At 45.8% G+C, this 144,179-nt stretch overlaps 2 protein-coding genes across 3 annotated transcripts; both read left to right on the top strand.

Moving 5' to 3' along the window:
• Positions 1-23,382: 23,382 nt before the first annotated feature.
• Positions 23,383-84,616, top strand: Vps45 (vacuolar protein sorting 45 homolog). 2 transcript variants are annotated; one of them, XM_028856233.2, is made up of 15 exons: positions 23,383-23,708; positions 24,296-24,430; positions 28,259-28,319; positions 31,285-31,364; positions 32,338-32,406; positions 32,520-32,657; positions 33,338-33,448; positions 35,586-35,720; positions 36,090-36,203; positions 36,890-37,057; positions 45,261-45,419; positions 46,200-46,307; positions 48,386-48,507; positions 63,478-63,609; positions 84,268-84,616. In XM_028856233.2, the coding sequence occupies exons 1-15, from the start codon at positions 23,616-23,618 to the stop codon at positions 84,353-84,355; spliced, it is 1,713 nt and encodes a 570-aa protein (XP_028712066.1). In that variant the 5' UTR covers positions 23,383-23,615; the 3' UTR covers positions 84,356-84,616. The 2 variants fall into 2 exon arrangements, with proteins under 2 accessions (XP_028712066.1, XP_028712065.1); XM_028856232.2 differs by having other exon boundaries at positions 23,519-23,708; positions 45,240-45,419.
• A 3,856-nt stretch (positions 84,617-88,472) lies between these two features.
• On the top strand, positions 88,473-96,049 carry Plekho1 (pleckstrin homology domain containing O1). The gene is made up of 6 exons (XM_028856257.2): positions 88,473-88,581; positions 88,684-88,830; positions 91,919-92,059; positions 92,706-92,810; positions 93,181-93,282; positions 95,216-96,049. Exons 1-6 carry the CDS (start codon positions 88,555-88,557, stop codon positions 95,918-95,920), a joined length of 1,227 nt encoding a protein of 408 aa, XP_028712090.1. The 5' UTR covers positions 88,473-88,554; the 3' UTR covers positions 95,921-96,049.
• Positions 96,050-144,179: the final 48,130 nt, after the last annotated feature.

Raw genomic sequence — 144,179 nt, 5'->3', positions numbered from 1 at the left:
AATTTGTAAGTCCATTTAAGTACTTGCTCACTCAGCCCAATTAGTAACTGAGCGAGTTCTTAAGGCATAAACAAAATGGAATTTATCTTATCTTATGGGCTTTTCTCGCTGCTTTTATATGCTAGCTCAGCGTCTATCGACCTCACAGAGCTGAGTAGCTCGCTCCTAATCCTCCAGCCTTCCATATTAGTTACGACCAAATATGAGGATACTTATCAACTTCGCGTCTCCTCCCAACAACTTCCTCCTGACGTAAGAATAAAAGGCACTAATCGAGATCGTCTCGCGAGTGCACACCACCACTTGTTTCCCAATATCATAGCTTACTTCGTCCTTAACGCGCTATGAGCAGCGCCAGGGATCTTTTCTCATTTTATCTTCTAGAGTTTATAACCTATAATAGTTTGCACTTGCACTACTAAAATCCACTCGCGTGGAAGCGGGATTGAGAGCCCACTTCTTCTTGTCCCCTCACTTCATAAATCATCTTAATTTGCTTCACTCTCGCTCTTAATCGCCCTTACGTAACAAAAGAAGATAGACATAGTGGGATTATTTTGGCGGTGACCCTTGTATGCTCTGATAGTTGGGCACTCACCGTCGCTAGCGAAAATCCCAAAGTACCCCATTGGGGGGTGGTAAGATAAAGCAGGCAGAGTAGGTGTACTCGTTTCGACCAATGGAGTCAGAGCGGCTCTCAAGTCTCTATACGCGTGAGGAATTTACAGGCTACACAATTAGGATATTTGACATTTGGTGAGCCTCGCTCAGGACCTAGAGGCTTAATAATATAAGGCCAAATACTTGCCCTTACTATGAAGGTCTAATAGACCATTGTGGAGTGGTCTATATGCGTGGGTGAGAGCTGATAGCCTAACCCTATCAAAATAGTTTCACGCTTAGTAAGCGTGGACATGTTGCGCTTGTGCAAAGGATTGAACAACGAATGGTTCAGGGCTCACAGTTATCTGTAACTCCAGCTCCAGGGGACTCAACACCATCTTCTGAACTCTGTGAGCACATCATCTACACACACACACACACACACACACACACACACACACACACACAGAGAGAGAGAGAGAGAGGGAGGAAAATAAAACCTTTAGGAAAATCAGTGTGGCTTAAGAAAGCCCCCCACAGATTACCATTTGTCTGAAGCAGGAGACACTGACATTGAACCCCGTAGCCCGTGGTGTTAGGCACTCACTGCCTGTGAGCTTCACGCCCAGACCCGCCATCAATTTTAGATGCACAGCATGCTATTGTTATCCATATTCCTATGTTGTAACTTCTGTTTTAATAGTATTCCGTACTACCTTTTCAGCTGCTTCGATAATGATCGGATCGTCCGATTCCCTGCCACTTTTTCAGTTGGTCTGTAGTTCTCTGTAAATTCCTGTTCCCCCCAGATTTTAAGTGCATTGCTATACAGTAGTAAAGCACACAAAGACACACATGACACACGACGCAGACACACACACACACTTCCTGGGTTTGGGAAGTGGGAGCTTTGTTTGTTTTGTTGTTTTATTTTTTATTTTATTTTATTTTATTTTATTTTTTTGAGATTAGGTCTGGTTTGTAACCAAGGCTGGCCTCAAACTCAGGACCTTCCTCCCAGTCCCCCGAAGTCCTCAGGTTCTAAGGCCTTGCCCCCCTTTCTCAGGGATGTTGGTGGGTTTTTGTTTTTGTCTGTTGTTTTATTGATTTTTGTCTGTTTTATTGATTTTCAATCTTTCAAGTTTCTAAGTGCATTTCTCCAGTTGCTCAGCTTTTCTTTCACTCTTTTATTTTATCTATCTATCTATTTCTATCTATCTATTTTATCTATCTATCTATCTATCTCATCTACCATCCATCTACCATCTCATCATCATCTATCTATTTATTTTGGCTTTTCGTACAGGGTTTCTCTGTGTAGTTTTGGTGCCTGTCCTGGATCTCGCTCTGTAGCCCAGGCTGGCCTTGAACTCACAGAGATCCGCCTGCCTCTGCCTCCTGAGTGCTGGGATTGAAGGTGTGCGCCGCCGCCCGGCTCGTTTATTTTTTCTTACCTTTACTTATTGTGTGGTGAAGGGGTACAGCAGCGGCAGGAGAGGCGACTTTTAGGAGTGAGTGCCCTCTTCCTCTTCCTCCGGGTGGGTTCCCGGCATCAGCCCCAGGTGCTCAGGCTTGGTGGCACCTTTACCTGCAGTGCCAGCTAACTGGCCCTCGTTTTGGTTTTTTTTTTTTTTTTTAAAGTTTTTTATTTATTATGTATACAGCATGTGTCCCTGCAGGCCAGAAGAGGGCGCCAGATCTCATTACAGATGGTTGTGAGCCACCATGTGGGTGCTGGGAATTGAACTCAGGACCTCTGGAAGAGCAGTCAGTGCTCTTAACCTCTGAGCCATCTCTCCAGCCCCTCATTTTGGTTTTAAACACCACTTTCTATGTGCTAAAGGCTCTGCTTTGGCGTGTCTTCAGCTGTCTTGGATTTTCATTTTCACTCACCCTTTGACCTAAGGAGCTCCATCTACTCTCGTGGCTCTTGTCTGTGTCTCCCACACACCCCTCACACCCATTCTCAGGCAGACACTCTCAAGCCTGCCTCCATCCCCGGGCTGAGGGTCGTTTCCTCCCCAGTTGCTGATCCCTGGATACTCATTTCGCGCTGCTCTGCCTTGTAAAGGCCATGTTACACATTTGCCCTTCCTGCTCAGTGAACACCTTAAAAGACATTCAGAGGCCTGGTATCCTGGTATTTTGAAACAATAGTTCTCCAAGGGAGGTCCAGTGACCTTTGCATCGTCACCACCAGTGGTATGAATTAAAAATACTGTTTCCTGAGAGCCATCTAGAAATCTGTTATGCCAGAACATCTAGATGTAAGGGTCAGAGATATCTACTTTTAACAAGCACCCCCAAGATAAGTCTATCATAGCACCATGAAATGTCAACTCAGCTAAATGACACACTGATAAGCTTCAGTTAGGTTCAGAGCAAGTCAACCACACTGAAGGGCACAGCGCTCCTGTAACAGACCCTGGGTGGACTGGCCTGGCTGGAGCAGGCCTGGGACTTGTGCCTGCTGTCATTGTTTCCTTCTTAGTCATCCACCACCCCGGCTCTTAGATTAGTTTTGTTCACAATGATCCCTGAGCCTTGAGAGGACCCGGGGGTGGGACATACATGTCCCATTTAGGGCCAAGCATTCAGCTGTCTCTTAGGACCATGCACCCAATACGGGCAGCACAAATTGGACTAATGGTTTTCTTGAATGAACGAGTGAATGAATGAATGAAGAGAGAGGAGAAGAGGAAGAAGATGAAGAAGATGACGAAGACAACGAAGAAGAAGGAGGAGAAGGGAGGGGGAGGAACAAAAGAGAAGGGACACAAAGTTGGGTAAAAAGGAAGGGGTGGCCTTGGGAGGAGCTGGGGGAGGGATGATTATGACCAAAATACGTTTTATAAAATTCTCAAAGAAGTATTTTTTCTTTTTATTTTAAAGGAAAAGAATTCTGTATTGAGGGTAAAGGTGTAGCTCAATAATAAAACTTGTGGTTTTTTTAAGATTTATTTTTATTTGTGTGTATGAGTGTCTTGCCTGTATTTAATGTATACACATTGCCTGTGGAGGCCAGTAAAGGGCGTCATATCCTCTGGAACTGGAGTTATGGATGGCTATAAGCCTCCATGTCCGTGTTGGGAATCAAACCCAGGTCCTCTGTAAGAGCAGCCAGTGTTTTAACCACTGAGCCATCTGTCCAGTCCAGAGCTTTGCTTTTTATGCTTGAGTTCCTGGGTTCAGTTCCTAGTGAGCACATACACAAGCTGAGAAGCGGGACTTGGTGGGCAGAGCATTGAGTGAACTACTCTGTAAAACATTCTTCCAGTTTAGTCTATAAAGCTCTTAAAGGTTGTGGTCAAAAGATTAAAAAACTAGAGATTCACTTTGGCGCTGCAGTAAGAAATCAATTTCCAACAATTTTAGGTCTTCCAAGTCGGAACAAGCTTCCTGTTCATTACTGAAATTGGCACTATTATATAGACCTGGTCCCCCAGATCTTAGCCAGCTGTGCTGAGAAGGGATGTGTGCATGAGGCTACATAGACTTGGTACTGTCTCCCAACCCTCAGCGCTCTTAAAATGTTTTCATTTTAGATTCATGAGCTTAGTGACGGTTATGAATATTAATATATATGAATATTATATATATAATTCATGATTGAACAAAATGTATACAAAAATGGGTTGAGCAAATCACTCATAGTTTTTTTCTGAGCTTAAAGTTTATTTTAGCTAATGTCTCTGTACCTAAATGGCTTACTCTCTAAGAGCTGAAAATACAGAAGTCTTATCAAAATCAGGTATCAATGACAAAATAACATCATCCGTTGCTTATTTGAAGTTCAAGGACATGTGGACAAGGAGAATGACTTATGACAGAATATATGCCTTCTATACATAGTTCATATACTTCTTCCCATTTCACAAGGGGGAAAAATGAGTTTAAAATACAAAGCTGAGGTAAACTAGCCACTGAAGCAGGCCTGTAATCCCAGCACTGGGGAGGAACAGAGGCAGGAGGATTGCTAACATGTTCACAGCCTCAGCTGAAACTTACAGAACTGTGAGCCAACAGAACCCTTTTTTGTTTTTAAGTTGATCCTCTCAGGCTTTTAGTTACGTAAATGAAAAGCTGATTAATTCAAAATCAAGAATTATCAGGTTCAGATTTCAAACCCCATTTTTTAAAAAGATAACATTTATTTGTCCTTAAACTAAAATTTTAAGCTAGGCCTCATGAGCATATCTATAATCCTAACACTTGGGAGGTTGAGGAAAGAGGACTGAGAATTCAAGGCCTATCTGGGCTATATCGTGAAATTCTATCTCAAGCCCCCTCCAAAACTCTTTAAAAACCTAAAAATAATTTAAATGGTGGCACAAGCCTGTCATCCTAACACTTGGAAGACAAAAGCAGGAGGATCAGGAGTTCAAGGCCAGTCTGGGCCACTTAGGATTCTTCCCTCACAAACAATAAACTCCAAAGGCAGATGTCCAGGTCTGTTGGATTGCTCCGGTTTTCATATCCCCTCAGTGCCCCCACCCCACTGTAAACAATTGGTCTGAATAGATTAGGAAAGGAAGCAATTAAAATCCAGCCGCCTATTGGTGTCCCCTTGTTCAGGCCTTGTTTAGGCAGCCATGTTGGAGAGACTTCATGGCGGTAGCTTCCCTGACACACTCTCACATCCTACTCCCTGTTCCCCGGATCTTATAGTCTTGGGGGCACATCTTCTGCAGTTGGAGGTCTCTGAGCCTTAGGCGCAGGAGTTGTGTTCTCGAGACTAAGAACTGTGGGCAGCTAAGTCACGCTAGAGGCAGGAGAAACAGGCTTCCCCAGAGAAGAGATCCCAGATGTCCTATCCAATATCAAGTGGTCAGCCCTGAAAACATACACGCAAGGAACATACACACTGAGCATATTGTATTTATAAATTAGGACTCTATGTGTGTGTGTGTGTGTGTGTGTGTGTGTGTGTGTGTGTGTGTGTGTGAACCATGAAAGGAAGAGGTCATGAATTTGAGAGAAAGCCAGAGAGGGTACATGGGGGGAGTTGGAGGGAAGGAAGGGAAGAAAGAAATGATGTAATTATATTTTAATTTCAAAAGATAAAAATCATTGATTAGAAAACCAGCCTTTCCAAAGCTGCAGCCAGGTGGCATCTGGGTGATCTATTAATAGCTCACAGTAACACTGAAGGGGAAATGCGGTCTCCCCCAGGCGACTTGCCTTTCTGTCAACTGTCACAGTGGCCTCCAAACGCCCTGCCGACGCCTTCCATCTCCCCCAGACCTCTGTAGAGTCTGCTGCTTTCCCCACACGATCTGCTCAGCCCAGCCGCTGAGCTGACCTCACAGCTCCGAGTACCATTTTCTCTGAACATGAACAGGCTCACAACAAAGCCTCACACAGTCTGTGCGGCCTCTCTTCTGCTCTGGACAGCTCAGCTGCAGCTGGCCTGGCTGCTTTCCTGGCCTGCGAACAGCACACACCACCCACCTCAGGGATTTTTCACTGGATATTCCAACCACCCAGAAAGCCCTTTGCTTTGTAATTTTTATTTTTTACGTGTATTGCAATTTTGCCTGTATGTGTGTCTACGCACCACACGCATGCATTGCCTGCTGAGGTCGAAAGAGGGTGTGGGACCCCCTGAAACTGGCATTACAGGTGGTTGTGAGCCACTGTGTCGGTGCGGGGAACACCCTGGGTCATCTTCCAGAGCAGCAAGCGCTCCTGACCCCAGAGCCAACTCTTCAGCCACCGACCACAGCAAGCTTGCATCTGGAATCCATGTGGCTAGGTCTTGCATGTCCTTCAGGGTTTTGCCCATGTAGCTTTGAATGATTTTGTGAATATTTGCTTAATTCATTAAATTTTTTCAAGACAGGGCCCCCTTATGTTGCCACCAGCCAGTCTGGAATTCTTGGGCTCGGGCCATCTCCCTGCTTCAGGCTCCAGCCTGCAGCTCATAGCTCTGGGCAGCACTGAATACCCTGTTTATGCCTGAGAACTGTGTGTATCCAATACTCTCTCCACCTCCCTTCATTAGTCCGCTTTCCTCTGTAGAATTGATCACCATATAATTACTATGTATTTTATTTATAGTCTGCTTTTCCTCACAAGACTTAGTTGTGTGGGGTTAGGCATTTCTATATTTTGTTCGCAGTTGTATCTCCATGGCTACTCACACATACCCAGTATTCAACAATGCTTACAGAATAAACGAGCGTTCTCTACAAATCTAGTCCATGCCAACAGTAACACAAGGTGACACATCACGTGAAGAACCTAACAGAAAAAGAAAAAAATCCCACTCAGTTTACACATTTTCATTCAATTAAAAGTAGTGGCATTTAATTCAACATTCATGTAAGAATTAGTAAGTCACTAGGCGGTGGTGGCACACACCTTTAATCCCAGCACTCGGGAGGCAGAGCTAGGCGGATCTCTGTGAGTTCGAGGCCAGTCTGGTCTATGGAGTAAGATCCAGGACAGGCACCAAAACTACACAGAGAAACCCTGTCTTGAAAAACCAACAACAAAAACAAACAAACAAAAAATGAACAACAACAAAAATAATCAGTAAGTCAGTCTCTTTACTTCCTTACTCTCTGAAGTCTTGCTGCCCCAGCTTGAGTTCCAGAAGCAATCCCTGTATGCCTCCAGCAGAGATGCACTGTCCAACATTCATGCAGTCTACAAGTTCAGCCTGGGGCTAGGACTCAGCTGGGAGAATACTACTAGACTACCATGCACAAGGCCTCAGGTTCCATCCCCAGCACCACATAAAAACCTGGCATGGTGGCACATGCTTACAGCCCTAGATTTAGTAAGTAGAGGCAGAAGATCCTGAGTTCAAGATCCTCCTCAGCGCGTGTGTCTGAGGCCAATCTGGGTCACATGAAGCCTTAAGAAAAAGATGATGAATTCCACTAGGAACTAAAGAAAAGTAGGAGTTGGAGAGATGGCTCAGTGGTTAAGAGCACTGGCTGCCCTTCCAGAGAACCAGGGTTCGATTCCCAGCACCCACATAGTAGTTGCTCACAAGCATCTGTCACTCCTCTTCTGGCCTCTCTGGTCACCAGACACACACACTATACAGACATACACGCAGACAAAATATTTATACACATAAAAATTTTTTAAAATATTTTGTAAAGAGGCTGGAGAGATGGCTCAGTGGTTAAGAGTACCGACAGCTCTTCCAGAGGACCTGGGTTCAATTCCCAGCACCCACATGACAGCTCACAGCTGTCTGTAACTCCAGTTCCAGGGGATCTGACATTCTCATATAGACATACATGCAGGCAAAACACCAATGCACATAAAATAAAAATATTTTTTAAAAAGAGAAGGGAAATATTCCACCTAAAGAAATGCTTTAACCAAGGTGAAAGAAGGCAGGAACAAGGTGTCCACAGGACCCATGCAGACAGACAAAAGAGACATCCTGAGGGACGCCAGAGACAGCAGCCCCGCCCCATGCACCCTTCTGAGGCTCTCAGCAGAGCTAAAGCAGGTGCTTGGCACTGGTGAACTTTAGCAATGCTCTGCTCCAAGAACCGAAGAGCAGTGTACAGTCGGTGTCCATGACAGGAAAAGATTCCATACAGAACCCTAAAACTGGAAGAGCTTAGAAATCAGCAGTCTCTCTCTCTCTCTCTCTCCTCCCCACCCCCTTAGTTAAAAGGCAAAGGTTGGGCCTGGAGCGATGACTCAGTGGTTAAGAGCACTGGCTGCTCTTCCAGAGGGTTTGGTTCCCAGCACCCACCTTGGGCAGTTCAAAAAACCTTGTAACTCAAGCTCAAGAAAACCTAATGCCTTGTGGCTTCTTCTGACATCCACAGGCACACGTGCCCATGAGTGCACGAGCAAAGACACACACACACACACACACACACACACACACTTTAAAGCAAATAAATAAACAATGGCAAAGGCCTACTGAAATAAATTACTCAAAGTTGGTACAGATACTGGCCGTGGAATGCACCATCCACCAGATCACGTCTTCCCAGCTCAGCATTCTTTTGACTCTATCGTGATAAATGTGAGTGTTCTCCCAACCAGAGCCGGAGGCGGTCTACACCCAGCGCCCAGGCTCACATCGCCAGGGAATTATAAGTCTGATTTCCCAATAGCGTTTCTAAACTCAGGCATGGTGAGCTTGAATATTGCTTTGTACTTTCAACAATAACCGAAAGTTTAAAAGGAAAGAAACTCGCTGGGCGGTGGTGGCGCAGGTCTTTAATCCCAGCACTCGGGAGGCAGAGGTAGATGGATCAGAGCGAGTTCCAGGACAGGCTCCAAAGCTACACAGAGAAATCCTGTCTGGAAAAAGCAATTTTTAAAAAGGGAAGAAAGAAACTCAAATTCACTATTTGTACATTTTGTGCCAATGGACACAGGAAACTGCCATTTGAAGTAAAATTTCTCAGGCATTCCTAAGGATTCTGGTTTAAAATCCAGTTTCGCCAGGCATGGGGGCACATGCCTTTAATCCCAGCAATCGGTAGGCAGAAGTAGGCAGATCTCTGTGAGTTCAAGGCCAGCCTATCTACAGAATGAGTTCCAGGACAGCTAGAGCTGTTACACAGAGAAACCCAGTCTTGAAAAAAACCAAAAAGAATGAAATTCAGTTTCATCCTTTAGTAGAAGTAATCTTAACTGATCCAAACATCTATTCTCATTTTTAACATAAAATTATTAATTCTTTGAAATTTTCATACAATATATTTTTATTTTATTTCCTGCCATCCCCTATTTTTTCATTTTTAAAAAGGGAATACTATATATTTTCAAAACAACATGTTGTATGCAATAAAACACATATAATTTTGTCAATTAAAAAATAAGAGCTGGGCGGTGGTGGCACACGCCTTTAATCCCAGCACTCGGGAGGCAGAGCCAGCCGGATCTCTGTGAGTTCGAGGCCAGCCTGGCTACCAAGTGAGCTCCAGGAAAGGCGCAAAGCTACACAGAGAAACCCTGTCTCAAAAAAAAAAAGTTCCAGGCCAGCCAGGGCTACATAGAGAGGCCCTGTCTGAAAAACAAAAAGGGGAGGGGGGGAAAACGAAAGTACCACTCGTGTCACCGACACACCAGGTGCTTAGAAAGGCACCTGACGAAGGTCTCTGCTTGTTTGCATCCGATTCCTGTGATAAACACCCTGACCAAAGGGAAAAGGTTAATTTTATCTTACAGCTCACACAGTCCATCCTGAAGGAAAGTCAGAGCTGGAACTCGAGGCAGGAACTTGGAGGCAGGAGCTGACGCAGAGACCACGGAGGGAAGTTACTTACTGGCTTGCTCTGCTTTCCCGGAACCCGGGACCACCCGCTCAGGGACGGCCCCGCCCACAGTGGGCTGAGTCCCCCTACATCAACGTCAGACTGGCCTCTAAACCACTCTGTCGGAGACACTTTCTAAATCGAGAGTCCCCCTCTTCCCAGGGGACTCTAGTGTGTGTCGAGCTAACAAGGAAGTAAGCAGCACAGCTTCACGCTGAGGGATGATGCTCTGGCAGCGGCTGCAACCAGACACCAGAGCAGAAGCGATACCGCCAGCCTCCCCTGCCGCCTCTCAGATGGGACCTCACTGACCAAACACACCTTCCCAACCAGAACGCTTCTAGAAGAGATAGAATCTCATAGAGATTATTTTTATCTAATCTTTAGGAAACTAAAAGATATATATAGCCGTCAATGCATGTAAAAAAATAAATGAATAAAAATAAAAAGCAGTAGGATTCAACAGATGAGCTGGGCAGAGCGGTTCATGCCATAATCCCGTCTCCTCCGGAGACTGAGGCCAGAAGACACTGGAGGAGTTGAAGCTCAGGCTGGGCAATATAAGTAAACACGGAGAGCAAGAGCGAAACAAGAAACAGATTATACTACAAGCTTTATGTAATCTATTCTGGCCGAAACAATGCCTTTCCTTCATTCATGTGAGCCCGGATCACAGGACAGCACCCAGTTTTAGAGCTCATGTGTTAGTATCTGCATGGTGGTCCAAGGGCGCCCTCTCTCTGTACACACACACACAAATCCAAAGCTAACCAGAGCTGATGTTTACACACACACAAATCCAAAGCTCAAGAGAGCTGATGTTTACACACACACACAAATCCAAAGCTAAAGAGAGCTGATGTTTTCTCAAACACACACACACACAATCTCTTGGGGGTGTGGGTGTGAGTGTATTTGTTCCATTGTGCACACAGGAGGTCAGAGGAATTGGTTCGCTCCTAGCTGGTAGGACGGGGGATCGAACTCGGGCGGCCAGTCTTGGGAGCAAGCCCCTTAGCAGAGGAGCCATCTCACCAGCCCTTACGGAAAGTCTTACTCAGCGGCTTCTGGAATGAGCCCTGTCTGTAATCGCTGCCAGAGGACGGTCAGGAAAAAAAAAAATACAGTGCGACATACAAGACCCTAGGGACAAACAAATCAACATCCCTGCGGTTTACCTGGGGATTTGGAGAGAAGTTTCACATTTTCCTCAGAATTTATTCCATATTATCCAACAAAATCATTGGCATGAGCCGCTGAGACAGTTGTGCCGACCTCTTTGTTTGTCTGCCCGTGTAAAACTACACTTTATTTAACATGCCACTGTAGCAGTGTGTCCAGTAATGAGTTTCACCAGCATCAAATATTTATTGGCTGTCTTCTAAGGGCAAGACACAGTTCTAAGAGAAAAGCATGGATTAAAAACCTTCTCTATCCTCAAAGAAATGATAATGTAGTGTCTAAAAGAGAATGTGTAAAAGGAATACACATGCACACGCACACACAAAATAAAAACAGACACCAAACCACCCACTGAAGGAGCAGCTTCTGCCAGTTTGCTGCTTTCTTGCACTTCAGGGAAGGTAAGTCAACCCCTCCCAGCCTCAGAGGACCTGCATCCACCTCACCAAAAGGTTGCAAAGGGTGAGATCTTTGTAGATTCCAAGGTGGCTGTTGATGATGATTTCTATGAGGGGAATATCGGATGATAATATCCTACAGTAAAGATATTTCATTTGCTTAGAATATAAATAAAATACTTTGCATCTTATTTTTACAACATGAAACATTCTCCCTCGTAAAGAAAAACTGATCTTTATCAAATGATTGATGAAGTCACTAACGAGTCATTCCTAAAGAAGTGTTATCAACATAAAAATAATATAGTCTATACCCTTTATACCTAATGAGATTTACAGAGTTATAAGACTATGAATTTTCTGATATGTCATATGGCTTGTCTAATTTTTTTGTGACACATTGTCTAAGACCTTAAGAATAATTTAATCACATTTATGGTTATCTACATATCTAATACTATGAGCAGCTCAAGGACAAAATTATATTCATAAAAGAGATCTCAGCAGGAATCTAATTTGACAGGTTTTAAGAAATAAGAATTCAATGTATAAAATTCTTAAAATAAATAAAATATATTAAAAAAGAAAGAACTTGTTATTCAGGTCCTTAACACTGGAAGATATTTTGAAATTCATCTTACGAGGGACTGGAGAGCTGGCTCAGCTCTTCAAGGCACTGGCTTTTCTTCCCAGGTTCCCAGCACCCACATGGTGGCTCATAATCATAACCATTGCTGTAACTCCAGTCTCAGAGGATCTGATGACCCCTTCTGGCCTCCATGGACACTAGGCATGAAAGTGGTACAAGATATGCATGCAAGCAAAAACACCCATATGCATAAAGTAAAAATTAAGAATTCATCTTACAAATTTTATTAAATTCATCTTACAAATGTATTAATAATGTAACAAACATGTTTTACTTGTAAATAATAAAACTGATCATGGCATAAAATATTTGCTAAGAAAAATTAATTAAAGCTTGGCTGATGATTGTATTATTTAATTCTCCCACTAACCAAAGGTAGCTATTATTTTCTCCATTCACAAAGGAGAAACTTGAGGCACAGAGAGACACTGTGACTTGGCAAATCCACACAGCCAGTAGACAGAGGATTTCATCCAGGTCGGCTGATTCTAGAGTCTTCGTTTTTGCTAGTTAGTTTTGAGACAGCATCTCACTATGTTGTTCTGGCTGACCTGGAACTCACTAAGTAGACCAGGCTGGCCTGGAACTCACAGAGATGCTCCTGCCTATTCCTTCCAAGTGCAACACCATACCCAGCTGATTCCAGGGTTTTAACCTCTGTGTTATATTATAGCCCCATGTTTCTGAGTACCCATGAGGTTATACTGACATTAAATGAGCAAATAGATGTTGAAGAAAGAAAAACTCATTGTTATCGAAGAATTGCAACAAATAAATGAAGAAATGAGAAAAATAGCTGGGTGTGGGGTGCTCGACCATAATCCCAACACTAACTCTGGAGTGGAAGCCGGAGGAATGAGAGTTAAGGGGCCAGCCTGGTCTACACAGTGAGACCTTATCCAACAGGAAAAAAAAAAAAAGTTAGAATCATGTGTTACACGCAAGACTTGGAAATGGCTGATCAAACTACCTGGTGAAATTGTGATGAGAAACAGTATATTTTCATAATCTCAGTGAGTTTCTTCACTTGTGCAGAACCACAAGGAGAAAAATAACTGAGCAGACACTGAGTTATTGAAGTTTCTGAAGGCAATAAGCTATATGGACACTGTGTTCCCCTGTGTTGCACTCTGTGACAATCCTACCAGAATTGTAAGTCTGGATTTAACCATAATAAACTAGTAGCTTAACCTGTATTGAGAGATTTTTACAAAACAACTTACCAGTACTCTTCAAAAATGTCAGTCATCCAAGATTGAACTGTCATAGATTGGAAAATTAGGAAGACATGATGGCTGGGTGCAATGTAGAATTCAGAACTAGAAAAAGGTTATTAACTAAGAAGCTACTAGCTACCATTTGATTACAGTCTGCAGTTTGTTTAATGGTGTTTTATTGTTAATCGCTTGGCTTTGGTTTTGGTACTATACACTAGCATGTCTGTAAAATTATAAATTTGGGGAAGCTCGGTAAAAGGTGCACCCTAATAAACTTTGGCTGAAGATCAGAGAACAGAACAAGCCACTAGATTAAACGCAGAGGCCAGACAGTGGTGGCACACGCCTTTAATCCTAGCACTCGAGAGGCGAAAATCTGTCTGGATCTCTGTGAGTTGAAAGCCACCCTGAACTACATGAGATGGACTCAGTCTAGGAGAGAAACAGCCAGGCAGTGGTGGCACACACCTTTAATTCCAGTACTTGGGAATCACACACCTTTAATCCCAGCACTTGAGATCTTATGCCTTTGCCTAGGAAGCACACAGGCCATTAATCCCAACACTAAGAAGGAAGTGATGGATGGGCGGAGAAAGGTATATAAGGCATGAGGAGACAGGAACTAGGGCCTTTTCAGGCTGAGGAGTCCTAGAGGTAAGAAGTGGCTGTGACTTATTCCTTTGTCTCTCTGATCTTTCAGCATTTACTCCAGAAGCTGGCTCCAGGCTTTTATTATAAGACAATTTAGATTTTGAGCAACATGTAATAATTTCATAAAATTTATAATTCAAGTTTTACAAATTTCTCTCTTTTCAGAAAGTCCAAAGTGTGCGTTTCACAAGTTGATCAGTGTCACTGGCAGAGACAATGAGTGACCATCCAGGAGTCAAATGTCTTCTCCATCCACTCTGTGCTGCTGGGATGAGATTGGATGATGACATTATACAGAAATTTCATGTTTAGAGTAGTAAAAACAAATATTTCAGAATGAAAAGACCCAAAGGATCTTTTCTTTTATAATAGTATATGTCTTTAACTATGAAATACAGTTCTTCCTTATGATTTCAAAAACTCTGCATCTTTTAAAACTATTTTTACTGTGTGTGTATATGCATGCTTGTGTGTGCACATGTGTGCAAGTGTATGCCTGTGTGTGTGGTACATTTGTGCATGTATGAGTGTATGCTTGTGTGTGCGCCTGTGTTGTGTGCATGGTTCATGTGTAGATAAGAGGATAACTTGTGAGGAGTTGGTTCTCCCCTCCTACCTTTTGGGTCCCAGGGATGGAACTCAGTTGTCAGGCTTGGTGGCAAATGTCTTTACCCACTGGGCCATCTTGCCAACTTGGTGTCTTGATATTACAAGTTATTACCAGGGAGACAACACTTTTCATTATCATACTACTGCATACATTGAACTTACTAATCCTTGCTATAATAGTGCACAAACCATGCAAAGGTCATAAGTTTGGATAAGCAGGAGATTTGCAGCCAGATAGCAGTATAGCTAGCACTAACTCTCTTAACCCAGGCAGGGAGCTGAACAGAAGCCCTGCACACAGACCTGTGCAGCACCATCGGCCCATTCCACAGAATCTCTCACCCTGATGATCTTGGCTGTCTATTGCTACCCAAAATGTGGTTCATGGAACACAAGGACCAGAATCCCTGGGAGCCTGTAAAACACACAAGAGTCTGCAGAACCACTGAATCAGAGATTTGTATTTTAGTACAAACCCAGATGATTCCGGAGTACAGGAGTGTTTGAGGACCCTACTAAAACACACTGAGGTTTAATTACAGGGACTGCAGTACCTGGTACCACGTTCATCTCCAAACTGGTGACATTTAAATGACACATCAGTCATTTAAATATCAACTTGAGAGAGACACTCATTGTAAAGGGTATTTAAGGCAGATTTTTTTTTGGCTTTTTGATGGATGCAGGGGCTTGAACACAGAGCTTTCACATGCTAGGCAAACACCAGCTCTGAGCTACACCCTAGCTCTAAAATCCTTTACACTTATCTATTAATGAGTATGCAGGAAAAGCCTTTTATAAATAATATATTTTTTATTTTATTGTCTTCTTCTAAGAGGTACCAAATTTGTTGTTGTTGTTGTTTTAAGTAAATGTAAAAGGGTTTTGTTTGTTTTAACTAGACTTTTACTTTCAGTGCTGGGGCTCGAACCCACAGCCTCGGCATGCCAGGAGATGCTGAACCACACCCATGGCCACCACACATTCTTTAGGAATACTGACAATTGGGGGCAGATGTGATCAATATAACATGTATGAAACTGTCAAAGAATAAATAAAAGAAAAAAGAAACAATGACCCTAAGGAGGAAGAGACAGGTGGATCCCTGGGGGTCATGGGCCAGCTAGCTTAGCCTAACCAGTGGGCTTCAGGTCTCATGGAGAGAAACTGTCTCAAAAAACAAGGTGAGCAGCTCCTGAGGAAAGTCACTGAAGGCTGACCTCTAGTCTGCAGTCACATGTACACATATACACTAATAGACATGTGAAGCGCGCACGCACGCACACATGCACACAGCACAGAGCAGTCTTCTGCTTTCCAGTAATTTTAAATATTTTATGAAATACAAGATCATTTCAAAGAGGAGAAAAGTCAGCTGGGCATGGTGGTGCACACCTTTAATCTCAGCACTTGGGAGACAGAGCAAGTTCCAGCAGAGCCAGGGCTACAAAGAGAACCCTGTCTCAACAACAACAACAAACATCAAAGGATAGAAGTGTGCCCATGAGTTCTTATTTAAATTTGAGGTCTAGAAAATGAAACATTCTGTCCACCGTGTCTCAGGGACTTTTGGTGCCACCTCTAGCTGTTTTTACACCATTGGGTACCATCCAGGGCTAAAGGGGTTAATCAACAGTCAACATTTGGTATGGGGTAACTTATTTTCCTTCAAATTCATATGTTGAAGTCCTAATGCGATGTTCTAATGAAATCCCAATACTTAGAAGGTAGTCGTATTTGAAGTTGGGGTCTTTAAAAGAGACGCAGCCATCAGAGTAGCCCTCACCCAATGTGATTTGTGTTCAGTGAGAGCATGAAAACACAGAGTCACAGAGAACTCCTACACAACCACAAGGACAAGAGCCCAGAGGAAATCAGCCCTGGATACCTCAGCCTTGGACATCTGTGCTCCAGAACTAGGAGAAAAAGCATTCTGGTGTTTTAGCCGCCCTGTTGGCACTGTTATGATGACCCCAGCACACTGATGCAGCATCTGACATGGAATATGTGTGATAGGTATTTACGGAAGAGATGAATGTCACATTTTATCTAGCAGCTGAGTCCGCCCAAAGCTGAGGCTGACTTTCCACCAGTAAAATCAGACAAAAAAAAAATATTATGAAATAACACAAGCAAAAAGGATTCACTACAGAATAGCCATGGGCATTCTACTTACCTAATGCATTTTATCTTTTTTGTTCCTTTGTTTGTTTTGAGACAGGGTTTCTCTGCGTAGCTTTGGAACCTGTCCTGGAACTCATTCTGTAGACCAGACTGGCCTCGAACTCACAGAGATCCATCCACCTGCCTCTGCCTCCCAAGTGCTGGGATTAAAGGCATGTGCCACCACCGCCCAGCTAAATTTTTTCTCTTGCTTTGGCAATATATGAATTCTTGTCCTTCATTTTCACCAACACTTGGTATTGTCAGACATTTTAAGTTTTGTCAACTTGATAGAGAGAAATAATGTAACTACTGTGACTTTAGTTTGCCTTTTCAGGTTTCTATCAAATATCTTTCATGTTTATTGGGCATTTTTATGTTTATTGGTAATTTATTTCATATTCAGTGAATTTTCTCCTGTGATATTTTGGTGAAGGAAAATATTACTTACTCCAGACAACTGTTTTTTTTTTCTTTTCTGTGTCTGTTAGGAATCTTTTGTAAACAAAAGCACATTCTATACTCTGAATTAGAGCAAATTACAAACTACCATGGACCACAGTACATACTTTGAAAACTACTCATTTGTGCAATGGTCTAGAACTGGTTCAAAGATAGAGGAGAACAGGACCTGTATTCATAGCAAGCCCAGCTCAATTTAAAATAAAAATGTCACCCATTAGATCATTTCATCTTGGGAATACAAAGATCTCATTTAACTGAATTTCTGTTACCTGAGTCTCTTAGTAGGTAGCATGTGGTTTCTGTAAACAAGAATGGTTCTTGCTGAGGGTGGTTCCCATACAGAAACTCATCTTCTCTGGTAGCCTCAAAATTTTATAAATGATAAACTTATTTTTATTTTTTTTTATTTATTTTTTTTTTCTTTCGAGACAGGGTTTCTCTGTGTAGCTTTGCACCTTTCCTGGATCTCACTCTGTAGCCCAGGCTGGCCTCGAACTCACAGAGATCCACCTGGCTCTGCCTCCCGAGTGCTGGGATTAAAGGCGTGCACCACCACCGCCCGGCAAATGATAAACTTATTTGTAATCAATAGTTAGTGTGAGTTTGGGATAATTAAAAGATCTGAAATAGGGATTTGGGGAACCTATTCCTCCTACTGGGTTGCTTTACCAAGCCTTAATACGAGGGGAGGAGCTCAGTCCCGCCTCAACTTGATACGCATGCTTCGTTGACACCCATGGGAAGCCTGACTCTTTCTGAACAGAAACAGGAGGAGTGGGGGGGGGCAGAGGGGATTTTAGGGGAGGGGATGGGAGGAGAGGAGAGAGGGAAAACTGCGGTCGGGATGTACAATGGATAAATTTAATTAATTAAAAAGAAAAGAAAAGAAAAATAGAGAGAAAAGAGAAGAAACCCAGGTCAAAGGTACAGAAAATATTTTTCTGTAATAAAAGTCATAGAAGAAAATTTCCCAATCTAAAGAAAGAGATACCTATCAATGTACGACAATAAAAATTAATTAAAAATCAAGCGTATAAGTAAAATAAAGAATCTTGCATAGGATTTATGCTATAAGGCCAATTTCAATCTACTACTAACTACTACCACCAGGTGTATAAAAAACAACCTACCCTGAAAGTTGGAACCACAGAAACAATTGTGATGTATAGACAGAAGTCTTCATACAATTTTTTTTTCTTTGAGACCTGGTCTCACTAGGTAGCCCTGACTGGTCTGGAACGCACAGAGATCTGCCTGCCTCTGATTCCTGAGAGCTAGGATTAAAGACATGCATCACCAAGCCTGGGCATGAAAATAATTTTAAACTAATTATTTAAAGGTATTAAATCCTCTTAGTCAGGTGGTTATGGCATAGGCCTTTAATCCCAGCACTAGGGAGACAGAGGCAGGGGGATCTCTGTGAATTCAAGGTCAACCTGGTCTACAGAGTGAATTCCAGAACAGCCAGGGCTACCTCTCTCAAAAAAACAAAAACAAAAATAAAAACAAAGCTATTACATGCTTGTGGCCATGAAGTTCAATATTGAATCATGAACAGTGATAACTTTAACGATTGTTTGACTTGATCTAGTCTGTTTAATCAGATACCAAGGTTTTGAGATCATTTAAAGCAAAAATTTCCTAAATTGTGCCTTCATTTAAAAAAAAATATATGCTGGCAAGGTGTGATGGCTATTCTTGGCTGTCAATTTGACTACATCTGGAATTAACTAGAACCCAAAGCTTCCTTCTTCCATATTCTTACACAGAGTCCCAGCAAGTGTGGCCCAGAACAGAGGTGTGTCTCCCTACCTCAAAGGTCTGCATTAACGTTGTATGTGTCTTCCTACCTCAAAGGTCTGCATTAACGTTGTATGTGTTTTCCTACCTCAAAGGTCTGGATGAGAAGTGGATCTACCTACTTCAAATTAAGCAAAAATCACTCACAGGAGATTTATTCTGTAAGTTCTGTTGCTCTACAGAACCCTGACTAATACAGAGATCTAAGCAACTTCAGTTCCACTGAATTTCATCTTTATTTCCTTCTTATTCAGGTATTGAGGAAAATGTATTTAAGGGAAGCAGCAAGGATGGTCAATTCGAGAATAATTTAATGTAACTAAGAACTTTCAGGGGGGTGGGCGCGCTTTAATCCAGCACTGGAGCAGAGAGGCGGATCTGTGAGTTCGAGCAACCTGGCTACAAGTGATTCCAGAAAGTGCAAAGCTACACAGAGAAACCCTGTCTCGGAAAACCAAAAAAAAAAAAGAACTTTCATATTATTATTGTAATTATATTATATGAAACTTACCTATATATCTTTTGTGAGGATTTTTTTGTTTTTTGTTTGTTTGGTTTTTAGTTTTTCAAAGCAGGGTTCTCTGTATAGCCCTGGCTGTCCTAGAACTCTCTCTGTAGGCCAGACTACCTTCGAACAGAGACCCACCTGCCTCTGTCTCCAGAGTACTGGGATTAAAGGCATGTGCCACTACTGCCCGGCCTTTATTTTATAATGAAGGCTTGAGTTCTTGAAGAGGAAAAAAAAGTCATGATTTTAGCTAAACATAAAATAGGCTCTTAAACTTCCACATAGTACACATTTGGGGAGCAGCTAAAGTACATGAAATTATTTTGATAATTATCACTATTTATTTAACTTATGCACATATGCACAAGTCTAAATTAAATGTGCAGACATAAGTAGCACATTTTAACTTCCTGTTTTATATCCTTAAAGTAACAGTTTCTGGAACCCAGTGAAAATAAATACACCCCCCCCCAAAAAAAAAAAAACAAAAAAACAACAGTCCAGCTGTCCTGGAACTCACTTTGTAGACTAGACTGGCTTTGAACTCAGAACTGCCTGCTCTGCCTCCCAAGGGCTGGGGCTAAAAGCATACACCACTATGCCTGGCACAAAAATAAACTTCTCAAGTAACTATTTCTGAAATTTTTATAGTTCACTTAATCACTCATATGTGAAGAATGTCATGATTTAATTTTTAAATGTAATGTCTTTATTGTTAAGTTTACTTACACAATAAAAAAATAAGTAAGGCACTTCATATTGCCTTCCAAATATGCTTTCTCTTGCCTGTAACATATCAGTCTGGGATTATCCTGGATGAGTCACAGAGCATTTCAGTCTTATTTTTAGAAATACAGGGGTACAGAAGTCCTTACTATAGAGACATTTAAAATAACTCCATGGTTTTCTTCAGGAAAGAAGGACACTGTTAAATGTCAGTGCCATCCCAGCACCCATTATGGAGGTAACAATTTCTTCAAAATGCTTATGGCTACATTTGTTTTCATTCAATGTATAAAGTAACACTGCCTTTGGCCTCCATGAAATTTTGTTTTCTTTTTTGGCTTCCGCGGAATTTTATGGGGAATGGAATTAGTCAACTTTGTCAAGGTAGGTATTTTCCCCTCTCCTTCAAAAAGTCATAACTCTCTGATTAAAAACAACTAAAAGGATTCTGTCTACTCATCTCTTACAGATTAACTGTAATTTGAAAAAGCACTAATTTCATAGATAATCATTTTTCTACTCCTTGTTCTTTGTTAAAGGTAGAAAGTTGAAAACAATTATGACATACTATAGTGCGGTCCAGTAAGGAAAAACAACCCATTTGACATAGGAGACTGATTTTGCAGATAGCAGTGACTTGCTAGGTTTGTGGGTAAATTTTATTTCTTTGCTGTTTCAATGTTTTCTATAATATATAAACATTTTTACTGATAAGACAGAGTTATATATAACACTGTATTTCATTTGTGTGTAGTTAATATAACACTGTCTCATTTTAATATAAAGCTTTAAAGCTTCTTTCTAAACATATCTGAACACGTGTTGCACACCAATAACTCCAGCACAAGAGAGACTGAGGCAGGAGAATCGAAGTTCAAAGTCAGCCTATGTTACAAACAAAACCTTATCCAAACAAAAAGGAAGAAGAAAGCTGGGCGGTGGTGGTGCACACTTTTACCCCAGCACTCAGGAGGCAGAGGCAGGCAGATTTAAGAGATTGAAGCCAGCCTGGTCTACAGAGTGAGTTCCAGGACAGCCAGAGCTACACAGAGTAACTTTGTCTCGAAAAACCAAAATAAAATAAAATAAAAAGGAAGAAAAAAGTCTCAAAAATAGTAAAATATTCAATCAGAAGCTTTATTTATTGGCTGGAAATCTAAAGGAACACATTTTCACAATTTTAGAGGTGACTTCTGGTCCTTCAAAGGATTTGGAAATTTCATATAACGTGCATAACCCGATTAAGTTTCTTTTGTTCTATCTAACCGCGTATTTCTTACAATATGTTAAAAGAATTAATATTTAGTGATGCCGAGCGTGTTGATTTTTTTAATTAATTTTTAAGTTAGCATAAATGATGAGTTTCATAATGGCACTTTCATAACTATTACAGCTATACCTCGGGGGTTTTGTTTGTTTGTTTGGTTGGTTTTTTTGTTTGTTTGTTTTTGTGGGTGTTTTTTGTTTTTTGTTTTTTCAGACAAGATTTCTCTATGTAGCCTTGACTGTCCTAGAACTCATTCCGTAGACCAGGCTGGTCTTGAACTCAGAGATATACATACTGTTATACCTAGTTCTATTTCGGTGCCCTCCTTCTTGCCTCCAGCCCCGCCATCCCTCACCCCACCCTAACCAAAGCGCCCTGGTTCCCTTCCTCGATTAAACAGCCCCTCCTTCTGTTTTGTTGTTGTTTTGTTTTGTTTTGTTTTGTTTTCTCGAGACAGGGTTTCTCTGTGTAGCTTTATTCCTGTCCTGGATCTCGCTCTGTAGACCAGGCTGGCCTGTTTTGTGCTGCTTGTATTCGATTACTGGGTCTCCCTCTCTTAAAAACTTTCTCCCCTTTGATGATCTCCTTTCTGGTTTCTTCTTCTTCTTCTTCTTCTTCTTCTTCTTCTTCTTCTTCTTCTTCTTCTCTCTTGCTCTCTCTCGCTCTCTCTCTCACACACACACACACACATATACATACTCATGCGCGCATCAGTATTTTGGTGGAAATGTTTATTTTTTATTTTTATTTGTTTGTTTATTGGTTTTTCACAGAGAAACCCTGTCTTGAAAAACCAAAAAAAATGTTTAAAGCACTAAGAGTCACTGATTTGTTGCGGTTGTCTTCCTGGTTTTACAATTCTCCAACCTAAAAGGGGGAGCAACAAAAACCACCCTTTTGAGAAGTATGGTGATAGACCTGTGTGATCTGCAGCCGCTCTTTGGAAGCTGACTCTTTAAGATCCATTTTATTGTGCTGCAGAGAGAGATGGCTCAGAGGTTAGGAGCACTGGCTTCAATTCCCAGCAACTACAGGGCGGCTCACAACCATCCGTAATGAGACCTGGTGCCCTCTTCTGGCCTGCAGGCATACATGCAGGGCAGAACACTGTATACATAATAAATAAACAAACAATAATAAATAATAAATAAACAAACAAATAAATGAATGAATAAATAAATAAATTTAGATGAATGAATGAATAAATAATAAATAATTAATAAATAAATAAATAGGATCATTTTGTTGCTAATCTTTCACTGTTTCTTAGATAAAAAATGTTTCCCTTTAAATATTCTCAGGTTAGTTCTCACGTTCAATGAGTAACTGCCCCCAGACCATCTCAGGGTCCCTGGAAACTCGACGCCCCTGTAAGCCAGCGATGTCCGGTGCCACGGGCACCGTGGGCTCGCGATCCCGGCGGTCCTGAGTGGGGGTCGGAAGCTCCCCGCCCTCATGGGGTCTCTGAGGCCTCTACAGACCTCCAGCAGCACCCCTAAAGGGTGTTCCCTTTGTTCATTCATCAACGACCACGTGATCAATTTCAGCCGCCCTTCTCTTCGGAAAACCTGCTCCAGTCTCACTCTCCGCTCTAACACGGGGCACTGTCACTGCCTCAATAATGACACTGGGAGTCGAGCAGACGAATCTTGTCCACGGCCTGGTAAACACAAAATGCCCTCCCCTGGTGCAGCTTCCAGTCTGTTTGGATACTTTTAAAACCCAGCCCGCCCGGGCTATCCGGAAACTTGCTGCCGTCCGGACTGGTCCCGAACCTGCGACCCCGCCGCCTCAGCCTGCCCAGTGCTGCGATGGCATGCACGCCGGTCTCCAGAAAGGATGCTCGGCAGACCGCCTAGCCACGTTCCCCGGTTCCCGTGGCCGAGACAGCTGTCAGGCTGCCTTCCTCTCCACGCGCGACGCGCGCCGGGAACGGCGCCGGCATTTAGCAGCCGAGCCTGGTTCCGGGACTCCGCGGAGGAACTACAATTCCCAGGACCGGAGCGACCCGGACTCCCGGAAGCCAATACTTGGCCGACCGGAAGCAGCTGAGACCCAGCCAGCAGGCCTGAGGTTAATTCAGCCAGGAAAGGGGGCGGGAAGGGCTGTGGGGCACCTGTCAGTTCGCCACGATGAACGTGGTTTTTGCAGTGAAGCAGTACATCTCCAAAATGATAGAGGACAGCGGGCCCGGCATGAAGGTGCTTCTCATGGATAAAGAAACGGTGAGTCCGCCTTTGCTCGGGGTTGGTGACGGCAGCCCTCCCTCGGAGTGGCGGGTCCCGTGCCACGGCGGGGCTTAGCATTTCATTCCCGGCGATGGTCAGCTCTGTCGGGCACTGGGGAAGCTGTGTAAAGCTTTCCTCGGGGGTGTGCAGTCTAACCGGCTCTAACCGGCGCCAAGAGACTTCTTAAACCTGGAAGAGTGTCTGCCAAGAAGTTGTTAATGGTGACCCAGGGAACACTTGGAAGACTTGAGGGTGCCCTGTCAACGTTGTTTTTAAAAGTTGATTGCTGGGGCTCAAGCTGAAAAGACAGGGAATTTGTTGGCCCGCAACTTAAAGGAGAAAAACAACTTGAAATGAATGGAGAAAACCCTCTTTAGAAGTTTCTGAGTTGTTCATGTTCAGAGAGGAGGTTTTTTACTCTCACACATCGCTACCTGTTTGGGATCTTCAGCAAATATTATTCCGTGTATTAACATTTAAATGACCTAGCCAAGTGAAAATAGAAAAAAAAACGGCTAAACTATTGATGCATGTTTCTATTAGTCCGGACTAGTGTAATCTTAGTTCATTCCTTTTCTTTACAGACTGGGATAGTGAGTATGGTCTACACACAGTCAGAGATTCTTCAGAAGGAAGTATACCTCTTCGAACGAATTGATTCTCAAAATCGAGAGATCATGAAACACCTAAAAGCAATTTGTTTTCTTCGACCTACAAAGGTACCACACAAACTGAGCTGCCGTCTCCACAGGCAAATGCAGAATTACTGATCTGAAAGCATTAAGAAGGCAAAATAAATTTGTGTGACCATCATTTGTGGCATCATAATTACCCTGTTTTGTCAGAGTTCTGACTTCCTTCCTCTCCTTTCCACGCCTTGGTTCACCCCAGACAGCCAGTTTTTCCATCAAGATATTTTTCAGAGTAAAGCTATTCCCAAAGCCACTAACTCTGGGAACCTAGATCACTGTAGTGCTGGATTGACCTTGGTACCTAGCACTAAACATCACTGTCCCTCCGTCCCTCTTTCGTACAGCTCTGACTATCTGGAACCTTTATCATTTTAATCGCATCTGTGCTTAGGAATGAATACGCCTTTAGCGTAAAAGCAAAGAGAAGTCATCCAATGGTTGCTATAGTGGCCTGGTCTTACTCCTACAATTAAATCCAGTGGCCTAGCAGGAAAAGGACTTTTTTACATATTTAACTTCCTGTGCTCACGTCTAGTTCTGCATTGGAGCCCAGGAGGCCTTTTTATCATTCCTCTGCATGTTTATTCCTGTCTTTATTTGTTCACTTTACTGAATGTTCATAAGCCCTTTCTCAGCTTCTGTCATCACTCAAATCTGCTTGCCTTTTTTTTTTTTTTTTTTTTTTTTTTTTTTTTTCAGACATTTCTTGTGTGCTTTGTTTCTGAGCTCCTTGTACCAGCTGGCCTCGCTCACAGAATCCACTGGCTCTGCTCCGAGTGCTGGATAAAGCGTGCGCCACCGCCCTGGCTTTGCCTTCTTTATACTGAAGATATATAGTGGGGGTGGGGGAGGGTGGCCTGTACCACAGGCTGCAGGTGGAGGTCAGAGAATAACTTGCAGAAGTCGGTTCTCTCCTGGCCCTGTGAGTCCCAAACTCAGACTCAGGCTGTCAGCCTTGGCGGCAGATGTCTTTAACCACTGAGCTGTCTCATCTCTCGGCCCCCCTTGGTTTTGCTTTGGGTTTTGGGTGGGAAAAAAAAAATTCTATGTCTTATTTTTTAAAATTCTTTCTTTTTGTTTTTGTTGTGAAATGGCCTCACCATGGAGCCCTAGCTGACCTGGAACTCATGCTAAAAACCAGGCTGGCTTCAAATTTGTGGCAGTTCTCCTGCCTCTGCCTCCCAAGTGCTAGGATCGAGTCTGCCACCATGCCTGGCTGTATGTTCTCTCGCCTCATGTTCACGTTTGTCAACCCCAGTGTGCTTTAATCATGCTTGTGTCGTGTGTCCCTTCCCAAATGGAAACCTGATTGTGTCGCCTGGCTTGAAATCCCTGGGTGACTTCTCATTGTTCTTATGGTGAAAACAGAATCCTTCCTTGTTGACTGCAGAGCCCAGCATGGTCTAGTTCCTATCACTTTGGGGCGCCTCTGCCACCCTGCACCTTAGCTACACTACCCTTCAGTCCATTTACATTCTGATGGCTCCTCCTGCCACACAGCCTTTGCATGGATTCCTCCCTCTGCCTGAAACTTGTTTACCTCATCAAGCAGATCTTCCCCCGCCTTACTGAGCCGGTCAGATGTCCCCCTACAAACAGCACCACCTCCCTCTCTGCCACTGGTCAGAGTTGAAGGGGTCTGATTTCCAACAAGGACTTCACTATGTAGTCCTGGCTGGCTGAAACTTGCAATAATCCCCCACCACCCCACCTCTGCCTCCTGAGTTCTGGGATTACAGGCAAGTGATACTTATTTGACAAAGTTATATGGGTTTTGTGATTGATACCTACCATAATAAGCTCCATGATAGCAGAAATTTTATCTGGTTGTCCATCCTTTTCCCATGATGCCTTGCTACATAGAAGATGCTTAAGAAATAATTGCTAAATTAATGTGTTTTTTTTTCATATTTGTAGCTTTCAGAAATGAAATTTTGGTCATTAAGAGGGGTCTTAGAGACAACATAGTCTGTTATCTCCTAACATAAAATGAGGAGACCTCTTTAATAGCCATATACACGCTCTCAGACTCTCTTGGCTTCACATCTTTTATCTTTTACCTGGCCCTATAAAGCAGTAATGTAAGACTTAAATTACTTGTTAAAAACAGTTTGTCCTTAAGATTATAAAGTGAGCTTGGCATGGTAGCACATGTCTGTGATCCCAGCACTTGGGAAATAGAGGCAAGCGGATCTGAAGTTCAAAGTCATTCTTAGCTACCTAGTAAGTTTGAGGCCTGCTTGGGCTCCATGAGATTCTGTCTCAAACAATAACAAAAACAAAAAGGGGCTGGAGAGATGGCTCAGTGGTCAGGAGCACTTGTTGCACAACCAAAGTTTAGATCCCAGCACCCACAAAACCAGCTGGACATCCCCAGATGCCTTTAACCCAGGTCCAAGGGGAGTGGAGGCCAGAAGATCTCTGGGACTTGCTGGCCTCTGGCCTAGCCAGGAAATGGGAGCCTTGGGCTCAGGGAGAGACCCTGCCTCAAATGAATGTCAGGAAGCAGTAGAGGAGGACACCCAACACCCTTTCTAGCCTCCCAATCCATGCACACCTACGTACACGTTTGCACATACACTCACACAATAAATAAATCTCTTAATGACACAATAGAAATGTTATATCATAAAGATAATTTTTCTGTAGTTTAAATGACAATGTGAAAACTGTTTTTCCCCATTGAGTAGGCACTGTACATTTCTGTTCAGTTATTTGCTTGCTTTCAGACAGGGTCTGGCTTTGTCACCCAGGCTGACTTTGAACCCACAACCTCTTGGTTTATGCCTTCCGAGTGCTGGGATTTGTGTGCAGTGAGCATTTCTTAAAACCTTTTTTTTTTTTTAGCACTAATGGCACAATTTAAACAAAACTTTTAGTTGTTTAAATACGGATATTAACAGTGACACAATGAAGCAGAAGAGCCTTTGTGTCCCCACAAATTTTAGTTTTAAGGGCTGGTTTAATTTGAAATTTAAGCATTTATTCTGATATCAAAAACAGATCAAATGCTCATTAGAATGGTCTGTGATTAGAGTTCTCGTGCTTTGACTATATAAAAAGAACTGGCTAGGAGAGACGGCTCACTGGTTAAGAGTGTGTACTGCTCTCACAGAGGACTCAAGTTTGAGTCCCAGCACCTGTGTTGGACAACTCACAACCACCTGTAACTCAGTCTCCAGTGGGGTCTGATGCGTCTGTCCTCCACAGACAGACAACAGTGTGTACGTGTACACACACACACATACACACATAAAATTTAAAAATTATATCTTAAAAGGACTTTTAGACCTCAATAAGTCAAAAGCCAAAGTGAATATAGTTAAGTTATATTTTCTCCTGTTTTTAAAGAATTACACACATTTTGGTGTTCTAAGTAAGAAATTTGATCAGATGAATGCAATTTATTGATAAGCAGCTTGAGGCAGTTAGTAGCAATTTTATGCTATATTTCAACATACGTCCTTTAGTTTTACCTTAATTTAACCAAAGTAATGCAGATGACTGATATTTAGCATACATGTATATATTAAACTGTGTATAAGATCCTAATATATTTAATGTATTTCTTTTTATTTTCATCCTTCATTACCCAATATATGTACAGTCTTGATCTCAGCATACTGTTAGACTCCAAGTAAGTCAGTCAATGAATAGTTTTTAAAGTTACATTTATGGAGGTCACAGAACAATTTGCAGGAACCTGTTCTCCCCTCCCACCATGTGGGTGCCTGGCATTCAGCTCAGGTCATCAGACTTGGCAGCAAATGCTCTTATCTGCTGAACCATCTTACCAGCCCTTATTACTTTTTATGAAGCACTTCTGCTCATGCTTCATTTGGTCTTTGTTTTCAGGAGAACGTGGACTATCTGATTCAAGAGCTCCGAAGACCCAAATACAGTATATATTTTATTTGTAAGTATGTTAGTCACTTTTTAAATCGTGTGTGTCTGGCCCAGCTGGTCTAGGCTGTTGAGTAACTTGCAGCATCAAGTTCACTGAACTCATCACTTAAAAGCTTGTGTATTCAAAGTACTAAAAATACTGTAGGGACTGGACAGACGGCTCAGTTGTTAAGAACACTAGCTGCTCTTCCAGAGGAACAGAGTTCAATTCCCAGCACCCACATGGGAGCTCACAACTGTCTGTAACTTCAGTTTCAGGAGATCTGACATCTGGCCTCCACAGACACTGCATGCACATGATGGACAGACATACATGCACACAAAATATACATAAAATAAGGACAAGTTACCTTTAAAAATTAGGTAGTGGCCATCATTCTCTTTATGAAATCAGAATAACAATTTCCACTCATCAGTGATTGCTTAGATTTAAGGCTAATTTATGAGCCAAAAGTTATAAGTAGCCAAACTGCATATTTTTCCTCCATAAGAGTATCTACTTCCTCCTGTATTTCACCTGTGCATGAAGGTATAGAAACTAATTTGTTTGGGAGAAGGAGTATGATAATGAAAATGTGTCTGCACACCAGATGATTCATCCCACCTGTCTTTGCTGTTCTTACGTGGTGCATGAAAGGACACATCGTCATGCAGTTATCTCTTGTGTGCCCACATGGGGACGTGCATAGGAAGCTCTGGAAATGAACAGGTTCATGCCTACTCAAAATTTATTTGAATTTTTCTTCCATTCTGCTATGGAAGTTACAATTGGTCTCCTCTAGGTGTCAACATTGCTCTCTGTAGATGTAGTAAAGTTTGGAGCTGGTTCCAAAACCAGGGAGCAAACTTAGCACCCAGGAAGTGGGACGTTTGGCCTGGCGTGGTGGTGGTGGTGGTGCATGCTGTAAGACCAGCACTCAGGAGCAGAGGCAGGCAGATTGTGGCCAGCCTGGTCGAGTCCCAGGCCAGCCACAGCTACATAGAAAGACCTTGTTTTTTGTTTTTTTTTTTTTTTAAAAAAGGAAAAAGAAAAAAGAGGAAGGAAGGAAAAAGAAGAGAAAGTAGGACACTTGAGAGGTTTTAAGCTTTGGGGATTTAGACCATTGTCTAAGTCTTATTACTACTTAATAATGTACTTAATATTTTGGTACATCTTAGACTCTAGCGCATACAAATTTCTTTTACCATATATTAGTATTTAATTATGCCAAAAGTTAGGTGGGCAGTGGTGGAGCACGCCTTTGATCCCAACACTTAGGAGTATAGTTATTTTAGTATTTTTAGTCAAATTACAAGTTACAGCCTCAGTTCTAGATATGTATATATATCGTTTATGTTTCCCGAGTTCTGTCTTTGAGTCAATATATAATAGAAGCATTCATTTTCTGAGTTTCTTTGCTAAAAATGGAGTGGGGGTCACGTAGTGAAAGACCCCACTTCCTCCACAGTGTCCCTGCATATTACAGTGGTGCTTGTGGAGATTGATTTGGGCTGTAAATCTACAAGGCAGAAGAAAAATTATATTAGTACTGAACTGTATAAAATATAAACTTGAAATTTGTAGGGTTTGGCAATCAATTTCAGAATTTTATTTGGTTAAAGTAAACTAAAATAATTAGTATTTAGTAATTTTATTCAATATAGGCTTTTAGCACAATTTAAGTTAACACTAAACTGGCCTTCTGTTCATTTAATTTTTAATAATTTTAGGTCTGTAAGTCTCTTATTTTACAGGCCCCTTTTATTTAAAAATATTATGGAAAAGGTCAAATGCACTAAGTAAAATAGTATGGTAAATCTTTGTACCCAGCCACACCCAGTCTTATTTCAACCATGCTCCCATCTTCTACCCACCAATATTTTTTAAACAAATCTACAATGTCATATAAGTTTTATCCATTAATATTTCAGTATGCATCTTTAATAGAGATAGATTCATCTAGTAAAAATGAAAAGTAACTCCTATTTTTGTGAACTCAATTCAATGTTCAGATCTCATCTCTCTTTCCCTCTTTTTTCTTTGAGTCGGGATCAAAATAAGATCCATTTATTAAACCTTGCTGGTCAGTGTGTTGGTTCCACTGATTTTCTATAGGTCTTCTTCTGCCATGCAGCTGGTCTCCTGAGGAAGCAGTTACATTTTCTATGGCTAGATCTTCCTGATTTCACCACTGTAGGGTGGTTCTGCGTATCCCTTCAAGTTAAAAATGTTCCGTTATCCGTGTATGTCTGTATGGGGATAAAGAACCTGATATGGGCCGGGCGGTGGTGGCGCACGCCTTTAATCCCAGAACTCGGGAGGCAGAGCCAGGCGGATCTCTGTGAGTTCGAGGCCAGCCTGGACTACCAAGTGAGTTCCAGGAAAAGGCGCAAAGCTACACAGAGAAACCCTGTCTCGAAAAACCAAAAAAAAAAAGAACCTGACATGGATTAAGTTTTGGGTTTTTTGGCAAGAATACTAAAAAGGTGATGCTGTGTAGTTTCTCTAGTTGTTTCTTCTAGTGGTATTGTTAGTGAAATCAGTGTTTATAGGTTATTCAATAGGAGTTGAAGGGAGAAGTATTCTATCATGCACATTCCATGAGGTTTTTAGAGGAAATGTTTCTATTAAAAAAAAAAAAAAAAACAACTTCCCTTGTCTCTTATTTGATACAACTTACATGTAAAAGAGGATAAAGGTTTACTTCCTTCCCTGTAAAACAGCAATGTTTTAAGGTAGCGATCAGAGTCTGCAGCATCCTCTGAGGTCATCAGTGATGGTCTTTTTTTACAGTATGAATTTGGGGACTAATTAACTAATTAATTAATTAATTAAGCATATTTGTGCTCCTCATTGCAGCCGGGTGTGTGACTTTGACATGTACCACAGTGTGTACTAAACGCCACTCATTCATTAGGCTTCACCCGAGGCCTGTAGGAGTCTACTTGCAGCAAAACGGATGCCATTTGAGTCACATGCAACATGTCTGTTTCAGATTTCAGTAATGTGATCAGCAAGAGTGATGTGAAGTCATTAGCTGAAGCTGATGAGCAGGAAGTTGTGGCTGAAGTTCAGGTAAAGGTGTGGGTCCTGTAACCTCCCTTGTACTGTTCCCATTAAAAGATTCTAGTCTATAAATAAAGAAGGTGCTGTCTGATCAGACAGAATAAATGTGCACACACCAGACAGACTTATATCTAGAGCATTTGAAGGAGGTATTAAATTGGACAGAATTAGGATTGATGGGATCAGTAGGAAGGAGCAGAGTGGGCTGATGAATTGGTGAGACATTTTCATAGTTGGGAGACAGAGTCAAGTATGTTCTGTGTTAGTTTATGATAGTTTATGAACCTTACTTTAAAAACCTTCATCAATAAGGCTATGCCCGATTGGGAGAAAATACGAATCAAAGGCTGTGAGTGAGATTTCTTAACATTGTGTTTGAGAAACTCATACTTTGGGAGCTAGTAAACAGACTTTGTCACTAGGCTAAAACTCAGAAACTCCTAAGCACTTATTTTGTATGCTATATAATATATAGCATTAGCATGTATAATGTTATTTTTCTTCTTTAATAGTTCAGTGTTCTGGCATATGTCTATCATAAACACTTGAATATATTTATTACCTATGTGAAAAGTACTGTCTTCACAGGCAACAAATAAACTAGTTTTGAAATTTTCCAAAAGATATTCCAAGGGGTAGAATATATAAAAAGAATGACCTATTTTAAATCACATCCTCCCACACAAGAAAACACTGGGCACATAACATAGTGTATCCTACAGCAATTTTTTTTTCTACTAATCAAACATTTACATTGGTATGTATACTTCAACTTTTTAAAAGAAGATTTATCATTGCTGGTATTATAGCTAGTTCAACTTCCCCATACTGACCAGTGCTACTCAGTTGTTATTTGAACACCTTGTACTTCTTCACCCTGTATGTTCCCATTTGATTACAGTACTTGGTATAGCTGGAGTCCATAGCACTCGGTACAGCTGGAGTCCATGGATTAACTGATTTTGATCCTTTTTATTTGCAGGAATTTTATGGGGATTACATTGCTGTGAATCCACATTTGTTTTCCCTCAATATTTTGGGTTGCTGTCAGGTATGGAAGGCAAGGCTTTTCAAAATAAGTTAATCAAATGGAAATTAATTCATCAAGTAACTGGAGTTTGAGAAAATTAAGGTATTTTCTTTTAATATGTTTTTAACAAAAAGGGCCGGAATTGGGATCCAGCCCAGCTCTCCAGAACTACTCAAGGACTGACAGCTCTCCTCTTGTCTCTGAAGAAGTGCCCCATGATTCGTTACCAGCTATCATCAGAGGCCGCAAAAAGACTTGGAGAATGTGTTAAGGTATAGTATTCCCTTTTCCTGGTTCTAAAACCTCAGGGCTAGTTGTTTCCCTGTAAGAGTTAGGAAATATCTGAATTGTCAGACGTGGTGGTGCAGGCAGCTCTCTGTGAGTTCAAGGTCAGCCTGGGCTACATATCAAGTGTCAGGACCATGTCTGGAGAGAGAGAGAAAGAGGAGAGAGAGAGAGAGAGAGAGAGAGAGAGAGAGAGAGAGAGAGAGAAAGGAAGAAGGAAGGAAGGGAGGGAAGGAGGGAGGGGAGATGAAGGGAGGAAAGGAAGAAAGAAGGAAGGACGGGAGAAAGGAAAGACAGACAGGAAGGAAGAGAGAAAGAGAGCAAACAAAGATATCTTCTTTGTTAGTTTTGTTGGCAAAGAAGTATGGCTACATAATTCAAAACAATAAAAAAAGGAACAAATTAGCACTAAGACTCTTAGATTTAACCTAAGAAATATTTACAGCTACTTAACTTCAGGGGCCCAACCAACCCACTTGGAAAGTAGGGTTTCAAGTCCTAATTTTTTAATAGCGTGCTACAAAACTTTATGAAGCTTTTGAATCCTTTTGTGGGAGGCCTGTGAGGGTGGAAAAACTACTACCTGTGTTTTTATTCATTTCCTATTTTTGTTGTCTCCACTTCCAGCTAACTGGTTAACCAATCGCTTTTCCTCTTGTGTCCTCAGCAAGTGATAAGTAAGGAGTATGAACTCTTTGAGTTCCGGCGGACCGAGGTGCCTCCACTGCTTCTCATTCTAGACCGCTGTGATGATGCCATCACCCCACTGCTCAACCAGGTGCAGAGCCCTTTCTTAGCGTAAAGAAGGGTGACTTTGAGTGAATCACAGCCACTCCACTCACCGCCTGGTTTCGGCTGCTCTTGGCCTTGGCCTTGTATTTCTGGTGTTGTGGTGTCAGGTTTTCCAGCCGCAGTCATTCGTGCTGGTTCTGCCTCTGTCCTGTCCATCTGTCCCTTCTGCCACTACCCCACTCTCACCAAGGAAACCTCTGAACTCTGGTCTCCGCTTCCCAGGGTCTCCTTTGCTGACCTCACTGCCATGTGATGGTGTGATCTGTCTCTTGCAGTAACAGTGAAACAAGCATTTATACAAGTCCTTCTTTTGATTTCTCTTGGTTGATGACAGCTCCCAACTTAAATTACAAATCCTGGCCTAAAATTCTTGTTTCCCATTTACCTAGTGGGTTAAAGACACTCTCCTGGTTCGGCACCCAAGCACCTTCAGGATGTATACCAAACTTCACCTAAAGCCTACAGCTCTCTGCACAGAGGCACTACATGATTTCTTGCCATTGTGCTTTTAATGGGACCTTCTCTTCCCCGCTTCACCTCTCAAACATGTCTCCCTTGAAGCCTCTCAGAAGCCAGAGAGCGGCTTCTGGAAGACTGCTCCAGCCGGTCGGGCGCCATTTGCTTTCCCTCAGCTGTGTGGCGTGGCCTCAGGCCCCATGCTGCGCTTGCTAAACTGCACCTTTGGTGGTTTGACACTGTCTGCCTAACACTCCTGAGACGGCCTGTGTCCCCTCATGGTTAGCCTTCTGCAAGTTAAGCAGTTCCTTGTATGTAGTTATGCTCTGTGAGAGGCGATTTGGGATTTAGAGAGTGAGGAGGCATCTCCATCTCAGTTTCTTCTCAGCATGGAGGAATGTCAGTGCTAGGGTAATCCGGGTGAAGGAGCGCCTCCGTAATGTAAGGCAACATCTGGCCACTAAAGGAACTTGATAGGAGGAAGAAAGGGAGATGGAGGGAGGGAGGAGGAGGGGGGAGGAGGGAAAGAAAAATGACTCATTTGCTAAGAGCACATACTGCTCTTTCGGGAGTCTTGAGTTCTGCTCCCAGCCCACACACTGGGCAGCTCCCAGCCACCTTGAACTCCTGCTCCAAAGCATCCAGGGCCCTGCCTGGTGTTTGCAGGCATCACACTCATGCACAAACCCGCACTCAGACTCACATAAGTAAAATGTAAAAATTAAGTCTTTTTTAAAATGATGGTAATCCTAATTCTGTATCCCAAAGAAAAACACATTTCACTGAGAACCTGTATGTGCCATGTAGTAAACTAAGTGTTATATATAAGGGTTAAAAGATAGTCTCCTGCCCTCAAAGAACCCTGTGTCTCAAGAAGAGAGGGAAAACAGATTTCGTATGTGGAGTGTGCGGTAGAGCCGTGGTGCCGATGCCACTTTGTTGTGTTACTGTAAGTGCCCAAAAGGAACTGGGTTACTTATTAGAATATACCTAGCTTTGTATAAATCCACTCTCCACAAATGGTGAGAAGGCAGATTTGTAGCGTTTCACCTTTCTGGTTTTTAGCCAAACAAATTTACATTTTTAAAGGCTGGAAGTCAACCCTTCTTCACAATTCATACTCAGTTAAAAACACAAGATAAAATGGATTCTGAGGCAAGTGTCTGATTATACCAGTGTTTTGATTAACTCGCAAGGCTTTTTCTGATAATATTAGTGTTCCCGGGATAAATATAGCACCACTTAGATCTGCAAGAACACACTTCTCAGGCGGCAGAAAACCACAGAAGCGTGCAGGAAGTGGTATGGCTTGTAACTGCAGCACCAATATAGCCCTATCTGTGAAGCCAAAAATATACTCGTAATTCACAATCAAAACGCTAATGGTAGCTATAATTGTTTTCTTTCTATCAAGACTATTAATCTTGTTGCATTTTCTCTAAAGTGTGAAAGTAAAAGTATTTTGACTTTTTTTAATGTTTAAGCAATTAAAATGACAATCTTAATATTTATTAGAGAACAAAGTATTAATAAAAACATGAACTAAATAGAGACACTTGGTATGAATCAGACTAGTTATTAAGAATGCCATCGTTCTTTGTTTTCCTAAACACTCAATATTTCCATGTTTTTGTCATTTGCCAATTCTTCTTGTCCTTCTTCTTTAGTGGACATATCAGGCCATGGTCCATGAACTGCTGGGCATAAACAACAACCGGATCGATCTTTCCAGAGTGCCAGGAATCAGCAAAGACTTAAGAGAGGTGGTCCTGTCTGCCGACAATGATGAATTCTATGCTAATGTAGGTGACTTCAAGTTGTTTTCTATAAAGTATCAGTGCTGGCTTGTGAGAATGGGGCACATAGGGTTGTGTGTGGAAGGGTGACAGACTTCCTGCAGTTAGGCTGCATCTCAGGACGGCAAAAGACTCGGGTGCCAGCCTTGGCAGCGTTTTTTCATAGTGCTCACATAGTCACTGACTTCCCTCCCTTCTGGCAGCTCTTTGTGAGAATAATAATGGTATTCATCACTAGTGCCCTGGCTAATGTCCAGATTTAGTAATTAAAATGGAATTTGTCTTTCAAGTCTGTTCAGAATTCTTTTTCACTTCTTTTATGACGTCTGAAAACCAAGCTAGTTTTGAACTTTCTTCTGACTTCCTTTTTCATAGAACATGTACCTGAACTTTGCAGAGATTGGTAGCAATATAAAGAACCTTATGGAAGACTTCCAGAGGAGGAAACCAAAAGAACAGCAAAGGCTAGAATCCATAGCAGACATGAAGGTAAGTCACACACACATATGACTTATGTCTTTAGAACTGTTTATGTAGGCAACATTTTTGAAATATTCCAGGTCTAATTTCTACTATGGTTCTTTGCTTGTTTATGAGCTTTATAGGATGGATTGTGGTACTTGAGACTGTCTGGTCATTGCTGTGTAGCTCAGGCTAGCCTTAGGCTTGGGAGGTCCTGTGTTCACCTCCCAAGTGTTGGAATTCCAGATGTGGGCTATCATGCCAGCTTCTTGTTCGTTCTATTTTGTTGTTGAAATGCACTTATTACTATAGACCACACTGTAGCTATGTGGACCTAGCTGGACCTCATGGCAGTATTTAGGCCTCAGCCTACCAAGGCTGTAATTACAGGCATGCTCATCACATCCAGCAAGTCACTTTGTTTAGTCCAAGACATTTTTTGCAAAGCTTCCCTTCAATAAATAGCATGGTGACACATCATCATAAGTCATATATTTCTCTCCTCTCTTGGTTATGTCCGGCCTCTGTAAAGACTCTCAGGATACGTACCAGCTTGTCTCTTCTTAAGAATAATAAATGCATGTGGTTGAGAATTGTGGGTACCTTACCCTGGGCAAGAAAGTAACCCCAGCTTTTTACAGTCTTTTCTTGTCAAATGCCTAATCTTATTTGGAATGTAATAGCATCTCCCATTAATGTTTCTTCCATGACAGGCCTTTGTTGAGAATTATCCACAGTTCAAGAAGATGTCTGGGACTGTTTCAAAGCATGTGACAGTGGTTGGAGAACTGTCTCGGTTGGTCAGTGAGCGGAATCTGCTGGAGGTTTCAGAGGTTGAGCAAGAGCTGGCCTGTCAGAACGACCATTCTAGTGCTCTCCAGGTCAGTCTAACTGGGTGAGCACCTGCTGCGTGTGAGCACCTGCTGCGTGTGAGCACCTGCGTGTGAGCAGCCGCTGCGTGTGAGCAGCCTGCTGCGTGTGAGCAGCCTGCTGCGTGTGAGCACCTGCTGCGTGTGAGCACCTGCTGCGTGTGAGCACCTGCTGCGTGTGAGCACCTGCTGCGTGTGAGCACCTACTGTGTGTGAGCACCTGCTGCGTGTGAGCACCTACTGTGTGTGAGCACTGTGCCAGGCAGAGAAAGCTGCAAAGACGAGTAACTCTGTCACCAGTATGGAACTTGGCTTACCACAGAGTTATAAAGATACTTAAGATGGGTATAAACCAGGTGTGGTAGCCCACAACAATAATCCTAGCACTTGGGAGCTGAGGCAGGAGGATCACAAGTTTAAGGCCTGATTATGCAACTTAGTAAGACCCTGCCTCAAAATAAACTTAAAAAAAAGGAATTAGTTACTAAAGATTGCTTTTATTTCACAAGCATGATAACATGCTACATATAAATGCTATAATGAGGTTATAGGAGAATAAAGATAAATAAGACACCATCCTTGCCCTCAGTGTGTTCACATTGTCAGAAGAAAGAAAGCAATTTAAAGAATTGTGGGCTACAGAGATGGCTCAGAATGTAAAGTGCTTAATGCTTCAGCATGAGGATCTAAGTTCAGGTCACCAGCGCACACATGAAAGGGCAGGTGTGCTGGTATGCACCCGCCATCCCTGCACTAGGAGACAGAGATAGGCAGATCACGGGGTTAATGGCCAACCAGGCTAGCCTGTTGGTGAACCACAAGTTCAACGTAAGACCCCGTGGAGAACAGTCAAGGAAAGGCCCCCAGCATCAACCTCAGGCTTCTGTATGCATACACATCTGCACACATGTGTACGTACATACATGTAGAAATGATAAGGAACTGTAATCTCATGTAGTAAGTATATAACCAAGACCTTCACAAAAGCACATGGAAATACAGAGGAAGAACAACTGTTTCCTCAATAATGATCTTTCAGATTCTTGATGAAGAGGATGTAAAAAGTAGTTCTGGATAAGTTGGAGTGCATACACTAAAACAGGAAACAGGAGCAACACTCAGCGGGGAGGAGCAGGCATGGAACTGTGAAACATGGGTATGAGTGCTGTGCAGCTAGTGGAGCACAAGCTGAAGAATGTCTTTAATAAGCTAGAGAGGGGTTTGAAGGGAGGGCAGGAGCTTAGCTCAATGGTAGAGGGCCTGCCTGGCATGCTTAAGGGCCTGGGTTCAATCCTTTATAACACACACACACACACACACACACACACACACACACACACACACACATGAGAGGGAGGGAGGGAGAGAGAGGGAAGGAGGGGCAGACAGACAGACAGACAGAAGACCAGGTTGTGGTATTGAAAGGAAGTTGAGCTTCAATTTTAAAATGATGGGAATCACCAGACGGTTTTAAAAGAAAAATTATATAATCAGACCCTAACCTTAAGAAATATATAGTCTGGTTGAGTACACAAAATTAAAACACAAGAAAAACTACATAATGTTTCAGGATATTACTTAAGTCAAAACTGATTGTGACCATAAATAGACAAAGTTATTAGAGGCTTTTCTCAGAGAGGAAATGTTGAGATGGAGTGCAAGGAATGCTAGAATTGGGAGGAGGGTTTCAGTCAGGAATAACGGCAAAGGTTGGCATGCAGAACCAGTGAACAGTTTGGCCTACTGAGAGTGGGCGGGAAGAGAACAGGAGGTGAGGTTGAGCTGGTAAGCAGGAGCTGACTGGAGAGGTGAGGTCTGCTTGCTGAGACAGGCAGAGATCGCGGGGTCTGAAATGAAAGTCAGCAGTTCCAAGGCAGGACTGTAGAAAACGGAGTTATTGGGGGTGTGAGGGATGAAAAGAGACTTGTAGGAAATAATAAGGACAAGTAGGAAATAATAAGGGGCAAGCCCACGAGTCATGGAGAAAGAGGGAGCAGTCAGTGATAAATTCAGATGAGGCAGGCAGAACAGAGGTAACTCCAGCTTCCCAAGAAACGCTGAAATCCTTCTGTCAAAATGACAGAAAACAAAATGACTCATCTGTATGTGATTCCATCGAAAAAAGACAACTTAGGAATAAGTCCTTGAGAGGCGGTAACTTCTGAACCACAATCACATTTCTTCATCAATGGGGCCCCAATTCTAAAACTTACCTTCTCTTCCTCTACTGAATTAAATAAAGCCAGCTGTGTATGTTGGACACAGTACAGCTTTGGAACCATACTGTCCTAGCTTTGGTGAGCATCATATTCACCAAAGTTTCCTTGAAAAAATGACTTTTTCCCACTGTGCTAGGAATAACAACTTCAGGTTTCTGTGTTGCAGTGAGGATTCAGTGTGACACAGAGGGTGCTTGGTGACATTGGTTTCCTCACCCTACACAGTTCCATGGCCAGTAGAACTGAACGGTAGCCCTGGATATGGTGCTCTAGTCCACCAGTCTTTACTGGCATCCACAGGTCTTGCTTTGAAGTGTTAAATGTTTATCAAGATTTTCTGAAAACACTTTAAAAGTCATGAAGCTGCTGTTTGCTTTATAGTATTATGACATGAGTCCTCATCACTCTTTATATTGTCCATGGTCTGTAAATCTTCACAAAGAACTCAGTTATTGAGACTGACATTGTATCTTAATTCTTAAGCATTAAGTATAGGTTGTAAGTATAGGTTGAAAGAGGTGGATAGAAAACCTGAGGTCTGCTAACAGTTTCATAGACCCTTACAGTTATTCCTAGACCATGTGTGTGCACATCTCTGTTTATTATGTTTGAGACAAGGTCTCACTGTATCGCCATGGCTGGCCTGGAACTCACTCTATAGGTCAAGCTGGCCTTGAACTCACAGAGATCCACTAGCTTCTGTCTCCCACGTGCTAGGTGTAGCTCTTTTAATTCAAGGGGTGCCATACTCTACAGAGACCTGCATTTTGTTTTCTCACTTAACCATGTGTCTCAGAGACTGTTTCAGATCAGAACCTTCAGTCTGATGTGTTTTGATTTTACTTTCTTAACATGTGTTTATCCTTTGACAAGGTCATCTATATATATAATGTATATATGTATGTATATAATATAATTCTGGGTCCCTCCTTACCCTCTCCTTCTCCTCCTACAAGTCATCTGCTACTTTCATGGCTTTTTTTTTTTAATTTTGCTAAATTAGTGTTCTTTCATGAGCATGTTTCAAAAACAAACATACACACACAGAAAAGAACTCTATTTGTGATCTGACCACTGTCTGGAACTCACATTTTTAAGGTTTCTTGTGGGGTATTAGAGTTGGACGGGCAGCAGTCATTGGGCTCCCCTCACCACAGAGGATTTTTTCACGACATGATTTAAATAGTCCATAAAGGGAACTTTTGTTTAACAGTGAGTGGATGCCAGGGGTCTGCCCCCAGATGACTTGACCTTAGATAATAACGTCATAAGCAAGGAATTGAGGTTTTGAATAGAGCTCGGGTTTGCTTTATTGAATAGTAAGTGTATCATGGTAAGAAAAAATGCTCATGTGTCCCATGTAAAAGCTGACCTATAAACTTGTGCCACTTCTGACCAGTTCCATAAAAAACAACAGGAATTTGATTCAGGAAGAATCTCATTAGAAACAAAGCGTGGTGTGCTCTGACTGAAGCGCCTGCCTGGCCTCAGAGGGAGTGGCTTGACAGAGGTGAAGATTTTCATGTCAGAAAGAAAGCAGTTCCCGCCTGCACCAGTGTTGCCAGAGCGCAGCTCTTCATTTGGAAGAGAGAACGGCTTTACGCCCTGGTCCCTGACCTTGGGTGAAAAATCTCAAATCACACTGTAAATGGCCTGTAGAAAAATGAAGAGACAGTCCTGTTTAAAACCTCATGGAATAGCAGCAGAGAACTTGAGCCTTTGATGACTTAAGTTTGGAAAAGTTTGTTAACTGCTCTAAATCCCAGTCCTTTTGTCTATAAAGTGGGAGAAAATACTAGTATTTATCATATATGATAACTTCACCACTATGTGCAATAATACTTAATAGCAAGTCTATTTTTTCTTTTGTTTTTTGTTTGTTTTTATTTTTCACATTTAGTGTGTGTGTGAGTGCATCTGCGTGCTCATGCATGCACACATGCACATGTCATGATACATGTGGAAGTCATCGAGAATTTGTTCTCCTTCCACTGTGTGGGTCCTATTCATCAGGTTTGGCAGTAATCACCTATATCTGTTAAGCCATCTCGTTGGCCCCTCTTTGGGGTTTTTTGAGGCAAGGTCTCACTCGGTAGCCCAGATTGGCTTTTATCTTGTGACAGTCGTCCTTTCTCAGACTCCAAAGTTCTGGATTACAAGATAGGGCCATCATGTGCAGCAGTCATGCATGATTGCACATGCCCGGAATCCAAGAGCTTGAGAGATGGAGCAGGAAGAGCAGGAGGTCAAGAGCATCTTCAGCTACAAACTGAGTTTGAGGCCAGCCTGGGCTTAATGAGACCCTGTCTCAAAACCAGGAGCCTGAATGTTGATTTAGATGGATTACCAGTCAGTGAGATCAGGTCCTGCCTCCTTTCCATTTCCCAGGACTCTCGACCCCAGCACTCCAGCTCTTGATCTTGAATGCTAGGGACAGTTGTTTACTACAGCAGCCTGCCGAGCTCATGTGCTGACACCATCTTGCTGTCCTCAGCTGTTAGCTGTTATTTGCTGACTGTTTGCACAGCAGGGGGGCGGATTCTAAAGACTAAACCAGAAAAGAAGGGAGGTTCTCCTTGGCCACTGAGTTCCTCTGTAATTTGTACAAGAATTCAGATGTTTTTGTGTCATTAAAAACGTGCTGTCATGCTGCTTGATCACAGTTCTGATAGAAGAAGACAGGAGTGGGGGGATCTAGCCTTAAACTACAGAAGATTCTCTAGACATCAGAAAAGAGCTGTCTTCCCCTTAGGTTCTGAAGGATGTGTTAGCTCCTTTTTGAAATTTGACCACAAAGAGTGTGTTTGCTCTGATTTACCTGTTTCTGGACTATGCCTATGGAAGACCAGAGCACAGTTTTATTTTTGCCAGCTCGTCCTTATTTATTTACTCTGTGTGTGGGGGGGGTAGGGATCAGAGAACATTTTGTAGAGTCCCACCTTGTGGAGGGTAATCTAGGGATCAACTTAGATTTCAAGCATGGAGGCACACATCTCTATCCACGGAGCCATCTCACTGCCACAGTCCTGACTTTTGGTTTTCAGTCACTCTCACTATATAGACCAGGCTGACCTTGAACTTAGAGATCTTCTCACCTCTGCCTCCCTAATCCTAACTTCTTAAGTAGACAGGAGTTTGCTGGTTTGTTCTTCATCCAGCCATTGTTATATGGTATCGTCCTTTTTTCTCTTCATAGTGGAGACTTATGAGGATCTCAGCAAGGAAAGAATAATCAAATACCCATCATATAAATCTGTTGTTTCCGACAAATAAACATGCCGTGTAGAGACACCCTCTAACCCTTCCTTCTCTCCTCTGGTTAGTCCTGAAATCCCTATGTTACTTATGCCCCATTAGTCAAGTAGAGAAGCCGGGTAACCTCAAGGGCCGTAGTTCAAAGTGAAGTTCAAGGATAACATGGGTCCAGCAAACAAAACACCCCACTTCCCCAGGACTACAGAGCTGAAAGAGAGGCAAGAACTCAGCTTGTGTCGACACACTTCTTTCCAGAAGGAGGGTCTGAGCCAAGGTCCTGAAGGACAGCAGAGTCCTGCCAGGAAGTCTCATGCCAGTGCGAAATCTTAAGGAAGATAGCGGCAAGACTCGGGACGCGGGAGGTCACTAGAAAGGAAGTGAACAGGGAGGGCCCAAACTCATCACTGCAGTAGTCTGACTGCTGCCGTGCTGATGTCCCTGTGTAGTGCATGGGCACGTGAGACTCGCCGAAAAGCGCGGTGGTGGCATAGCCCCAGAAGGGGCAGGTCAGAGGTGGGAGGGGGGCTTCAAGGGTGGGAACCAGACACTGCCGGAAGGGGGTGAGAGTTCACAGTGCCCTGAGTTTGCCAGGTCGCAGGAGGCGGGGGGGGCTTACATATATGCACATATCTGATCATTTTTGCCCTAGAATGTCTTTACATAATTATAGGAAATAATGGAATGTTTTAACAGATCTCCTCAGTGGGCTGTATTCTGTGGAAAAGTTACCACAAAAGAAAAGAATAAGGAAATTCTTATGAATGTGGTATCTAAGGGAAATTTTCTCCCTTTTTGATCCTTTAAAAATTTTAATAAACATTAACCAGAAAAACAACCACGGGATCCTTCCCAGAGAGCGTTCTAGTTGAGAGCTTCCCCTGTATAATGATAGTCCCTGTGCCTGTGCTTAGAGGAATCCCGCACCTTGGACATGGCTGCCCAGGGCATAGGCTCGGGCTCAAGCTTTCTCCGGGATATAATAAGGTCTTAAGAGTAAGCCACGCTGTGAAGTACCATACAGTGGTAACATCCAGTCAGTGCCCTTTAGGGGTCTGCTGCTCTGTCACAGCTCTTCCTCTGATTTCCATGTCCCTACTAACGGGCTCTGCGCTCAGCCTCGGCTCACTGCAGCACTTAGAGGGATTTTCCCGACTATTGGGTTCTGTTGATGGTGGTGAAACGCTTTCAAAGCTCTACACATTGTTCCTGAAAAGCTCACAGTCTACAAAACCATGTACTAGATATAAAAAAAAGTTATGGGGGAAGGATTATAAGCTGACCAGTTAAAGCCTAACTTAAAAAAAAAAAGAAAGAAAGAAAGAAAGAAAGCTATCTAACTTTGTTGGAGCACTAATAATAATAACAGCCCTAGCCAGACGTGGTAGCTCACACGGAATCCCAGCACTTGAAGGCACACACATGAGAAACCCCACAAGTCCACATAGCAAGTGCCAGGCCCACCTGGGTGACCGAGTGAGACCCTGTCACAAAAAGTCAAAATACTAGATAAAGTAACACCACCACAGTGAGCTCACCAGCATTTGCACATGGAAAGAAGTCAGCCCGTCTCCACAGCCTTATTCTTGGGGTTAATGTTTTCTTTGGGCTCTAAAGTCCTAAAAATGTTTGCTTTTTATGGGGATTAATTGTGTCAAATGTGACCTGAGCAGCATACTGAGGCTGTCTTCATCAGTCGCTGGGGTGTGTCTTTTGTCCTGATTTGGTTACAGTGAACTCTCTTTGCATCCTCATTTGCCTTGCCCTTTCCCCAGACCCTGAGCACAGTAGGAAATATGGCAGCTCCTGAAGTCAGAGCTCTAGACTTCTTGTCAAGGCCCTCGTCCAGCACTTGGGGCTCTTCCTCTCTGGACATATTGGCAGTGCCCTCTTTGTCCTAAGGAAGCCTGTCCGTGCTGAAGAGTTGACATAGGAGCCGGACGTCTTCTGCCTTAGCCGACAGACACGTGTGCACGTTTCTCAGGCTCATGGAGCCAAAGTGCTTCCCAGCAGCATGCTCTGGCAGAGTGGCCCGTGTGTGTTCGTCCCTCAGAGACTCTGAACTCACTGAGGACAGAAATTGGCCAGAACACATCAGTGTTTCCCCAGCAGTGCCTGGCTTGGCGCCTTCTGGGGGCCTAAAATGTATCTTTGTCTTAAATTAAATTAAATTATGTGCTTTACTGTATAATAAATATAAATATGTGTCCTGTAGGAAGGCCCTTAATGAAAGATGACCAAGTCCAAACATGACAAACATTACTCTGTCCCTTTGCCTAGCTCCTGCCTCTTAGATTGTACATTCTCCGTGTTAGAGATTACATGCTATTACACACATATTTCTCTTAGCCATCTTGAGACATGTTGTTACTTCTGGTGTCTCCTGAAGTATTAAAGCCCAGTGTAAGTCTACCAGCTTCTGTCTATTTGTATACAGAGGAGTGAGCAACCCTAAAAGAAAGCAGTCCTTGACCAGAAACTGGTCATTTCTGTTGTGCGCTGTGTCGCTGAAGTGGAAGCAGTCTGTGCTCCTGACATCACCAAGGAGATGACTCAGACTGTCAGGAAAGGCAAGAACAACAGGTGCTGAATCCATTTTTCCTAGAGCCGTTACAGTCGGAATTATTCCTAGTCAATACTTCCATTGAATAAGAAACAGGACTTCCTGTATGTCAGCTGAGATGTGTCTCCACCACAAGAGATCACTCACGTGAAAGGATTAGCATTGGTTTGTCTTTCTCCAGAATGTGAAGAGACTCCTGCAGAACCCTAAAGTCACAGAATTCGACGCAGCTCGGCTGGTGATGCTTTATGCTCTACATTATGAGCGCCACAGCAGCAACAGCCTGCCAGGCCTCCTCGTGGACCTCAGGAGTAAAGGCGTTTCTGAGAAGTATCGGAAGGTAACCTGATGGTGTGCCTGGGTGGTTTTCATTTTAATCGCACCTCACTGTCTATCCCAGGGGAGCCTCACTTGCGGTCCTCCTCTCAGCCTCCCAGATGCTAGAATTACTGGCATGTACTGTGTTGCTAAGCTCCTCCCCAGAGGGAGATTGAAGCAATGTCTACTCCTCCTAAGGTCCCAACAAGCCAAGACACAGTTCTTCCAAAGTTGATTCTGGGGGACCAATGGGTTCATTAGGCTTCCTAACAGAGTATAGATAAGGGGTAACTTATCAGGGTGTGGGTGCCCCTCCCCCAAAAGGCCTTTACCCTGCAAGAATGAGGGCTCCCCTACAGCTACATCGATGGTGTCCCCGCTCTAGTCTCCCCTCCCACGTAGCCCCTTCCTGATACATAAGCTTTTAAGGCAGAGCTGCATACGACAGGTGGTCCGGAGCCTCGGATACTCAGCCGAGGGGGCACAAGCAGTCGGCTGGCCCCGCTGAGAGAGTCCTTTTACAAGGGACACAACTGAGCTCCCTAGTGGCAGTTACTTGACTCAGAAAACAGTCACTCACAGCATAGCACGATACCCAACGGCAAATTTATATATGAAGTCCAAACCCCAGGAACCAAGCCTGTTATAGTCTCGGCCCCAACCAAAGGTAAATCATCCTGTTCATTTACAAGGTGCATGAATCTGTCCTCTCGTGTCTCCATTGTTAAGAGTCGTTCTATAGTGAGATGGGCTTCCTGGACCTAAGCAGTGAAAGACTGCTCCCTTCCTCTCTCTTCCACAGCTCGTGTCAGCAGTGGTTGAATACGGCGGGAAACGGGTGAGAGGAAGTGACCTCTTCAGCCCCAAAGACGCCGTGGCCATTACCAAACAGTTTCTCAAAGGACTCAAGGTAGGGCTGTCTGTTCCGGGCTTTCCTACCTGCGACTCAGTTACAACCCTGCAGCACAGCGTGAACTGATAGGATCTCAGCAGCACACCCTCCAAGAGTGCTGCTGGGTCCACCCAGGCGGTCAGAGCAGACACTTAGTCTACAGCGCTGCCCTCTGCGCTGCACTGGACCAGGGAGATGATGGGAAGAACTGGGCGTGCTCCCAGAAGTGCAGACAGTCGGCTAGTGACATCAAGCTTACTGTGTGCAATGTAAAATTTGTTAAGTGCGCTCTCTGTCTCTGTCTCTGTCTCGGTCTCTCTCTCTCTCTCTCTCTCTCTCTCTGTTTTTGTTTGTTTATTTTGTTGTTTTGTTTTGTGTTTTGAGAAGGAGACTCACGTACTCATGAAGCCCAGGCTAGTTTCAAACTCACTATGTAGCCAAGAATAACCTTGAACTTCTCCTCCACCTCCCAAGTGCTGGGTGTACACTACTCCACCTCGACTGTGCTGTGCGTGCTAAGCACAGTCTACCAACTGAGCTACATCCCCAGCCCAATTTCTCTTTGAAGAAAATCAAAAAGAAAGTACAAACTTCTGTTGTGCTTTAAAAATACTAACCTGTTTATGTATATGTGTGTGTGTGTCAGTGTTTGTGAATGTTTGTCTCTGTGTGTGTGAATGTCTGTGTCAGTTTGCACACATGTGTGAAGAGGAAAGAGATCCACCTCTAGTGACATTCCTCAGGAGCCAGACACCTTGTTTTTTGACATGGACACCTAGGACTTTCAGGCTAAGCTAGGCTGGCCAATGAGCTCCAGGGATCTGTTTCTCCCCCCACATACCCCCTCCTAGGGTCACAAGTGGGTATGTCTTAGCTTCTTTTCCTGGTGCTGCAATCAGATATCTTCACAAAGTAACTTAAAGGAGAAAGGGTTTCTTTAGCTACAGTTCCAGGATAATCTGTCATTGCTACATGAGTCCAACACAGGGCCTTAAGGAGGTCAGTCACAGTGCCCACAATGAAGATGGGTCTTCCCACATGAATGCACATGGTCAAGGCCATTCCCCACAGGCATGCCTAGAGGCCTGTCTGCAGGGAATCTGGACATTACTGTCTCGGGGCTCCACTAGACCTAGCTTTGACTTGGTAGAGGGATCGACCTCGGGTCCCCGTGTTTGTGGGCGAGTACTTCACCGCCTGAGCTGCCTCTGTCCCTGACCTGCCCTTTCTGGTGCTCAAAATTAACTTCCATCTCTAGTTTCTCTGGTGTTTCCTGGTGGGTTTCTATGTCCGCTGGCTATTATTTAACATTTTCACAAAAGAATGAGATTCAGATGAGATAAAAGATTCCAGATTTTTTAATACCTGGAAAAGTTTATTGAAAACAACTAGCTTTAAATTTAGTACTTTTGGCTGGGCAGTGGTGGTGCATGCCTTTAAACTCATGAGGCAGAGGCAGGGAGATCTCTGTGAGTTCAAGGCCAGCCTGGTCTACAGAGCAAATTCCGGGATAGCCAGTGTTATTATATAAAGAAACCTGTCTCAAAAAACAAAACAACAACAAAAAAAATTAGTACTTTTGTAAGACTGGAGCAATTTTGTCTAATTAAAATAATTTTTAAAGATTCTAAAATTCTGGACTGGGGAGTTGGTTCGTTTGGTCAAGTGTTTGCTGCTCAAACCTGAGTTTAGGCCCCCAGCAAACACACAAAGCAAATACAGTGGTGTGCATCTGCCCCCATTGCTGAGGGGTGTGCAGAGAGTGGACAGGGGTCCCTGGAGCTCTCTGGCCAGCCATCTAGCCAAATCTGTGAGCTCCAGGTTCAATACGAGATCCCATCTCAAAAAATATGGTAGAGAGCCATCGAGGAAGACACCAATGTTGACCTCTGACATTCATGCACACGCACATGCACTTTACCCACCTGTACATAGACACACAAACTTCCTATTTGATTCTGTTTGATTCCTATCTAATACATGTTTGATTCTGTCCCATAAAGTTTCTATTGAGTATATGCCCCTTTCTGATGTATCATTAAATGTTATATTGCTAGCTTCCTCAAAATAACATAAGAACCATTTCCATATTTTAGGGAGTGGAGAATGTGTATACACAGCATCAGCCTTTCCTGCATGAGACCCTGGACCATCTCATCAAAGGCAAGCTTAAGGAAAACCTCTACCCTTATTTAGGGCCCAGCACACTCAGAGACAGGTAAGGTGACAAAGATTAGTGGTAACAACTGGGATCGCAGAACAAGCCAGAGAAACTGGAAGTGCCCAAGACACCCAGACCTTGGCCTGGAAGAAATGAACTGTGTGTGTGGGGGGGGCTGCTAGGACCTGGGTTCTGCAGTCCTGTAACTGTAAAATATCTGAATTCTGCTGACTGCCAGTGAACCTGGAAGAGAACTCCAAGCTGCAGATGAGGTCCTGGTCTTGCCTGGTGGCCTGAGTTCAGCAGAGAACTCAGATCTAACTTACGCATGGTCTCTGACCCACAGAAACCATAAGTCTATAAACTGTGTGGCTCTTAAGATGTCACAAGTGGTCAGTTTAACTTATCAAAGTTCAGGCTTGGTCCGGCAGTGCGGGCCTGAAAGCCCAGGTCCTGTGGAGGCTGAGTCGGTAGGGATGGCAAATTCAAGGCCTGCTGAGGCGTCAGAGTGAGTTCAAGACCACCACGCCTGTGTAACTTAGACCCTGCTTCAAATCTAAACATGTGGGAGAACGTGGCTTGAAGTGAGAAGAGAGAGTTGAGAAAATAACTCAGAAGTAGGATGCTTGTCTACCGTGCATGGGGCTCTGGATTTATCCCCAGTTACTCAAAAAATAAAATAATGTCAAAAGTTTTAGCGTTCATACTCAGTCTGAATAAAATGCTTCTGTGTTCACTGTTCAGAACACACAAGCATTCCAGAAGCAATTTTTTGACACTGTAACAACCTATGCAAGAGTTTGGTTTTCACCACTTTTCAAGACTGAAGCTTATCATTTACTAAGCGAAATTTTAAATTTATGTATTTTCTGAGAGGAGTTATCAAAGATTTTCTCTGAATTCTGAAGATTTCTTTATTTCTGTCATATAAATTTGTGGTCTTCTTACTCTACCAACTTTCTAGTACTTTGTTTACATAACACTAAAAAATAGATTAAGAAGAAACCAGAAAATGAGAGGAGCCGGTCAAGATGGCTCAGCAGGGAAAGGGACTTGTTGGCAAGCCTGAGTTCTGTCCCCAGGACCCACATGGTGAAGGAGAGAGCTGAGTCCCAAACTGTCCTCGGACCTAGAGACACACTCCATGGAGCGGGTGTGTGAGCACACTCTCTCTCTCTCTCCTCTCTCATACACACACACACACACACACACACACACACACACATCAATACAGAGTTACAGAGTCACCGAGAAAGCAGGGAGTCTAGACCACTGTTCCTGACCACACTGACATGCTGATTACTGACTCCTGTTGTTTCAAGCTGAAGAGTCTTTGGGTTTTGCATATGTCGGCATTACATTTGAGATCCCCTGCCAAGCCTGAATCATTTACTTGCTTTGGAACAAAGAAACAGGTGTTTTAGATCCCTCCGACCCCTCCCTATAGCCTGTATTTTAGCAGCATATCAGTTTCCTCTTATGCTCTATGGCATCTGTCACTTGGCGTTTCCAACATTAATGCTCAAAATAGATATGCTACTTGATTGCCAGCCAGAGCAGGTTGTTGCTGGTTTGGGTGAGGATTGGACTTTGCCAAATGTGGCCAGAACACAAACTGAGAGACCTGATTAGCAAAGCCATCATATGTGTCCCAGGAGAAAATGATGCCTTTCTTTAGTTAGAACTTTAATCCAGTGGTTAATTTTAATAAAAACAAAACTTGTCCATACCAATTTACTTAAGCCAACTTAAAATTTACATCATACAAATTCTAGCTAGTTAAGAATTATAGTCATAAATACTTATATTGGACCGCATGGTATAAAGGGCCCAGCATATACAGTTGGAATCCGTTGGGTAATTTAATGTGAGAATTTTACTGTTGATATAATTCATCTATTTCAACCAGTAATTATCTAAGAGCATAGTGTTTTGTAGATATAATGAAACTCAGAAAAAGGAAAAAGTTTTGAGATTTGTGGGTGAGTGATTCTTGTACATTGTATTTTTTTTTCTTAGTCCCTTAAAAAGAAGACTATATGGTCAAGAATTTTTTTAAATCCAAGGTTAACACCAGCTGCTATGGCTGAGTACAATCCAGTCACTCAAACAGTGTCTGGGGACCGTGAATTAAGACCCAGAGGTGTCCGAAATGACAAAAATAAAAGTCTCTCCAAATCTCTCACCTGTTTAAGAAGCTTTTGAAAAATCTTGTTCTTGAGGCTTCTAATTAATTTGATAAGACATTAATAATAGATTTCATATGAGAATTGCTGAATGCAGTTAAGAGCATTTGCTGCTGTTCTAGAGAACCTGAATTCAGGTTCCTAGCACCCACAACCACTTTCAACTCCAACTCCAGGGAATCCCACACTCTTCTGGCCTCTATGAGCACCCACTTATACATGGTATATGCTCATACAAACACATATATAAAAAATATTTAGCTTTAAAAAATTAAAGAATTGCTCAGTGAAAAATTAGCTACTTATTGCTAAAAGGAAGCCCTGGACCAGATGAGTCTGTTAGTGTACATCAGCAAACCTTCCTGTGTTGAGTCATTGCCAGCAAAGCTGAAATGATGTTCTCCCCCACAGTGCTTATTAGCTGTCGGCATCTGTTAGCATTGTCACTGTAGCTAAACATGTATACAGTGAATTATGTTGCTTTATTCTTGATACAACAGATGTTTACTGGATGCTTTCGGTGTGTTAGAAATTGTTGTAGACACTAGGGCTGTGGAAGTGGCAGGAAAGACATGGAACTTACCCTTCAGGCCTCCTTTAGAGTAAACAAAAGTGCTTCAAAAAGCTGAATGGGATGAAAAGCTGCAGAGTAACTGTGAGGCCAGAGAAGTTGAGATTGGACAGAACCTCTCAGAGGATGTGCTGTTTCAAATGGATTTTTAATTTAGAAAAAAAAGCCAAACACGTGGCGATTAGAAAAGGCAACTGGGGCAGAGGGAATGCCAGAGTAAGGGTCTCAAAGAAGGGAGAGCTCACCTATGAGACAGACAGAAGTGCTGGGTAGAGTGCGGTGTGCATGGGGAGGGAGGCTGATCGGTACAGGACTGGAGCTCTTGGAGCCTGTAGGCTCCAGTAAAGTTTGTTTTTCTTTCCTTTCTTTATTGTTTTGTAAATATAGGAAGACATGATAAAACAGTGAGCCAAACCACAGTTACCTTTTTTTCTTCTGAGATATCTATCGTACTGTATAGTCCTGACTGGTCTGTAACTTGCTCTGGTAGACAGGACTGGCCTCAAACTCTCAGGGATGTCTGCCAGCTTCTGCCGCCCTAGTGCTGGGAGTTAAGGCTTGTGTCACACCCACTCCATACTGTGTTGAAATGATACCTTTGTAAGAGACTGGATTGCTGGTGAAAAACGAAGAAGAAGAAGAAAGGACATTGCTTACGTTCATGTAAGACGTAAGAGTGACTTGGCTAGATAGGAAGGAAAAGCAGTCTATTTAAGAAAGTACATCAACAGATCAAGAGTGACAGACACAAGGATAACACTCAGGTTTAGAGGAGAAATTAAGAATTTTGTTGAAATGCCCATTTAATAATGAAATAGAAACGTCACATATTCCTAGGTGTGGTGACCCACACAAGCAATCCCAGCACTAAAGAGCCGAAGACAGAAAGTTGAAGGCTTGCCTAGATTCCATAGCAAGACCTTACTTCAAATCAATTCTGTCTTCAGCTGGGAGTTGGTCAGGTATTGGGCATATAGATGAGATAGGACCTCTAAGGGAGAAAGAGAAAAGAATATTGCTCAGAATGCAGCCCTGAGCACAGGCCGGGAGCCAGCAGGAGACTGCACAGGAAGCAGGGCAGTAGAAGACAGGGCGGAGGCCATGTGGTAGGCCACACCCAGTCTACTGAGAGGTCAAAACAGTTAGTGGCATGAAGGTTGTTGGTGATCCCCAAGTGCCCATAAGATTTGGAAGCCAAGTTTCAGTGAGTTTAGAAGCTAAATTAGGAAGTTGTATATGATAAAAGATGAGATAGAAATGTGTGTTTGAATCTAATTTACTATGAAAATTTAAGTAGAACTTCCATACAAAGTCAAATGCCAATTAGTGGACATAAGTTTAAAATATACCAAGTGAGCTTAGTTGTGTGGTTTTCAATGACTTTTTTTTAACTATACAAGGTTAAATGTGAAGAGGGCAGATAGGTCCAACCATGATTCTAGAAAGTGGAAATAGGAGGAAGAGATTGGATAGTGAAATAAGTATTGGTGGTTAGATTGGAGGAACAGAATGTTATTGCATATTACAATATTAATATAGGTAAGCTTTAAGTTGATGGGTGATTAGTGAAGAAAGGAGATCTTAAATTCACAATTTCACGGGTGGCTCACGTGTTTGTCATGTAGGCTGTAACATGGATGGTACAGTAGTAGAAGGAAAGTTGGGTGTAACTTGTGTATTAGGTGAGTGAGCCACGCTGGTGTCAAAGTCTCTGAAGTGTTGAAAAGAAGCATGCAGAGGAGGACAGTAGGCAGAACTACATCTCTAGAGAGGAAGAGTGACCAGGAAAGAGCGCAGCGTGTTGTGGGCATCTGAAGTCATGGGAACATTGAAGGAGGAGGCAGAGAAATGGTCCAGGCTAGTTGAGGGCATGGGAGACACTGTTCTCTGCCACCTCTGGGTTCTGCTTAGCAGAAGAAGATGGTGAGCACTTGAAAACACTCCACTTAACGATTCCAGTTCTGAGAGTTTATCCTGTAAACAAATATGCACACCCAAGTGCACAAAGGTGTGTAAACCTGGTGTTCACTAACACATGAATTGTCACAGCACAGTCTGGAGGCTAAACACTCACCAACAGGAGACTGCAGGAGACTGGTGCTCAGTTACAGCTCAGCACTATGAGTGCTCCTCTCTCTCCTCTCTTTTTCTTTTCCTTTTTTTTTTTTTTTCCAGACAAGGTCTTATTAGGCTGCACTGGGAATCACTATGTAGCCTAGGCCGACCTTCAACTCAGAATCTTCCTGTGTCAGCCTCCTGCTGTCCCACCAAAGCCCAGCAGTATTCTTTTCTTTTTTAATAGAATAATTCTTCGTGGAGCACATGCAAAACTCTCTAAGATGTGTTCATAGAAAATCAAGATGGTATCATCCCCCCTTTTGTAGAAAAAAAATATAAGCATAAATATAACTGTGTATATGTAAGCATATATTTAACTATACATATATACATAGTATGTATATAATATGTGTGTGTAGCATGATTTATGAAAGAAGACATGAGAAACAGCTAATTATTATCTCTGTATGTTGAGACAGTGGTTCATTATATCCGTACATAGCCCTTTCATTAACTGTTGTAATAGATACTGTCCTATTGAAGTAAGAATTAATTAGTCTTTAAGGTTTTTACATTATCCAACAGTACTTTTCAAAGAGTAAGAATTCAATAACTTCTCATTAAATTAAGTAGATAACAGTAAATATTCCAAAATTTACCCTTGAAAATTGAAACACAAGAGTAAATTTAGTTGGTAATCAGAGTTTTCTGGTTGTCACTAACCGAGGATGAATTTGGCTTTGCTCCGACTTAGCCCCGGTGTCTTCTCTGACCACTCTCTCAGCCCTGGTCCATAACACCGAGAAGACGGTAATTTGGTCACCTTACGATGGCTCGGGTCTTGGGGTAGAACATCTCGGTTTCGTCATTGTTGCAGGATTAGGAAACATCGCAGGCCTGGGGCAGTAGTGCCGGTTGGCACAGCCAGAGCACCAGTACTTTTTCAGCCTTAGCACGGAATGGTGGTTACTGTTGGAGAGTACGGACAGAAGGGAGCCATCTTCACTCCGCAGACGGACTCACTCGGCCTCCTGTCTGGCTAAACCTTGCACGGCTGCTGCCATCTCTGATGCACACACATTTCACAGACTCTTGTTGCAATCACTGCTTTTGTTCCTATAAAAGCCTTTTTTCCCTGCAGAAAAAAAATCGAAAGAACTTTATTATCTCTATGTATATTGAAATTTTTAAACTTTAGGCAAAAATGTAGTGGTCCTCAAAGTAGGTTAAGTATTACATTTGGAAAGTTTTTCCTGACTAGCTTATATATAGAAATAATAGTTTCTAGAAATACTGTATTTGATGTTTTATTTTTCTAACAAAATAAGATACAAATTGGGCTCTTAGGATGTCCTTGTGTAGCTGGATACAGCATGAACTGGCTGCTGTTTTCTAACTTTTGCTGACTGCTTAATTAATGCTTTAGGTTGCTATGGTGAATTACAGAGCACAGAAAAATGCACATAGACTTGAACCTGTGTATTCCATAATGCATAAAAGATTTTCTATATGTTTTACCACTAGTCTCATAGGAACATCTTTTTTTTTTTTTTTCTTTCCTGAAACAGGGTTTCTCTGTATAGTCATGACTGTGCTGAACTCACTTTGTAGCCCAGACTAGCCTTGAACTCACAGAGATCCACCTGCCTCTGCCTCCCAAGTGCTGGGATTAAAGGCGTGCGCCACCATGCCCGGCTGGAACCTCTTTTAAAATTCATTGGGAAAGGAATAAAAAGGAAAAATATTATGAGACTATTTAATTTTGTTTTAATTTTCTATTTGAGATAAGATCTCACTCAGCTCAGGCTGGCCTCCAACTCCCAACAGTCCTCCTGCCTCAGATGCCCAAGTGCTGAATTTATAGATGTGAGCCATCACACCTAGTTTCAGAGACTTAAAAAAAAAGATTTATCTATTTATTTTTATGTGCCTGCATGGGTTTATGCCACCATGTGCATGCAGTGCTGGTGAAGGCCAGAGTGTGTCAGGTGCCTTGGAACTGGAGTTACAAGTAGTTGTGAGTCACCTGATAACCAAACCCAAGTCCTCTGCAAAAAGAGTCAGTGCTCTTAACCACTGAGCCACCTCTCCAGCCTTCTGTAGACGTTTTTCAGGAGCTAAAGAGATGGCTCAGCAGTTAGGAACACTTGTTCTTGCAGAGGGCCCGGGTTCGATTCCCACACCCATGTGGCACCTCACCACTGTCTGTAACTCCAGTTCCAGGGGGTCTGACGCCCTCTTTGACCTCCTGTGTGCCAGGTGTGCCAGGTGTGCACAGACACCCGTGCAGGAGACACTCAGACACAGCTTCTCAGAAAGGGTTCTTCAGGAACAGGAGGGATGGCTCAGGGATGAAGAGCACTGGCTGCTCTTACAGAGGGCCCAGATTTGATTCCCAGCACCCACATGGTGGCTCCCAACCATCTGTAAGTTCCAGGGGATTTGGAGCCTTCTTCTGACTTCCACAGAACCAGGCTTGTGCATGTTACACATACTTGCAGGAAAAACATTTATACATATACCATAAAATAAAATCTTTAAAATGTTTTTAAAGTTTTTTGTAAATGTTTTTTAGCCACATTGAATCATCAGCAGGAGGTGCAGAAAAACTTGTATTAATTATGTCATAGTCAAATATGGCATAGTTATCTTTGGTGTATGATTGAACCAAATTCTAAGGCCATATCTCTTTCTCTTTCTCTAGGATTTTTGGTTGTTTTGTTTAAAGATTGTAAGTGTGCTCATGTGTCTTGGGTGTATTGCACATATGTCCAAGTACATCCATGCACACATGGAGAGGCCAGAAGGGGATATTAGGTTCCATCACTCTCTGCCTGTTCTTTTGAGACAGGATCTCTCTTGAACCTAGGGCTCACGTTTTCTTGGCTTGGCTGGGGTTACATGTATGAGACGCCCAGATTGTTAGATAGTGCTGAGATCCGAACTCTGGTCTTCAGGGTGTGCAGTGAGCGCTCTTGACTGCTGAGTCATCTCCCTGGCCCCGTAGCTAGGTGCTGTTCTTACATTTGGCATAAGCTACGTAGAGGGCAGCTACAGGCACCAGCCCCATTCTCCAGGGGCTTTCTTTGCCTGCTTGGAGGCTTTTCTGATTTACCAGAGCAGGAGCTCAGAATACAAGTGTTCCCATCTGACTTCCCTCACCAATCACTAAGATAATCACTGTACTCCCTGCAAGGCAGGAGCCTGTCCTTCTAAATGATCTGTGCAATTGATCAGCATTTATTTATTCAAACTGCTTGATGGGCCCCAGGATTGTCCTTCACCATAAGAAGCACTGCGCATGAAATCTTACTGAAAAAGAACTACTCATGTTCTGAGACTATGATGTCCCCACCCTTACATCTGCTCCCCTTACATCAGCCAAGGTCCTGAGGACTCTCACCTGAACCTTAGATTGTGCTAATCACCCCCAGAGGCCCTCCTCCAAACACTGTAGTCAGCGTAAGCTTCGACCCTCCTAATACCTCAGAATGGGGATTACATTCAGTATGTCAACCCTTGGGGACACCCTCAAACCATGGTGGGCAGCCACTTGCTACATGTGGCCAATGCTGCCAAAGAATTGAAATTTTAATTTAATTACATTAATTTAAATCATCACATTTGAAGGAGATCTGGGGGGAGGTGTCTTAGGGTTTCTGTTGCTGTGAAGAGACACCATGACCACAACAACTCTTATAAAGTAAGACATTTAATTGAGGGGCTCGCTTACAGTTTCAGAGGTTCAGTCCATTATCATCATGGTGGGGAGCATGGCGGCATGCAGGCAGACACCATGCTGGAGAGGTAGCTGAGAGTCCTACATTTTGCAGGCAACAGGAAGTCAACTGACTGTCACACTGAGCAACAGAAACCTCAAAGCCCATCCCCACAGTGACACACTTCCTCCACCAAGGCCACACCTCCTAATGGTGCCAATCCCTTTGGGGGCCATTCTCCTTCAAACCTCCACAGTGTGTGTAGACTCTGAAGCAGCCCAGTAGCTAGACTCCGGGTACTTCTTTGAAAGCTGAGGGAAGTGAGACAGAGCCACGAAGGGAGAGTAAAACATGGCCACCAGTAGAGGAGGGAAAAACCGAGAACATAGTACCCTGGAAGTTTATCCAGGAGGAGCAGTAACCAGCTTGTCAAAGGCTGTTGGCAGGTGACTAAGACAAGACTGGAGGACGGTTCTGTGGAGTTAGCAATGTGGTCCGACTCTGACGACAAGTTACTTAGTGGAGTCCGGAGCCAAACCGCCTGAAAGTAGCTCAGATGAACTGGCCAGACCACACAAGAAGTCATCAGGAGAGTCTGCTTTGTGCCTGCAAATAGAAAGGGACCAACAGCTTTGAAATGCATGGACCTGACCCGTGGAGGATGGGCAGGCACTCTGCTGGATTGTTGTGATGGCATGGGCGAAGTAGCTTGGAGAGCTCTCTCATAATAATAATAATAATAATAATAATAATAATAATAATAATAATAATAATAAAATTTTTGAGACAGGCTCTTACTGTGAAGCCTTGGCTAGCCTAGAACTTGATATGTGTACCAGATTGGCCTCAGACTCACAGAGATCCGCCTGCCTCTGCCTCCCAAGAGCTGGGATTAAAGGTGTGTACCACCATGCCCAGTTTCTAAATTTTTAAAGATGATTTGATGTTTTTATATGTATGAGTGTTTGTCTGTATGGAAGTACACCACATGTGTGCCTGGTGCCCACAGAGGCCAGAAGAGGATGTTGGGTCCTCTGAAGCTGGAGTTGCAAATGATTGTGAGCCACCATGTGGGTTGTGGGAACTGAACCTGGATCCTCCACAGAAACAGCAACTGCTCTAACCACCAGGCCGTCTTTCCAGTTCCCTCCCTCTCTAAAGTTTTTGATTGTGAGCCTGGCCTTTAATGGCTGAGCCGTCCCTCCAGCCCCTCTCTCAAAATTTTAAATGTACAATATGGGGGCAGGCAAGATGGCAAAGGAAGTTGTTGGCAGGCCTGATGGGCTGAGTCGAGTTCCCCAGACCCCAGGTGTGAAGGGGAGGAGCCGTTCCTGCAGGCCATCCTCCGACAGCCACACACGGGGTTCGGTGTGCACAGGAATATATGCCCCCCCCCCACACACATTAAATGTACTGATTTCCAAGAGAAGGGTAGGCACAGAAATGTGTACAGAATGCTTTGTGTCTATGTTTCAAAATGCCACACAGGGACACACACAGCTGAGCAACAGTATTCGTCTCTGTAGGAGTGCTGGGGGGGAGGGCGCGGCTGGGGGAAGGGGCATAGCTGGGGGAGGGGCGCGGCTGGGGGAGGGGCGCGGCTGGGAGCTGTAGCTAGAGTTTTCCTGCCTGGCCCACAGTCAGGACAAATCTCTGTCACCCACCAGTCCCACAGCCGCTCAGACCCAACCAAGTAAACACAGAGACTTATATTGCTTACAAACTGTATGGCCGTGGCAGGCTTCTTGCTTATATCTTAAATTAATCCATTTCCATAAGTCTATACCTTGCCACGTGGCTGGTGACTCACCGGCATCTTCACATGCGGCTTGTCATGGTGGTGGCTGGCAGTGACTCCTTCCACCTTCCTGTTCTTTCTTTTCTCCTCTCTGTTAGTCCCGCCTATACTTCCTGCCTAGCCACTGGCCAATCAGTGTTTTATTTATTGACCAGAGTAATTTGACATACAGACCATCCCACAGCACTTCCCCTTTTCCTTTCTTTCTTTTTTTTTTTTTTTAAAGAGGAAGGTTTTAACTTTTACACATCTCCAAAGCCAGCTTGGTAGATTTGGGAATTTGGGCGTAGCTTCTCTTACTACTTCCTGCTGGAGGGGGGTGCTGTATCATATGGGGACACAAAGAAATTTTAGGATTATGGAGTAGTCCGTGAGAATGTATCGTCTGAGCCAGTTGCCTTGAAACTGTTCTGGATGTTGGATCATCTGGGCCTTGGTGTCATCGGAGACCTTTCAGGGGGTCTTGGCTGGTCAAACCTGATGTATCTTAATCTGGAACAAATCCATAGCCTCTGGCTTTTTGTAGAAACAAAAGCAGAGCCTCTTTTCCAAAGCAACATATCCATCCTTACATCCAAATTTTGAAGTCAAGGTACCTTTAAAATATACATTTTGGCATAACTCAACAGCTTTTGCAATCAAATGTTTTTCTTCAGTTACGAATATCAAAGAGAACATAATCCAGATTCTCTGTGTAGTAGCCATCTTTACGTGGCTTGTTTTTTATATTACCTTGAGCCTATTGCTTTAAACTGCAGCCTTTTAAGCCTGCTGACTCCGCCCACTTCAGCTTCCCAACATGGCAGTGGTACGTTTTCCGCCAGCTCTGGGAGCCATCAATTCTCAGAAATAGTGGGTCTATGTTCCTATCAAAGCAGCATGTAGCCCAGAAACCTCTTTTTTGTTTTGTTTTGTTTTGTACTAGCAAAGGCTAAATCCACCACGCAGCTTAATGTGCCACTTGCAGAGGCCTCATTCCCGCCATACTGCAGACCGAGCGTACACGCCAGGAACCCGCCATAGTAGCTCAAACACAGCAGGCTGCGGCTAACTTGAGAGAAACAACTAGGAACTGTTTTTAGCTCCGTTTTAGAATCCTTTTACTCAGGTTTTAGGTGGAGACTCTTGCCAACACGTTGGGCGCCATTTGTAACTAGAGTTTTCCTGCCTTGCCCACAGTCAGGACAAATCTCTGTTACCCGCCAGTCCCACAGCCGCTCAGACCCGACCAAGTAAACACAGAGACTTATATTGGTTACAAACTGTATGGCCGTGGCAGGCTTCTTGCTAACAGTTCTTTTTTTTTTTTTTTTTTTTTTTTTGGTTTTTCGAGACAGGGTTTCTCTGTGTAGCTTTGTGCCTTTCCTGGAACTCACTTGGTAGCCCAGGCTGGCCTCGAACTCACAGAGATCCGCCTGGCTCTGCCTCCCAAGTGCTGGGATTAAAGGCGTGCGCCACCACCGCCCGGCGTTAACAGTTCTTATATCTTAAATTAATCCATTTCCATAAATCTATACCTTGCCACGTGGCTGGTGACTTACCGGTGTCTTCACATGCTGCTGGTCATGGCGGGGGCTGGCAGTGACTCCTTCCGCCTTCCTGTTCTTTCTTTTCTCCTCTCTGTTAGTCCCACCTATACTTCCTGCCTAGCCACTGGCCAATCAGTGTTTTATTTATTGACCAATCAGAGTAATTTGACATACAGACCATCCCCAGCAGGGAGTGGTGATAAGGCTGGGGGGGCAGGATACGGCTGGGGCAGGGATGGCACAGCCAGAGTCAGAGTAACAAGAAATGTCTTCAGCAGTTGTTTCATGCTGTATACTCGCTTATCTATTCCGGTTGGAGTGCGTTTATTGCTTTTGTGTGTGTGTGTGTGTGTGTGTGTGTACACGCGCGCGTGCCGCATGCACATGTACAGGGTTCAGAGGACAACTTGCAGGAGTGTGTTTCCTCCTCCTACCACATAGGTTCAGGGTGTCAAACTTAGGCCGTCAGGCTTGGTGACGGCACTTTTACCCAGTGACTCAATCTCCTTGGCTCTGATTTTTTTTTTCAATTAATTTTTTTTTTTAAACACTGTCTCACTATGGAGCCTGTTGGCCTGAAACTCACTACATGGACTAGATGAATCTCAAACCTGCAGATTCCTATACTTCCCAAGTGCTGGTCTCTCCCACGAGCACCACCACATCCACAGTCAAAGCTGTATCTTGTAGAAAGATTTGTAAAAATATTGCTGAGTATGAAGCAGTGTGTAACTCTTGGAGCACTATGGCTAGATACATTGGTTGTTGGCCTGGGTGGTTTCTGATTGTTTTATGGTATTAAGAATGGAACCCAGGGCCTTGTACATACTGGGATATCCCCAGCCTCTGGTGAGAGTTTTAAATGAAGGTTATTTTAGAAAGTAAACTGAGGACCTGGGGAGATGGCCCAGCAGTTAAGAGGACTGGTGGTTCCTCCAGAGGACCCAGGTTCAATTCCCAGCACATGGCGGCTCACAACTGTCTATAAATCCAGTGCCAGAGGATCTGACATCTTCTTCTGACCTCCGTGGGCATAGACAAAATATCAATGCATATAATTAAATAAAAATCATTTTTAAAATTAAGTAAATTTGCTGTCTTAAAGGCAAGATTTTACATCCCAAGTCCCATAGAAGTGCCACAATTGGCCCTCCAAGTAGTTAACTACAAAATGACTACCTCTTTATATTTTCAAACTTGCATACTCTCCAATGGAGAGTTTCTGCAATTCAGAGACCATCTGAAACTTATTTATATAGCTACAATATCTGATTCTGTTTCCATGAATTCCTGTAAGAACAAATACTCTCTTGGTGTAACTGCTTCAGGGTATTTTAGAAAGACACAAGGAAACAGAATAAATGTCCACTTGTGTTTTTCTGTGATCTACACAGAAGCATTTATATCCTGACTGTTTGGTGTCCTAACTTCTGAAATGGAGGCTTCTGCTTGACGTAGTTTTTAAACAATATGATATAATAAAATTGCCCGCCTAGCTAATTTTCTCTTGATGGCTGATGGCACAAAAAAAGAAAAAAACAAATCTTAATAACTAACTCTATGTTGTTCCATGTAAAGAAGGGCTGATAAGAAGCACGTTTTCTTTTATTACGAAGCCATTTTGATAAGAGAAACAGGAAACAACTTAACGCTGCCCAGATGGGACCAGTGGCCAGCTGTGCATCAGTGACCAGTGTCTGACCCCAGCTGTGCATCAGTGACCGGTGTCTGACCTCAGCTGTGCATCAGTGACCGGTGTCTGACCCCAGCTGTGCATCAGTGACCGTGTCTGACCCCAGCTGTGCATCAGTGACCGGTGTCTGACCCCAGCTGTGCATCAGTGACCGGTGTCTGACCCAGCTGTGCATCAGTGACCGGTGTCTGACCCCAGCTGTGCATCAGTGACCGGTGTCTGACCCCAGCTGTGCATCAGTGACCGGTGTCTGACCCCAGCTGTGCATCAGTGACCGGTGTCTGACCCCAGCTGTGCATCAGTGACCGGTGTCTGACCCCAGCTGTGCATCAGTGACCGGTGTCTGACCCCAGCTGTGCATCAGTGACCAGTGGTGTCTGACCCCAGCTGTGCATCAGTGACCAGTGGTGTCTGACCCCAGCTGTGCATCAGTGACCAGTGGTGTCTGACCCCAGCTGTGCATCAGTGACCAGTGGTGTCTGACCCCAGCTGTGCATCAGTGACCGGTGTCTGACCCCAGCTGTGCATCAGTGACCGGTGTCTGACCCCAGCTGTGCATCAGTGACCGGTGTCTGACCCCAGCTGTGCATCAGTGACCAGTGTCTGACCCCAGCTGTGCATCAGTGACCAGTGTCTGACCCCAGCTGTGCATCAGTGGCCAGTGTCTGACCCCAGCTGTCACCTCTTAGTACCAAAGAACATGGAAGAAGGGGGGTCATACTGTTAGTTTATGCGGCTTCTTCTTTTTTTAAGATTTTATTTATTTATTTTATGTATATGAGTGCTCTATCTGCATGTACTCCTTTATTCCAAAACAGGGTATCAGATCCACGATGGATGGCTGTGAGCCACCATGCAGTTGCTGGGAATTGAACTCAGGACCTCTGGAAGAGCAGCCAGTGCTCTTAACCGCTGAGCTATCTCTCCAGCCCTGTGTCCTGATCTTTTATGGAATCATCATAGAAATGGTTTTGGTCCTACGGCATAGGGACACCCCCGTGTACTAGAATTCTGCTAGCTGCTCAGAGTCCTTGGGCAGGGGCCACAATCACAGCGCTGTATCTAAGTGCTCTGTGCGGCGCTGTCGATGAAGGAGCTGTGTGGCACAGCATAAATGGCTGCTTATTGAAAGCATGCTGCAGCACAGCACTCCGGAGACTCTTGAACATAAAAGAATATTTTTGCATTTGGTTCCAGCAAACACCATTGTGCTATTCTGAAATCCCCAGCACAGAAATAAGACATCCGCTCATAAGCAGAAAGCAAATCACTATTCAGCATTTCTCTCTGTTTCCTGCCAATTTGAGATAATTAAAACTTTTTTTAAACCCTTTATTCTGCTTTAATTCTGCTTCCTTCACCAAAAACGAGGGGGGGGGGTTAGAAATTGAAACTGCGTGTGTGCTAATAACAAATCTTTGCCCCCTTTTATGTCTTAGCCTGTGACGCTCTCTCCTGTCTTCATCTTCACAGGCCTCAGGACATCATCGTGTTTGTTATTGGAGGAGCCACCTATGAAGAGGCGCTGACGGTTTACAACCTGAACCGTACCACTCCTGGAGTGAGGATCGTCCTGGGGGGCACAACCATACACAACACCAAAAGGTAAAGGCTGGGTTCCAGTTCCCGGGGTCTTACAAAGAGTGGTCACCAAACTGCAGTAAACCACAATGCTCTGGCCCCGGCAGCACCTTCTTGAGAAGGCGGCGTCTGTGAGGTGAGGAGCTAAGCTTGTGAGGTGCCAGCCATGCTGGACTGCATTATGGACACTCAGAGAAGGAAAATATCTAATAACCAACCAGACAGGCCCTTTGAAAACAGCTGAACATGTTCAGCACCACTGCCGGCATTGGGTGTGTCTGTTTGGTTAACTTCGTTCAGTTAACAAAAGAAGAAGAGAGGACTGGAGACAAGCAAGGAGTCTGTCTCAGGCCTAGCTATCAGGAAATGCAGAACAGAGGGAAGGAAGTGAAAGCCGAGAGAGAGAGAGAGAGAGAGAGAGAGAGAGAGAGAGAGAGAGAGAGAGAGAGAGAGAGAGAACTGTGGATTCTTCAAGCGTCTTAGGGAACTGTCAGTGTCTCAGGAGGAGGAGGTGTATAAGCAGGGCCGTACATAAAACATGAGTATATGAAGGGAGAGCGTGCTCTATTTCCAGCTAACTCCAGGACAAGTCACAAACGTCATAGGCAGTGTGCGCAGACACAGAACTACAGGCCCGACTGTCCGGAATATGGTAGCAAGGTAAACAGTTGGATTATACACTGTAAGTGGGAAAGGCTGGGGTGTGGAGCTGAGGCATTTTTATTTTCTTATGTAAGAACACAAAATAGTGGCGTTTTTAAGTAGCAAAGTTACAGGAAACTTAGATTGTTTTAGGAATAGTAACTGGGCAGTAGGGGTAGAAAGACTCCTGGAGAAGCAGGTCTGGACGGTTGGCTTTAGGGATTGGCCTGAGAGGGTCTGTGCTGAGACAGATGTGTTTAGGTAACTGGAGTCATGAAAAAAACTTACATGTTCTTTCATTGCATAGCATTTTTATTTTTAAACATAATTTTGCCTTTTTTATGGAAGTGTACACCTACTCTGTTTTCTTTTTCTTTCTTTTTTTCTTTTTTTTTTTTTTCCTGGAGCTGAGGACCGAACCCAGGGCCTTGTGCTTGCTAGGCAAGCGCTCTACCACTGAGCTCGATCCCCAACCCCGTACACCTACTCTGAAAGGGTTTCGGGTTTTTTTGTTGTTGTTGCTGTTTGTTTTGCTTAAGTTCAGAAAGTAAACAGAGAAAAAAAAGCCCCCACAGCCCAACCACTTAATCCAGCGTCCTTCCAACATTTCTTCCAAGTCTGCGTGGACATTCATGTTAGCATGTGAGCCAGAAGGGGTCTCATTGCAATTCAGTTTCAGAACCTGTCTTTTCTAGTTAGATATAAATACTGTTAGTGTTGAAGAGAATGTCATTATCCATTCACAGATTTTTAAAAGACAGGACTGCCTGGGTTTTGTTGTTGTTGTTTTCAAAATGGTTTCTCTTTGTTGTCCTGTCTGTCCTGGATCTCGCTCTGTAGATCAGGCTGGCCTCAAACTCACAAAGATCCACCTGACTTTGCCTCCCAAGTGCTGGGATTAAAGGTGTGGGCCACACCGCTGGATAACTGCCAGGGGGTTATAGTTTTCCCTTAACTCCCCTCGTGAACTCGTGAACTCGGACAGTCACTTAGCCTCCTTGTCAGTCTCCAGAACTTGCTGATGCACACTTTATATTGTGTGTGAATCGACACTTAATGTCCTTGTCCATTTAACCATTAGGGTATTCTTTTGATTCTTCTTAGTCATTTTTAAATTTCTGTAAGTAGAATTAAGAATATTGAGCCAGGCATGATGGCTCAATAGTCCCAGCACTCAGGAGTCAGAGGCAGGTGGATCTCTGTGAGTTCAAGGACAGCCTGGTCTACAGAGCGAGTCCCAGGACAGCCAGGACTGTTACACAGGGAAACGCTGTCTCTCATACAGCTGCACCCCGCTCCCATACAGTCTAAGCTCAGTTTGACTAAGTTTCCCCCCAAGTGGATTTACCTACAGACTTGTCCTCCTTCTCCTCTAGTTTATTGCTTCATGCTGGCCTTCTCTTGATAAATTTTCTTTTTACTAAAAAGCACCGTTCTTCCTGCAGCTAGTCACCTTCATATGTCTAAAAATGTGATACTTCAGCTAAGTTTAGAATTCTGGGCTGAGAACTGGAGAGATGGCTCAGCAGTTAAGAGTACTTGCTGTTCTTCCAGAGGACCCGAGTTCAGATCCCACCTACTTCAGGTGACTCATAACTACTTATAACTCCAGCTCTAGGGAATCCAACAGCCTCTTCTGACCTTTGAGGGTGCACACATACATACAAATAAAAATAGAAATAAATCTTTTTAGAAAGAGGGAGGGGGAATTCTTACTTTAAAAAAAAAAAAAGAATTCTAGCCTGATAGTTTTTGTTTAGCACTTAAAAGTCAATAGAACTGTTTTCACTTGTTACTTTCAACAAATATTCTTTCAGGCTGGGCATGGTGGCACACTCCTTTAATCCCATTACTTCTGAGGCAGAGGCAGGTGGATTTCTGTGAGTTTGAGACCAGCCTGGTCCACAAAGCCAGTTTCAAGCCAGTTAGGACTATGTAGAGAAAGACTCTGAGTCAAAAACAGAAAAAAATCTTTTCTCACTATAATTGTTTTTCATTTGAAGGCAATCTTCTGATTCTTTCCCTGCCCCCACCCCCACCCCAGACAGGGTTTCTCTGTATTGCCCTTGGCTGTCCTGGAACTCACTTTGTAGACCAGGCTGGCCTTGAACTTAGATCTCCACCTGCCTCTGCCTCCTGAGTGCTGGAATTAAAGGAGTGTGCCACTACTGCCTGGCTTCTTCTGATGCTTTTTAAAGGTTTTCTTTTTTATCTTTGGTGTTCTAGTTTTAATATTCTGCATGTAAATATTCTTATATATGTTACTTTTTATAGGATTTCATGTTTGGCATAATTTCTGGAAAAATTCTAGTTACATTTCTTCGGATGTTACCACTGTTCCACCTCCTGTGGTCTGCCCTAGAATTCCCGTGAGGTGTGTGTTGGACCCTCATATCTCTTAGCCTCTGTTTTCACTCTGTATGTGCTCTTCAGAATGACTTTTTCAGATCAGTATTCCAATCCCAGTATTCTCTCTCCAGCTCTGCAGACTCTGTGTTTAGTGTCTCCATTGAATTTTTAGTTTAGAATAGTATATCTTCTATTTTAAGTCTGTTTGTTTCTTTTTCAAATTCGCCTTACTTCTGTTAATGTCCTCCTTTCTTCTCATGCTTTGAAGCTCTTTCTTTCAAGCCCTGTAATTTTTTAAATTAAACTATGATCATATCACTTCTCTTTCTTCCCTTCAGCCCCCCACGCCCCCTGCACCCTCTCAAATGAATGGCCTCTCCGATTACTGTTGTTGCACATGTGTGTGTAAATGCACGTGTGTACACACCCCTCTATGGGCACAAGGATGAGTTTTGGAATGCAGTGAGGAACTGAGCTTTTAAGTACTTCCATAATCTCAAGTATGTGGGAGAGCAGAACCAGCTGATGTTCAAGCATCCTGGTTACCAATTGTGGACACAGGATTTTCAGTTCCGTTTCTTAGTGAGGCCTCTGTATCACGTGGAAGTCTCCGTTCTAATTCCATTTCTCCTGAAGCTGATTTCCTGTCCATGCCCTTGTGTAGTATTTGTTTATCAACATTACCTATTATAATACATACACAGTAATGCTTAGTTGTGATTTGTTTAAGAATGCTGGCTAGCACCCATCCAATAGTCTGGCTTATACTTTCTCATCTAATTTCTGATTCCCCTGCAGTTTCCTCCTATTTACTTATTTATTGGAACAGAATCTCACCATGTATCCCTGGCTGGTCTTAAACTCAGAGGTCACACTGCTTCTGCTTCCTGAGTCCTGGAACTAAAGGATGAGTAACCACCCCATCTCCTCTTGCTTTTTAAGCGTTTAGATGTGCACTTAAGTATGTTTGTAATTTTCTCTTGCCTCCCTGTGTGTTTTGCTGTAAGAGAACCTTTACTGTATATATTCTTCCTTAAGTCCAGAAATGGACATGTCAGTGAATTAACAGTTAGGATTTGGGGAGCATATAAAATAGTTGTGACATTATATTTCATTTTCAAACTTCTGGCTGATAATTGCATCCTAAAGTGATGAACTTGAAGTCTCATAACTAACTCAGTGGCTAATGAGGTAAACTTGGATGTTTTTTGGCATAGAAGTGACTTGATACTGCCACAATCATTTGTTCTGGTTTTTCCCTTTGCTGCTGATAAAACAGTGATGCATTTAATAATTACTGAATATATACTGTGTGCTAAGGACAGTACTAAATATTTTAGGCATATCCATCTAATCCTGATATATAATTGACAAGAGAGAGGCAGAGATGAGACCGGAAGCCAGAGCCCACTGTGCTGTTCTTCCTAAGTATATCTCAAGGGTCTCTGAGCGTGCACTGTTCTCTAACACCTCAAAGTCCAGGTTCAGAAGGTTCTGTCAGAGCCTGCTGGCAGACAGATAGTGTTTCATCTTCTTGATCCAAGTAAGTTCTCTCAAGGATATGTAGATAATCTTTGCTTTTAATAGACTTTTATATTAGTGGTCAAAATATTGATTGACCTTTAAACACTTTTTTTGGTTTTTCAAGACAGGGTTTCTCTGTAGCTTTGCGTCTTTCCTGGAACTCACTCTGTAGACCAGGCTGGCCTCGAACTCACAGAGGTCCGACTGGCTCTGCCTCCCAAGTACTGGGATTAAAGGCGTGCACCACCACCGCCCGGCATGACCTTTAAACACTTTAAATGCTCTTTCTGAGAGTTATATTTTCTACTGAGTCTTTGTAGCTCCATGGCTTAAGAAAGCATCTTCCCTTCTGAAATATCAGAAGTGTAAAATTAAACATCGACATCTCATTTTTAAGATAAGTAAGATTACAAAGAATTATATATGCACATCCTAGTAAAATAGTCTTACCAATGTAAATAAAAATGTGTACTTTTAGATGTTTAACTAATTAATAGTACTTTGAGTAAAATTTCACTTTACTGTTTAAAAAAACTAATTTAAATTTTTTCATAAAATAGTGTCAGAGTTACTAAGCAAACGATCTTCTGTGTGAAGTTAGGAAGTAAGCGTCCCCAAATGGTGCCAGGCATAGGTCTCATCTTGTGGAGCAGGTCCTACAGCCAAGCGGGAAGTGGCTGGTTACGTCCACAACATTTGTGCCACTGTTTACACCAGTGGTCATGGTGGCCTTGTCGGCCGCTGGGAGAGGAACGGTCAGTTCTTAGGAGGGTAGCCCCTCGTAAGTCAGCTACACTCCAGTAGCAGGCTGCACGTCCAAAAGTATTTAAGCAACGCACTTTGGCCTGGATGTGAAGGTGTGGGAGATACAAAGTTGAGTGGGAAGGGAAGGAGGGTGGGTCTGGGACAAGTTGAGGGAGGGAGGGTGAGTATGATTAAAATACAGTGGATGAAATTCTCAAAGAACTAATAAAAGAAAAGAAATAAGGCAGCCCTGGAAAAAACCTCTGGGTCGCCTGACTGCAGCTAACTTCATTATTCCTTTGTCTGACTGAGAGCATGCTAAACATTTCCACTGAGTAGATGACCTACAACAGAAGGGCTGATAAATGAAGCCTTAGGAAGAGGGACTGGCTATGGCAATTGCCAAACTGAGAGGGAAAAATTAATGTTTATAATTGATAAGTGATCCAATATTAGAGCTTTATAGTTTGCTTTTATATATAGTCTGCAGCCAATAAATAGTAAAATTAATTAATTAATAACAAGAAATTATCATTATTGAAATCTCAAAGGCTATTATTACAAAGGCTTAAGTAATTAAAAAATTACTTATTTAAAAAATATGAAAATTCAACTTTTAGTGGGAAGGCTTGGTTCCCATATGAGTGTACACTATCTGAGGAATCACTAGGTTGTCAAATAATCCCCTGCTCCTTTTGTTGTTGTTTCGTTCCAAGCCAGGGAATTCTGTTGCTCAGGGTGGCCCTAAACTCCTTGGGCTCAAGCAATCCTCCTGCCTCAGCCTTAAGAATAACTGGGTATATACCCCACTGACTTTCTGTCTCTCAAACAATTGAAGGCCTAGTGCTGAGGATGCGGCTCAGCGGTAGAGCCTGCGCATAGCATTCATGTGGGGAAAGAGGAGGGATACTCCCAGACTCTAGGTAGGAGAAATGCTAATATTTTATGAGAAAAAAAATTATAGCTAGATATAGTATGGCTGCTTATGAGCTTGTAATATGAACTGTAATATGGAGAGAATAAGTGGAGTACTTTGTTTCTGTAGATTGTTTTGTGATGCATAGGTTATTTCTTAAGAAAGGCCCAAAGGCCTAGATGACAGTGTTGCAGCCTTGATCTCAAGGACTCTGCAGCGTGGTATGATTTTGGGAAACTATGGAGATGAGAAAGCAGTCTACTTCTAGATATGCCATAATGAATGCCCTCCTGTTAGACTTAGAACTGTGTAAGAGATAGTATGGACGTCTCCCAGGGATTGAAATCATGAGTGCCCCAGTAAACAGGAAAGACTCATATCCTGTGTCTTGTGAGTGGGATGTCAAGACAGAAGCCACTGTCTTTACAGACTGGGACATGATTCTTGTGGAATTTCGGTGGATACAGATCACTTGGATTCCATGATCTTTGCAATCTTAAATATAATCTGGGCCTACCACAGATTTACTCTGCAGATGAATCTTAGAAACACCACTTACTATGGTTTATGATCTGGAGGAAGTTACCTAACGTACAGGATAAATGGGTCAAAATTGATCTGCTTTTTAAAAAAATCACAAGCTCCTTTACCCTTCTCATGGTAAATTTAATAACTGTCTTCTGTAAATTGAAATGAAATCTTAGCTGTGAACAACACTGGCAAACAATAGAAACGCCAGGCACAGTGGCAAACACCTCAACCCCGGCCCTCAGGAAGCAGAGGCAGAGAACTTCAAGTTCAAGCCCAGCCTAGGACCCCATCTGGGGGGGGGGGGATAGAAAGCCAGTTTCCTCCCTCCCTGGGGCATCCCAGGACTAAGATGGTTTTTGGCGATAGAAATCTTTCTGTCTGGGTTTTGCAGTGTTTGGGAGCGTGGGGCGGTGCTGAGAACCCAGCACCTGGACATTCAGAGAAGCGCTGTGTCCCTGTGCTGGTTCCCCGACCGGGTGGTTTTCTTGTCCCCTGGCTTGTTTTCTGACCTAGCGCCTTGAGCAGGTTTCTTCATTTTAAGCCAGAAGGTACCTGGAAATACGTGTGCCACCCCATCCCCACCATTTTCCTTTAGCAACAGAACCTGGGAGCCACTCTGTAGCTTGAGAACGATCCTCCTACCTCTGCCTCCTGGTACAGGAATTACAGACAAAATGCCATCAGACCTGGCTTTCTACTTCAGGGCTTAAACAGAAATCGATGTTAGTTCAATCTGAACCTCAGGTTGCCGTTCAAAGGCATCATTTAGGTGGCCTTTGTCTGTTTGTTTTGTTTTTTAAGTTTTTCAGACAGGAGCCATTGGCTGTTCTACCATGGCAGCTTAGACACAAATAACAAGAGGGAGGGAACCATATTAAAAAATAATGGTTTATTGGGGGGGGGTGGCACACGCCTTTAATCACAGCACTCGGGAGGCAGAGGCAGGTGGATCTCTGTTTGAGGCCAGCTTGATGTAGAGAGTGATTTCCAGGACAGCCAGGGCTACACAGAGAAACACTGTCTCAAAATAATAATAATAATAATAATAATAATAATAATAATAATAATAATAATATAATGGTTTATTACCACAGCACAATTAACAGGGACGCATTACTTTTTTTTTTTTAACAAAAACATTTTGTTTGAGTGTATATTCATTTTTGTCTTTTTGAGACAGGGTCTCACTTTTTTCCCTAACCTGACCTCAAATTTACAACAATCCTCCTGCCTCAGTCAGCCTCTCAACGGCTGGCGTTATAGATGTGCATTACCATACCCAGTTAATTGTCTCTTTCTTAAGCAATTTCTTCTTTTAAGAATTCTGGGATTAAAAGTGTGTGCCGCCACCACCTAGCTTGTCTGGGTTTTGTTGTTGTTGTTGTTTTTGTTTTTGTTTTTTGAGACAGGGTTTCTCTGTGTAGCTTTGGAGCCTGTCCTGGAACTCCATCCAGTAGACCAGACTGGCCTCAAACTCACAGAGATCCGCCTGCCTCTGCCTCCCAAGTGCTAGGATTAAAGACGTGCGCCCGCCGCCTGGCTGGTATTATTTTTTTACAGTGAAGTTCTGGCTATAATGAAGCAGGGTTCTGATGAGCAGGCCTTCTGTGGTCACATGACATGTTTCTTTGGGGTCTTCTCTGATCGGATGTGATTGTGATTGTCTTAGGTTAGATCTAAACACCAGTTCAAATAGAAGGAGGCCATTTGCTGCTAAGAGAGTGTGGTGGTCTGAATGAGAACGGCCCCCATAGCCTCATGTTTCAAAACTTAGTTCCCAGTTAGTGGAACTGTTTGGGAAGAATTAGGAAGTATGGCCTTGTAGGAGGAGGTTTGTTACCGGAAGCAGGCTTTGAGGTTTCAAAAGATTCGCACCATTTCCAGCTGGTTCTCTCTGCCTCCTGTTTGGAGTCTGAGACGTGAACCCTCAGCTGTTCCTGTCGCCATGCCTTTACACCTCCATACCTTCTCTCCTCTGTCGTGGACTCTAACCCTCTGGAACTGTAACCTAAATAAACACTTTCTTTATAACTTGCCTTGGTCATGGGGTTTATCACAGCAACAGAAAAGTATGTAACCCAGATACCAAGTATTTTCACAGGAGATAATGATCTCCAGGGCCAATTTCCTAATAACGCTGCTTTCTAAATACAGTGAGAAGTATCTCGTGACTGTTAGGCCCTGCAGAGCCTGAGCACGGGCAGCTGTCTGGCCCGGGCCATAGGTCTCTGGGGCCCATGCAGGCTCTTGCCTCCTGCCTTAGCAGAGCTCATCTTACAGGACTAGCATTCATTTGTTCCATTAGTCACGTTAGCATACTCTGTCATCAGTTAGGGGTATAAATGCCAAATTTCACCTTCTGTGAAGTGGCTACTGCATGAGTCATTAACATAGAACCATAAGTCCCATCACCAACATCTACACAGACTAGCCAACAGCCATTTCCCCCAAGAGTTCTAGATAAATATCTAGTGAACACGTGAGAACGTTATAAGACAGTGGTTTGTTTGCTCTGATAGTTAGTGAGCAAAGGATGTGGGAGACAAGCTCAATGAGCTAATACATTTTATAGTAAATCAGAACGTGATCTGTACTATGAAGGCACGCGTAATACAAGGTAAGGGGAAGCTGATATTGCTTGCAGACAGAGTGGGTCACGCTCTTCAGTATGGTGCCAGGAAAACCTTGTTAGCAGGTCATTTGTGCACAGACAGAAGAAGGAAGCCAAGCCAATACAGAAAGAAAGCAGCCTGGGCCCAGTTAGCACTGTATGCTGGGGTGGAATCATGCAGTGCAGCCTGGGCCCAGTTAGCACTGTATCCTGGGGCCGAATCGTGCAGTGTATTGGGGAAGCCACAGATGCTGGTGAGTCTGTGTGGAGTGGGAAGTGTGAGGATATGCAGTTAGATACCACTAGGGGCCTGATCATAAAGGACCATGTAGACCTTACAACGACCGATTTTCACTGTGAGTTAGAGAGCATGGTAGATTAGTTGGGATGTTTTTTGTTTTCATGTGTTTGTGTCTGTATGAGTGTATGCCACTTGTGGAGAGGTGCCCATGGCAGCCAGAAGAGGGCAATCCATCCTCTGGGAATGGATTACAGGCAGCCACGAGCCTCACAATGTGGGTGCCGGGAACTGAAGTCAGGTCCTCTGGGAGAGCAGCAAGTGCTTCTACCCACCGAGGCTCTCTCCAGCCTGGGTTGTCACTTTTTTAATGGCTCTGTTGAGGCATAGTAATCATATCACACAGTTGACCCAGTGCATAGCACATTGATTTTCAGCATATTTACAAATATGTGCAAGCATCATTATAGTCTAGTTTAGAACATTTTTATCATCCCCTAAAGAATCTCCCAACTCTAGCCCTAATCTGTTTTCTGTCCACACAGGTGTCTCTTCTTTACATAGGTTATAAGTGGAATTATGTTTTCTTTTGAGTAGCTTCTCTCACTAGCAGAATCTTGTGAGGCTCACCCATGTTGTAATAGCATACTTGATTCCCCTTTGTGACTGAATATTTCACTGTATGCATGAACATTATATGATATCTGAATACTTTTCCTCTTTGGGCTCCTATGAATAATCCTACTCAGAATATTTCTATATGAGCCTTTGTATGTTGTAGGTTTAAGAAAAGTCATAACTTAGGGTGTGAATGTCATTTTAGCTACCAAAGCTAATGTGAGGGGCTGGAAACATTACTCAGTAGTTAACAATGCTATGGTCTTGCAGAAGACCCAGGTTCAGTTCCCAACACACATACTAGGCCTCTAACAACTGCCTGTAAGTCCCTCTTCTGGCCTCCACCGGCACTAGCGTGAATTGGTACACATGATCTCACTCAGGAGCACACATACACATAAATAAAAAGTAAATACATCTTTTAGAAGACTTTTTAGAAGTTAATGTGAACTAAAAGGGTTATCTCCCAAATGAACATTTGTTAATTATGAAAATGCAGAATCCTAGGTGCAGTAAACTGTAGTTAGTATTTATTCACCTGTAATAAATTGTGTAGCCAGAAAGTTTTCTCAGGTCCCGCCTGGCCCCTCATCCCACCCAGCCCCACGGTCCCACACCCGCGTCCCCTCAGCCACTTCTAAAATAATCATTCAGAGGCTTAATATTAATTACCAATTGTATGGCCTGTGGCAGGCTTCTTGCTAGCTAAATCTTACAACTTAACCCATTTCTATTACTCTATAAGTTTCCACGTGGCCGTGGCATTACTGATCTGCTGGCATCTTGCTGCTCCTTAGGTGGCAGCCGGCATCTCTCTCCTCTCCTTTCTTCTCTCCGTATCTCTGCTTGGATTTCCTGCCTGCCTCTGAGCTGCCTTGCCATAGGCCAATGCAGTTGTATTTATCAACCAATCAGAGCAACACATATTCCCAGCATGCAGACAGACATCCCACAGCAGATTGAGTCTTTATCGTTTGTATCTCTGGAGAGCACGACCCTTCCTTGCAGATGGATGAGAATCTTGGTCTGGCCTGACTCTGAGCAGCACCAAAGCCCGACCGCTTCACAAGCGGTCAGCACGAAAGAGCTCTGGTCCTCACTGGAAGCAACCAGCTTAGCTGTGTGAGCCACGGGGCCGAGAACCTGACCCGGATGGACGTAATCGTTCTAATGGAATAGAATCGCTGTTTTCATGCGATTCAGGATGGAAATATGAGCCAGTTGGCCTGAGAAGCAGCGCCTGAACTTCAGTCTCCAGAACTGTCTGTTTATTCCTTCTTTAGACTTTTGACAAGGATGTATCCTGCTAGCTGACACCAAGTGCCATCCTTTCCTGCCAGGTTCCCTTTCAAGTCAGGACTAGTCATGACACATAGTGGGTTCTCTGTTTCAGTTAAATTTGAATTGGATTCAGTTAATCCCTCAGTGGCTGTGAATCTGCAAAGCAACTAAAGACCTCATTTTCCAGTTACCTTCCTCTATCTAGCAAAGGCAGGTGGTATAAGCAGCAGATAAGCGGGCATTCCCCTTCCACCAGATAATTCATCCGTACTTACTGGAGACGGTAGAAGGTAGAGGAAGTCAAAAACCGTTCAAAGTGAGGTGAGTCGGAGCCTCTGTGGCTCTTCCTTCCTCTGAATTGTTTCTCTACCCAAAGATAAACAAAAAAACACTTAATGCCCGGAGTCACATGCGTCATGGTGTGTGGAGGTCCACTCACAGGAATCCGTTTTCTCTCCACCATGTGGGTTCCCTCACTTGAACTCTGGCTATCCCTTCATCCCCTGAGCCTTCTCACAAGGTTGTGGGTTGCGGTTTTGTGTTGGACATAGTTAGGATCGTATCGTGTAGACCATTCCTACCAGGCTTACTTTGGGCAAGGAGGGAGATTTTTGACAACAGAACATGGCTGCATAGTCCAGGCTGGCCTTGGACTCATAGCTTTCTCTTTGCCTCAGTTTCCCAGAGTGCTAGGACTGCAGGTGTGAGCCACAACATCTGGGTCATATTTGATTTTGTTATTTTTGTTATATTGAAAACATTTTCAGTTGTTTACGACATTCTTTACAATAATTTTAATTTAATTAAAATGTAAAGATATGGCTTTAACCATTATAGTCAGGCATTTAGATTGTTTACATTTTAAAATACATAATGCTACAACAAATATCATGTATATAAATACAAAAAAGACCCTAGGCTTGATTATTTTTAAATGTATGCCAGTTTCAAGGATGGCTTTAAGAAATGTGAATTTGCTTAACATTTCTGGAAAGCACCTTAGTTAACTTGTGTACTAGAAAGTGTGGGATCAGCTTGATGGCTCCCATTAAGTTCTGTCCGCTTTGTAAGAAGCCTCTGCTCAGGTCGTAGCAATGTCCTGTCTTGATTATGAGGTTGTTATCTAACTGCACTCATTAGTCAGACTCATCAAATGATACCCTGAAAGTCGGAGTTTTACTCTCTGTGAATTCACTCTCAATTTTAAAATGGAAAGGTAGGCCAGGGATACAGCCGAGTGCAGGGGACCTGCCTGCATAGCAAGGCTGGGCCTCAGTCTCCAGCAGTGCGTGCGGCAGAGTCAGTCTGAGAAGCAGAGCTCTGGAGCACCAGACCGACGGGTTCCCTAGACCTGGGCACCGGATTGCTTTCCTGCTGTGTAGTGCAGTGTGGGTGAATGTCAGACCCCATGACCACCGGACCCCAGCTGGTTCTGGGGGCACACTCCATAGCAGTTCCTAAGGAGGGCAGTAGAGGGCTGGAGAGATGGCCCAGTGGTTACAAATGATACTGCTCTTAGAGAGGACCCAAGTTCAGTGCCCAGCACCCACATCAGATGATGACCTGTAACTACAGCTCAGGGGATCCAGTGTCCTCTTCTGGCCTCAATGGGCACCTGCTCTCACAGGCACGTACCTACTCACAGACACATACATAACTTGAAAAATAATAAAAATCCTTTTTAAAAAGAAACTGTAGCACAAAGGACTAAATTACAATGTGCACCTACTGTGTGCTGCACGTTACTTTAATGCAGTACACCTGTGCTCTCTGATATCGTGGTCTCCAGCCACGTGTAACTTGAGCGCTTGACCGTGGCTAGTCAGATTTGGGGTTCATTGCAAGTATAAAAGACGTTTTGAATTTCAAAGAGAAATGCAAAAAAAAAAACACCAAAATCTCTCCTTAATAATTTAAAATTTTAGGTTGATTATATGCTGTAATGGTAATCTTTAGGTATATGAGCTGAATAACTATTCATTATAATTTAATTTTTTCATCTTAGTTTTCAATGACTACTGGAACACTTTCAGTCACCCATGCATCTCACATTGTGACACTAAACACCTGCAGTTTGGGTTTTGTTCCTGGGTTTGTTTTTTGAGACAGGGTCTCTCTACACAGCCCTGGCTATCCTGGAACTCACTCTGTAGCCCAGGCTGGACTTGAACTTGAAGACCCGCCTGCCTCTGCCTCCCGAGTGCTGGGATCGAAGGCGTGCCCCACCGTGCTTGGGCCCATTTGTTCTATTTTCATACCATCCCAACGACACCGCGTTTTTGGGTGAGGAAACAGATAATAAAGAAGTCATGAATCCAGCCAGTGACGGAGCTGGAACTGAGTCCAGTTTGTCTCTCCCTGGGCACCAGAACACTCACTGAAGTAAGCGTTGGGAAGGTTTACCTGCTGTACTTTTTCAGATCCTTTGCTTTTCAATGTCACTTGTGAGGTAAGCAAAACATGAAGCCTTCTGCCCAGTGAGGAAATCATATAAAAGCGAGGAACCAGAATCATTTCATTTTAAGGTGTTTGTCAAACCAAATAAAATTGAAATCGAGATAATGAATGTGATGAATTAATGGCAGCTGATGAAGGTTTAGAAGCAGTGTAGACTTGAAGCCCAGAGGGGCTGGCACAGGCTGTCAGCAAGTGCATTACAGATCCTGCCTTAACGAGTAACACTAGAAACCTGGTCCTTCTCTTGTAACCACAGTTGGTTCAATCCCTGAATTATTTACAGAAAAATTAGGATACTATGACAGAATTTGCATTTCAAAGAGAAAGGAATCCAGACACCAGGGTTCTTCTTTGCTTTGCATCCTTTCAGGGTCCCTTTGAAAGCATCAGAACCACTGACCAGCTTTTCCTTAGTCCTGAGTACGTGTGAAATTCTGTTCAAGGTGCTGGAGAGGAAGCTGTGCTCTGTGCCCGTGCGGGCTTACATCTAACCGAAAAGTAGACACTTGGAAGGTGAAGTTGACTTTAACTAGGACTCAAACCTAAGCGTGTCTCCTGATTCTAATTTATGTATACACTAACTAAAGACAACTTTTCCCCATAAGAACAATACACAAGTCTTATATAAAAAAATAATAATACAGGGGCTGGGCAGTGGTGGCACACATCTTTACTCTCAGCACTTGGGAGACAGAGAGGCAGGAGGATCTTTGTGAGTTCGAGGCCAACCTGGGCTACAGAGCAAGTTCCAGGACAAGCTCCAAAGCTACATAGAGAAACCCTGTCTCAGGAAAAAAAAAATAGAGCTAGGGACTAGAGAGACTGCATAAGAGAGAGCACTTGTTCTTGCCTGGGACCCAGGTTCAGTTCCCAGCACCCACCTGACAGCACACAACCATCCATAACTCCTGTTCCAGAGGACCTTCTTCTGGCCTCTGCAGGCACTGCACACACATAAATAAATCTTTAAAATATTAATAATAAATACAAACCAAAATAAGGCACTAAAATATGAAATGCCACCCCAAGGGTTGCTACCGCTGTCCTGGGGCATAGTTTTTACCAGTGAACATATACACACCTTTTCCCCTGGCCTTTGGTTTTCAGATTCTGGCTCTCACTATGCAGCCCAGACTGGTCTTGAACTCTCAACCCCCCTGCCTCTGTCTCTTGAATGCTGACATTAAAGGTATATGGTGCCACACAAGCTATTTTTAAATAAAAGACAATGTATTTTCAATAAAAATACTTATCTATGCCGTTTTTATTAATGGAATCACATTGTTTGATTGACCAATCATCAGTTTTTTTTCTACATTAACAAATATTTATTATGTACCAATTTAGGAGCTATCATGAGACATATTTGACAATTTTTTTTTTGATGCAGGATCTCATGTAGCCCAACTGGCATTCAAATTGCTATATAGCTAAGGATGGCCTTTTCCCACCTCTTGGGTGCTCAGAGTACATGTGTGCACTACATACCTGTTGTAGGCAGTGCTGGGGATTGAACCCAGGGCTCAACACATACTAAGAAAGCACCTGACTGCCTCAGCAGGTCCTCAGCCCCTGACTGATCGTCTTCGTAAGTTCTCACTCTTAGAAACTGGTATAGATATCTCATGTGCATCCTTATGCACAATCCATGTGGGGTATCAGCTGAGCATGAACCAGGTGCTAGAATACTTCCTTCACTATGGATATTATCTCATCTAACCCTCCTGATCCAAGAAGTAAGGTCATTGTGATCCACCTTCCAGATGAAAACCAGGGGAATATTAAATGATTTGCTTGGCTCATCTGGGAAGTACAGAGCTGGTATTAAAGCCCTACCTTTGTGCCAGCAGCAATGTGAAGAAATGGCTGCCTAGAGGGTGTAAACATCTTAAATTTCTAACTTGCAAGTCAGAAACGGGTTTTGCTGTTGTTCTTTTTAATTGTTGTTTTTGTTTTTGTTATGTAGCACAGGCTGGCCTTGAACTCCTGATCTTCCTGCCTCTACCTCTTGAGTGCTAGGATTTTAATTCTGTTCCTATAGTTACGGTTGCTCTGACAAACGCCGTGGTCTTGGGTGTTTGCAGTGGTAAGACAGTGTGTCTGTGGGTCTGTCTTCTCCTCGCTGACTCCCTCTTGGACCTGCATGACAGATCCACAGCAGTTCTTTCCCCTGGAGTCCGTCTCCCTTGCATGGCCTGAGGACCTTTCTCCTTCCTCCCTCTGCATGTGGCGCCCAGTGAGTCCCACACGGTGCTGGACCCATCCAGAGTCCCGGTCCTTCCAGTGAGAGAAGAAATAGAGTCAAGAGCTTTGTTCTTTCTTTCCTAAGTTGTGTATCAGTAAAGATAGGAATTAGAAGCCGGGAGGCAGAGCCAGGCAGATCTCTGTGAGTTCGAGGCCAGCCTGGGCTACAGAGCGAAATCCAGAAAAGGCGCCAAAGCTACACAGAGAAACCCTGTCTCGGAAAAAAAAGAAAGAAAAGTATGTTTGGGGAGATACTGACAGATCCATCTTAAAGAGCGTACAGACAACAAAGCTGTAAAGGACCGCACGCTCTCCTGGAAAGTCACGGTTCACACTAGCATGTTAAAGATGCTGAGAAACTACACTAAAAACCTCTCCAATTGCGTGCTTATCATTTGATATTTATAAAAGAGACATAGCGTATACGTGTTAGAAAGCACACTACAGCAACGCTGAACCGTCGGCCTTACTCCAGGACTAGAACATTGGCCAGCACTCTCGTGCTCCTCTCCGCTGATAGCCCTTCTCTTCCCTGACTTTGATGCGGGAATGCGCATCTTTATCAGTAGGAAATGGATTTCTAAACAACGTTTAGTTTTGCTTGGTTTAATCACAACAGAAGCAGCGCTGCACTTCTGTCAGTAGGCATTGCCTGTAAGATCGATCTCCACCATGCTGTGGCCTTGTCCGCACATCTTTCAGTGCCGTCCCTCTGTCCTTCCGTGGACAAACCAGTCTCCTCTGGGTCTCCTGCCGCTGAAACCAGAGAGCGTCTGTTGTTTTGCTTATTTTGCTCTTGCTGTTGCTTCTTTCAAAGAGCAAAAGAAATGTGATGCAAGAGTGTCGGCTGGATGTGACGGCACTGTTTGAGAGTGTAGAAGATGATGCTTCGAGTGAGCGCTGTACGCCTGCATCCAAGGAGAGAAAACAGGGTGAACAGGATGTGCCTCTCTTCCAGGATCTCAGGCTCCAGCCAGGGAATTCAGCAAACCTCTATTGCTCAAATTAGAATATGATTAGTCCTAGGGACACGCAAGGACACAAAAAATGTGACATGTCTTTTGGAGTATCCATTTTCATATGCTTGGGAGATACGTAAAGAAGAATTAAATTAATAAAATAAAGTTAGTTGGAGCAGGAAAGTTAAAGGTTTTCAGGAAAACAGAAAACCCCAAGTGGGGTTCTGTGTGTACACCACACTTGAATTAATGCTGTTCCTTCTTACATGGTCCATAAAGACATAAAAACTACACATTTAGGTTTTTTTCATTACATTACTTAGTGTGTATAAGGAAGGGGTATGCATAGCATGGCACACGTGTGGACATTGGAAGACAACTTGTGGGCATTAGTTCTCCCTTTCCACCACGTGCATCCCAAGATCAGACTCAGGACCAGGCTCGGCATCGAGCACCGTTGCCCACAGCCACCTCACCAGCCATTTCAGCGCACACATACATCACATAATGTTAGTCCCGCGGGTCAGCCTCTCCCTCCTCCTCCCATGTAATGTCTGCCTCCGGACTCTAGTGAGAAGGATAAAGATGCTGACTTAGATCTGTACACACGTGTGTAGTGTTGTTGAAGTATTGTTTAGGAACAGTTATTCATAGGAACTGCCTAGTAATTAACAAAACATTAATGCTCTGAGCGTTGGTTTCTGCTGTTACTAGAGACTAGAAAGTAAAGACGATACCAAGCATTTTAAAAGGACTGATTTTTTTGTTTGTTTGTTTGGTTGGTTTTTGATTTTTCGAGACAGAGTTTCTCTGTGTAGTTTTGGTGCCTTTCCTGGATCTCGCTCTGTAGCCCAGGCTGGCCTCGAACTCACAGAGATCCACCTGCCTCTGCCTCCCGGGTGCTGGGATTAAAGATGTGCGCCACCACCGCCCGGCTAATTTTTGTTTTGTGTTTGCCTGCATGTATGCAGAGGCATCGGAATCCCTGGAATTGGAGTGACAGATGTTTGTGAGTCATTGTGTGGGTGCTGGGAACTGAACCCAGGACTTCTGGAAGTGCTCTTAGCCGCTGAGCCGTCTCTAGCCCAGTGCCTGCTTTTCTGTGTGTGTTTTCCAGGTTTGCTTTCCCAGAGTCAGCCTCCTCGCTCCCCCTTCCATCTGCAGAGCTGGGAAAGCACCTGGTGACGATAGCACAGACTGAGAGCAGCAGAGCTGGCCGTCAGTCAGTCCAGCGCTGGCTGTTTATGCCGCACACCCCGCCCGCCCAGATGTGCTTGTGTATCTGGCTCCGACAGCCCTTAAGCCAGGGCTCATCACTGCGGTCCTGCGCACATGTAGTTCAATGCAGGTCACAGTCATGCTCAGTTTATTAAATTGAATTTAACTGAACTGGATTGGATTCTAGCTCCACACAAGATTTTTTAGTTTGTTTTTAGGTGAGATTGATTTTTTTAAAATCTAGACAAGAAAAGGCATTCTTTTTGTCTCATTGTTTTTAAACATAGTCTAAATTTAGGATACAGCTACCAATATGTTCGTTGCCCATAATTTTTAAGCATTCTGAGCAATGACTCATCAAAGTCCCTAAATAGATATTTGAAAAGTCACAATAGCCCTGGGAAACAAAATTAGGTTTGGCAAATACCGTGTTTTCTCTTTGCAGTCAGATCTACTGATCTACATGGGAGAAGTGTGGTGTATAATTTTAGCAGGGTTATTTTCCCTTCATACTAGAGTTGAAAATGAGCAAAGATCACCTGACCGGTTCCTATAGGGCACCCAGCACAGTTTCCTTCTTACTAGACACCATTTGCCGGAGCCTTTCCAAATGGCAACACTGCCTCCTCTCCTGACCCTGGCTCAGTGTCCTCTGGTATTTCCAGTCCAGTGGTGAGGAAGGCCGACTCCCACTTTCTCCCCCAGGGTACCCTTGAGCAGGGAGAAGTGAGAAATGTGTAGATAGAAATATGGAGGAGAGAGACAGAAACACAGGATAGCCTCAGGAGGGCCTGGGTCAAAACCCACCAGCCCGTTCTGTCTCTGCTAAAGGGCTTTTAAAGGAATGCCAAGGGGTGGAGCAAAAGACGTTGGAGCCGCGCACATGGTCCAGCCATCCCCTAATGCAGCCCTGCTGTGTAAGGCAAGCTCAGATCTCACTAGGAAACCTTTGTGGCCCCACACAGTGGCTGATAGGTGAGGCCAGACAGAGGCATCTGTTCCAGTGGGAGATAAACAAGCCTGGGTTCTACTCCTCCCCTTCATTCTTTGTCTGTGATGGAGTCTGGAATTTAAATCTCCCAGGCCCCAGAATCTCCCAGGCTGAACTGTAAAGCAGTAACGAGGCGCCTCCCAGTCTCTCTGCTGTAGACCTGTGTCTTGAGTCTTGAGCATGCTTACAAAGGCCATCAAAACAACCCTCGTGTTAGAGGGAAGCACCCCTCGCCAGTGGGCGAGGACTAGTTAATTCGTTTACTCAGCTTACTTTTGGGTGGCTTTACCAAGCCCCGCAGAAGTGGCCGAGTTAAACTCTCCAGCTTAAGCAGCCCTGTCTAATGTGACAGGCGACGACCAACACCCAAGGCTGGCCTCGGACCTCTCCAGGCGTGTTGTGACACACACAGGGGTTTTTTAGGAAGATTTTAAAGAGGAAAGAGTATCCAATAGGATAAAAATCTGTATTTTAGGAAACTACAGATAATAGGTGCTAACAGAACATGCCTAAGGCGGCAGTTCTCAACCTGTGGGTCGCAACCCCCACAGGGGTCACATATCAGGTATCCGGCATATCAGATATTAACATTACCATTCATAACAGTAGCAAAATTATAGTTCTAAAGTAGCAACAGAACAACTTTATGGTTGGGGGTCATCACAACAGGAGGAGCTGTATGAAAGGGTCAGAGCATTGGGAAGGCTGAGAAACCACTGTCCTAAGGTAATACATAAAACCCTGCCTTTAAAAGACCTGGGGTCCTGTAATTTCTTTCTAAAGTTCCAGTGGGTAGGGGCACTTGCTGCCAAGCTTGATGACCTGAGTTGACGCCTACAAGTTGTCCTCTGACTTGCACCTGAACAGTGCAGCCATGTGAGGTACGACAGCTTATAATCTCACCACTTAGAAGGCTGAGAGAAAAGGGTTCTATGAAGCCAGCCTGGGGGGACACAGCTCCAGGTCAGCCATGGCACAAAATCCTGTCCAAAAAAACCAGGAAAATTGTGAGCCAGGCAAGGCAGTGGCGCACGCCTTTAATCCCCAGCACTGAGAGGCAGAGGCAGGAGGATCTCTGTGAGTCTGTGGCCAGCCTGGTCTACAGAGCAAGTTCCAGGATAGCCAGGGCTACACAGAGAAACCAAAAACAAAATAAAACACAGTAAGGTGCATAAAGGCCTTGTCAGTCCTCGGAGCCTGAATGTTTTGTCCAGCATGCCTCTGCTCAGCACACAGCAGCAGGCCAGGACTTCTCCAGCTCTACCCAGGTTTTCTACCCAGTTCGGTGCCATGAGAGTGATGCTCTATTTTGGTGGGGCTTTTGCTTTTCTGCGGACTAACCTGGAATCTCTGTGTCAGTTTCCTAGAGGAGGTCCTGGCTTCTGGGCTGCACAGCCGCACCAGAGAGAGCTCACAGGCCGCCTCGAGGTCAGCAAGCAGAAGATGAGACGGCAATGGAGACCATCGTCACCGTCGTCGTCGTCGTCATCGTCGTCCAGAAGAGCACAGCCTCCCTCTTGGCCCGGCCTCAGCCCTGCCCTGCTGACCGGGGGGCTCAGAAGGGCTTGTGTGTGTTGTAACTCACACCAGGTCACCCCAATTCCCGAACTGCTGGCGCAGAAGTTGGGACTGCTGAGATGATGAGCCCGTCCCAGCCCACCTGTGATTCTGTATCAAATAAATATGTTCTTTGTGTATTTGACAGCAAGTCACTGTGGTGTCTGATGGGCTTTCCTGAGGTCATTCTTGAGAAATGGGGTTGTCAGAGATAAGAGGGATTCAGAAAGTCATGAGCAAGTGAAGTTCTGAGTGGCATGATCCAGCCATGTTAAGGACCATGGAATTAGACCTCTGGGAAGTTGGCAAAGTCTTTCCCTCAGATCAGAAAGGCAAGTCCTTCCTCCGTCCAAGTGTTCTAGCAAGACTGACCACTAAAAAAAAAATAGCAACTGCAGCTTCCTCCTCCAGGACGAGACAGCCCCCTACACACACACACACACACACACACACACCGCCAGCTGAGACTAGCTACCCTCCCGAGACAGTACTCAGTGCTCAGAGGTTCCAGGTCACAGTACCACTGCTCCCTCAGAGTGCACACTGGCCGCCCGCCTGGCCCAGCTTTTCTGAGCCTGTGTGTGTCTGCCCCAGGAAGGCTTCCAGACAGAACACAGTCCTCATCTCCTGTGCAGCTCAGTCCTGCACACTCATTTCTTTGGAAATGCTGTGGTTGAGAACCCATGTAGGGTTGCAATAAGAATTCAGTCTGCAGATGCTGGGCGGTGGTGGCGCTCGCCTTTAATCCCAGCACTCGGGAGGCAGAGGCAAGTGGATCTTTGTGAGTTCGAGGCCAGCCTGGTCTACAAAGTGAGATCCAGGAAAGGCGCAAAGCTACACAGAGAAACCCTGTCTCGAAAAACAAAAAACAAAAAACAAAAAACAAAAAACAAAAACAAAAAAAAAAAAGAAAAGAATTCCGTCTGCAGGGACAGGAGTGATTCTGTTTGATTTCTTTGAGGCTCATTCATACGCTGAGACTTGAGATGGTGTTATACTATCCAATGAGGACACAGCCTGTACCCACAGCATGTTTACTTATACCAGAGCAAATGAAAACTCTGGTCTTAGTTTTTCCTCTCCTGAAAGTGGTAAAAAGTGATGATATCAATAACGGCAGGATATTAAGGTGTCCTCACCTAAGTGGAGCAGGAGCGCCACAGCACAGTCCCTCCTGGTTCTCTGTGGAGTGCATTTTTAAAGTTTTAAGATTATGTGTGTGTTTTCGTGTGTCCCTATCCATATACGTGTATGTGCGCGCGCATGCATGTGGGTGTGGGTACCCCTTTAGACCAGAATAGGACATCCAATCTCCTGGAGCTGGAGTTACAGCGTGCCCAGTGTGGGTGCTGGGAACTGAACTCAGGTCCTCTGCAAGAGCAGCAAGCACTCTTAACTGCTGAGCCATCCCTCCAGCCCCTTCTATGTTGATAAGTATTCTCTAGCATCATTCAAATTTATGCCATAGTTATGTGACCAATGTTAGAAATATTGGTCTTTTTGTGGCAGGCTCAGTTTCTTCATCCATAGAGTGAAAACAATCAGTGCCTTCCTTCCTCAGGTTTAAATACAGAGATATAGTTCAGTATTTACAGAGCTAATTCTGTTATTACTGCTCCTTTTTTCTTATAAAAAACCATTTTAATGAAGGACATATGCTTTTACTAACCTTCTCTCCCATAGATCAAAATGCCCTGGTCAAAGCACCAATCCTATTTTAAAATAGGACTTTAAAGTCAAGGATATTTGTTTTTAAATGACAACTCAGATATTTCTGCCCAGTAAACTTGCAAGCAGCTATTCACAAGATGTTACCTGATCATTTCTGTCTTTCCCCCCTAAGTGGAGCTACTTATAAAATGTTCAACTGCAGGGTACAGCTTTGGGTGGTGCTGTCTTAGAGGCAGACACCTCAGGAGTCCTCCCAGGATCTTAGCTCCCTAGAGAAACTGGCTCATTATTTGTGTGTGTGTGTGTGTGTGTGTGTGTGTGTGTGTGTGTGTGTGTGTGATAGTGTTGAGCACACTGAGTGCTATAAAAATGTGTAAAGAAAGCCAGAAGTGCTTATTTCTCACTTAAGCACTGGTCTCTGGAAACAGCCCCACTTAGATCCAAATTCAGGTGCCATGAGGTTCACCTGGCGAGAGAAGGCCGCGTTAGAGGAAACCAGGGGGGAAGCTGGCAGATGGGAATGTCCAGTGCCAAGACCAAGAAGCAAAGGTGAGGAAGAAGGCCAGGGCGAGCTTCCTAATAGTTCCGGCTACTGGGAGGGAGGAGCCGGGAGGGATGGGGACCAGCCAGAGATTTATGTAACATCTCAAGACACAGACAGGCAGCGAGGCCCTGCAGCCCACAGGCATCTGCTCGAGAATCTGAAAATTACTTCGGTTATTTTTTACGGGTCCCTCTGCCTGATGTTTCTCAAAGCACTAGCTCCTGCCTGGTGCTGTGCAGAGAGCTGGCGTCTTGCACACCAGGGATACTCTAGTATCTGTAGACTAAATGAAAGCTCCTGGGAGGAAACAGGGCAAAGTCATGGATTTCTTCTGCCCCCCTGAGCCAGAATCTACCCTTCTATTTCCTCCTTGCAGAGCTGGCAATGGAGCTACTGCCCCTCCTGGATGCCAGGCAAAGAGATCTACCACTGAGCCACACCCCCACCCCCTATTCAAACGATGTAAATCAGGTGGAGACAGGAGGATTAGCAGATCAAGGCCAGCCTCACCTATGTAGTGAGTCTGAAAGCAGCCTGGGCTGTGTAAGACCTTGTCCAAAACAAAGACAAAAAACTGTCCATCCAAACCATTCTTAAATGCCCAGCCAACAAGTTCCCAGAAGCTCCTGTAGGCTAATTTCCCCAGCTATATCACTGGCACATTTTGCTTCCTCATACAGTCTGCATTTTCTCACTTTTCCCCTCACCTTTTAAACAGGACAGTACCAAACTGAGATGGGGAGATGGGAAGGGGATAGTCTAGGGAGTGCGCTCTATGTGTACAAAGTCTAAAAGGTACAGTGGAGTCAAAAAACCTACATTCTAATTCATGTGACAGTAGCGTGTCAATCTGAGCACGTCATTTGCCGTGATCATTTCCTAGTGGGTAATATTCTCATTCTATATGCCTTACAAAATGGTACTCAGCCTTTTTAACTGCCAAAATAAGAGTATTTTGACAGGATAGAGTTCTGTACCCACCTGAAAGAGAAATCAATTACTAGTAAGTACGGCTAGTAAGGAAAACCTTACAGGATTGGGAAGGAAGATGGATCTGAGGTTCGTTCTTGACAGATTCCAAAAAAAAAGCCCAAACATCCTCCATGCTTCCAACCGCAAACTTACCAACACTTCATCTTGAACGTTTCTGGGAAAAGGTTATTTGCCCTGCTCTGTGCCAGGGATCTTTACTCAGTTCGTGGTGGTTGTGTTTACCATAGACCAGGTAAGAGGTTTATTAGCTTAGTGTCTGGTAGTAATTGGCCCTAGACGACACCCCTTGGGTCCTCCGGGGCTTCCACGGGTCCGCTCGCCCTCCTCCGTGGACCCGGCAGGGGGACGGCGACGGCGGAGTGGTGAGGCAAGCCGTCCTCAAACTTGGGCTCCCGCCCGGCCCCGTCACCAACCCGGGGCTCCGAAGGGCTCGCGGGCCTCCCCGCCGCTGCACGCGCGTTCACCGCAGGCCTCGCGGGGCGCTCACGGCCGCCCGCCCGCCCCGGAGTAGGTCGAGCGCCGGAGCCTGCCGGAGCCCCGCTCGCCCGAGTCGGTGGTGGGTCGGAGCCGGCCGCTCGCCCGCCGCGCCTGGGCTCCCGCGCGCTCGCCACGCCTCGGGCCCGCCCCCACCGCCGCGCCTCCCGGTTATCCGCTCGCGCCTCCGCCGGGCGCCGGGTCGGAAACAAAGGCGGGGGCGGGGAGCGCACGGCGGCGGCGGCGGCGGCGCCGCGGTCCGCCCTTCATTCGGAGCCCGCGACGTCAGCGGCGGCGGCCGGGCCCGGGCGGCGGGGGCGGGCATGGGCGGCGGGGGCGGCGGGGGCCCGGCCTGCGGCTAGTGCGAGCCGCCGAGCGAGCCGCGGGCGCGGCCGCCCGATCCCGCCATGAAGAAGAGCGGCTCCGGCAAGCGGGTGAGTGCGCGGCGCGCGGACAATGGGGCCGGGGCCGGGCGGGGGCCGGGGAGGGCGCGGGGACCCCGCCTGAGCCGCCGCTCCGCGTCTCGCCCCGGCCAGGGGCCTCCGGATGGAAACCAGCATTCTGCGGCGCCCGAGAAGGTCGGCTGGGTCCGGAAATTCTGCGGGAAAGGGATTTTCAGGGAGATTTGGAAAAACCGCTATGTGGTGCTGAAAGGCGACCAGCTCTACGTCTCCGAGAAGGAGGTAGGTGGGCGCCCTTGCCCGAGCCGTCCGGACCCGGTCCCCGCTCGCCCCGCCTCCCTCTCTGCAAGTTCAGGGGTCGCCAAAGTCCTGTGTCTGCAGAGAAAAGTCACCCCCCGAGTGAGTGACTTTCCCCGAGTGGGAATTCGGAGTTTACTTATCTATGCGCCTTCGCGGACGCCGTGCTCAGAAGTTCTGACCGTCCGCTGCCTCTTACCCTATTCCTGGCCCCCCGAAACCCGGGTTTTTTTTTCTGTTGGAACGCACTGGTCACCTTGTCCCTCGCCCCTTCCTGCCACCCCAGCCCACCACCCTTTCCATTCCTGTCTGTAGCAGGGGGCATATGTAGGTCTCCTGAGAAGCAGGGCACCCCAAATCATAGGAAACACACACTGGAGTCCGTCCCTGGGACCTGGCGTGGAGTAGCTGGGAATGCCAGATTTTTGTAGGAGCCGGCGTCCTGAACCAGGCCTGTTCCTCACCTTCCACTTCACTTAAAGAGAAAAAGAAGGGGGGGGGGGACACACACAAACAACGAAGAACTCATATTCTGTCCAGCTTTATTTGTAGAGTCGGGGAATGGAGTTGGGACTGTGAGTGCCCGTGCGAGCGCGTGTGGCTTTGACTCTGTCGCTGAGCATGAAACCACACAGCCCACACTGGGTCAGAATCTAAAGCCGGGTCCTGGAATCCGGACCCCTTCCCCCTTTTTGTAAAGCCCTGACTCTTGAATCACTAACAGGGATGCCGAGAAGCCCAACTTGCTTCCCGGGGACTTTCTACAGAGCACGGTAGACTGTGTCCCCTTAGACGGGCCCTTCCCCCAGACAGACCGGGAAGTCCTCCTCAGTTCTAACCTCTTCTGCTTTCGGTACTAGACACTTGCGTTCTGCCGCTCTCTTGGGGTAAGGAGAGCCTTTTATGGTGTTGAAGCAGACACCCTGGCAGCCCGAGAGAAGTACTCATCTGAAAACTGTACTGAGACAAGCCGAGAACTGAGTAGTGCAGAGCCGGTGAGGGCCCTCTGGAAGGGGCCCAGACATAACGGCTGGGGAGGCTTAGGAGCCAGCTGAGGGGAGACTGGGGAGACTCTGCTTTGAAGGGTCGCTGCTACCCAGTCAGTCCCACCTCCTACAGGGAGTTCTCGCCACAATTTTCCTGCTTTCTACTTCTGTTTATTTAAAAAAGCAGCAGCAAGTGTCACGGTGTCTTCCCTGAGCTTCATAATGCCAGGAAACAGCGTGAGCGATCAGGAAGGGCTTCCTACATGGCAGGGGAACCGAGGACAGTGAAAGGCTAAGCAAACTAAACAAACCCCCTCCCTTTTCTTGGCTTGTATTTGTCCGAAAGGCAGAACCTGGGGACAGAAGTGCATGGTTAATTGGTTAATAAACCTGTGTGTGAAGGGGGGATGCAGAGCAGAGAGAGGAGAGGATGACCTCAGCCTAGAGTGTCTGCGGTCCTCTGAGTCAGGAGCATCTGCCTAGCCCTGGGGCCAGATGCCCCCGACTGGGAAGGGCATCGGGAAAAGGGACCTTAATCCAACCATCTGTGGTCAGCGGGCTGGGCGAAGCTGCCAAAAGACACGGTGTGTTCTACCCGGAAAGAAAAGCTACAACAAACCACTAGATTGAAGGTGTAAACACCAAAAGCATCGAATATTTGCAATTTACGTGGTGATGGGAAAGAGAAAACGTCCCCAACCATTCCACAGTTTCCTTGGGAAAGCAGGGTCTCCCACAACTTCCTCCACTAGAGAAGCCCTTCCATGTGTGTTGTGGATCATTCCCCACTCTCCAAGGGCACCCTCGAAGAGGGCCGGGGTGTCTTCCGGTCAAGGGTCAGATAGAGGAACAGATCCACACCGTCAAGTGACTTCATGATAGAGGAAGTTGGGTGGAAAGCGATGCTGAGTACGTCTGAGGACCACGAGAAGAAGGAAGATGTAGTCAGAAATGAGACTTGGGGAATTTGGTGTGAGGAAGAGACAGAATACAGTAGGGAACAATGTGCCGGTGGCGTTCGTCTCTTCTGGGCACTGGCATTTACTTATTCCACCTCCTGCCTCACCCAGTCTCCTCCCCATGCCCTTCCTAACCTCTGCCAATGCCTCCTGCTCCCAGAGTGCCTTATCAGCCATGTCCCAGCCAGGAGAGCTCCCTCCCTTCCCTTGGGAAACAGAACAAGTGAGTCGTGTGTGTGTCTCCCCTCCCCTCCCCGGCTGCACACACCCAGCTCTTTCCTCTCCAAGCTTTCTGGTCCCTGCTGATAGTCTCTCTGGGGAAGAAGCCAGAGAGGAGGGCCCCACATCCCAGCCTGGGTTCCCGTGAATTGTTCTTGAATGTTCCTTGTGGCAGCTTGTCCGCCCATGTCCACCATAATGTATAAGGTCACTTCCCAGACAAAAGCCCAGGAGCCCTAAAACGGGGAGAACCCTAGAGAGCCACGCCTTGCCAGACAAATGGAGACGGACGAATGTGCCCTCCGCTCCCCACAGCACATGGGATCCACAGATCAACTGTAGGCTGGCCGAAGTCTGCCAAGGGAAACATGGGCTCCTTCAACACGTGTGCTCAGTGTCAGCTTTTACCCGGGAAACATGACTGACTCGTTCCTGGCATATTCCCAGCCAAGCAGAAGAGGGTGGCTGGGCTGCTCATCAGGAAGAGTCCCCCATAATGTCCCACTTTAGAAGGGGGAGCAGGTGGGAAGGAGCCCTAGTGAACTGTAATATTCCCTCAGGCCAGCAGCCCTTTGTTGTTCCAGATGTTAGCCGTCTTTTTCAGCTTCCCCTGGACTGTTAATGGCCACTCGCGTCTTCCTTACCTGGGATGGTGGGATCAGCCCATTCACCATGTCCCTTTAAGGACTTGTAAAGCTACGTCCTTCAGAACCAGAGTGAGGGTCATGGGTAGAGGGAGACTCTGGAGTAGTAGCTTGTAGGGCAAGGGGGTGAAACAGAATCCCACACAAGGACTTGGTTCTTAGCCCCGTCCCCAGATACACACCGTGGGTGGGATGGCTTCCTTTTGCTTCCTTCAGGAACAGAAGCAGGGTAATTTTATCCTGTCACACCCCAAACCTCCCCTAGGTAAAAGATGAGAAAAATATCCAAGAGGTGTTTGACCTGAGTGACTATGAGAAGTGTGAAGAACTCCGGAAATCCAAGAGCAGAAGCAAGAAAAACCACAGCAAGTTCACCCTAGCCCGATGCAGACAGCCGGGTACCACGGTATGTCTGGGGCCTGGCTGGCTGGGCAGGGGCCATCCCTGCAGGATCTCCCTCTGCGAGGCCCAGAACGGCCCCCAGAAGTGTTCTTCCTCTGGCTTTTACTGTTTAACTGGAGAATATTCTGTTCATTCCCTTCCCTCCAGGCAGGCCAGCTGTAAACCTCTTCAGCCATAAAGATATCCCTCTTCCTACTCCACCCTTCCCTGCTTTACAACACACACACACACACACACACACACACACACACACACACACACAACCCTACTGTGTATACACACATATTCTCTTGGAAGAATGGTCCTTGTGCCCAGTGGGTGGTTGAAGTTCAAGGGAACCCAGGGAAGCCATGCTTGTCACATTCTGTGTCTTTGGACATTTAAAGATCGTTAGTACCTAAGCTCTGTCTGCAGCAGCAAGTTCAAATCCAGTGTCCCTCTTAGCTCTTCCTCGATCGTTCCCAAAACAACCTGTGCACTTTGCAGGAACAGACTCTGGGTTTCTTTCAGTCATTCATGATTCCAGGAGCAGAACCGCTCTGTCCAGGAGCTGGGTGTGAGGGAATGAGATTAGAATATCTTTTTCTTTGGGGGGAGGATTATAACTTATTTGTAAAGCCTTAGCTAAAGCAAGAACGTTCCCCTCACAGGCACCCAACCTGATCTTCCTGGCAGTGAGTCCTGAAGAAAAGGAGTCATGGATCAATGCCCTGAGCTCGGCCATCACCAGAGCTAAGAACCGCATCTTGGATGAGGTCAGGGCCCTGTTGTGTGGAAGGGGGTACTAGGGCAGAAAGCGAGCTGTGACTCACTAGAGGAGGGGGGGTGTTTTGTGGGGCCCTTTAATTGCCCCACTCTACTCTCTCTGCTTCTTTAAAGGCCTTGTGCTCCCCCCCACCCCCACCCCCAGTCTTCTCTCTGAAGTCTTTTTCTCTGCTCATTCGTCCTCTCCAGCGTCCTGATGCCTGAGCTAGCCTTGGGTCAGCTGTGTCCATAAATCCTTTTGCCTGTGGCCCTGCTGAGGAATAGTTGGTTGGATGGCTCATTTCCCAGTCCAGGCATGTTAGGGTTGCCCACTTGGGACAGTCCTAAAGAAACCCCGGGACTCACAGCGCATCTCTTCAGGTCACCGTTGAAGAGGACAGCTACCTTGTCCATCCTACTCGAGACAGAGCGAAGATCCAACACTCCCGCCGCCCTCCCACGCGGGGACACCTCATGGCTGTGGTATGTAAAAGTGCAAGAAAGCAAACACTGCCCAGGGGCCAGTTCTATGTCAGTCCATCTCAGCTGTGAACAAGCAGGGACATTTGTAGGAGGCCTCCTGATCCGAGGATCAGAGGCTCAGGCCTGCGCGCCCTCCATCCCTGCCTCATCCCCCGAATCAAAAGGACTTACTCAGCACCTGCCCTGAGTCAGCCGTCTGTTCTCAATAACTTCTGAGGAAATGAGAAATGCCCCAGGAAAGTGAAAAACAGAAGTGCTGTGTGCAGTGGTAGCTGCTGCTGTGTGGTGGCTGGCCACCCTGTGAGTGACGGTAAATGCCACCTGCCCCACAGCAAAGCCTCCGCTGAAGGACATGGTCGTTTCTCGCATTCAGCCATGCTCCTGCTCCTGCTCAGGGAGAAGCTGTCGCCTGCAGGAGGAAGAACCCAGGCCTTGGATTTAGCAGACCCGTGGTCTCTAGAGCTGCCTGGCTGTGAGAAATGGTCAGAACCACACATGCGCAGCAGCATAAAAGTCCTGACCTCCCTTCACCACTGCTAAGTTACAGCATTTGAGAAATAAGAGAGCAATGTCTGTTACCAGGCAAGGATTCAGAGTTCAGACATCAGCGCAGGCTAAGGTGTGTGGCCAAGAGGGTGTGAGTAGAGCATCCTGCTTCTGTCTGTGTGTATACCTTACTGTGAACGTGGGGGGGCATCCCCTGCGATGCTAGAGTCCGCAGTACAGAAGCAGACCCTTCTCGGGAAGCCTGGAGCAGAGCAGGAGAAGATACGTTACAGGAAAGCAGAAGAGAGGACTTTCAATCATCATCAAAGGATCCAAATAGCAAAGTGGGGGGCTCAGTCGGGAGTGGAGGACTCAGTCGGGAGTGGAGGACTCAGGAGTGGAGGACTCAGTCGGGAGTGGAGGACTCAGTCGGGAGTGGAGGACTCAGTCGGGAGTGGAGGACTCAGTCGGGAGTGGAGTGGAGGACTCAGTCGGGAGTGGAGGACTCAGTCGGGAGTGGAGGACTCAGTCGGGAGTGGAGGACTCAGTCGGGAGTGGAGGACTCAGGAGTGGAGGATCAGTCGGGAGTGGAGGATCAGTCGGGAGTGGAGGACTCAGTCGGGAGTGGAGGCCAGTCGGAGTGGAGGACTCAGTCGGGAGTGGAGTGGGAGGACTCAGTCGGGAGTGGAGGACTCAGTCGGGAGTGGAGGACTCAGTCGGGAGTGGAGGACTCAGTCGGGAGTGGAGGACTCAGTCGGGAGTGGAGGACTCAGTCGGGAGTGGAGGACTCAGTCGGGAGTGGAGGACTCAGTCGGGAGTGGAGGACTCAGTCGGGAGTGGAGGACTCAGGAGTGGAGGACTCAGTCGGGGAGTGGAGGACTCAGTCGGGGATGTGGAGGACTCAGTCGGGAGTGGAGGACTCAGTCGGGAGTGGAGGACTCAGTCGGAGTGGAGGACTCAGTCGGAGTGGAGGACTCAGTCGGGGGAGGGGAGTGGAGGGTCAGGGGGGGGGGGGGTGGGGAGTGGAGGGAGGTCAGTCGGGAGTGGAGGACTCAGGGGAGTGGGGACTCAGTGGAGTGGAGGACTCAGTCGGGGAGTGGAGGACTCAGTCGGGAGTGGAGGACTCAGTCGGGAGGAGTGGAGAGGGGGGAGTCGGGGGGGGGGGGGGGGAGGACTCAGTCGGGAGTGGAGGACTCAGTCGGGAGTGGAGGATCAGTCGGGAGTGGAGGACTCAGTCGGGAGTGGAGGACTCAGGAGTGGAGTGGAGGACTCAGTCGGGAGTGGAGGACTCAGTCGGGAGTGGAGGACTCAGTCGGAGTGGAGACTCAGGAGTGGAGCACTCAGTCGGGGGTGGAGCACTCGGTCGGGGAAGGCGAGCTGAGGAAAGAGACCACATCTTGCACTCATCATTCATAAGCTAGTGATCCCTTCTCCCACACTCTCCCAGGCTTCGACCTCTACCTCAGATGGGATGCTGACGTTAGACCTGATCCAAGAGGAAGACCCTTCCCCTGAGGAGCCAGCCTCCTGTGCTGAGAACTTTCGGGTGGATCTGGACAAGTCTGTGGCCCAACTGGCCGGCAGTCGACGGAGAGCGGACTCCGACCGGATCCAGCCCTCTTCACACCGGGCAAGCAGCCTTTCTCGGCCTTGGGAAAAGCCAGACAAGGGAGCGACCTACACCCCGCAAGCCCCGAAGAAGTTGACCTCTACAGAGAAGGGCCGCTGTGCCTCCCTGGAGGAGATCCTGTCTCAGAGGGACACTGCCCCAGCCCGCCCTGTCCACCTGCGAGCTGAGGAATCCCCAGCCCCCGACCCCGCCCAGCCGGGGCAGCTGTCCCGGATCCAGGACCTAGTAGCCAGGAAACTGGAGAAGACTCAGGAGCTGCTGGCCGAGGTCCAGGGACTGGGAGATGGCAAGCGGAAGGCCAAGGACCCCCCCCAGTCTCCACCCGATTCTGAGTCGGAGCAGCTGCTGCTGGAGACAGAGAGGCTGCTGGGAGAGGCCTCGTCCAACTGGAGCCAGGCAAAGAGGGTGCTGCAGGAAGTCAGGGAGCTGAGAGACCTGTACAGACAGATGGACCTGCAGACCCCCGACTCCCACCTCAGACAGACCTCCCAGCACAGTCAATACCGGAAGAGCCTAATGTGAAGGAGGGGGCAGGTCTGGAATTGGGGGGTGGGGCACAGACTCTATATCTCCAAATGTTGCAGGATAAAGCTTTTTTTATTTACCTCAATCAAAAAAAAAAAAAAAAATCAAGCTCATTGCTCTTGCTGATGCCTGACCTGCTGTGGCATTTCCCTACCAACTCCCCTAGACAACTCCCTGGTCAGAGAGTTTTCCCGGTCACCTTGGAGAAGGTGAGCCCTGAGGCCCAAGGCTCACCACACAGCCTGCTCACTGTGCACAGGCCAGCTGCTCCCAGGCCCAGGAGGGAAGGGATGCGGATGCACATGGCGGCGGCGGCGGCGGCGCCGGCTGGGCTCGAGTGTGCTGAGGAAGTCGTTTCCTCGGATGCCCCACTCCAGGTTGTTATTCAGAGGGTGAAATTTCAGCTGTGCAGCTGGAGTTCTCGGGACCCGGGGGCCGGTGCCACCTGTCCATGCCATAAGAGAAGTGAAATTTACCCGGCCCGGAGGAGGATATGTGGAATTCACACTGGCCTCTCACCACGGTGTGTGTGTGGGGGGGGGGGGGGGTCGCTGAGGCTGAGGCGGAGCTGGGTGGCACAGTGGTCGGTCCCCTAGCCTGTGCCAGGCCCCTGTACCATCTCCAGCACTACAAAAACAAGATGGAGCTGCCTCGGTTTCCTGGTCTGAGGGGCTTCCCTTCCCTTCTCCCAAGGACTCAAGACAAACTTGAATAGACGGGGACTGGCCTGGTCCCCTGCCTGGGGTGGGGCCGCAGGGGAGCAGGGGAGCAGCTGACCCTGTGTGTGGAAGAGCTGACCTCAGCGTGAAACGGGCTTGTGATGGCGGCTGTGTGGGGAGAAGGGGAAGCCAGACCTGCACCCAGCTTCCTCTTTCTGCCAGACAAGGGTTCCTCCTACCCCCTCCTGACAGAGGACAGCTTCAGAACAGCTCTCCCCACATCCTCACAGGCGCCCGCAGCAGGTCCCCCACGGCTTGTACTCTAAGATTAAGTTTATTAATGATAACAGTGAGGCCTAGCGTAGGGAAGGCAGGAGCTGAACGATTCGTGAGGTAAGGACATAGAGCCTCTTGAATCTGGCATACAAGGGGTTAAAAGACGGCAGTGTCCTTTGCCCCTGCTTCTCCTGAGGTCTCACCCCAGAGTCCAGGAGAAGTCCCAGAGCTTCAGAGAAGAAAGAGGGAGGACAGGCTATGGGCTGGGGAGAGACTGGGGACCCTTTGACCTGTGTTCTGTTGGGACATTACCACCTTGTACACAGGTTGGGGGGTCCTTCCAATTAAACCATCTCCAGGAAAGAGAGATTCTGGCCTTTAGGCACATGTGAGTGCTGGAGATTTGAACTCTGGTCCTTGCACAGCAGATGCTCTTCCCACTCAGCCATCTCCCCAGCCTGCCAGAAGACAGGCAGGCTCTTGTTTTCTTAGTCTGCTTCTCACTGTCCCCAAAGTTGTCTCCATAGCTAGCCTGTAGTGATCTAGAAACAAGGACCCCTCTTGAGCCAAGGGAATTATACCAAGTACCACCTTCCTGACACCCAGGCCTGCCTGGGACACAAAGTGGGGACCAGGCTCCCTGGCCCCTCAGAGGCTTCCCTTCCCACAGCTCTAGCCCCGACTTCAGAGCCGCCCATTGCCACAGATACTGAACGCTGGGTTAAAATCCCACACCTTATGCTCTTCCATCTTGTCAGCATTTCCATTTTCTCTTCCTTGTCGCCCCCACATAATGAAGAGAGACAAAACAAGAGTGGCATGTGTACCCCAACATGCCAGTCATCTGTGGTGCCCAGGGGAGGGCAACACACACACACACACACACACACACACACACACACACACACACTCCAGAATCCAGGCTCTACAGTGCTAAAATGAACCTGGCTTTGAAACCACAGGGGTCTGGATTCAAGTTCTGACTGTCACTTTGGTTAATGAGCCCTGGGCTAAGGGCTTGATGAGTGTCTGTTTTCTCCTCTGCAAACCACAGGGTTGTCGGTGCTAAAGAACAGCCAGTGGCCTCTGCTGGTCCGTTAGTGCCTTCAAAGGCTGCTGTGACTGCTTTGACTCAGTGAGTCGTGAACAGCAAATTCAGGTGACCAGAGCACAGCTTGAAGGAGGCAAAGGACACAGGGCCAGTCACTGCCATTCTCTTCCACATCCTTGGATGGGCCACAGGCCATGCCCATCCCTCTCTTCAGAGGAGGGCATGCGAGGTACCTCCCCGCACTGTGCTGAAGACAGCTGTCTGGAGGGATGATGATTCCTGGTCTGCAACCATTTCAGAGCTTAACACAAAGCCATATTTCACACTAGAAAAGCAACCTAAATTCTACGCTTGTGGTGGGTGGCTGCCAGCAAGATCTCTGCTCATGTAACAATGTTTTGAACCTAGCCACCGAGTCAGGATCCCAGCATGCTGTTCTAGTCTCCCTCCTGGCCCCTCTCGCTACTCCATGTCCCTGCACTGTGGCTCTTCCTTCCTCCCGGCTCCACGCGTGGAGGGAAGGGAAGAAGTTCTGCGGTGGTGGCATCGGGCGGCTTTCTCCCGCGAAGCTGCCGACAGACATTTTCGGGATGTTTATATTCACCCTCTTTCCCAACAGCCTGGCTCTGTCTTCTTACCCAAATCAACTGGAGAGGGAAACTCCTCTGGGAGGCCCCGGGATGGGGACAGGGGGAATCGGGGACACAGAGTTGAACCAGGGTGATGAGTAGAGACAGGTAAATTGGAGAACCAGATGCTTAAGTCGTATTTCAATGACATTCCCCTCCCCTTCTCCTGGTTCTCTCGTAAGTTGGAAGGGAGCTGATAAAGGTACAGTCTATAGCTTCCTCCATTAGGAAGGATGTCTGAGGTGTTGGCCTGGAAAGCTAATGAGTTCATTTGCATATGATTTCCACAGTAGCTGTAAGTTGTCTAGGCTGAGGAGTGGAGGACAGGTTTCTCGCCCCTCTCTCCTCCCTCAAGCCCTCGAAAACTGGTCCTAAGCCTGGAGCTGTGGCCCCTGCCCCATTCCCCACCACGCCCCCAGCACCCTGCCAACAGTCACCGTGTGCCCCCCTCTCCCTAGAAACACATCCCAAAGGATCTGTCTCAACCTCACAGGCAAGTAGCCCTTCTGCAACCCTTGAAGCCCGGCTACCACGCTCTCTCCTCCCTCCCTACGCTGGGTTTCTTTTTCTGCTAGTCTCCTGCCTCCCGGTCTCCCAACAACAGCAGCCAATCCCCAGCCTGCGCTAGAGCCACACCATATATGGAGAGGTTGGAAGGAAACCCGAGTAAAGCGGGAGTGAACACACACACACACACAGAGAGAAAGAGAGAGAAGAGAGAGAGAGAGAGAAGAGAGAGAGAGAGAGAGAGAGAGAGAGAGTTTTCGTGCTTTTCTGCACGTGACCCTGTGTCTCTCTGCATGTACCACGAGTCCCACTGTCCCCTGTCCCTGGTTCACCCACCACACACACACACACACACACACACAAAGGAAGAATGTGCTTGCTCTTTCCCACCTTTATTAAGGCCCCAGGAGGCCAGCGCTCCAACTGGTTGCCTCTGACCTAGATTCCCCGCACTAATTACCAGCCTAACGAGATCTAACAAACACCCAACTTAGCACAGCTGAGACCCTCCAGGTCAATTAGTGCAGTCCAGTTCCACTTGGGAAAGGAGGGATGGAGTCGGGACGCTGTGCGCGCGCCTCAGCCCAACCCCACCATAATAGCCCTCTGGTTGAAGTAAGGACGAGGAGCGTACAAAAATTAGTAGACCCCGGTTCAAGATGGGATCTTGGAAAGTTAGCCAGTGTGAGAAGAACATCAAGGTTGGGGAACAGTTGGAGAGTTTGGATTCCCAGCCAGGCATAGTGGTGCATTAAAAGGCCGAGGCAGGAGGATGGCACATTCAAGCCCTGCCTGCACCAGGGAATTGCGGATACCCACCTTCCCCTAGCCTGTCAGCACAGACACAATGGGGTACAGGCAGCGTTCAGAAGAAGAGTAACTCAGACAAGGAGCCCTGCAAGCTGGGTCAGCGACGTGGCCTCAGCGGTCCCTCCTCATCCCTCCTCTTCGTTCCCCATCCTCCCTGCTGGTTTGGAAGAACTCAGAAATCACACCTTTCAGAATTCCTATTCTCTATCTCATTTTTGCTTTTCATTCTTCAAGATATTAAAACCGGAAGAACAATCGGTCCCTTCCTCCTAGGTGCCGGAGAGATGGCTCCGTGGTAAAGGGCAGGTACTGCTCTTGCAGAGGACCTGAGTTCAGTTCCCAGCAGCCACATCCAGGCAGCTCACAACCACCTATAACTACAGCTCGGGAGATTTGACGCCCTCTTCTGGCCTCCATCGGCACCTGCACTCATGTGCACTTATCCATGCAGAGACACCAGTACATGTAATTAAAAATAGTCTCAAAAGCCCTTTCCTCCCAAAGTTCCTTCCTTTAGGTGGCAGTGGAGGGGCTTCCTGTCCTGTGTGAGGCTGAGCGTTTGGGGAGGTGGGAAGCAGGCAGAAGTGGACTTACGCCCTTCGCCAGCTCCCTCCAGCTGAGTGGCAAAAGGCTCTGCAAAGCCATGCGGCCTGTGCAGTCCTGAAACAAGGAACTCACTCTCCCTTGGAACCAAGTGTCTTTCTGGCGCCTCTACCAGAACGGTCATTCTGTTTATCAAAAGGTCAGTAAATAAGGTTCTCTGTCAACCTCCTCCAAGCCCCTTTACAAGGTGGATTTGATGCTCTTCCCATTTGCAAGGCAGGGCAGTTTCTCAGCTGCTACCTGATCTCAGTTTACCTCATGACTTATTTTGGACAGTGGAGCATGCCCACTGTGGAAGTTCCAGACCTTGAGTCATAAGGGATCTTGCAGTTTTTACCTGACTCTTAAAATGCAGCGGCATGTCAGAAGCTGCAGCTCACATCCCAAGTGAGAGACCACACGATGAGAGAGGCCCGGAAACCCCACATCTGCATCCAGACCTGACACAGCTGAAAGCATAACACCGGGCCAAACCAGAGACCAGAGCCCCGGCGAAGTCCAGAAGATCTGAGGAACTCACAACCCTTGTTATCGCAAGCGCCGAGATTTGGAGGTGCTTTGTTATTCTGCAATGCACAGTAAATTAAGAAACTGGTTTGGGGAAGTGGGATGTCGCCATCACTAAACCCTCGAACAGGAGGTGTTGCCATTGTGGCCAGCAGCAGACGGAAGCCAGAAGAGCAGTGAGGACGCTCTTCATAAGGCCAGGATGAGCAGGGACGAAACTGATGTTGGAGACTGGAGAAAGCTTCTCACGGTACATGGTGGCGGAATGATTGATAAAGCTGTTGCCTGTGGTAACTCGGCAGACAGCAAATGTGCCTAATAAACTTGGAGAAGTCTTCCGGGTGGAATGTTGCAAACGCCCATAGGCTTTCCTGCTTCCTGATGGTAAATACCACAAAAGAGAGCGATAAAGGGAGCCTCCGGGCTTATGAGCAAAGTTGAAGGGAAACGCAGGGAGAGCTGGGAAGAGTGGCGTGACGGGCTGGCGGGCACCACCCGGCCAGGAGCAGCGCCCACAAGGACGATGGAGTCAGCTGCTTGGTACGGACTTGCCACGGTGCCTGAGAGGGATAAGGAAAATATCTAACAAACGAGAGAACATGCAGAGGCCAGTGGCCTCCACAGTGACTTACCGAGGGACCTGCCTCCTGAAGTGATGGAGAAAAGGTAGACGGGTGGGAAGCGCTGACCTGTCGCTGGAGCAGGAGGCTCGTCGAGTTCAAACCAAGGGAGGCTGGTCAAGGCATCCGAGGCCTCTGGTGGAACTGCACATAAAAATGGGGACATGTGGTGCTTTGGTTGCTTGAAGCCCCTGAATTGGTTTTATTTCATTAGTTCGTCGTCCTGAGGACTGAGTCCAGGACCTCGCCCGTCCTAGGCAAGAGCTCAGCGTGTGAGCTACGCCCCAGCCCTTTCCGTTCTAAACCTTCAAGTCCTCCCTGCCTCCCCTGCTGGTCAGACATTTCGACTTTGCTAGAGGGAGCCCTCACTTTTTCAGGATTCTAGATGCCCCACGATGCTTTCCATCACAGTACACCACCTCCTGCTGTCCTTGCAGGAATCCGGAGCCCCCGGCACAGGACCACCCAGTCTTCTATGGGAGTGTCATCCAAGTCTAGATCCGTGGGCACCTCCTGGCTCCTGCTGGTACACACCATGTGTTAACTAGTCCCTGTTAACTAGTCCCTCACCTTCCTGCCGAGCTGTGCTGTGACGTAGACACAGCTGTCATTCTGACAGTCGGGGACAAGGTGGGGTGGATCTGGGGGAGCCCTGCTCTAACTGTAGAAAGAAAGGCACCTGTGTTGTCTGGAGTGGTGCCTGATTCTGATTTCTAATAGGGAACAAATTTCCCCCATTTTAAAACAGTGTTTCAATAAATTGCACAGCTCTGATCTTCTCTCTTCATGCCCGGAGGAGCTAGAATTACAGGTATGTGACACCACAATGGCCACCTGAAGATTTCTGATTCCCAGCTTCCTAGCATGGGTGAGACCTTCAGTTCCATATCCAGCACCACATAGAATCGGCATGGCGGTACAGCGTGTAATCCTGGCACTCAAAAGGTGGAGGCGGGAGGGTCAGAAGTTCAAGGTCATCCTCAGCTATTTATGGAATTTGTGGCTCGTCTGGACACATGAGAGTCTTTCAAAAAAAAAAAAAAAAAAAGCCTAACCATGGATTATGAGTCATAGAAGTCACACTGCTCACCCCACACTGGAGCTGTAAGGATTGTGCTGGTGGGGATCGGTGGCGTCATTAAATTCGTGGTGGCATCCGCAGGCCAGAGCTGGAGATAATAATGGGATTATTGATAGAGACTATTGACTTCCCACTCCAGCTCCATTACCAAGCCAGAGAGACAGCTCCGAGGTTAAGGGCACTGGTTACTCTTCCAGAGGACCAAGGTTTCATTTCCCGCTCCCATGTGGCTGTAGCTCAAATTCCAAGGAATTTGATCCTTCTTCTGGATTTGGAGAGCACCAGGCATGCATGTGGTGCACATACAGTACACACAGACAAGGCTCACACTCAAATAAATAAGTTTTAAAAGAGAAAGAATCACCTTGTAATGCAGCAGCTTCTGGATCTGCATCCAAAGTAAAGAAATGCAGGACCTGGAAGAGACATCTGTCCACCCTGGTTCAGGAGTGTCATTCACAGGGACAAAGAAGAAGAGCGACTCCAGTGACCAGGGATGAGTCGATATGCAAAATGCCGCACGGCAGAGCTGGAAGTTGGCTCATTTGGTGAAGTGCTTGCCATGGAAGTAAGGGGACCTGAGTTCAGTCCCCAGAACCCACACAGAAAATGGGCTTGTGCCAGGCGGCGGCGGCGGTGGTACATGCCTTTAATTCCAGCACTTGGGAGGCAGAGGCAGGCGGATCTCTGTGAGTTCGAGGCCAGCCTGGTCTACAGAGCGAAATCCAGGACAGGCTCCAAAACTGCACAGAGAAACCCTGTCTTAAAAAAGAAAAAAAAAAAAAAAAGTGGGCTTGTTTCTTACGCTTGTGATCTCAGCTCCAAGAAGGCAGACACTGGAAGGTCTGGGCTTACTAGCCAGCCAGCCTAGCTGAGGGGTCCTGTCACAAAAAGACAAATACACGGAGTTCCAGTTACGAGGTGTCTAGAGAAGACAGATCCATAGGACAGAAAATGGAACAGTAGTTGCTGGGGTTTTGTGTGGAGGAAAACGTGGAATTTTTCATGATCGCTATTGCAATGTGAAAAAGTCCTGGGATTCTAATACACAAAGTGTGTAATTACCACCGAACTGCGCACAGTTAAGATGATAAATTCTGCCTTTTACCTCAGTTAAAAATAAAATATACGATAGGCAGTGGTGGCGCACGCCTTTAGTCCCAGCACTCAGGAAGCTGACTCAGGAGGATCTCCAAGTTCGAGGCCAGCCTGGTCTACAGAGCGAGTTCCAAGACAGCCAGAGCTGTTACAGAGAAACCCTGTCTTGAAAAACCAAATAATAATAATAATAATAATAATAATAATAATAATAATAATATACTTTTTTCAGCACTGGGGATGGAATTCAGAATCTTGCCCATGATAGGCAAGTTCTCATGTCAGGGTTGGCCTCGGTTTTCCAGGCCAGGTGCCCCATTCCCAGGAAGCTGCTGGCCTTTGGAGGATCAGCTCCCAACAGATAGGGGTCAAGGTCAGACTTCTCAATGGGTAAAATTAATTCCTCATTAGAAAGGGGCATCTTACTGTTGTTTTAAAATTCTACATCTAATGTCCTTCCCCCACTGCCCTGTTTAATCTTCGGCCTCTTCGCCTGTTCCTCTTGGGGAACCTGCTTGAAGTGCTGCTCTGGAGAATGACAGATAAACAGACCAATAAGCATCTAGGAGAGCTGGGACAGCAAATGCCTCAATATCAAACAAGAGTGTGTGAACCCAAAGGCAGGTGAGTCTCTGAGCTCTGGGCTAGCCTGGTCTACACAGTGAATTCCAGACCACCCGGGGCTACACTTAGACCCCAGCAGAATAATTTGGTTTTTAATTTCCCGTTAGGCTGAAACTACAGCTCAATGAAAAAGCGTTAGCCCAGCGTGCTCAGGGCCCTGGGTTCAATCCTGGGGGTGGAGAAGGGCTGTTTAGGTCAATTACTAGGATTCTCTCTCCCCTCCCTTACTTGATACTGGAGTAAGATGCAGCCAATGTCTCTGGTAAGGAGAAAGCCAGAGCCACGCTGGGCAGGGCCATCGGAGCGGCTTACCCCTGTAATCTGCGTGACGCTCTGAGGGGGAACCACAGCAAGACAGCCCATAATTTCCTGCAGATTAGCATGCCAAGAAGATGCCAGTTATTTGTTGAAATGTAGAATTCGAATGCTCTCCATTGGGAGGGCCAGATCACACACTCGTGTGTGTGTGTGTGTGTGTGTGTGTGTGTGTGTGTGTGTGTGTGAATGGGCATGTGTGTGGCTTCTTCCTCCCACTTTTTATAGAAGTTGGTGTGGTCAGTGACTTTGGAGTACACACCACCATCACGCTGGCATCAAAGCAGCTTCTTAGGGGCTGGTGAGCTGGTTCAATGTGTAGAGGGTCTTGCTACCAAAATGGTGGAGGGAGAGAACCAGCTTTCACAGGCTGTCCTCTGTCCCCCAACCACCATGGCACCCCATGTGTGTGCCCCCGTGTGTGGGCACAATAAATAAATAAATAAATAAATAAATAAATAAATAAGTTTTTTTTTAATTTATTAAAAGCCAAATCCAGCTGGGCACGGTTACTCCTGTCTTTAATCCCAGTACTTGGAAGACAGAGGCAGGTGAATCTCTGTGAGCTCAGGGCCAGCCTGGTCTACAAAGCAAGTTCCAGGATAGCCAGGGCTGTTAAACAGAGAGACCTTGTCTTGAAAAACCAAAAAGGAAATAAAAAAGAAAAAAGAAAGGAAAGAAGGAAGAGAGAGAGAGAGAGAGAGAGAGAGAGAGAGAGAGGCAAGCACAGTGGTGTACTTTGTTGTAATCCCAGTTAATTAGGAAGCTGAGCAAGGCAGGAGGATCCCAAGTTTGAGTCCAGCCTGGGCAACACAGTGACATCCTGTCTCAGAGTCACTTAAGAAGCGCGAGGGTCCAGCTCGGTGGCGGGGTGCCTGGCCAGCACGCACGAGGCCCGGCTCCAGCTCCAGCACACATGTACAGAGGAAAGAAATGTCTCTAAATGGAAAGGTATGCCTGCCGTGGAGTGTTAGCATTTGTTCATTGTCCCTTTTCCCAACTCGGTGGGAAAAGCAGTTCACACGGGAGCCTGACAAACGCTTCCAGTGAGTGCCCACAAGTGAGTACTCGGGCTAACCAGTTCGGCCTTTTTTTTTAAAAGAATCACACAGCACTATAAAATAATGAAGCATCTTAGCAGAAGTGAAAGTCGCTGTCTGGACGGCTGTGTTCCCTCTGGGCTCTGCTTCTGAGTGGTTGTTTGACACTGGATAATTCTCAATTCCTAAATCTATTTCCTCATCCAGAAAAAAAAAATTGAATTACTCATATTCGCTTTTCTTGCCTCTTACAACTACAATGCAAATGCTGTATACCCCGCTCTCACCCCAAAGCTGGTCTTCAGCTCCCTGACTCAAGTGACCTCCCACCTCTGCCTCTGAGTGCTGAGACACAGGCATGTGTGAGGTTTTCAGAAATGGCGTGCATCTTAAAGGATGACTGGAGGACAGACTCGGAATTCCGAGCCTGAGCCGGCTAAGAGCTGAGGCTGCGTCTCCCTTTGGCAGCCTTGAACAGCTGTCCTCAGCCGCAGCAGCCGGGCTTCTATCTTCTCAGCTTTATAAAGGAGCAAAAGCAATATGCAGGTAGAAAACTGGAGCTTGAGCTTTGGTCTTCTCCGCGGCTGACGGTGCATTAGATGTCCTGGGCAGTGGCCCCAGTCAGCCCTGTGACACAGGCTCGATTGTGAACAAAGATATACGTGTGGGAAGTTGTGTGGATTCAGTGTGTTCTCAGCCTATTACTAGAGTTCCAGTTATTGGGAACATGACCCCATCACTGGAGTGTCTAGGGCCTGGAGGTGATCTCTGGTCTCTGCTGCCTGTGTTTGTCTTCCCTGAGCCTTGGTTCCTTAGATCCGTCTCTCTGTACCTTGGTCATGTCATGTTACATGAGAATAAAGTGGACTTTCTGGAAGGTTTGCTGGAGGTCCAGTTAGCTATGACTCTTGCTAAGGTGCCCTTGCCAACCATGAAGAGCTGTCAAACACACAGAAATCTGGAGCAAAGGAGACAGGTCAGTTGTTAAATGCTTGCCGCACTGGGGAGGCTGTGGGAGCTGCTGGCAGTCCGGCTGCCACCTTTTCAAGGTTCTTAGGTGGAAGAGAGAGGAACTTAGAAATGATAGCTAGAGAGACGTAGTCGATGAGAAGAAAGAAACACAGGATAGCTTTGGGAGGGCCTGGGTCAATACCCAACAGCCCCAAGCTTTACATGCCAAGGGGAGAGGCAAAAGACCTCCCCCTTGCAAGATCAAAGCACACCACACAGCCAAGTGTAGACCCTTCCAAACACCTGGTAAACACGCCATGGCCAAGTCATCTCCTTACACAGCCCTGCTGGGTAAAACAAGCTCAGATTCTCTGACCCTGAGTAAGTTTTCACAAGGAAGCCTCTGCGGGCTCCCACAGGAGGCAGAAATAGGTGGTTCTCTGGGGCCCACTGCGCAGCCTAGCCAGGCCTATTCTGCCAGGTCTAGGCCCATGAAACTCCCTGTCTCATTTAACAAAGTAGACAGTCGCTGAAAAAAACAGCACTGTTCTGAGCTGACTTCTGGCCTCCAAATGTATGAATGAGGCTGCATGTGCGTGCATATGTACACACACACACACACACACACACACACACACACACACCATTTTTAAAAAAAGAAACAATGGTAATAAATGCCTAATGGATGGATGTTTAGGGATGGTCAGCAAGATGCTACCACAGGAGTCACATTTGGGAAAGAATGGAATATGTTTGTGTCTACTCTCTTTGGTTCCATAACACTTGGTTTTCTAAATTCCATTCTGGTAAGGCTTTCCAAAAGGTAAAATAAAACATAGGTCCTTTCCCATCCGTTGGCTCATTAACTTGAGCCAATTGGGAATTACATTGGAGACCGGACCCAAGGTTACACAACAGCCCATGGCTGCGTCTAAGACCAGCTCTTCTGTCAGCAGCAGGGAGAGGACACGATGGACATATATTAAAGGAGGAACTAGTGGAGACGGACTTAAACAAATGGCTTGTGTTCTCATTGTCCCAGATACAACTGTCCATTCAAGCCAGTGAGCCTATTTTGCGTGCGTGCATGCGTACGTGCGTGCGTGCGTGCGTGCGTGCGTGCGTGCGTGCGTGTGTGTGTGTGTGTTAAATACTACGTTTCTTATTACGGCAAGAATGTCCACAGAAACACCAATAACAGGTGGACATGGATCCAACACAGCGACACCTATGGATGGCAAAGCCCCCTGCTGAGAGCGGTGTGGTTGGTATCCTCATCTGAGACAGCCTCCTCTCCTAGGGAGTCTTCAACTAATGGAGGGGCAGGCATGGCCAGCTTCAGTCCGTGCCTGTGAGAAAATCCCAGCTCCTATGTCACATCTCAGGTCTACACACAGACTCAAAGGTTTTCATGAACACGTCCACCTGCCCTCCCCATAAAAATCTCACTCTAGCATGAGAGCATGGAGAGGTTCCTCAACATAGAAATGCTAGGGGTCTCTGGATAATGTATAAATATTTCTCACCACCTTGAATTCTCCCTTCATTAGTTGGTGTCTTTTCTCTCTTTAAGATATTTTCAAATACTGAAAATTAGAAACAGCTGTAAACGAATGTTTACTATCCCAACCACCTGGTCCCAAATAAACACATAGAGGCTTATATTAATTACAAATGCTCGGCCAATAGCTCAGACTTATTACTAACTAGCACTTACATTTAAACTAACCTATTTCTATTAATCTACGTATTGCCAAGTGGCTTGTGACTTTGTCCTCTAGCAAGTCTTGCTTCCTGGGTGGCTGGCTCAAGTCTCTCTGACTCCATCCTTCTTCCCTCCAGCATTTTCAGTTTGGCTTTCCTGTTTAGCTTTATTCTGCCTTACTATAGGCCAATCAGCTTTTTTATTAACCAATGAGAGTAATTCTTATTCACGGCATACAGAAGGACTATTCCACAGCAAACAGCCCCATTGTCCATTAGTTTGGAGACCAGCTTAAATAAATTATGATATCCAGGCCTGGAAGGGTAGACCTGCAATCCAAACTACTTGGGAGACTGATATAGGAAGACTGCAAGTTCAAGACCAGTCTAGGCAATGTAATAAGACCGTGCCTAAAAATAAAGACACTGGAAAGGGCCTGAGCGTGGAGCTCAGGGTCAGGGTGCTTGTCTGGTGTGCAGGAAGCCTTGGGATCATTAAATTCCTAGTACTACAAACAATCATGAATAGATAAATAAGTCACATTCCTACCGTGTATTCTTGGTCATTTTGACAGTCAATAGAGTGTGGAAGAGGAACACATGCATACTGCGTTCCAACTTTTGTAAAAGAAAAATATTAAATATGAGCTTTAAAAGTCATAAAAATTCTAGATGGCTCATGTTAAAGCACTGCTGCCTTCCAGAGTCCTGATTCAACCACATCCACATGGTGGTCACAACCATCTGTAATAATCTAGCATGCAGGCAGAACACTGTATACATAATAAATAAATAAAACTTTTTTTAAAAAGTCATAAAAATTCTAAAGGCTGCACACACACACACACACACACACACACACACACACACACACACAAATGGCACTGATTAAAGAGACACACATTCCAGGATATTCTGGTGTCACTGTGGTGTGTGTTACTCTTTCAATTAGGGAGCAAGCACGCTCAGGGGCTAAGGAGACGACACCCTCGAGGCAAGCAGGACAATCTGAGTTTGAATCCTCAGCACTCACGTAAAGCTCTAGGTCCACCTGTGCATGCCTACAATTCCAGGACTAGGCAGCCGGAAACGGGCGGGTCCCTGGAGTCTGCAGGCCAGCCTATCCAAATTCATGAGCTCCAGATCCAGAGAGAGATGCTGCCTCAAAAAGTGAAGCTGTAAGGGGCTGGGGAGAGGGCTCCATGGTTAGGAGCACTTTGTTGCTCTTGCAGAGATCACGGGTTCAGTTCCTGGCACCCACGTGATAGCTCACAACTCACTGTAACTCCAGTCCCGGGGGATGTGATGCCCTCTTCTGACCTCCATGGACACCAGGCATTTGGATAAAAATCTTTTTTTTTTTTTTTTCTTTTTTTGGTTTTTCAAGACAGGGTTTCTCTGTAGCTTTGCGCCTTTCCTGGAACTCAATTTGGAGACCAGGCTGGCCTCGAACTCACAGAAATCCACCTGCCTCTGCCTCCCAAGTGCTGGGATTAAAGGCGTGCGCCATCACTGCTCGGCCTTGGATAAAAATCTTACACATAAAAATAATAACCCTTACACATAAAAATAATAAATGCACACCTTTAATCCCAGCACTTGGGAATCAGAAGCAGGCGGATCTCTGTGAGTTTGAGGCCAGCCTGGGCTACAGAGTGAGATCCAGAACAGGCTCCAAAGCTACACAGAGAAACCCTGTCTCGAAAACAAACAAACAAAAAATCTTAAAAATAAAAAGTAAGGTGGAAAGTGACTAGGGAAGGTGGATGACATCAACTTCTGGCTTTTACATGCACCTGTATGTCACACACAAACACCTGTATATCACACACAAACACTGCATAACACACACAAAAAAATGTAACACAACAAACACCTGTATGTCACACACAAACACCTGTATGTCACACACAAACACCTGCATGTCACACACAAACACCTGCATGTCACACACAAACACCTGCATGTCACACACAAACACCTGAAAACAACAAAAAAGTAAAACACACAAAACACCTGCAGTGTGTCACACGCCTTTCACATCACCAAACACCTGCATGTCACACACAAACACCAAAAAAGAAAAAAGTAAAACTCAAAAACATTCTTTGGGCTGGGCAGTGATGGTCCACGCCTTTAATCCCAGCACTCAGAGCAGAGCAGTATCTCTGTGATTCGAGCCACTGGTCTAACAGAGCGAGTTCCAGGACAGCCAGGACTAAACAGAGAAAACCTGTCTCAGAAAACAACAACAACAACTTTCCTTGGATGGATCCAGGTGTAGTGATGCCCCCTGCTGTAGTATCAGCACTTTAGAGGATAAAATAAGAAGAATGAGAGCTCAAAGGCTTCCTCAACTACAGAACAGAGGATATTTCAAAAACCAAACCCCCGAGGGCTGGAGGTGCAGCTCAGGCAGAATGCTTGCCCAGCATGCACAAGGCCTGGGTCTGGTCCTTAGCACAGTACACACCAGTCATGATGGCACACACATAATCCCAGCATTCAGGATATGGATGGAGACAGTAAGGCCAGAAGTTCAAGGTCATCCTCAACTATACAGTGAGGTCAAAGCCAGCCTGAGATGTAAGACACTCTGCCTCAAAAAGGAAGAAAAAGAAAACAAACACATAAATAGGAGCCTAGTGGCATAAACCCAGCTACTCTAGAGGCTAAGACAAGAAGATGGCAAATTCAGAGCTTTTCTGGGCTAAAGAGTGAGTTCAAAGCCAGTCTGGGCAAGTTAGTAAGATTCTAACTCAAGCCAATCAGTGGTGGCGCACGCCTTGAATCCCAGCACTCCGGAGGCAGAGGAAAGTTGATCTCTGTGAGTTCGAGGTCAGCCTGGTCTACAGAATTCCAGGACAGCCAGAGCTACACAGAGAAAAAGATTCTGACTCAAAAAGTAGAAAGGTTTGGGATACAGCTCGACATCATGTGGTATTTTGCTCACCCAGGATATACAAGGCCTGAGTTCAATCTTCACCACTGGAAAAGAAAGGTTGGATGTAAGCAATGTGTATATATTCAATGTATATTTCTTTCTCTTAAACTTTCTTTGGGACAATACTTGGCTTCCAACTGCCCCCCAGCCTTGTTGTGGGAACCTGTCCCAGGATGGCCATTTCTGGCTCCGTTTGTAAGGGCTCAATAACCTTTTCAATAACCTCCCACTCCCCCCCACCTTTTTTTTAATTCCAGAGGTTTCTTATTCTCAGGAGTTTGGGTTTGACACTAACAAAATATGAACTTGCAAACACACTAGTGCACAAATCATGTCTTGACTTACACAGTTGTTTGAAGGTTTGGAGTTTCTCATCTTAAATGCCAAAATCACTATTTAGGGGTTCTAGTTCAAGCTATGACACATCTGTCCTCAGCTACTTCTGCTGACTCCCAGTTCTCTGTTTCTCTCTCTCCTCTCCCACAATCCATTTCCACAGTGCAATGAGGTTGGTCACAACTTTTAAATCCAATTCCCATATTCCCCACAGCCCACGAGTTAAAGTCCACCTGCTTAAGAGGATTCGCAAGTCCCTGGAGCCTCATCCTCCCCCTCCACTCTCTTTCTCAGGACTTGCTGAGCATTGGAGGACTGCTAGCAGCAGCAAGAGCAGCAACATCGTCATCATCATCATCATCACCACCACCACCAGCAACATCACCATCATCATCATCATCACCATCATCATCATCATCATCACCACCACCAGCAGCAACACCATCACCATCATCATCATCATCATCACCACCACCAGCAACACCATCACCATCAACAGCAGCAGCAACATCACCATCATCATCATCATCATCACCACCAGCAGCAGCAGCAACACCATCACCATCAACAGCAGCAGCAACATCACCATCATCATCATCATCACCAGCATCATCACCACCAGCAGCAGCAGCAACATCACCATCATCATCATCATCACCACCAGCAGCAGCAACACCATCACCATCAACAGCAGCAGCAACATCACCATCATCATCATCACCATCAACAGCAGCAGCAACATCTCCATCATCATCACCATCATCACCAGCAGCAACAGCAGCAACACACAACAGCAACATCACCATCATCATCATCACCATCATCACCAGCAGCAACATCATCACCATCATCACCATCACCAACAGCAGCAGCAGCAGCATCACCATCACCATCATCATTAGCAGCAGCAGTAGCAGCAGCAACAGCAGCAGCAGCCCAGCTGAGAGCAGTTACCAAAATAAATGCACAGGGAGGCCAAAGATAAACACCCCTCCCCTAACACCACCATCTCCTGCCCCCTACCCCCACTTTGCCTCCTGTTGGTTAAAGGAGCACATCTCCTCTTTGGTGAATGTCATTTTGCTCTCAGCAATCCCGGAAGAGGAGGAAACTGCAGGCCACAGCAGTGGGAAGGGTCCGGGTGCTGCACCAACAGAGTTTTGAGAAGTAACTTATGTTCTTTACAGCAGGGCCCCACAACCCGGCTTCTGGAGAAGAGTCAATAGTGTAGCAAGCTGGGTTCACCCCAAAAGGTGGAATGGCCTAACAAGCTCGTTCAGTAAGCTCAAAGCCTGGCGCGGGAGAGACGCTCAGCTGTTAAGAATGCCTTCTCCTGGGAGCTGGAGAGATGGCTCAGAGGATAAGAGCACTGACTGCTCTTCCTAGAGGTCCTGAGTTCAATTCCCAGCAACCACATGGTGGCTCACAACCATCTGTAATGAGATCTGGTGTCCTCTTCTGGCCTGCAGGCATACATGCTGTATACATAATAAATAAATTAAAAAAAAAAAAAAAAGAATGCTTTCTCCTTTATCAGAGGACCAGAGTTCAGATCCCAGCACTCACACTGACCTGTTCACAAACTGTACCTCCAGTTTTCAGGGATCCAACGCTCCCTCCTCACCTACATAGGTGCTCACACACACACACACACACACACACACACACACACACACGCACGCACGCACACACATGTACACACATTCACACATGCATTACAAAATGAGAAACCATGGCACACTTGAACTCCATCCTAAGGCCCTGGTGGCTTTCGTTGTAATTAGGAAAATAACGATTTTTTTTCAGCATGACATCCCTCTCATTCACAGCCTAGCCTGCTTGACAGTGACATTGCCAGACACACACTCTAACCAGGATATATTTATAGCCTTCTTTATACTTGAATTGAAGGATGTGATTGTTTTTTCATATCACCCCAAACAATGAAGACCAGAGATCAAGTTATCTTGCAAGGTCCAGACCACATTCTCTTGAAAATCTGGCACACTTTCCACTATTCCAGCCAATGCTCTCACCCTGTGCAGTGGCTACTGACTAATCTGTTCACCACTGTTGAGGGCTGAGCTGACCAGCCGAGGCTCTCCCTGAGGCCCCGATTTATGGGGAAAGGACACAGGTCCTCCTCTCAGACCAAGACCATGCTTGTACAAGACCTCCAGACCCCAAACTTTCTTTCTTGTCTTTTTTTTTTTTTTCCCCCTTTTGGTTTTTCGAGACAGAGTTTCTCTGTGTAGTTATGGTGTCTGTGGAGTCGAACTCGATGTAACCTGGAACAAGTCTTCAGGATTTGGAGCTCCCTTTAGAGTGTGTGTGTGTGGCGTGTGGGGTGGGGGGCTGCCGATCATGGCATGCTCTGTGGAGAGTAAGGTCGGGGTGCTGACCACAGCTGACCCTGTGTTCCGCGGCTCTGGACTCCTCAAAGCACAGGGCCTCAGGCCACATTGTCTCTCAAGTGTGACACATGGTAAGATCATGGTACCCGAAGGGCAGCTGGGTTTCCCCAGCCTTTCTCAGACGCCTGTGTCTCCCTGGTGAGAGCTCTCACAGCCTCTGGACCGGGCGGCAACCTCACTGATGCCCGTTTAGTAACTTTGGAAATCGTGGGAAAGCTGTTCTTTGGCGTAAATTTAAATCTCTCGAAACGAATCTTCATGAAAGCTAAGAAACCAGCAGAAACGATCTCCAGAGTCGCATCCCCCTCTCTCTGCCTCAGCCCAGACTCCGCTTCCCACAAGCGCAGCCGCAGGGACACCGGGGACAGAGTTTCCACGCGTTAAGCCCAGTGAGCGTGGGAATCGTGTCTGACCCCCAGAGGCGCAAAATAAACAAAAACAAACAAAAGCAAAATACCTTTTGAGAATTTCACTTGGAACACCAAGTGTAATAGGGTGGGGGTGGGGGGCCTGATTCCTGAGCTTTGGGGGTGTTGGGGGTGCAGAACTGTGGAGAGCGGTTTCGGAAGGGCGCCGCATACCAGACAATGTGCTACAAGAGCCTCGGGCTGTGGCCTCAATGAGGCCTTTCAGCAGCTCCACACTGCCTCGCTTGTTCCCCTAGAGGGGCGCTTTCTGGAAGCTAAGCCCTCAGCTGGCAAGAGCAGGGACCCCTGGGCCATTTGTCTGTCACCGTCTTTAAAAGGCAAAGGCTCGCCTTCAGCTGTCCCGCTTCGCGTTTCCCTTCTGCGCTTGGGTGCACGCGGTGACAGACAGACGGAGGCGAGGGGCCCCTTCCAAACGGGGAGGAAAGAAACAAGGTAAAAAGTGCCCCAGAAGCTTAGCCTCTCAGAAGAACCAGCACTCATGAGGAGGGAGAAAGGAGGAGCGGAGCCAGTCTGAGCTCCAGCAGCAGGCTGTTGCTCCTCCGGTCCTGAGCACCAAAAACTACAACCAAATAATCAACAGCTGTGGTCCGCCCACCCTTCCCAAAGTAACAGCGTCTCTCTCAAACTTTAAACGTAGCCATCTTTTGGGGAGGGCGTGAATTCCATGCACCTCAACAACTTAATTCTTTTTAAGCTTTTTCACACTTAACCAAGTCTGTTGACATTACTACCCAAAATGATCCAGACTGACTAATATCCCTAAAAAATAGTTTCCCCAAAACCTGTTTTCCCGGTTGGTTGGTTGTTTTTATCTTGTTTTGTTTATTACTATTCTTTGGTGTGCCCCTCATGGTTTTTACAGAGAATTTCTCCCCATGCTTTATTTAATGGCTTAGTAAGAATAGCTTGCCCTGGGTAAGCACTAACAGCTCCGGAAAGACGTCAGAGCGCCTAAGAAGAACTGAAACTCAACGTTTCCTACAAATAATATATTTAAAAGTTACACTTGAATGTTGAAAATAGGCACTTAAAGGGATGTTCTTTTAAAAGCACATCAACGTTGGTTTTGTTTGATTTGGGTTTTTTTGTTTGTTTGTTGGCTGGTTTGGTTTTTGAGACAGATTCTCATATACCCAAGCTAGCTCAAACCCCGGCCCTCTGGAATCACAGGCACACAGATAGTGTTGTTTACTATTACAATATCCAAGTCGCTGGTTAATTTCAAACTTTCGCCCTAAAGAATTGTGTTCTTCCTAATCATTCATTCAACTGCTACGTCTTCAGCCTCTGTTACATGCTAGAGACAGACGCAGTATGAAGAGTAGACAGGAAGTACCATCCTCAAGATGGCATGTTCTGGAAGTGAGCAAGATAGAGGGTGGTTGATATAGTCAACTTCTTTGCTCTTGGCTGTTATGATTTGGATTTTTGAGAAAGACTCTCACTCTGCAGCCCTTGGCAGACTTGGAGATCGGTATAGGGAGAGGCGCCTGCACCTGGAGCTTGATAAGAAACCTGGAGACTTGAAGCTCTGGCTAGCTGGAGCTCGTAGAGGCGCCCTGGCTAGCCTGGAGCCGTGCAGAGGCAGCCTGCTAGTGGTTGTACAGAAAGGCAGCCCTGGCTAGCCTGGAGCTCGGTTTGCAGAGAGGCTGCCCTTGAGCTCTCGGCTCTGCCTCTGCCTCACAGTGCTGGGTACAGGTGTGCACTGCCATACCCAGCTCTAAAAGTAGCCTTTAAAGTAAGACAGGAATTTGCACTAGCCCATTATTTGTCTCCTGCTTTTCCCATTCCCAGCATTCTTTTCAAAAGAGAGAAATCTGTATCTGTGATGCTGCTGCAGCTGGTACCCACCTGGAGGAGGTGAGGCCACATCAGAGAAGAGTTTAACGCCCGTTTCTTGAATCAAATGAAAGCTGAGAGTCAGTGAATCCTTTTTATGTTTGTTCAATAGTTTCGAAAAGTAAACACTTTGATGCTCTAGATTATAGGATTTTGCATTTCTAAATTCAGACTCAACTGCTAAGACTGAAAATTATGGGCGGCCCAGCAATCCCATTCCATGTGTGTAGAGGGAGAGGCAAGCCTGTGCCCTGAAGGTCCGATGGGATGATCTTCAGGCTTTTCAGGTCTCTGTAGCAATTACTCACAAGGGACAAACATCGTAGGTACTACATGTCCAGCGGTGGGCTGCTCCAGTCTGTTTATTTATGGACACTGAAATTTGAATTTTCATGTCAAAATGTTAATCATATTTCATACCCCAATATTAGTTTCATATCACAAAATTATTGTTCTTATCTTTAAAAATCCTTTTGGAACTGTAAAAGCCATCTTACAAAAAGTAGTAGCGGACCCATGGGCCAAGACCTGGGCTAGCCAACACCCTCCTTCCTAGGAGAAGTCTTACTTGCGAACAAGCTCAAGGTAAAGGAAATTGTTCAAAACATCAATTATTTGCATTAGCAAATATGCAAATACCAAAAACGTTGGTATACAATTACCAAAACTATGTGTGTCAACACAGGTAACTTTTTCTTTAATGGTGAAGTTTTTTTTTTTTTTATAATTTATTTTTATATGCATTGGTGTTTTACTGCAAGTATGTCTGCATGAGGGTGTCAAATCTTAGCATTACAGACAGTTGTGATCTGCTATATGGGTGCTGGGAATTGAACCCAGGTCCTCTAGAAAAACAGTCAGATTGCTGCTGCCATTGTTGCTGTTATAGCAGTGGCGGCCACTACTGCTACTGTTTCTGGGATTACCATTTCATAATTGCTTACTACAGCTAGCACAGTGGAGACCCTGGCAGCAAAAGTAGCTACCACAGTCAGTTAATCTTTCATTCTACTGGGCATGATAAATTTAACTCAATAGTTATATACATTTTGATTGACTTTGAAATTATAAATTTATAAACTCAAGTTCCATTTGCTTTTGGGATACCATCTTACCAGTTTGCAGTAAGGCTCGTTAAGGAAGGGAATGGCTCAGTTGCCTTTAGCCTACTGGCTATGGGTGGATAGGACCTCTGTTGGTCTTTTCTGTGTCGAACACACAGATTGCAAGCCCAGAGCCACTTTGAGATCTTTGGCAGCAGTTAACTCTGCAGCTCACGTGGTTGAGCCTGTATGATAATGAGTATTCAGAGACAGGTAATGTCTGGGAGGCGCTCACCAACCTGAGACAGAGCACCTGTGTGGCCTGGGCAGGCTTCTCCATGATGGGTAAGGTGACCTGCTGATGTCCCATGCAACCTAAGTCAGAAGCTCATTTATTAGTAAAAGGGGGACCTGTAGTTCCCTGGCCCCTGTTTTGGGCAACTGTTGCCTTGCTTGCTGACATTGACCTTGATATCCTCCCCATGCTAATTCCCTGCCGGGTTCCACCCTCCTGAATGCTTAAGGGAAGTTCCTTGTCTGTGTATCCTGCATAATGGGCTTTAACAGCTTAGATGCAAGATTGTAAAACATCGGTAGCGAACTTCTGCCCTCCGGGGTTCTCCCATTGTGCTGTAAGCCTGTATTTAAGACCTCCTCCCTCCTTCAATAAATGGCATTCGGCATAAATAAATAAATAAATAAATAAATAAATAAATAAATGGAAAAAAGAGTCCTATAAAAAAAAAAGAAAGAAAAGGAAAACAGTCAGTACTCCTAACCACTGAGCTATCTCTGCAACCCCCAACACGGGTAACTCTTACAAGCCAATGTCCAAGGGGAAGCACATTATAGAACAAGGCCATTTGCATAAGGCTTTAAAATATGCACGAATCATGTTACTATGCCTATCTAACATACAGAGTGCAAATAGAAAAAGCATGTAGAAATATTCAGTGTCAAACCCACCCATCCATCCAGGACCCCTGCAGGCAGGGGCCGAGAAGAGCAGCATGCTGCTGCAGGAGAGATGGGAGTGGAGGTGAGGAGGTGAGGAGGTGAGGAGGTGAGGAGGTGAGGTAAGGAGACTTCCCTCAGATTGCTGAGATTTTAAGTTGAATGTCAAGCTTATGGCATCCAGCCTCAGAATCTTGTGGTGCATCTTAAGTATTTAATAATAGAGTTAGTGTGAGGAAGGATCATTTTTTGTTCTTTGCTAATTCGGGGGTGGGGCGGTACCTTGTGCTGCAGTACACGTGTCCCAGAACAACAACCTGCACAGGTTTGAACTCGGGGGCCAGGCTTGGCAGCAAACACCTCTACCTGCTGAGTCATCTTGCTAACCCAAGAGACTAATTTTTATTTTAAAAACCCAAACATACAAGTTCAGTTATAGACCTGAAACTAAAAACGAAAAGCAATTGTTTCATTTTTTCAAGTTGGACGCAACCTTGGGAGAGAATCGTGGTGCGCCTCGAACACTGACGGGCTTCAAGCAACAAGCTGGTTCTTTTTTAGACTGATTTTTTTTTTTTTTTTTAACGTGATGAGTGTTTTGCCTGCATGTATGTCTGTGCACCACATGTGTGCTTGGTTCCCACAGAGGTCAGAAGACCGCGTGGGATGCCCTGGACCTGGAGTTACAGATGGTTGTGAGCCAGCCTATACGTGCTGGAAACCGAACCTGGACCCCTTAAAGAGAATTGTTATTCATCAGCTTGTGCTCCGTCTGCCCGCTTGGGTCTGCCCGCTTGGCTCCTCGTTCCAGATGCGACTTCACAGAGCTGCAGTGATCCACAGAGCCCGGAATCGCGCCTCCCATCACCTGCTCCGAGGAGGTGCCGATGACGTGGGTGTTCGTGCGCGAAATCCGGCGAGATCCTCCCCTTTCGTCTGGCAAAAGCTCCCAAGACATCATTATAGAAGGAAAAAACGAAGCCGGCTGGCTCTGCCCTTCCTGGCCTCGGATGCAGTAGCTGCTAAGACTGTTTTGGATTTGCAGCTATTCCGATAGTTCTTTAGCCATCTCCCGGTCACTTAGGTCACTTCATTTTCTGCAAAGACCCCACCAACCACAGAAACTGCGACTTTTGAGCAGACAGTGCCCTCTAGTGCTTGTACTTAAATAATAAAAATTTAAGCACTGCCCCTTTTATCTAATATCAAAACAAAGACAGTCTGCCAAAAATCAAATCACATCTTACTAACCCACTTTTTTTTTTTTTTTCCGGCTTCACAGTGGTGACATTTAGGACTTGATGTTGCCACAGGCCATCTTGTCCGCTGTGGGATGCTTAGCAGCAACACTGGTATCTACCGACCAGACATAGCACCGCTCCAGTCAGGAGTGGCAACCAAAATATCTAAAGACATCAGTAACGGTCCCCAGGGGTTAAGAAATAAAGCTTGTTCTTCTGGCCAAATACAGGGAGAGGGCTGGGGGGGGGGTGACTCTGTCCATTACAAAACTGCACTGCTTCCTTTGTTTTTTTCTTTTATTTTTTAATGTGTGTGGGGGTACTGCCTGCACATGCATGTGTGTGCCATTGTCCTTGGAGGCCAGAGGTGGTGTTGGATGCTCTGGAAATGGAGTTACAGATGGTTGTGAGCCACCGCGTGGGTCCTGGAAACTGACCACGGATGCTCCGGAAGAGCAGCCAGAGCTCTTAACCGTGGAGACGTCTCTCCAGCCCCATCCCACACTTCTTTTAAATCAGGGTCTCGTGTAGCCCAGGCTGGCCTCAATCTCATTATATAGCCAAGGCTGCCCTGAAACTCCTGCTCTTCCTATCTTTGCTTTCCTAGTGCCGGCATAATGGCCATGTGCCCCTCTGCCAGGGTCCCTCTCTACTGACTGTGCACACTTACACTGTTTTATAACGTGTCACTCAGTATGTAACGGTACGACTGGCAAGCTCCTGTTCCAAGAACCTTGAAATGGAGGTACGTTAGCCACAGCAGCTGACATGCTCACCCCTGCCTCCACTTCAGAAGCTGTTGCTTTACTGGCTGTTTCCACTGTCTTCACCCATCTCTCTCTAATTCAGAGCAATTGGGCAGTCTTCCGGACACACGATAGAGCAAATCAGAGTCTTCAGGCTTTTACGTGTTTTTATTTTTTTAATAATTTATTTAAGTTTATCTTATGTGCATTGGTGTGAAGATGTAAGATCCCCTGGAATTGGAGTTACAGACAGTTGTGAGCCGCTGTGTGGGTGCTGGGAATTGAACTCAGGTCCTCTGGATGAGTACCCCGTGCTCTTAACCTCTGAGCCATCTCTCCAGCCCCGGCTTTTATATTTTAAAGGACTGATTTAGGATGTACATTTAAAGCTAGAACCTAGAAATGTATGTGACTTGGCTAGATTAAAAAGCTAAATGGGGCTGGAGAGATGGCCCAGCTATGAAGAGCACTGGCTGCTCTCACAGAGGACCTGGGTTTACTCCCAGCAGCTGCATGGTGGCTCACAACCATCTGTAACTCCAGTTCCAGGGATCCGATGCCCTCTTCTGGCCTCTGTGGGCACCAGGCACACAAGTGGTGCACAGACATATTTGAAGGCAAAAGACCCAAACACATTTTTAAAATTTTTTAAAAAGCCACAACTGAATGGCAATGAAATCTAGAAAGCTGTGCTCTGACTGGAGAAAACTCTGCATGTCACCAGACCTCAGGGGACCTTTTCCCAGCTATGTGGAAAGTTCAAGTTATTCTGAAATGTTATTTTAAAACATCTGGAAGTTGTCTTAAGCAAATAATCCTAGAAATTGGCTAATATAATCCATTGCTAATTTCACAGCACTTTGCCCTGCGTCTCCCTCTTAAGAAACTGTCTTGGCTCCTCTCTACAAGAAGTCGGTGTCCTCCCTCCCAGACCCTGAGGATGTCACTGGACAAGATGAAAGGATTGCGGTGGACTAAGTCCAGCCAACGCAATCACAGGAGTCCTCATGAATGAAAGGACATGTGGAAGTCAGAGGCGGGAACAAGATGAAGGAACCCGAGGCCACAGGGATATGCTGGCTACTTCAAAAAGGAAGAGCTCAGGAGCCCAGGAATGTGAGCTGTGTCTAGAAGCTGAAAAGGCAAGGGAAAGGTTCACTCCTAAATCCTCCAGAAGCAATGTGTCCATCTCAAAACGGCCTTGGTTCCAAAACCGTAAAATTGATTTGTGTAAGCGATGTTCCAGGGAATCTGTTCTGGCAACAAAAGAAAATGACCACAGGGTAGCTGATTAAGTTTTTAATGTCTTATCCTGTTAGAATTTCTGCATTTGAACAATCAAATCTCGTCGGATTGCTATAAAACTCCACGTGTGGGGCTGGAGGGGTGGCTTTAGGAGCACCTTCTGCTCTCCTGGAGGACCAGGGTTCAGTTCCCTGCACCCCATAAGGCAGCTCACAACCATCTGTTATTCCAGTCCCAGAATGTATGATGCCCTCTTCTGGCCTCCTTGGGCATCACACATGCATTAGGTGCACAGATATACATGTAGATAAGACACCCATACACATAAAAATAAATAAATAAATAATAGATAGATAGATAAACAAACAAACAAACAAATAAATAAATAAATAAGCTAATCACTGTCATGCTTCTCCTAAAATAGGCTTATCATTCACTTTTAAGTAAATAACATATTCCAAAATTGTAAGACAGAGGCCAACACAGATGTAAATACCTCTATCTGCCATCAAAAGATGAACATATTTGTTACTTTATTTGCATTTAATTAAATGTGTGGCAAATTTTAAGTAGCTACCAACCAAATCTCAAGAGACAAAGCAGATCTAAGAACCTGTGCTGGCTACTCTTATGTCAAGACGCACACACTAGAGTCATCTAAAAGGAGGGGACCTCAACTGAGAAAATGCCCCCATAAGATCCAGCTGTGAGGCATTCTCTTAATCAGTGATTGACCAGGAGGGCCTAGTCCATGATGGCTGGTGCCATCCCTCGGCTGGTGGTCCCGGGTTCTATAAGAAAGTAGGCTGGGCAAGCCATGACAAGCAAGTCAGTAAGCAGCACCCCTCCATGGTCCCTGCATCAGCTCCTGCCTCCAGGTTCCTGTCCTGCTTGAGTTCCTGTCCTGACTTCCTTTGGTGATGAACAGTGATGTGCAAGTGTAAACTTTTTTTTTTTTTTTGGCTTTTGGGGCATGGTGTTTCATCACAGAAATAGAAACCCTAACTAAGACAGGACCTGACCATAGTGGCTTTGAGCAGACTAAAGCTGGATTCTGAAGGCAGAATCTAACCTCAGAAGACAAAGGCGCAAAGTTACCAGTGCCTCCTGGAGTGACTCTGTCGCGCCGAGCAGACCTTCTGATGGGTGGTTAGAAACAGTTGGCGTTGCAGCAACAGCTGGACTTGATAAACGGTGGAACGCAGACTGCCTAACAGGCATGCTGCATCGTTCTCCGTCATCACTGTGTGCTGCTGCCATGCCCGGTCACTGCACGGTGCCCAAGGGCCAGCAGCCCCCCAAATCCCTATGATCACAAGCGCTCTCCTAGTCAAGTGTGACTCACACATTCCTAAGCTGTCCCTCAAATAACTAAAACGACAGCATGAACCCCAAAGTCAACAGCTTGCCTTCCTACCTCCAAACATAGTTTATTATAATTCTACATTCAGCTCGTGGAACTTTCTGAAGAAAACGCTAAACAAAAGCTTGTCACCTACCTCCCCAGCATACTTATGAAAAAAATGAGAATTCCTTCACTGTAGAGTTTTCCCTGAACAACAAAAAGATAAGCAACCCACAAACACACAGAGAAAGACTGGCAGGGGGTGAGAGTGGGGGTGTCTCAAAATAGCTTACCTGGAGGTCTTGGCAAGTAGTGATGAGGGACACTCTAGATAGAAGAAAGTGAGCACAGAGAAGCGGTGTGTTCTTTTCCTGGACAGATGCAACAATATATCACAAACTTAAGCCACCCAGAACTTTCTCTCTCACCATTCTGAAGGCTTGACATCTGAAATCCAGATGAAGGACAAGCTTTCTCGAAGGTCACCCAAGAGGTTTGCTCGCCTCTGATTGGCATCTGGTGACTCTCCAGTCCTGAGCATCCCTTGGCTTGCAGACACAGCCTCGGTCTCTGTCTCCACTGAAACATGGAGTGTTCTTTGTCCTCCCCCCCCCATGCCTGTGTACCTCCTCTCCCCTACAAGGACACCAGTCCCAAGACAACAAAGAAGGCCACGTCCGTGAGTGGAGTTGGGACTTAAACTTGTCTCTTTGGGAGAGACAATTGCCCCCACAAAATACAGTAATGAGAAGCTGGGGGAAATAGAAAAGAGACTGCTTTGGGGAAAGAATGGAAATAACACATGGAAAGGGATCAACGGGAGCAAGTGTGGTGGCTTCTCCAGCAGTGGGGGGGCACTGGGGAGACCAGGAGTTCAAGGTCTTAGGCTTCTATTGCTGTGGAGAGGCACCATGACCACGGCAACTCTTACAAAGGAAAACATTTCACTGAGGCTGGCTTTCAGTTCAGAAGCTGAGTCCATTATCATCGTGGTGGGGACCATGGTGGCATGCAGGCATGGTGGGGGGCATGGTGGGTGCAGGCATGGTGGCGTGCAGGCATGGTGGGGGGCATGGTGGGTGCAGGCATGGTGACGTGCAGGCAGACGTGGTGCTGGAGAAGGAGCTGAGAGTCCTGCCTCTGGAACAAGGAGAGAGAGACAGTTTTCCTTGATAACTGGGGTGGTCTGAATAAGAATGGCCTCTATAGGCTCGTAGGTTTGAACCCTTGTGGAGTGGCACTATTTGAAAGGATTAGGAGGTGTGGCCGTGGAGTGTGTGTGGCTTTGCTGGGGTAGCTATGAGCTTGTTGGAAGTGTGTCATGGGGGCAGGGCTTTGAGGTTTCATAAACCTATGCCAGGCCCATGTCTCTCTCTTCCTGCTGCCTTTGGATCCGGATGTAGACCCTCAGCTACATCTGCTTGCACACCACCGTGCTCCCTGCCTTGAGGATAATGGACTAAACCTCTGAAACTGTAAACAAACCTCAATTAAATGCTTTGGTTTGTAAGAGTTGCCATGATCATGGTGTCTTTTTCATAGCAACAGAATACTGACTAAGACAATAACATATCAAATCCAAGGCCAGCCTGAGCTGCAAAAGACCCTGTCTCAAAGAGATGGGGGCAGGACTGGAGTAGAGGACTTGATGTAATGAAAATACCACAGATTATTTCCAAGTACAGGACTACAAGTTAAGTAGAATCCTTCACAAAGCTGTCCCCTCTTCTGTGGGGGACGAGCCCCCTACTTATTTACCCCAGGAACTCTTGAAGAACGAAGGAAAAGAGATTTAGAAATGGTAAAGAGAGAAAACACAGGATAGACTCGGGAGGGCCTGGATCCTTATCCAAACGGGCCCAGAACTTGATTCCAAAGGTCCATTTATAACAATGCCAAGGGGTGGAGCAAAAGACCTCCCCCTTGCTAGTTACAGTCACCTGGTCCCCAGGCCCGTGGTCCAGTCAACCTCTTCTGCAGTCCTGCTGGGTACAGCCACTGGGAAACCCAGTGGTCTCCAACACTCTCCTAACACAGCTTCCGGTGACTCTTGGAAAGGCAGGAGGGAAAACCACAGGTCTGGCGACCAGGTCTTAAATACCCTGTAGGTGTGGTCTTGACCAGGTCTTAAATCCCCCTGTAGGTGTGGTCTTGAGCAGCCCCGCCCCCGTGGGGGGGCAGTGGTGGCGGGGGCTGACCTTTGGCGGGTTTTCTGAGGGGTGGGGTCTGGAATGGGAGGAGTGAGACCGGAGCGGAGATTCCCAACAATGAACAATAACGCTTGTGCGGTTCCTGCAAGCTCTGCTGCCAGCAGAAAAACAAACCAAGGAGGCAGGAAGGAAGCTCAGTTCAGCACAACTTGGCCAGACTTCTTCAAACTTCTGCAGTCTGGCCCTGAGCGGTTATTTTTTAGAACTTAAACACAGTAAAACTTTGGGGGAGTTTCCTCGAGACAACTATGACAGCAAAGCTTAAGGCATGACTGCATCGGAACTCTCTTGCAAGTACACGTCTTTTTCAAAGCACCTGCCATCTCTTCCTCAAGGATGGGTTCTACTGACTGAAAAACGATGCTCGGGATAAGGGGGATTCGAGGGAGAGCTGGCGCCACAGAATAACAAAAGATCGCCAGGTTATTAAACAACATCCACTCCAGCCTCCTGAACAGTCAGTTTCTTCTGTTGAAGAGAAAAGCCTGAGTGTTTAACAGTTCTGGTTTCTTTAGTGCTGGCTGTGAGCACGTGGACCTCATGCCCTCTAGGAACATTCAAGAACAACCAATGAAATGTGCATGTCGGGCAAGGTCTAAGGGTGAAGGAAAAGAGGGGTGGGAACTTGCCATGCCCTCTTGTGGAATCCGGGGTATCCGCCTCTACGGTGAGATTTTATTTGTGCTGAAATATGATTTTATTTGTATGTTAATAAAGTTGCCTGGAGATCAGAGCTAAGAACAAGCCATTTAGTAGAAGTCCTGCGGTGGTAGCACACACCCTTAATCCAATCACATGGCAGGCAGAGTCTCTGTGTGTTCAAGGACACAGCCAAGTGGTGACCCGAACCTTTAATCTCAGTAGGAACCATGAAGACCTGGAGGTCTGTATAGACAGGCAGTGACGAGGAAGTCATGTGGTTGGGTTTAGAGCCAATGAGAAGGCAGAACAGAAAGGCAATAAAAAGACAGGACACAGGAAGAAGGTCTCTCTCTCTCTCTCTCTCTCTCTCTCTCTCTCTCTCTCTCTCTCAGGGGAAGGATGGCAGCAAGTGGTAAGATAAGGTGGTCTCAGCTCTTGGCTACTGCTTAATCTCTGGGCTTTTAACTCTTTATTTGGCTCTGTGTTTCTTATTTAATAAGACCGTTTAGAATTTCATCTACACACCTCCTGGCACATCATCGAGTTCACAATCCAGGACACTCCCCAGAGCATCCAGAGCACTTTGGGGGACATCATCACATGAGACTGGCTAATGAAATCGGGTCTTCACTGCATGGGTTTAATTGATTAAATCATTCCATTTTACCAGTGAGGACATTGGGATCCCGGGACTGTGCAGTGAGCCTCACAGATCATCAGAGAGGAAGGAATCAAGCATGCCTGCTCACTGACAGCCTGTTCAGAGAAGCAGGACCAGGGATTCCTCCCTCTGCATCCTTGAACAGGTCACTTAACCTCCCCAGACATAAGCTCACCACTGGCAGATGGACTGCAGGATAATCAATATTCCTTTGAACTCTGGTGTTTACCCTTTACATTCTAAAAGCTTCATTATCCTAACTATATTTGCTTATTTATCTATTTGTGTGTGTATATACCATGTCTATGTGTATATATACCATGCAGGTGCCCTCCGAGCCCTCTGGAGCTGGAGTTACAGGAGGTTGTGAGGCACCAGATGTGGATGCTGGGAACAAAGCCCCAGTCCTCTGGAAGAGCAGCAAGCTCGATTACCACTAAGCCATAGCTCCGGCCCCTCGCCCACCTGTTAATAAGATCCCGGGTCACAGTGGCCCTATCTTTGGAGAGGGAGGCTGCATCTCAGTGCCCACAGACGACGGTTCTCTCAGGAAAGGTTGTTCCAGTGATAAGGTTTCTTCTAATCTTGGTTAATCTAATGGGATGAATTTAAAGTGTATTACTAACAGTTTTTAGGAACAACACCAAGTGATGGTAGGAATTTAATAAGTATTCTGTTTTGTTTGTTTGTTTTTGTTTTGTTTTGGGGGTCTGGGGGGCTGTTGTTTATCAACTTCACACAAGTAGAGTCATCTGGGAAGAGGGAAACTCAACTGAGAAAATGCCTCCAGTAGATTGGCCTATGGACATTTTCTAGATTAACAATCGTTGTGGGAGGGCTCAGCTCGCTGTGATTGGTGCTACCCCTGGTTCGATAAGGAAGCAGGCTGAGCAAGCCAGTAAGCATCACCCTCCACGGCCTCTGCATCAGGTCCTGCCTCCAGGTTCCTGCCCTGATGGAGTTCCTGCCTGGCTTCCCTCAATGGACTGTGACTTAGGTTATGTCAGCCAAACAAAGCTGTTCCTCCCTGAGCGGCTTTTGGTCATGGTGTTTCGTCGCAGCGATAATAACTCTAAGACATACGGATATGAATATTTTGCCTGAATGTCTGTGCACCAAATGTGTGCAGTTCCTGCAGAGGCCAGAAGAGGGCGGCAGGTCCCTTAAGACATGAGTTAGATGGCTGCTAATCGGACTTGGGACTTAAAATCCTGCCTTTAAAACATTGAATTTTCAGGGCCGTGGTGGCGCATGCCTTTAATCTCAGCATTCTGAAGGCAGAGGCAGATGGATCTCTGATTTTGAGGCCAGCCCAGTCTACAGAGTGAGTTCCAGGACAGCCAGGAAACCCTGTGTGGGGAAGGGGGACAGTTTTCTCCTGAACTGCTTTATTCGTTCAGATAGTTTCACTGATCATAAAAATTCCATCATTAAGCCAGGCCTGGTCAAGTCTATGCTCCCAGAACTTGGAAGGCAGAGGCAAGAGGACTAGGAGTTGAAAAGTCAAGGCCAACCCTAGTGTTGGTAGAATTTGGTCCTCTACATAAACTAGTTATTGCCATCTTAATCAGTGCATAAGAAACCCTCAGCAAGACTGGACCTGTTGACCTACCCTCATAGAAGGAAGGATAATTCAGATAATTCTGAGACTCCAGCCCCTCACTTCCTCCTCTGCCTCCTTCCTGGCTACTGGTGCTCAGGCCCTGCTGGAGAACAGCCGTCATAGGTTAACAGATGTGCTCAGGCATGCTGGAGAACAGCTGTCAGAGGTTAACAGATGTGCTCAGGCATGCTGGGGTACAGCCATCATAGGTTAACAGATGTGCTCAGGCATGCCAGAGAACAGCCGTCAGAGGTTAACAGATATGCTCAGGCATGCTGGAGAACAGCCGTCAGAGGTTAACAGATGTGCTCAGGCATGCCGGAGTACAGCCGTCATAGGTTAACAGATGTGCTCAGGCATGCTGGAGTACAGCCGTCAGAGGTTAACAGATGTGCTCAGGCATGCTGGAGTACAGCCATCATAGGTTAACAGATGTGCTCAGGCATGCTGGGGTACAGCTGTCAGAGGTTAACAGATGTGCTCAGGCATGCTGGAGTACAGCCATCATAGGTTAACAGATGTGCTCAGGCATGCTGGGGTACAGCTGTCAGAGGTTAACAGATGTGCTCAGGCATGCTGGAGTACAGCCATCATAGGTTAACAGATGTGCTCAGGCATGCTGGGGTACAGCCGTCAGAGGTTAACAGATGTGCTCAGGCCCTGCTGGGGTACAGCTGTCAGAGGTTAACAGATGTGCTCAGGCATGCTGGGGTACAGCTGTCAGAGGTTAACAGATGTGCTCAGGCCCTGCTGGGGTACAGCCGTCATAGGTTAACAGATGTGCTCAGGCCCTGCTGGGGTACAGCTGTCATAGGTTAACACAGAGGTCCAGGTAGACTCCATCTATACATCCATAGGGAGTTGTCATCCACGCTGGGTGACACTTTTTGGTGATATGGCTGATTCCAGGTCACTTGACTGTCATTGGTGCCCTATCTGGGTACAATGGACATTTGTCCACATCTCCCTAGGAAAGTTCACATTCCATCCCCAGCATAAACTGGACACAGTGACACACACTTGTAATCTTCTAGTCTGTTCTGAAGTTGGCTAATTTATCTGGATAACTCCAATTAACTGCATAGTAAATATACACTAGGTAGATGTTGTGGGGTATTCACCAGAGAAGACTGCTCAGACATGGGTTCAAGCCAATAGAATGTCTTTATTAGCCAGACGGTGAATACACTGGGTTGACACCCAGAACACTTCAGTTAACAAGAACAGTTAGCCAGAAGCGGAACTACAGAAGCTAAAAAGCAAGGTTAGAACATTCAGAGACTTTCCCAGAACTATGGACTTTGATGGATTAGGCTTTTGTTTTAGTTTTGGCAGGTGGTGCTGTCTACCTGCTGAGTTCTACAGCCTGAATGGCACTTCCATCATGGAGTCAGTTGCGCTAAGGTCTGGGGCCCTGAAACAGAATTTGTGGTGATATTCTGTTTGTGCTCTAACAAATAAAGCTTACCTGGAGATCAGAGTATGGAGCTAGCCGCTAGAGGCCAGGCAGTGGTGGCACACACCTTTAATCCCAGCACTTGAGATCTGATGCTTTTGATCCCAGTACTTGGGAGGCACACAGCTTAATCCCAGCACGAGGGAGGTGGAGACAGGAAGTGAGATGGCAGAGTGGCAGGAGACTATGGGGCAGGAGGAGCCCGGAGCTCACCCCTTTCAGGCTGAGAAGTTTGCTAGGTAAGAGGTGGCTGTGGCTGGCTCCTTTGTCTCTCTGATCTTTCAGCATTTACCCTGATATCTGGCTCAGGGTTTTTATTATTAAGACCAATTCACACTACAAATATATACATTAATAAGCTTATTTTATTCTCATTCGTTCCAACAATCTTTCTAAAATAAAATCTCAAGAGTGGATATGGGAACATTTGTTTAATCCCTCCTCTTTAAGAATAACATTATGCCAGGCGGCAGTGGCACACACCTTTAATCCCAGCACTCGGGAGGCAGAGGCAGGCGGATCTCTGTGAGTTCGAGGCCAGCCTGGTCTACAGAGCGAGATCCAGGACAGGCACCAAAACTACACAGAGAAACCCTGTCTCAAAAAAAACCCAAAATAAATAAATAAATAAATAAATAAATAACATTACAGGGGACTGGAGAGATAGCTTATCCATTAAGAGCACTGACTGCTCTTCCAGAGGACCCGGGTTCAATTCCCAGCAACCACATGGCAGCTCACAACTTTCTGTAACTACAAGATCTAACACCCTCACAGACATACATGCAGGCAAAACACCAATGCAAATAAAATTTTAAAAAATTAAAAAAAAAAAAGAATAACGTTATTTAGTTTTAAACCCAGGGAGTCAGAGGCAGGTGGATCTCTGAATTTGAGGCTAGCCTGGTCTACAGAGTGAGTTCCAGGACATCCAGGACTACACAGAGAAACCCTGTCAAGGGAGAGAGAGAGAGAGAGAGAGAGAGAGAGAGAGAGAGAGAGGAGAACGACTATGAAGCTGGGGTTCAGGCACTTGGTCCCACTACGGCGGGAAGATCGTGAGTTCCAATCGGCCTGAACTATATCATGAGACTCTGTTTCAAAAAAAAAAGAGAGAGAAGAAAGGAGAGGGAGGGAGGGATGGGGGAAGGAAAGCAGAGCATCCTCTAGTTGTTTAAATTTTAATGGCAAGCACTTCCAGGAATGCACCCCACACTCTCACCATCACTTTCCCCAGACAGATTGCACTTCCAAGTGTATTCCATTTTTAGTACAAATAACCGCTCCCACTGACTTCCTAGGAATTGGGAGGATGCCAGCGGAGGGGAGTGACATTTAAAGGAAGTTCCCACCATATCTTCTACAGTTTAATTTGCATAGATGACAGTTTGGTCTTTCTTGGAAAACAGTATTTAGATTCCACAGACTCTGGAAATGCAGCATTGCTTAGTAATGACTACTGATATCAGAAATAGGGCTTAAAATCAGAAATAAGAAGAGTAGTCTGGCCAGGTGGTGGCGCACGCCTTTAATCCCAGCACTCAGGAGGCAGAGCTAAGAGGATCTCTGTGAGTTCAAGGCCAGCCTGGTCTATAGAGAAAGTTCCAGAACAGCCAAGCTTAGGCAGTGAAGGAAACCATGGAAAACAGAAAGCTGGTGAAGATGTAATTGAATGAGAGGGCCATATTGCAGCCCCAGCAAGCAGCAGAACTTGACAGCTTCTGCCCCGTGGTTCTGGAGTAGGACAGAAGAAAGAGGCTATGGGATTTGCTTCTGTGACTAAGGAAAGCCGATGAGGCCAGGCATGTGGCAGGGGTGTCCCTGCATGGAGGCTTGGGGAGGCCGATGCATGAAGCTGTGAAATTGAAGCCTGGATTGTCTTGGAGACCCTAAGATGTTAGAGATGCCAGAGTCCTGGGGTGCCTGCTGAGGAAAAGTGCTAACAGGCAGTGAAACCAGCCCAAGAGAGAGAAGTGTGTTGCAGTCAACAAAGCTGAAAGGAGTTGGAGATCTGAAGAGCACCTTGACATCAGCCATGGAGCTGCAGAGTTTGGAGTTTGCCCAGCTGGTTTTCAGGCTTGCTTTGGTCCACTGTTTCCTCACTGTGCCCCCTTCCCTGTGTTTGGAACGGTAATGTACGTCCTGTGCCACTGTATGTTGGAAGTATGTGATCTGCTTTTTGATTTTGATTTTATAGGGGATTACAGTTAAGAGATTGCATGAATCTTAGAAGAAATTTTGAACTTTGGACTTTTAAACATCGTTGAGACTGTGACAGACTGTGGAGTATTGTGGGATATTTTGATCACACTGACATTCCCAAGACTGGCAATAAAGTTTACCTTGAATCAGAGGACAGGGCTAGCTACTAGCTGACCAAAATTAGCCATAGAGGTTTTGGAGGACTTAGGACATATAGAAAGTCACAGGAAGTAGTAAGGAGGGGTTTAGAAAGATTCTCTGCCCTTTTGGGTCAAGGAAGGAGAAAGAGGTCACTGGTCGCTTCTCTGATCATTCAGGTTCTTACCCCGATATCTGACTCTGGAGTTTTTATTGATAAAGGATAATTAGATAAATACTTCAATGGGGACTTTTGAAGTTGGACAAAATGTATTTTGCATTATGATATTGTTACAAGCTCATGGGGCCCAGAGTGTGAAATGTGATAGTTGAATGTAACTGGACCCCATAAGCTCATTGGGAATGGCACTATTAGAAGGTGTAACTATCTATGTTGGAGTAGATGTGGCCTTGGAGGAAGTGTGTCACTGTGGAGGCAGGCTTTGCGGTCTGATATATGTTCAAGATATATGAACTCTCAGCTCCTTCTCCAGCACCATGTCTGCCTACGTGCAAACATGTCCCACCATGATGATAATGGACTAAACCTCTAATACTGTAAGCTTCTCCCTGGGGGAAGGCTTTATCACTCCCATGGGTCTGAGACAGGTTCTTGGCATGACCATGCCAACAATACATATTCACTGTGAACTCCATCGACTCTTTATACATTCACTCACGGCTCCCTCTGCTCCCTACATTACTATTTTAAAATAATTAGACAAAACTAAAACAGAATCCATAAAAAATGTAATGTATGCTTTTTTAAAAAAAAAAAAAAAAAAAAAACAGAGCATCACATATCATTGGCAACAGGACAGGTTCTTGATAATCTATAGTGCTGGAGTGGTTCACAATTTGTGGTTACCCAGAGACAAGAAGATTGTTCGCCGGGCAGTGGTGGTGCACGCCTTTATTCCCAGCACTCGGGAGGCAGAGGCAGGCGGATCTCTGTGAGTTCGAGGCCAGCCTGGGCTACCAAGTGAATTCCAGGAAAGGCACAAAGCTACACAGACAAACCCTGTCTCGAAAAAACCAAAAAAAAAAAAAAAAGAAGAAGAAGAAGAAGATTGTTCAAAGGATGGCCCTGGTTCTGACAGGGAGCTAAGAGGCACCCAGGGGTGTCTGTAGCCACTGGCATTTCCTAGAGAGATGGCATGAAGGCTCAGGCCATTTTGGTTCCCAGATTCAGCTGCACTGTCAAGGTCACGTCTACATCTAAGCACAGTGCACAGGGTGCCCTTGGGCACATGGCGCACTCTCCAGATAGGGAGTGAATGGCCCATGCATCCTGCAGACCTTCCTGTTGTGAGTTCCTGCTTGAACTGAATAACATTTACTGACGTTACTTCAGGAAGTGGTTGAAGCCAAGACCATACAGTATGCGCTCAAACTAATTCCAGATGGTTAGTGGGTTAATAAAAGTCAATCAAAACAAGGATCACAAGCAGAATTAACTGACCTCACATCTCTGGAAGATGAGACACTTTCTAGATAAGCCAGGAATAAAACAGTTTACTAGCTGGGTGGTGGTGGCACACGCCTTTAATCCTAGCACTTGGGAGTCAGATTCAGGCGGATCTCTGTGAGTTCAAGGCCAGCCTGGTCTACAGAGCGAGATCCAGGAAAGTCTCCAAAACTACACAGAGAAACCCTGTCTCAAAATAACCAAAAAAAAAAAGTTTACTAGATAAATATTATACACGTTCATATAGTCCAAATAGGAAGACAAAGATTAGATGAAGTATTTTCATCTAAAATGATAAAGGACTGAATGTCATTATTACTTTAAAAAACTGACTGACCTTTAATCCTCACACTCAGGAAACAGAGGCAGATCTCTGAGTCAGAGCCAGCCTGGTCTACACAGTAAGTTCCAGGACAGCTGGGGCTACACAGGGAAACCCTGTCTCAGAAAACAAAAATAGTAATAAATAATAATAAGTTTAGGGAACATAGAGATGGCAGCATTTAAGAGCGTTTCCTCTCTTCCCGAGTACTGGGCTGGTGCCTGGTACTCAAAACCACCTGTAACTCCAGCTCCAGGGCATCTGGCACACCATCTTTTGACCTCTGTGGGCACCTGCTCTCACACACAAAATAAATAAAAATAATTTTTTAAAATGATTTATGAGGTTAAAAAGAGCACTGGCTGCTCTTCCAGAGGACCTGGTTTCGATCCCCAGCACCCATATGCCAACTCACAACTGTCTGCAACTCCAGTTCCTGGGGATGCAACACCCTCTTCTGCATCCTCAGGCACATGGTGCAGGCAAAACACTCACACACAAAATAAATATCTAAAACAAAGTTTTTAAAGAATTAGAAACTCAAAGCATCTGGCCACCTGTCTGCTCTCAGAAGAGAACAGGGGGTACACAACCCGGGTCCCGCCCACCATTAGGGTTACATCAGTTAATGTCATCAAGACACGCCCCCACAAGTACACTAGAGGCCCTTCTCCCTGGTGATTCTGGATTCTGTCCTGTTCTCAGCTTCTTGCTGTAGGAACTTGGGACTGTTAGTGAACCTCAAATATGACACTAATTCATGAACTAAAACAGGGAAACACTAGCTCCTACAGCCAGCCATAAGCAACGCCAGTGGTCGGTAACCTTCAAAAGCATCAAGGCAGCTGGGCGTGGTGGCCCAAGCCTGTAATCTCAGCACATGGAAGGTGGAGGCAGAAGGGTCAGGAGTTCTAGGTTATCTTTAGCTAGATAGCAAATCCTCAGCCAGCCCGGGCTACTTGAAACTCTTGTCTCAAAAACCAAAAGGCAAGCAAAGCACCAAAATCATAAATACTGGAAAAAAAAAAAAAACTGAGAAATCATTTAAGCTGAGGAAACTAAAGAGTCAGGACCACTGAATCTAGAAACACATGACTCAGAACAGAAGTGTCGCTTTACTAGAGGGTGTTACGTAATGAACACTCAGAACAAACACAAGACCACAAAGGAGAGTGCCTTTCGAGATGGCTGCTCCTACCCAGCATCCTGACCTCAGGACACACTGACAGATGCGACCAACCGTGTGTACCCAGCCACACCCTGAGAACAGGCAGCCTGCACCGGAAGTCTGCACCAACAGTCGAAGCTTCAGACAAGCGAAGCTCCCTCAGAAGAGCCATAAACACCCAGGCAGCCTCCAGGCAGCTCAGCAGATGCTGGTCTCCAGCACACCACACGTTCTAGAAACCCTGCCAGTGATCGCATCTCCTGCCTCTGGCCTTGGTGACTGTTGAGTGTCTGGCACCTGGTTGACCTGGGTGACAACTGAGGCGGTGACGGTCAGCCTCTGTCACCCTCAGAGTACGTCAGCTGGAGAGCCAGCAGCCACTCACTGTCCTTCCCACCAGTGGATGTGGACATGGCGGCTTGCTGCACACTTGGGCATCGGATTTGTGACCTGCTTGTGCCGACTCTACCCAACGTCTGTGAGCAAACTCTGCCTCCAGAGGTGGATGGCATCACTTAGAGGATTGTCAGGTTGTTAGTTTTGCCGGAGGTTTGTTCCCTGTTTTTTATGTGTGAACCATAAACTGTGCGTTTTGAAACCGACACCTACCTGACTGCCTGTCTGTGACACAAATCATGGTCAAGACAGAGAAAATGATAATGTTTGAGTGGACCTAAAGGTAAGGTGGTACTAACGACGACATGCTAATAGCCCTTTTTGTTGTTGTTGTTTATGTATGCGCACATGTGGCAGGAGTGTGCAGGTACCCAGAGAGGCCCGAAGAAGATTTTGGATCCTCTGGAGATGACATCACATGTGGCTGTGAACCATCTGACATGGGTGCTGGGAGCTGAACTTCTACAAGAGCAGAAAGCACTCAGCCACTGGGCCACCTCTCCAGCCCAGGAAGACCCTTGGTGTGATGGTCACATTCCTTACAAATGAGAGTGTGCTTGGGTGTTGTGGTTTTGAGACACGGGCTTTCTGAGTTCAACTCAAAGCTTCACTATTCCTGTTCCAGTTCCTCAGGCACGAGGATTACAGATGTGCACCACAACACACAGCTACTTATTTTTTAAAAACACAATTATCCCAGTCATGGTGGCACGCGCCTTTAATCCCAGCACCCCGGAGGCAAAGGCAAACTCTGTGAGTTCGAGGCCAGCCTGGTCTACAGAGTGAGTTCCAGGACAGCCAGAGTTACGTAGTGGGACTCTGTTTCAAAAACAAAACAAAAAAGACACAATTATTCCAACAAAGGAGGCATCAATGCCCTGAAAGTTTGGCAAAGATTTAAGAATATAAAAATTGCAGAATGATTAGTCTACAATCAAATATAATTAAACATAACAAAGAAATTAAGGGCTGGAGAGCTGAGTCAGCAGTTAAGAGCAGTTAACACTCTTACAGAGGACCTGGGTTTTGTTCCAGCACCCATGTGGCAGTCCACACTGCTTCAGAGGTTCCAAAACCCTGATTTGGCCTCCATGGGCATCAGGCACACACATGGTATGCATATACACAGCTAAAATACTCACATATGTTAACATTCAGGCATCTGTACTGGCCTCTCCTTAGGGTCCTAACAAGATACGTCCTTAGCTGCAGCCACTAAGAGCACCCCTGTGCACATTAGACACATTCCCTTATAAGAGGTAGGCCTTAAAAACCGAGTGCATGCCTTTAATCCCAGCACTCGGAAGGCAGAGGCAAGCGGATCTCTGTGAGTTCGAGGCCAGCCTGGGCTACAGAGCGAGTTCCAGGACAGGCTCCAAAACTACACAGAGAAACCCTGTCTCGGAAAAAAAAAGAAAAGAAAAAAAAAGCAGGCCTTGCCCACCTCCTTCCTGTCTCTTTCTCTCTGCCATCCTTGTCCCCAGGGACCAGTCTCTGCCCCTTTTCATCTCCTCTTCTTCTCTCCTCAGCTCTTGTCTCCCCAATAAATCCTCCACGTGAGTTCTGTCATGTCATGTGACTTTCTGGGACCCCTTGTCTCCAACCCGCCAAGGTCATGTCTACTGTTTTTAAATAAATAACAATATACACAAAATAAGAATAAATAATCTAAGCTGGAGAAATAGCTCAGTGACTAAAAAGCACTGGCAGCTCTTCCAGAGGACCAGATTCACTTCCCAGCACCCACATGGTACCTCACGACCATCTGTAACTCCAGTCCCAAGGGATTCTGATAGAGCGCCTCAGTTGTACAACAGGATTCCTATGAGATGACCTCTGCTCAACCAGTTTGTTTTTTTGGTTTGGTTTGGTTTTTGGGTTTTTATTCCCCCACACACACAGTGTTTCTCTGTGTAGCCCTGGCCGTCCTGGAACTCACTTTGTAGACCAGGCTGGTCTTGAACTCACAGACATTCGCCTGCCTCTGCCTTCCAAGTGCTGGGATTAAAAGCTTGAGCCACTGCCACCCAGCCTCAGCCAGTTTGTTATCAGTCATCCAGAAAAGTGTCTGTTGGGAGAGCCTGTCTCCCAAGACACTCTGTCTCACCTTGGGTAAATAGTCTCAGGAGGGAAAGACTGCTGGAGACACACAGAGTCCCCCATGGCTGCTGGAGACACACAGAGCCCCCATGCTGCTGAGACACACAGACCCCCCATGGCTGCTGGAGACACACAGAGCCCCCCCATGGCTGCTGGAGACACACAGAGCCCCCCATGGCTGCTGGAGACACACAGAGCCCCCCATGGCTGCTGAGACACACAGAGCCCCATGGCTGCTGGAGACACACAGAGGTCCCCCCATGGCTGCTGGAGACACACAGAGGCCCCCCCATGGCTGCTGGAGACACACAGAGGCCCCCCATGGCTGCTGGAGACACACAGAGCCCCCATGGCTGTTAGAGACACACAGAGGCCCCCTCATGGCTGCTGGAGACACACAGAGCCCCCCATGGCTGAAACAATTTCTTCATTCCCAAGCCCCCCATGTAGCTCCTGTAAAGGGTGGCAGCTAGCTTTTCCCTTGGTAAACCCCCTCAGCTTCCCAAAGGAGAGAAGCTGCCCCTCACTGTGTGTGCTAATAAACTGGTTCTATCTGGTGAAGGCCAGACTCTGGTCTCTTTCTGCCTCCGTCCCTTTGCACTGCCTCAGACATCTAAAATTTGGCCCTGAAACGCAGGAAGGGCATCTGAAGTTGCTGGTGGCCCAAGGCCCGCCCACAGACCGCCCTTGTCTCATGCACATACAGGACCCGAGTGGGCCTCATCTCTCCGAGGCAGCCATTTCCTTTACTCTCTGCCTCCACCTCCCCCCCACTCTCCTGTTTGGGTCTGACATCCATTTGGGAGTTCTTCTTTCATGCACCCAACACAGCCAAAAGCGTCGGCACAGAGCAACTGGGACTTAACGGGGGCGGGGGGGAGGCACCCCATTAGGTCTCCAGGGTTCTAGGAACCCCTGCCTCCATCTCACTGAGAGACTTGCTCAGTGGGAACTTTCAATGGCCCGCTAAGCCTGGAAATGCGCTGGTCTGGAGTCGAATGCCCTTCCTACTTTCCAGGACTGTTTGATCGATTTAAAACTCAAGGATGTCTCCGGTGGCTGGACTTGACCCTTTTTTTTTAACCTTGGTTCTGCACCTGCCATGGGTTCCAAATGGTCTGTGGGAAAGGACATACCCTTAGCTTGTCTGTGTTCTAATCTGAAAAGGCTCCATTTGGGAGACCTCGGATCAGCCACTTGTGTGGGCTCCCAGTCCCAGTCTGGTCTCAGTACACACTGGACAATGACCACAGCAGGCTTGAGTTGGGAACTTTCTTTTTTTTTTTCTTTTTCTTTTTTTTTTTTTTTTTTTTTTTTTTTTTTTTTGTTTTTCAAGACAGGGTTTCTCTCTGTAGCTTTGTGCCTTTCCTGGAACTCGCTTTGTAGCCCAGGCTGGCCTTAAACTCAAAGAGATCCGCCTGCCTCTGCCTCCTGAGTGCTGGGATAAAGGCGTGTGCCACCACCACCCGAACTTTGAATTTCAATATCTAAACTACTTTAGGTAACTTCATAAGACAAAATGGAGACTGGTCCAAGTCCCCTCCTCATATAACTCCCAGTTCAGCCCTTGCAACCATGCCCAGAGCTGGAAGACCCAAGACAGAACAGTCTTCCTGTTTGTCTAGATTCTATGCCTTCTCCTGGCCTTTTCAGGCACCAGACACACACATGGTGTACATACATACACACACACACACACACACACATAAACTGAGAAAGAAATTAAGAGTAAACCTTCTTTAAAAGAAGTTAAAAAGAAAAAAAGCCTGCTAGAAAAAAGTAAGTATAGTATAAAGGAAAATGGAATACGTAGAATCCCAAGAGGCATAAACTTGTCAGGTTAACTGAGAGAATCCCCTCCAGACCAGCTGGCCCAAGAGCTTCAGAGCCACCAGACCATTCACTTTGTTTCTCACTCACCTGTTCCCAGGCACAGAATTAGCTAACTCTTACCTAATCACCAAGTACTTGAAATGTGGCTAATTCAAACTGAGTCATAAAACTCCACCCACCCCAGACTGTAAGGACTTGGTAAGAAAAATCAATTTCAGTGATATTTCTTTGCATTGCTTACATGTTAAAATTATATTTGGATTTGTTGAGTTACATAAAATATACTGCTAAAGTTAATTCTGTTTCCTCCATTTTTTAACACGACTGCTAGGAAATGTTAAACATATCTGTGACTCAAATTCTAGAGAGCGTTATAGGTCCACTCGTGAGCGTCGATCTAGAACTCAGATCAAGCAAAACTACTTACTGCAGTCAGTGCTCACACAACCTCCCTACACATGAGTATGCCAACACCAGTTACGGGCTCTAGCAAGCTAACGCAGCGGTCTAGGATCGCGTCACAAATGGATGGGCGTCGCAGCAACACAGTGAAGTGCAAAACAGGCAATCAGACCTTCCCTGAAATGAGCAAACTGAAGTGCTGGCATCCTGTCAGCCTCCTGGGTACAAGCTGTCAGCTCAACCATTTCCCTGCCCGCTGTTTCTCTCCTGGCTCAAAAGCGTGGTTCAGACACAGTTCTTCAAAGGCTGGAGTTATGAATTATTCACCTTGCTGTCTACTGCTCGGATGCCATAAGCATTGTTGTTTATCTGCTAATCACAAGTGACTGTAAAGATTAAACACACACAGAGTAGAAGGAGAGCAAATGACTCCGTTGTGAAAAGTGAAAGTGAACGGCATCTGATGTGTGGCATGACAGCCTGCTGGCCACAGTGCACACTGTATGTCCTGATATCAAGACTAAAGCCCTAGAGACACCAAAAAAAAAAAAAAAAAAAAAAAAAAAAAAAAAAAACAGAGGAGACAAAATGGAAAGCAGGTTCATGGAAGGACCAGTGCAATGCTTTGGCCTCGTGACACAGGCCGGATGGTGTCTTCACCTGAATATCCTATGGGCTGAGAAAGCAACTTCCATATCAAGTTCACCCTGCTAGCAATTTTTTTTTTAACAGCACAGCAGAACTGTTAAAAAAGGGAAAATAAGCTGAGTGGTGGTGGCTCACGACTTTAATCCCACCCTCAGGAGGCAGAGGCAGGTGGATCTCTGTGAGTTCGAGGCCAGCCTGGGCTACAGAGCGATTCCAGAACAGGCTCCAAGGCTACACAGAGAAACCTTGTCTCAAAAAAAAAAAAAAAATGGTGGTGTGGGTGGGAATAAAACAAAACAATAAACCCTCCTTTTAAACACTTCCTATATCAAGCTAGGCATGGTGGCACACACCTTTAATCCCAGCACAAGGGAAGCAGAGGCAGGTGGATCTCTGTGAGTTCCAAGCCAGCCTAGGTTAGTGAGACCCTGTCTCAAAATACAGGAGGGAGAGACTGGAGAGATGGTTTAGAGGTTAAAAGCACTGGCTGCTCTTACAGAGAATCACAGGTGTTCAATTCCAGCCGCCATAAGCCTGTCCAAATACAGGGGGAGACTGGAGGATGGTTAGGATTAAAAGCACCCTTAAAAAGACAGGTTTTCCCACATGGTGGCTCATAAGCAGCTGTAACTCAAGTTCCAGGAGAACCAATGCCTCTTCTGGCCTCCTTAGACACTAGGCAAGCACCTGGTGTTATGAGTTATGCATCGGGGGATCCAAGACTGGCTAGATCAGGATCCACGCATGAGGGAAAACATGCTGGCATGCTGGGCAGATGAATGCCATATGGGCATGGTGGTAGTGGCAGCTAGTTATTCACAACCCAGAGGCTGCATCCACACAGAGTTTATTAGAAAGATAGACAGAAAAATAGAAAGGACAGAGAGGAAGAGAGAGGGAGTTCGAGGGTTGCACACCTTGTGGGAGGAAAAATGGAAGAGAGGAAGGAGTTTTTCCTTAGAATGAGGCTTTTAGGTCAGGATGCAGGGCAGCGCCAAGGGGGTGGGATTTCAAGGGGTGGGTCAGAATATTAACACCGGGTACAAGCAAAATACCCATACAAATAATTTTTTTTAATTAAACTGATCGGAGCCAGGCAGTGGTGACACACGCCTTTAATCCCAGCACTCGGGAGGCAGAGGTAGGCGGATCTCTGTGAGTTTGAGGCCAGCCTGGGCTACAAAGCAAGTTCCAAGACAGGCTCCAAAGCTACACAGAGAAACCCTGTCTCAAAAAAAAAAAAACAAAAAACAAAAAAAAAATTTTTTTTAAACTGCTTGGCCATTAGCTCAGCCCTACCACTGTCTAGCTCTTACATTTAGACTCTGCCCATTTCTGTTACTCTGTATGTCGCCATGTGTTCCGTGGCTTTACCTGCTGCGTTTACATGTTGCTCCCTGGAGGGCAGGCTGGCGTCTCTCTCCACCTTTCTGTTCCCCCAATTCTCCTCTCTGCTAGTCCCGCCTATACTTCCTGCCTAGCTACTGGCCAATCAGCGTTTTATTTATCAGTCAGTCATAGCAACATAACAAATAAATTTTTTAAGCATTAAAAAAATTCACGCCGGGCGGTGGTGGCGCACGCCTTAATCCACACTCGGAGCAAGCCAGTGATTCTGTGAGTTCGAGCCACCTGCTAAAGTGAGTCCAAAAAGCGCAAAGCTACACAGAGAAACCCTGTCTCGAAAAACCAAAAAAAAAAAAAAAAAAAAAAAAAAAAATTCACTAAGTCAAAAGAAAAAAAAAGTTCTTTCCTGAGAAATGCTACGACTCACAGAAAACATTGGCTTCTCTTCATAAACAACACTAGTTAGAAGCTGTGGGTCAACTTGGAATGTGTCCAGAGCCAAACTGACTACCCCATCCACTACTATAGCACACTTGAACCCCGATCAGTCCACTGGAACCTAACCTAAGAAAAGGATGAACTAGACAATGTTTATCACCAAACTCACCAACAAGATGACAGAGACCTGTTCCAGCTTTTGAATTCTGCTCACCAAGAGCAGAATTTCATCTACTGTGCCCCTAAAATAGCATTCTGAAGTCTGGGTTATAAAAAACAAGATAAAGAAATGTAAGCTATACGTGCAGACGGTACATGGAGAAATTGGAGCAAGTTTCTCCCCCTCCGAAGGCACCATTCTCCGACTCATGAAGGCACCATGGGTCATCTTCTCTCCCTTCAACAGTGAGGGGTTTGTAGAGAGAAAACAGACTTTAAAAACTTACAGCAATGAGAACTTGCTGGTGGCGGCGGCGGCGGCGGCGGCGGCGGCGGCGGCGGCGGCGGCGGCGCACGCCTTTAATCCCAGCACTCGGGAGGCAGAGGCAGGCCGATGTCTGAGTTGGAGGCCAGCCTGGTCTACAGAGCGAGATCCAGGACAGCCAGGGCTGCACAGAGAAACCCTGTCTCCAAACCACTCCTCCCTCACCCCATGCCTACTTTTAAACCTTCCTGCTTTACATTTTGTTTTTGTTTTAGACTGGTGGATTCATGAAGGGACTAACCCACTTTCTTGCCTTCTTCCCCCAATCTTTTAAACAACTAAAACCTTCTTTAAAATATCTCATCATACTCCTTTTTTGAAGAGGTAGCTGTTGAGGGCAGTCTATGGCCCCCAAAGCAAACATCCAGTCGGCTCACACTGTGGAAAGAAAAGTTGAAAATACAAGAAAACACAGGCTTGGGTCAGGTCAATAAGAAACCAGTAAAAGGGTATTTTGTTCTTGTTTGTTTTCTAGGAGTTTCTTCTTTTTCTTTTTGGGTGGTATGGCTTAAAAGCAATAGTTTTGGGGGATGGATATATTTTTGCCAATTGAAAAATAGAAAGGCAAATGATTTTTTTTTTTTATAGCATAGAGAAGATTCACTATAAAATCTTTTTGTTTTGCAACTGTTAACTAAGTTTTACTTAAAACTTGCACCATTGTGAAAAGGAGCAAAATAGTCTGGGCATTTGTTTAGATTCAAATGTTTCTGGATGGCCAGGCAGTGTGGCGCACGCCTTTAGTCCCAGCACTGGGGAGGCAGAGGCAGGTGGATCTCTGAGTTCCAGGCCAGCCTGGTCTACAAAATGAATTTCAGGACAGCCAGGGCTACCCAGAGAAACCCTCTCTCGAAAAAAACAAAAACAACAAAATGTTTCTGGATAAGGAAAAAAAATTAAAACAATGTTTTGTCTTGTGAAGTAGTATGTCAGCACTTGGGAGGCAGAAGAGGGAAGACCTCTGTGAGTTCAAGGCCAGCCAGGTCTACATAGTGAGTTCCAGGCCAGCCTAGGCTACATAGAGATGCCCTATCTCTAAAGGAGAAAAAAAATCCAAGTGTGTTACCCTTTGGTTGGGGACCAAACCATAAGCTTTGTGCTGTATACTCTACTTCATCCCACTGACCCTCTCCTTTTTTTATGTGAAGGTAGGACTATGTAGCCCAGGCTGGCCTCCACCTCAAGATTCTCCCATCTTTTCCACATGTCCCATAACTCCCAAGTAACTTCTACATACAAAACAAACTAATGCAAATATTCTAAAGTGGCTTATTGATTATTTATTTATTTATTTATTTATTTATTTATTTATTTATTTATTTATTTATTTATTTATTTATTTATTTATTTTGAGACAGGGTTTCTCTGTGTAGCTTTGCGCCTTTCCTGGAACTCACTCTGTAGCCAAGGCTGGCCTTGAACTCACAGAGATCTGCCTTCCTCTGCCTCCCAAGTGCTGGGATTAAAGGCATGCGCCACCACATTTAAGGACAGCTTTACTTCATTGGTACCTTCATCTGATGACTAAAAGAGGAAGAGAAATTAAGTCCGAATTCTTCAACTGACCTTTACAAAGTCTCCCCGGTGGAATCACTAGTTCCCGTAAAGAAAGCCTGTGTAGATAACACTTGATTTGTGTGGTCTGGGTTTCGTTTTTCGATGCTTTCCCCCCCAGTAACTGCTCAACTTGACTTATCTAGTTTTTTGTTTTTTTGAGACAGGGTTTTT

This window comes from Peromyscus leucopus, chromosome 6 (genome assembly GCF_004664715.2).
Source record: "Peromyscus leucopus breed LL Stock chromosome 6, UCI_PerLeu_2.1, whole genome shotgun sequence".
Lineage (NCBI taxonomy): Eukaryota > Metazoa > Chordata > Mammalia > Rodentia > Cricetidae > Peromyscus > Peromyscus leucopus.
Note: the sequence above shows the minus strand (reverse complement) of the source record. Positions and strands in the feature narration are given on the sequence as shown.

What these genes read in the sequence shown, in the direction of transcription:
- Vps45 (XM_028856232.2), top strand. Translation starts at nt 23,616, where the DNA reads ATGAACGTGGTTTTTGCAGTGAAGCAGTACATCTCCAAAATGATAGAG. An exon ending in AATCCATAGCAGACATGAAG is followed by an intron (nt 36,204 to 36,889) that starts GTAAGTCACACA and finishes CTTCCATGACAG; the next exon opens with GCCTTTGTTGAGAATTATCC. An exon ending in ACCATACACAACACCAAAAG is followed by an intron (nt 63,610 to 84,267) that starts GTAAAGGCTGGG and finishes TCTCTGTGTCAG; the next exon opens with TTTCCTAGAGGAGGTCCTGG.
- Plekho1 (XM_028856257.2), top strand. Translation starts at nt 88,555, where the DNA reads ATGAAGAAGAGCGGCTCCGGCAAGCGG. An exon ending in AGAGCGGCTCCGGCAAGCGG is followed by an intron (nt 88,582 to 88,683) that starts GTGAGTGCGCGG and finishes CGCCCCGGCCAG; the next exon opens with GGGCCTCCGGATGGAAACCA. An exon ending in TCTACGTCTCCGAGAAGGAG is followed by an intron (nt 88,831 to 91,918) that starts GTAGGTGGGCGC and finishes AACCTCCCCTAG; the next exon opens with GTAAAAGATGAGAAAAATAT.